This window comes from Leptosomus discolor, chromosome 4, assembly GCF_034619465.1.
Source record: "Leptosomus discolor isolate bLepDis1 chromosome 4, bLepDis1.hap2, whole genome shotgun sequence".
In the NCBI taxonomy this organism is placed as follows: domain Eukaryota; kingdom Metazoa; phylum Chordata; class Aves; order Leptosomiformes; family Leptosomidae; genus Leptosomus; species Leptosomus discolor.
Genome location: NC_141394.1, coordinates 74,512,507 through 74,656,685, shown reverse-complemented (window position 1 = coordinate 74,656,685; position 144,179 = coordinate 74,512,507). Strand labels below are relative to the sequence as shown.

General features: G+C 45.5%; 1 protein-coding gene across 2 annotated transcripts; it reads left to right on the top strand.

Annotated features, from left to right (window-relative positions):
- Nucleotides 1-72,654: 72,654 nt before the first annotated feature.
- On the top strand, nt 72,655-126,592 carry FGFR3 (fibroblast growth factor receptor 3). Of its 2 annotated transcripts, XM_086464250.1 has the most exons (18): nt 72,655-72,829; nt 93,862-94,125; nt 98,482-98,535; nt 104,588-104,757; nt 109,371-109,494; nt 109,922-110,112; nt 113,798-113,948; nt 117,877-118,064; nt 118,642-118,647; nt 118,995-119,140; nt 119,232-119,353; nt 120,573-120,683; nt 120,841-121,031; nt 122,389-122,511; nt 124,110-124,180; nt 125,621-125,758; nt 126,237-126,342; nt 126,428-126,592. In XM_086464250.1, the coding sequence occupies exons 1-18, from the start codon at nt 72,655-72,657 to the stop codon at nt 126,590-126,592; spliced, it is 2,496 nt and encodes an 831-aa protein (XP_086320376.1). The 2 variants fall into 2 exon arrangements, with proteins under 2 accessions (XP_086320376.1, XP_086320375.1); XM_086464249.1 differs by lacking the exons at nt 113,798-113,948; nt 118,642-118,647 and adding an exon at nt 115,051-115,195 and having other exon boundaries at nt 118,992-119,140.
- The last annotated feature ends 17,587 nt before the right edge of the window (nt 126,593-144,179 follow it).

Here is a 144,179-nt window from a genome sequence, read left to right as displayed (position 1 = left end):
TTTGTTTCTGATCAAAAGTCTTGTATTTTACAAACTGCTTTTTTTTTTTTTTTTTCTGATTTCTTCTCAAATTAATTTCAGACCATTTTCAAAAAATGAATGACTCAAATGTCACTTTTCTCTGTGAACTTTCATACATTCCAGCTTCTCTAGAGCAAGCATTCTCCGAAAAGGTCACAAACACAGACATAATAAAATCTCTCGATTATTTCCAACACTTTTGCCTCACTTCAGGCAGACGTGGGGCTCAGTGCTGCACCACTGCTGTTTATTTCACTGCAATATTTAGTTCCTATGCCCTGTCTTTGTTAATTTTCTTGAATGGAGCTAATGATTACTGGATAAGTTCATTATCTCTCAGAACTGAAGAAGAGTGAGTCAAGCCTAAAAATTAATGGGTTAAAAATTATGAGATTCAAAAAAATAGTAATTAGTCTTTGGATTATTTTTTTTCTTTGCTGACAGCTGAGCCCCATAGTCCTCAATTTCAAGATTTCTGCAGTGATGAGAAACTTCTTCTTGTCTAAATGCTAAGTGCCTTCCTGCCTTGCATGGCTTGTGCTGGGAAAGCATCACCATTTGAAAAAGCCCCAGTGCAATGTGGGGATCTGGAGGGCTGCCTTGGCCAAACAAGAAACAAAGCAATACTCAGAGGAGGACCTCAATGCCAAGGAAAGCAGTTGGTTCATGTGATACAAGTCTGTTTGAGAGTATTTTGGGACGAACACCCTTGCGTGGTGCCCCTTGCATGGGTCAAGCCCTATGTACACTACCAACTGAGGATTTAGGGGTTTTGCTTTTGTATTTCTTGCACACCAGCTGTTAGACTGGGTCTTCACACCTCAATCCCTCTCCCACCAGGCTGTGACCATTGAGGAGCCCCAAGGCGAGGGAAAGGAAGCAGTTTTGTGGGAATTTCAAGACCAATGGCAACCCCGTGAGATCTAAGCCTGAGCCCAGGTGGGTAACCTGTAATCTTTAAAAGAACACTTTTACTTGCCCTTTTCTCTGCCACAGCAATGTGAAATAGCATGCTGTACTCCACTTTCAGGACATGCTTCCAAATATGTCTTTTTTCTCTCTTGTCCACACCTATTAAATTACTTCTTTTTCTCTTCTTCATTTCTTTACTCATTCACTATCTCGGCTTGCATGAGAGACTCTACACAAAATCATCTGAGGGTGAACAGGAAGGACGTTTCCACTGAATATGTGGTTAGGACTTAGAGGCAAAAGTATTTTCCAGCGGCACTGAAAGGATTAATTGAAGTGTTGAGCCAGAGCAGTAATTATTTTATCAAACAGTGAAACACTATTCAGCCCTCCCTTCTTACCTGCTACTGATGCAATCAAGGCCAAATGGAGCCAGGATATAAAATTACCGCTGCAGTTCACCAATACTCTGCATTTTAAAAGCAATTAAAAGAGAGACGTGCCCATGATTACTGTGTAAGAAAGAGGGTTTTCATTAAACAAATGGGTGTAATGCTTGCTTTAAAGCCCTACTACTGCTTCCCAGCAAAACAAAACATACAGGACTGGACTGATTTCTGACTTTCCAGAATGAGTCCATTCAGTTGAGCAGAGTTACTCCAGATTTACTCTGTGAGATCAGAATCAGACCTGTGCAATGAAAGATGTTAGAGGTGCTTTTTCTTCACTTTGCTTTTGCATATTTTTATTTCTTCCTATTTATAGTTCAAATACAGGGAAAAGAATAAGAGTCCTAAAGAAGAAACTGGGGTGGAGATCAGGAAGTGAAAATATTCCAGTCTTCATGTTTATTCTTGCCATAGGAGCAAATAGGGCTCGGTTCAATGCACAGCTCTGTCACAGCACGTTGTGTTTGCTTCTCCTTATGCAAGTGAAGCTCCACCAACTGCCATGAAATCACCACTACTATGAGCAAATAGAAACTGGCTGATGTTCAGGGTGGACAGCAGCTATCTCCTTACAGATTTTAGAAAATGAGACTGCTGAATCATCTGCTTTCTCAGACCTGCACAAAGTGTTCATCACCCTTTTGATAACAGTAAAGGGCACTGCACTTTCATCACTATTAATCTGCCTCACCAAATCCACGAGGGCAATGCACATTCCCCCATTCGCATTTGCACATTTTGCTTTACCAACCATCTCCATACATTTTTGTTCTTTAATCCACTTGGAATTTTCAAAAGAATTCATCCACTTTTGATGAAATTTTCCATGTTTCATTTCTTAACAAAGGTGAGTTTGGAGTTTTTAAAAAGCAAGAGGAAATTTCCATTGGCTGCTTGTGAACTGAAATGAAGTGCCAAAATAAAGAAACATTTCCCCCATTTGAGAGGGCTTCTAGCCACATCTCATTAGGGAATGCAGCCATTCAATAGGCAATAAAGAGCTACTCCTGGACTTGCAAAAGTAATGGCAGCTTGGAAACCACATGATGTAGCAGGTCTCTTTGTCTATCCAACCCAAACCCTGTTGAAATTTGCAGGCATCCTTCCATTAATCTAACAACAACTCAATTGGACCTGAACATCTGCAATTACGTGGTAAAATGTAGGGCTGCTGTCTGAGCATTATCAGTTTGTGGCTAGCTGATGCCTACTAGCCCAAAGAGGCTGTGAGCTCCCTGCTTTATAACCATCTTTTTTCCCCAAAGCAAACATGTTTCCTAATAGCCGTACTGGTTCTAGCCTGAATTGCCAAAAATGACCCTCTGCCTCTGGACAAAAGAGAAGGCTGGTAATTTTCTACCTTTCCTGGCCAACACAGAACTAGTTAGTCCCTGGAGTTAGTTATCCTGGGGTAAGAAGGTCTTTATAGAGATTTTCATTGAAGGACGAAGGGCCACTATTCCACTGAAGGAATCTTGAACGTTTGGTCTTTTTTTCCCAATGAATGAAAGTGAAGCTGCAGAGATCTCCTAGATCTAATAATGGAAAGCTCTCCCGAATGCAGCTAACTTCATAACTTTGCTTTGGAAAGTGTGAGGCAGACCAATCTTTCCTGCTATTTCATTTTCATTCTTCTTTCTTCATTCCCTTTTCTCTTTCTTTCTGCCCGTTGCGATCTTATCCCTAAACTTTTTTCAATGCTTCCTCTCTGTACTGGTGCCATAGTGGTGTCTGACTTATTGGATACAGATTAATGTTGTCCAGCCCTCAGAAGGAGCTCTCTGGGGTAGGACTGGAACAAGTTAGGGAAGTTTGTTATGGCCTCTGTCTTGGCTGACACACTGGAATTGAAATAGGTGCCTCCAGAGCTAAAAGCCCAGGTTGTTGCAGGCTGAGGTTCAGAGCCAGGCTGCATAGCTGGGAGCTGTAACAACTCCTATCCTCTGCGGATTAGCACAGAGGGGGACTTGTGAGTGGTCCATGTGATATCTGTTCGGGAGGTAAACAGAGGATTTTAGTCTCCTGGGCTGTCAAACCAACTCCTTTGACAAGCTCTAAATTCACTTAAAGCCATGTAATTTGAACGTGCTGTGGGGTCCAAGCCTACTTCACCCTTGATACTGCGTCAATAGGCCCATTAAGATTTAGCCAAGTTTTGTGTGGTTTGTTCGTAAACAGCCACCTCCACGTCTCCTTCAGAGAGATAAGCACTTTTCTGCCAGAGCACAATAGGAGCTGCTCACATGGTGCGAATCCATGACTTTAAAATCATTGGGGGTGGGGAAAGTGCAAAACCAAATTGTGCCCAAAAGGCGTTATTAAACTTCAACAGCTTCCCCATCTTGTGTATATTTTCGCAGATAGAGACCTCATATGCTGAGCTATGACTTTGTCAGCATTTGAATCATAAACAGTCTTGTAGGGCTTTTATAAATCACACATTAGATTTTACCATAGGATGGAACTTTGCGCACAACTCCTCATCTAGGAGAGAAACACATTCTGCTTTTAAAGGTTAGGAAATTTTAAAATTGTGTACATACCTCTGTGTGCCAGGATGTTGCAGGACAGTTCAGATTTTCTATCTTAATGAATAGAAAATTCCATGCAAAGAAATATCACATTGCACTGACATTTGATTGGAAACTTTCTTTTTTTTTTTTCGCAGTATCAAAGTTCCAGCAGTTCAAAAATGCAGTCTCAGCCCTCGGATCGCTCTTGTAGTTCTTCTCCGAGCTAGCATCAGATTCCACTTTCCAATCATATGAACTAGAGGCAGTCTTCCATAACACACTGAGTATGAGTCTAAAAAACGATGATTTGACAAATATGTTCCAAACTTCAACAAGAAGCACAAGGTGGACATCCTCACCTAGGAATTTCTGCGACAATTCTATCTTTTTTATTTGAACCATACCAGCTGCTTCAAACACAGCATCTATGCTTATCTGAAAGATTGCAGAATCTTTAAGATCATCCTGTGTCATCTCTGGGTAGGAACTGAAATTATTGCCACGTGTAGGAAAATTTAGGTGAGGAGAGAAAACAGTAAGCTAAGTAGTTCACAAATGCTGACTGAAGCCACAGGGGAATGTATGGTTATAAAGAACAGTATTCAGGTGAGTTGTTATTTTCAAATGTCTTAAAAGAGAGCATGGTTAGGAAAAGACTTGCTGAGAAATTGCAGAGATAAGAATTCACTGTTGGTCTTCAACTGGGCAGGGTGAGAGCACTCATGAGAGTACTGAAGGCAGCCAAACCACAGAGCTCCAAGCCTCCAAGGAGGGACATAGACCCATGTCCTCCTGTGCCTACAGATCCTTGGTTAGAACAAAGATCTGGCAGTTTGGGCATGGCTGTCTTAGGGCACAGGCAGCCAAAGCAAAGTTTTCTTGCAGTAGACTGTTCCTTGTCCAAAGGGGGTTGCCCAGATTGTGTTACAGCTATCTGCTATCCTGGTAATATTTGCTTTACCAGTTTTGTGCCTTACGTCATCTGTATGGCATGTAACAAGTTTGCAGAAGTGGATTAACCCTCTCTCTTTTTGCTCATATTATCCTTTGAAGGGCTGTGCTTGCAGTAGGCTGACTACAGAGCTGTTTGGGTATATTGATACTTCCCCACCCTGAAGGCCAAAGAAAGGCTTCCACTGATTGCTGCGGGGACAAATCCCCCACTATTTTTTCAAGAATAAAGCCTATAAAAACAAAAGGGAGGCAGCCCTGAGCCCCCCCTGGTGCTGGCTCCAGTCTTTCTCCTTGAGACCCTCTTCAAGCCAAATCCCACTTTTCTAGTCCACCCTTAACTCCCTGAGCCTTTGCAGTTTTCCAAGTCCCTCATCACTCTGTTCTTCAGGTTTTCTGAGTGCTCCTGCACACAAACCTCCTTAGTCACTCGCCAGTAGCTTAGCAGTGTCCCTTTGCACTGTGAGCCAGATGAGATGAATGCCATCATTACAGCTGGAAAGGAGACAACGTCACCTTGCAAAGCAAGGCGTCATCTCAGCCTCCCAAGTTGCTGGTTGCAAGTCTTAAGGAAAAAGGTGTCGAGGTATGTCTCGGCTCCACTTCAGTGCATTTGCAGGCCTTCCTTAGCCCCTTGGTGCTGCTTTAATGGTTTTTTGTACACCTGATGCTCTGCCCACTGCCTGAGCTTCCTCCTCTTCAATGCAGGGCTCTCAGGTTTTCAGCCTTCCATGTGGAAAGCACTATTCGTCTTACACTGAGTGAGACTTTGGAGAAAGTGAATGAACAGAGGAGAGCACTTAGAGCCCAGACGTTGAAAGGCTCCTTACACAAAACACAAGAGAGCTTTTCTTCTCATCAGAGTTTTCAGGAGACAAAAGAAAACACATTTTCTGAAGTGTTCCTTGGAGATATTTTGTTTTGAAGTGGTTAAAGAATTTCAAATGTGAGATAAGGGAGAGACACTGGCATGGAGAGAGGATAACAGCTTGTTCCTCTGAGGGCTGGGATTAAATTGCAGGGAATGCTGGCACTTAGCCCAAACTCAGCTTCTCTGGCCCCAACACTTGCTTAAAAAGGTAGAACTTGAAACATGTGCTTTACACTCTCTTCTTATCATCTCTCTCCCGGCTTCAACCATTGTTCATGTGCTCTGGCATTCACAAAGCCTGCATCTAGGTTTTGCTCAAGACAGCGTTGATAAGCCAGATGATGAATGTGTAAATCTCCTCCCTGAGAGAGTTTGATTGGGGCTGCGTTTGAAATCACTGGCAAAGGACCCTCCTGTTGTTTTTTGTTCCTCTATGCCCAGCATTGGGGCAGTCCCGTTTTGCAGAAGGCTGCACGATGAGAAGTGGAGATGCTCGGCTTGCAGGTGACTCATTATCAGGTTAACAGTGCTTATTGCTGGATTATCTCTGCTCTTGTTTTGACATGAGACAATTCAAGATCTGTTCCATGTGCAGTTCCCACTCTCCCTACCTGTTGTTGCTTTTTTTTTTTTAGCAGCAAAGACTTGCTTGCAGATGTTTGAAGTTTAACATTATTTGAGCCAGAAACTGTGCAAATCACTCACGATGTCCTCCCCTCTCAGTTTGCAGGCATTGCTGACAGATATGAGATGTTTCACCTGTCTAACCCTCGACACGCATGTTCTCACAGCAGATGGGTAAGTGGGGATTTTCATGTACTCGAAGTCAGAGTGGAGTCACAGCTTAGCCAGGTCTGTGAATCAGAAAATACTGCAAGGCCCTTTGTGTGCACTGACAGAGAGTGTCAGGACCTGTGTTTGCCTACATCCATTTATCATGGATTGGTATGTTCAGAAATGTTGTTGTTCTTCATTAACTCTTTCATCTGTAAAAGGCCAGGATCTTCATGCTGTCTTTGCTGCTGCATTCCTGGGTCTCCCAGGTTAATTGATTAATGAAGTAGAGCTGCTGGTATCTGTGGAAGAGAGGGCATCTTGATTTAATGTAGATATGACAATGATGGTCACCAGAGGCCTGAGGTAAACACAGGGACCTGGCATGCCCTGAAAGTGTTATGCGCTAAACAGCAAGGCAGAGTAGCATTTCACCCTTTTAAAGTACGGGAGGAGGTTGGAGTTGATGGAAATGAGGGCAAGAAATACACAGTGACTTGTCTAAGGTCGTACAAGGCAGTAACGGGACATCTAAGAACCCAGGTCCCAGCCACATGTCTTAGCCACAGAGAAATCAACATGCAGTTTCAGGTGAATAAGTCTTGTTAGGTATTTGAGCTATGTGTAGACAGACAACTTACTCATTCTCTTCTGGTAAGAAATGATGAACAGTCCCATCTCTAATCGGGCAGAACGCAGGGATGCACACTGAGCTGTAAAGCTCCCCGACTGGCTGCTAGACACAGCCGCTGTAAGCAGGTAAACTTTGTGCTGCTCCCTATCTCACTCGCCAAGAGCAGTTTTGGCATGCTCTAGTCTGTCTGCGTTTACAGGTGATTCTACTTTCATAACTCTGCTTTGTCTCATCATAAGGACAGGTCCCAAATCCAGCATATGTAAGCACAAGCAGTATTACTGCACAGGTTAGATTTCCCCTGGGGATAAAAGGGAGTCATAAAGCCCACTTCCCAGTTAGGGTGCCAGAATGTGCTGGGACTGGACTGGGGAAACAGATGCCCCATAAAAACCAAAAGTGTTATTCTGAACCTTGATCTACCTGTGATTTGCAAGGAGGCTGCTGTGTGTTTGGGTTGGGTCCATTTCATTTATTTTAGGATTTTTGGAGACAAAATATGGACTTTAGCCTATGTATCGTAAGAAGTTGTATCATAGAGTTTGGCCTGTGTTGTCTCTGACACATTGTATACATGCAGCTTTATTTAAGTAACAGCTGGGATATAGGCACATATGTCATCTATCAAAGATTGGAGAGGGAAACGCATGAGCTGGTGCATTTTTGTATACTTGCTGTCATCACATTTGTGTAAAAAGAATTAAGGCTCAAAGAAAAAAAACTTGTTGCTCCATCTGACCATGGAAATCTTCTTCCTTTAACCTTATGCCCTGCACGGTTGAGCAACTGTACGGAAAAGTTTAAGTGGATATTACAGAGATCAAAAGAACTCCATCCGTTATAAATTGAGTCTCTTGCACTTCAAAAAAAAAAAGAGTCAGGTTCTGTTTGTGTTCTTGTGGGTTGTTGTTGTTTTAACCTAATAGTATTTGTTTCTTTAACTTCTTATTTTGATGCTGAATGTGCCCCTCATCCAAAGCCTAAGAAAGTCATTAAAACAGGGACTGTAAGCTCTGTGGAGCTAGTACCCTTTGTTTGCCTCTCTTGGAGCAGTGGGTAGCTGCCCCAGAATATAAAGAAAAGTTAATGATTTGGGGCCTTCTCATGGATAGACAAACCTTAAGGGACTAAAGTTCCTAGGGAAAAAGGTGTGTCTCTGTTAGGGCTTTGTAGAAGGTATCAGAATCCCGCTTCCCCAGGTAGTATGGGTGATACCAGCTGTACTACGGGTGACAGGAGGGCTTGGGGAGGTCAGAGCACACCTTTGTGGGATGGATGAAATTCCATTTGAAGCAAGATGGTGTCTGGCTTTGAAATGCATGAGTTTGGTAAAATCACCTTTCAATAGAAGCAAAGATCCAAATACTGTTTACAACTTTCTTTAGCCCCTCTCAGACAACAGAGGCAGCTGGACTTTAAAACTCTGAATCTAGGTTTGGATACCCTTTGTTCTTCATGCTACATTAGAGAAGTCAGTGAGGCATAAGGGAAAGACATGAAAATTATATTTATCTTCTGCATATCTCACCTACAGATCTACAGATTGTCTTCCCCCATCCTCAGAATACAGAAACTGACATTTTAGAAAAGACCCAAAGCCAATCTAATCCAGTATCTTGACTCTGACAGTAGCCAGTGGCAAATACTTGAAATAGCTGCATTAAATCATGACTGCAGGCACATTTGAAATAATCTTCTCTCTCAGAATACCCATCTTGCACTGAAATAGATAAGGAATGACTTCAGTTCTGAATCAGATGGTGTGCTAGCCCTTCAAATGTACATGCTGTTATGATGTGTAATGTACACCTGGATACTTTCATTATTGCTAGGAACGTACTTTTTTGAATATGGCTAAGCAGCTCCCTGCAGCAGTGAGTGCCTCATGCCTTCATGTGTGGTACCAGGAGGTGGTGTTTCCTTTTATACTTATGCCAGTTCCTCTGTGCTTTTCTGTAGTGAGTTTGGAGAAACACCTTAAGATGTCTCCCAGAAACTTATTCCTATCACATTTTCTGGTATTTACCTCCTTTCTCACTTGATACAATGACTGCTTACACAACAGGCCCTCCAGCTTGAGGAGCTTTGCCCTTAGATGAACATTCTTCCCAGAAGCAAAGGCTCATATGCATCTCAGCTAACTTCAAGCATCTCAGCAAACTGACCTATGGAGACACCCACAGAGGCCAACTGAGATGTCACAGTCATGACTGTGGAGGTGCCACACTTTCTCTGTGGCTGGAGGGAAAGTTGAGGTTCCCAGTGTCAAGTGTCTTGAGTTGGGCGGGGGATCAAGGCATGTCCTTCATGAGTTTAGTTACAACCACCCCAACCTGCAGTCCATCTGCGTGTCCTCTTCTGGTCCTTGTCTTGATGTAGTAGAAATGCCATATCTAACCACACTCTGAGAGCAGAGACCTTTCAAAATGTGACAGGACTTACACACATATAGTAAAGCAGTTATAGATTGCATTCAGATTTGCTTTTAAAATGCTAAAAAGCTCAGCAAGTAATACCAGCTGAGTTTTGTGTTCATAACCTTCTCATGTCCTGAAATACAGCAAGTGCCAGATCATGTCTTTCCCTTTCCACGCTGCTGGGTGGAAGGAGAGCTGTCATGCTGTTCCCCATTAACACCACCAGCAGTCTGCTCCTCACACCCAGACTTTCTTACAGAAATCCAATGCCTTGCATGAGCTGTAGGTGGATTTCTAAGACCTACATTTCCCTGGAAGCATTTTCATTACTCATAAACAACATTTTCCACAGGTTTATCTGTAACTCATTCTCTGAAAAGACTTGACATGGGCGCCACGTATCTCCACAGGCTTGCTCCTGTCCCAAGCTTGTTTCCGGCAATCTGCTACAAATAGCATCATTTCACTTGCATGCAAGGCTCTTCAGCCAAAACCTTAATCTGAACTTCGTGCACTGGTTCTGAAGAGCTTCCCTCTCCCTTTTGGCATGTTGATTGTAATCTCCTCTACAGAAAATGCTGTTAAACACATATGGACAGATTTTGCCATCACCAGCACTGTTCCAGCCTTTATCCTACTGTGAAATGCTGCCAGATCAGGAGAGTGGTGTTTTACAGCAAATGGTTCATGTTTAACTTAATCTATGGCTGTCAAAACTACTGGATACTATCAAAAGACAGGAAGAAAAGAAACTAAAATCTTGCTTCCACAGGGCCGTGGTTCACTAAGTGTTGAAGCTGGCACAGCTGAAATGAGAAAGGGTCAGAGTGAGGCAGCATATAAACACGAATTAAGAAAAACAAAGATGAGCTGTGAGGCTAACCCAGGTCTGCTGTGTGTCCCGCAGTCCAAACCTCTGTTTGCAAGGCAAAACTCCTCCCAATGTTAGGAGAGCATCAGGTGAGCCCAGACCTGGGGCTCAGGGCACCAGAGCAGGATGAGCTCTGCTCTGCTTTTCCAATGGAAATGATGCTGCGGACAGGGATATGTTCTGTATTTCTGGCTCTGCCTCTCCTTGTAGCTAATGTGAGACTTATGGTAGACGAATGCATGTTGAAGAAGAACCACTCTAGTTTCTAGCTGAGGTCACTTCTTGGATGCCTTAACTTTGCTGGAGAAAGGTCCGTAGGGTGAAACATTTTGAGACAAGGGCCATATAAAGCCATGTATGTATGGCTATATATCATCTGCTGCACCACACACAGACCTGAGCATGCTGTGAGCAGTCTCATACCTGTACCCACCCTCTGAAAGGTGCTTCCTCATGGATTTTTATGTTTTAACAAAATGCCTGGGCAAATAGTGAGCGATGATTTCCTTCAATTGTTGCCGCCATCCTCCACCACCCTCAAAATTATTCATTCTAAAGGAAATTTAAAAAAGCTTTTGTTTAAGAATTCCCTCCCTCTAATTGAGTGCATTGTATAAAGATCAAAGCACTGTGTTTAGCGGGTCTTGCAAGGCAGGAGTTTTTCTGAACAGACTCCAAGCTTTTAGTGTAGAATGGGTCAAAATGACCTTTGCTTTCCCCCCCTCCCATATTCATACATTAGTGACTGCTAATTCACATTAGCTGGCATGGACTAGTCTTGGTTTCTAGATTAATTATTCTTACAACCTTATAGTTTTCACACAGAGTTGAAGAGTAAACAGTGCTCCTGAACTGCACACATTTGAATCTTAGAGTGTTGCTTTAGGAGGGAGAATATCCCTCTCAAAGGCTTCTTGATGAATACATTTCACCTCTACCAGCTTTCTACTTAAGGGACCAGAGTGGATGGAAGTGGAGGGAAGACTGAACCCACAGCAAGTTGCCATCAGACAGATCCAGATTTCATGGGTGGATGAGTTTCCTGATGCAGTACTCTCATAGGTGGGCAAAGCAAATAATAGCTCTTTTTATACCCCTGAACACAGAACTCAAATGTCAAACTTCAGCAGAAACATTCAGCACAATGTGGAACATGGACTGTTGAAGACCTAAAAAAAATGAAAACCAAGTAAATTTTATACATCACCCCTGGGGAAAACCTCCTCCTACATACGAGTGTCAGATGCTAGTCTTAGCTTGACTGTTGCCTGAAATGCTAAATCACTAAAAAGGGAAAGGAGATGGGCACCTTAGCATGGCTGGTTTCAAAGCTTTGCGTAGCTAATGAGCTTTGGAAGGAGCCATTCGTCACCTGCAGGAAGTCCTGCATTTAGAAGGGCCAGTGGGTTATCAGAGGAAAGCAGCAGTGGGATGGCTCCAGAGAGAAGTACCTAATGGAAAAGGGCAAAAAAGAAGAGAAGAGGAAGATAATGTGAGGATTTACTCATAAACAGACGCATTTCACTGCTGCCAAATCAGCAATCTTACTAATGAGCGTTTAGAGAATCTCTTGCCAAATAACTAATTTTATAGTGTGTGAAAAAGCTCAGGTTTTCTAAACGCGTGCCTCAATCTTCAGCCAAAACCAGCTGAATGCTTCCCCATTTAATACTCAGTAAAATGTTTTATTTAAATGTACCATAATGCATTCAGTGTTTCTATTACGCTGAAATGCAATTTGTATCATTTAAATCCTGAAAATACCTCCACTTTGTAGGTTTGCTCAAGCTACCAGATACATCATATAGCCCACCACTGCTATATTGGGGATTATTTTGAGGAGAGATTGTAGTCCAAAACAGTATTCATGTTACAGTAGTTTCCCAGTCTCAGACAATCTTTTTCCTTAATTTTCGAAGTCTACAACAATCCATCTGGAATTTTACATCCATGATCTGCTGGAAGAACAGGCTTTTCTTTCTGGAAAGTTTTAAGTAAAAATGGACAAAGCGTCTTTGAGACCTGGAGGTTCAACAAATGAGGCGTTTTCATTCTTGGGAAAGTTACCCAGTTTGTGTTTATTTTGGCTCATCTAATCATATATGGCTAGAGCTACGGATAACCGGGGAGGATCAATGTTTTCACCAGCTTTTAGTAAAGTTGTTTAGAGACAAGGACTGAAGGCCTGGCCCAACAGACGTAATTAAAAAAATGGGCCACATGCTTGAGTTTAAAGCTGAAAATCATAACATGGAAGATCACCAAGTCCAAGAAGCAACTAAATTACATTCGCCTAAATGGATGAGGTTCCTCATACGGTACTCTGTGGTGATTTGAAAAGGAGGAGGACTGTCAAACTCAAATTAAATGCAACACAATTTTTCCACTGGTTCACTTAGACTTTACTCCCTTGCAGAGCTCTCTCCTGAGGCTGCAGGAGATGTCCTGCTGGGCTGCAGCTCTTCCATTGGTGCCATTTCCCCTTCCCAGCAGAGTGGTTAGTGTTCTGCCTCTGCTGCATATCCTCAGCTTGGTTTTCCGTGACTTTATACCTATTTTCTTTGCCTCGTGACTCATCAGGGCCAAACCACTTTTGACTTTTTTAGCATTTGGAAGTCCATTTCCCCCCCCGCCCCGACCCCCTCCCCCCCACCCCCCCCATCCATTTGTGTCTATTCTAACATTATGTATTTGCAAAGACGCAACTGGGCTAAGGAATCTTGTTGTACACTTACCCTTTTCTTAGGCTCTTTCTTAGGCATCTGCTTCTGGTCGAGGTTTGGAAACAGGATAGTGGGATACCAGTGTCTTTATATAATCATTGTTATATTCTTGCACTCTTATAACGCATCATTTATGTTATGTTATAATAACCATAAATCTGTGTGAGTGATGAGGCTGTATTATCTTCAGGGAAAAGGATGTTTCTTCTTTTAGGTGGAGCACTGATCCACATGTGTTTATAAGCTATTCTTTCTGTCTTATCTGCAAAGGAAGTTAATTTGGGACTGTCTGCCCAGCAAAACGTGTGACTGCAGTTATGACAGCTCAATCTAGGCAGGCTATGAACAACAACACTGGCAATATGGTGATGCTGGCTTTAGCAAGGGCACTGTGAGTACATAGATGGTCACAGGAGAGTTCATATGTTGTCACCAAAGGTCTTGCTGTGGGGTCTTTGATGCTACTCCAATTTACTCCAAACATACCATATGATTCAATTTTCTGCTGGAAAGCCAAGCCTGGCTGTAAAGAATCCTGCTTTCCCACGTGTGGTATCCACTGTGAGCCTGAACTAAGGGCATACCAATGGCCAAAGCTGTTCTACATTTCGGTTCGCAACTTGGTTTCTGAAGTGTAACCTTAATTCAACCTAGAGACATGGGAGAGATGAAAGCCCTGCTGAAACCACACGGCTTCACTTCCATAGGACTGCAACAGTCAGCCCTCAATTTTGAAAAGCCCTACATCCTTTGCAATGCCAAGAAGATTTGAAGGAGTCATAGGAGGGTGAACCAATGCCTCACCCTTCTTGGTCCTGCTCTGCTGGTAGGGGATTAGACAAAAGTTCGCTGCGTCATATTGCCCAAACTAGTAAAGACTAGCATGAAACGGCACACGGCAAACATCCCTCCAGCCAATAGATTACCAACATGTAATCATGTGAGATTTAATAATAGGAAAATAAAGAAGATATTTTTCTTTTCTAATGAAAAATACACATATGCAGCTACAGCAATAACGTTTGCCTGACCTTGGCCAATCTGCTTCAGTAAATATCATGCAAAGTACCTCCTAGGAAGAGTTCAGGACACTGAAGAGCTTGGAAATTGCCTAGGATAAATCATAAACAAAACAGCCTGCCCTCTAAATTAGAAGCCAATCTGATGGAGGAGTACAGTTCCTGAACGTGACACTCGATGATTGCAAGCTTTCCTGTGTTCGGTTGTACACACAGGAGCGCTGGTGAAATAGCAAACCGTTTACGAGGAGGAAAAAAATCATTTCAGGTCCTGGATGGTGGGGCAGATGGGAGAGGAGCTGCATAGTCAAGGCTTGTGTCACTTGATCTGCAGCCTTCTAGGCAATGTAACTATCTTTTCAATTTACTACATAAGCTGTCTGGATAAGCTGTCTCTCTGCAGCGTGAGGGTACTCTCTGTCTCTGGAAAGTCTCAGTCACTTGGAAACAGAAGTGGCAAATGCTGGCAGTGTTAACATAGTCGTTTTTCCATCACCCATGTTGAAAGTTGTTTTCTGTCTCAAATCACTTTGACATGAATGCTCTGATTTAAAAAAAAAAAAAAAAAAAAACAAAAAAAACCCCCACCAATATTTGTACGGAAAAGAAATTGCTGAATGCAATAGCAAGAAAACACATTTAACGTGCACATCTGGGTGCTGTCATAACCTGGTGTGCTGGATTTGGCTGGGATAGAGTGAATTTTCTCCATAGTAGCTTGTATGGGGCTGGGTTTTGAATTTATGCTGGAAACAGTGATAGTTCAGGGACGGTTTAGTTACTGCTGAGTGGGGCTTGCACAGCATCAAAGGGCTTTTCTGCTCCTCACCCCACACCACCAGTGAGGAGGCTGGGGGTGCACAAGAAGTTGGGAGGGGACACAGCCAGGACAGCTGACACCTGCTGACCAAAGGGATACCCCATACCGTATGACGCCATGCTCAGCACATACAGCTGGGGGAAGAAGAAGGAAGGGGGGACATTGGGAGTGATGGTGTTTGTCTTCCCAAGTCACCGTTACGCGTGATGGCGCCCTGCTGTCCTGGGGATGGCTGCACACCTGCCTGCCGATGGCAAGTGGGGAATGAATTCCTTGGTTTGCTTTGCTTGTGAGCGCGGCTTTTGCTTTACTTGTTAAACCATCTTTATGTCAGCCCACAAGTTTTCTCACTTTTACCCTTCCGATTCTCTCCCCCATCCCACCTGGGTGGAGTGAGTGAGCAGCTCTGTGGGGCTGAGTTGCCAGCTGGGGTTAAACCATGACACCTGGGCATTTTCAGGGTTCACAAGTTGCCCACTCCATAGTTGAAAAATTATAGATAAGGCTTTCCAAAACCCCAATATCATCTTAAAAAATCGTGAGATGGTTGAGAAATTAGCAACAGACTTTTACTAATTTGAATCCTAAAGATTAAAGCATCAGTCTCCACCTCTTCTTTGCAACAGCTGCTTGTATTTTTGTTTTCATTAAAAGGTGATTTCTTGTGTAATTGCCCACAGAAAAACAGTCATAAAAAATTCATAGAGGCTAGTGATTTTGGTTTAGTCAGACACTTACCCAGATACGTGCAGATAAAAATGTCATGGTCTTACTACCACTCCCACAATGTTCTGTGTTTTTGCTAAATGTCCACCAACTAAAACAGAAAGATATGTATGAAAATTCAACTTTCAATTAAAAAAAAATAATAAGGAACTTCTAGGCATTAACATTACAGAGAAATATTCATATGTATGAGCTGAGGCTCAGATGGTGATTCAGATCTTAAAGACATGACTTTTGCAGTGAGATGTCAAATTTCTGAGTGAGTCCCTTGGATCTGAAGGCCTGGCTCAGGAGTTAGACCATGGGGTTGGGATGTTAGTTGTACTCCAAAATGCTCAGCTGATCTGGGGAAAATGGTCCAGAGCTAGGTGCACAGGCAGGACACTGGTTTATACATGTGCCTCTGTTACAGGAGGGAGTATATAAACACAGACCTGCCTATGCACACTAAAAAAAAACAAACAACAAAACTGTGTATTCACAGTACCAAGTTCAGGGAACATTGAGAAGATTGGCTGCAATCAAGAAGTGCACAACCTGGATTCATCTCAAGCAGCGGTGAAGTTTGAATCCTAAACCCCCATGTAAACAGCAGCACATGGAGCGAGTTCCCAGCAGGACTGAGGCTGCAGAAAAGTCTCCTTCCTGCAAAGGGAAGTGTCCCCAAGCCCCAGCAGATGGGATTCAATCCTGAGTAAAGCAGTCTGGATTCAGATTGGTCCTCCCAAATAAAATGTTTGGCTGTTCATTGTGTTCCCCTTGCAGCCATCCTCCTCTTGAAGAAGGATCAATGTCATACACCTTTCAGTCTTCCTGTTTGGAAGGTTACTGTAGGAAAAAGTTCTGGCCCTTTCAGAGCATCAGGAAACACTGAGACAAAATAACCACTCACACACACCCCTCAGCTGAGTCCCGAGCCCAGGTCTTAAAGGAAGCAGTGATCAGACTAGCACAGCATCCTTGCACATGAAAACTGAGATTTTGTGATGTATATAAAACACGCACAATGAATACTTCAAGATCCCTGAAATCTGCTTCCTTTTGCCACTTCTATGAGTCGCTAACCAGGTTTAAACCTGCAGCCTTTCACTTCCTCCACCATAAGTTCCTGTTCCTTGCATTATAGTGCAGGCAGCATCTGTCAGCAGTGTCCGCACCAGCACAGAATGACACAGACATATATGTTTACACACTTGCAGAATGCAGTGTGGTACCAAGAACTGTGGTTCAGGATATGCTTCCCTGTATCAGTGACCAACCTGTGGACAGTCAGAGCGATGCCTTTGCTGGGCACCTCTGTACAGAGAAAACAAGCACCACCTCATCTAGAAACACAAGCTGAAGAGTTAGCTCTTCTGCTGCAATCACAGAGAGAGATTCATCAGCCTGTATGTAGCATGAATATGGGGATGCAGCCCCACACCAAAAGAAAAGTCCAGCACCAGACTCCTGAGGCAGCAAATTCAGCCTGTACTTTCTGAAATCTATGAGACAAAGTATGTGAGTCTGACTATGGAGGGTCAGACCTTTGCTCAGCTCCTACCTCAAGCAAACCTTCTGTTAACTTAGGTGTCAGGTGGGTGAATGATGGGCAGCTCCTCCACAGGGCAGAGGCATGAGGCCATGGCTTTTCATAGGCCTATGAACAGCACATCAATATTCACTCTAGGCTGCAGCAGTGCTGGGACTTGTACTGTCTTTGAGCCGGTACATGAGCACATTCCTACAGGGTGGCTGCAAAGCCTCTTCAAATGCAGGCTGGAGCTTCCCACGTGGCTGCAGGCCTGCCAGCAGCAAGGCCAGATCCTGCTGCTGGAGAAGAATACAGTCAACAGTCCTGGGATGGAGCAGCCTGAATCTATTTTCCCAGATTTTTATTCAGGGGATGTTTTTGTTTATCCAGCTCACCCATTTGTATTTGCTGCTTTGCTATTTCATCTCGTAAGAGCTTGCTAAGCAATTCTTCACGGCTGTGAGCATTGGCAGGGTGCAGCCTTCCACCAGACAGTTACTGGGACTTTTCTCCAGCTCTGCAGAGTGAGTCACTCCAGCACTCTCTCCTCCCTTCTTTTCTTTCTCCCTGTGCAGAGACACATTTGTGAGTCACAAAAGGAAAAAAGTCCTCCTGTGAACTGCCTGGCAAGTGCTGACACTTCTTGCCACGCAACTGATAGGACTGGGTTTATAAATGTAAAACTCTGCAATAAAGAGCTCAGGAGATTGTTAAACTCAAGAAGAGACATTTGCTCAGCTGGGGAAATCTTCTGGAAACCACCCCCCTAAGGGATTTCACCCTGGCTGCCTTCTGTTGAGACAAATCACTTTTATTTTGATCAAAGCATGACTTCCAGAAAGGCGTTCAGTATTGATTTGGAAGTGTCTTGCTTCCCCTCCATAGTTTATGCTAAGGGTTAATCAGCCTTGCTGCCTTAATTGTTTTTTAAATGCTTTATTTCCCCTGTGAATTTAACTGCCCTTAACTTCCAGGCTGAGCTTCTTCTTACTGGTTCTTGTTGTGCTGCTTTCTGTCTGAATCTGAAAAGCCCTTGTAGTGCCTGGTATCCCTGGAATGTATTTGGACACTTCATCAAGTCAACCTCAGTCTTCCTTTTATTCGACTATTTATTTGGGGGACAGGAGGGAAATGGGATATATGGTGATGGCCCCAGGGAAATCACAGGTAGCTGGGTCTGTGTCCAGCTCTGGAGGGATTACCCCAGCAGTCACAAGCGTTTGCTCATGTTTTTTTCTTTGCAAGCCAGGAGATCCTAGGGACTATTCTGGTGAAGGTTTCTTTCTTCGCTGACTCCTTCAGGAAACCGTCCCTGCCCTGGAAAGCATGTAGGTGGTGTTATGGGAAAACAAAGTGACATGGCGGCATAGCCACTCAGTGACAGAAGGAGGACAGTGAGCCTGGCCCAGCAACTAGAGCACTCTACCAGGAACTGGTATTTCTTTTTTTCCATTACCTCATTCCCCTTTACACGGCCAATCACTTCTTTTCCTTTGCGTTGGCACCTTTAGCTTCAAGATCAGTTGTCTTCAGTTTCTTGTCCTTTTTCTCTGATTTATAGACTACAAAATCCTGGGAGAAGGATCACAATCTTACTACGTCTACACAGCACCAGAGGCAATCCCTGTGCAGTGTGGCAAAGTTGTATTCCCAGCATGAGACAGTTTGTGGACATGGGCCTTGAGCCCTTCTCCGATACATAGTTCTACGCTTGAGTCTTCTTCCTGACTTTTCAGTCACTTTTTGTTGAAGTCAGGGTCCATGATTCCAATTCCCCAACTAGTGAGAGCATTTCAGTGAGGTTACCAGTGTTATTCATGGAGACGTACACTCTCCTGATGGGAGTGGGACCAAATGTCTAGTGAAGAGGTTCTCTAAGTGGTGGCGCTCAGTTATGAAATTGCTCTAGTTGCCAGCAATCCCTGTTTTTGATCTCTTGCCCATGAACTAATTGGTTCCTTAGATTTTATAAGAAAAGAAACAGTCCTCACCAGTGGCAAAAAAGGACACTTTTAGCAGCAAATGCAGAAAGCTCCCATTTTGCAGCCTACCAGCAACTGATTTTCACACCCTTTCACTCTGAAACGGACCTAGGGTTTCTTCCCTCAATTTTTCCTGCCTCAAAATCCAGGTTGGTTTGTTGAAATAAGAAGTAAACATAATGACTTTAATGGGATGAGCTTGCGGGGCTGTTGGATGATTGAGGCCACCCAGCTAGAGTTCAGCATGAGACAGTCTGCACCTTATAAGGCCAAGAGATGAAGGCATTTAAAACAAAAAAATAAAGGATCTGAACATGTTATTTAAATCATGGTGCAGGAAAATTTTTTTTAATTCTTTTTTTTCCCCCTTCTGGTTCATGACAAAACCTGAAATATGCAAGTGAATTTAACGTCTAACATTTGTTAAACCCAGACTGAAGGCCAGCCAGATAGCACTGAAAACAAACTGTGAATATTTTAAATGGAGTGAGATATACATGACAGAGTAAATAAAGGGCACATACCACGTAAGAAAAATTGGACAAAGTTCAAATGCTATTCATCTTGGAGAAAGGCTTTTCAGCAGAGCAGTGCAGGGTCCATTATGGTCGGCCAGCTTTTAGGGGCACGGGGTGTCATTTCATTAAAAAGAAAAAGGAAAAAAAAAATGGACATCCCAGGTATTGCATGCTATTATGTAATCATGACTCTGAACAGCTAGGAAAAGAGAATAGAGGTTGTATTAGGAAATAGATGGAAGTGATCCAACATGTCAAGGGTTCAATGCTACTTCTAGGTCTTAAGTGCTAATAAAATAAGCTCCTAAACTGCTGAAGGCACATGTCCAGCCTCAAATGCTTTCCAGTTCCTTAGTAGCTATTATTTTTTCTGTCTGATATAGCATTTTTAACTCTACTTCCCCAAGCCCAGAGGAAGTCCCAAATTTTGCTTTTTTTTGTCTTTATTTGGGTGCTTTTTCAGTTGACACCATTTTGGAAATCAAAACCATTGAACTGAAATTCCTGCTGTGCATAATGCCACTTTTCAAATCTTTAAAAACATATCTCACTCCACTTGTGGATTTGATGGGAATCCCAGCTATGAAAAAAGGCAACATTCACAGCACGTGCAAGGTGGAAAACATAGGATATAATTTTCCATAAACAGGAGTTTGCAGGCCCAACTCTATGACTGGACAGAAGTTGCTCACAAGAAAAAGACGGGATCTGAGAACAAAATTTGTATTTTTTGAAATGTTAGGACTGGGCTTTTGAGCTGTTAAACAGAAGTGGTAGCTCAACACCCCAGCACCAATGATGGAAATTTTGAAGCTCTCAGTAGAGTCAAAACAAGCTGCCCTGGGAAGTTTGCAAGGAAGTTTATTCTTGTGAGAGCTGGAGATATACTTGCAGGTCAGCAGGAGAGCTAACAAAACTCTACCTGTGAACTCCTTCTCCTGAGGCATCCTTGTGGCCCCTTCCCCAAAACCTGATGCATCAGCCTTCTCCTTCAGCCAAAAGCTCGCAGCTCTTGGCAGCCTGGCTCAGCATGGATATTGTTTTTAATCACATTGCTTAATTTCTGTTTTCACTTCATGCTCATGTGTCTGTTGCCCATGAACTCTGCATTTTAACAGCAGCACATCAAAAGAGCTGTTTAGATGCACTTTGGTGTATGAGCAGGGAACGCTCATTTGTCATCTTCCACAATATCGGGCATCTCTGGCCTGTTTGGCTATCTCCACAGGACCTGTTTGCAAGGGTGGAAGGCGACAATATTTTTCCAAAGAGTCTTCTCTCAATCAAATGACAGGGGTCTTTGTGCTACCTCATGGGAGTCCCTCTCACCCCACACTGCCCTTGGAATAAAAAAGCAGAGAAGCACACTGTTTAAATATGCATATAAAGCTCTGCTGCACAATAGATTAACTGCCATCAGCTTTCTATTTAGTGCAAGGAAAAAACAGTAGAGATTTTTAATTGATAATTCAGAAAGACACCCCATTGAATGGTGTTAATAATTACATCTGCCTATTCTGAGCTCTTCATCTACGCAGGGGTAATAGAGCCTTGTCCCTCAGGGACTGAAGCCCAGCTGAGAAGGCGGGACACCAAGCAAAGGAGTTGTAATTTGTATTTTGTCAACAAAAGCTGCTTAATCCTCCAGAAAGGCATCCTTCAGAGAGGCAAGCCTTTGTCCCAGGGTTTTCAGAGTGGAGGGGGAGGATAGGGAGGGAGGAAGAGAGGGAGAAAAGGGAATTACTGGCCACATGTAATTTATGGTTGAAAAGGTTCATTTATAGCTATCCCACTGTTGTATGCTTAGCCTGAGACCCTACTAGCTTCTCATTCTCTCATCAAGTTTGCCTTTTGTGGCTATACGAATGGTAATGATTTGAGGAGAGGTTGGTCATGGTTGTTAAGAGTCATCTAGCGTGTTCAGAACTGAAGTCTCAAATTGATATTCATGTTTAAATACATTTCACCAGCATGAAATTTGGGGTCCCTGCAATAATCATCTAGGAGCAGGCAGTCACAATGCAGTACTGCGCATGTAAGTGTTTATTAGACATGTTTCAGTCTGTTTTCACTAAATTTCAAATGACATAAAGGATCTTTAACATCTGATAGAAATTATTACTTGTATAGGAGGAACGAATAAATAAATAAATAATAAAAAGATCAAAACTGGAGTCTCAGAAATAAGACAGAGCAGTCATATACCTTCATGACAGGTATATCAGCAGGCTGGACATAGGTGAACAACAGAGCTGGATGTAGCCACATCTCTGTTTGATGTGCTTATCCTGAACATTTGCAAGGTGTGATTCCCCATGGGTGGAAGCAGGCTTATGCCCAGACCAGTGCAGTGAGGATCCTCTGACCCAGGAGGCTTGCTCTGAAAGGAAGGAAATAATCCACAAATGATTATCAGGGAGTGATAAAAAAAGCTGGGCTGAAGACAAAGAAAATTCTGTCATTCTTCAAAGCCAAGGTCCCAAGTCCTTTGCTGTAGCACCACTTCAAAAAAGCCGTTTAGATGCACTTTGACGTATGTGCATAACCTTCTACCCACTGATGGGTGCCTAGCCAGGCTGGTATTAGTAACATCATGCCCTTTTTTTGCAGTGGGCTCCTCCTGGCTTCAAGTCAGAGAAATGACTATGGGATAAAGGCTTAAAGAGGAAGATATTCCGTCTTCAGTACAGGGCAAAAAAGATGTTGGTAGAAAGGGAGGTCCATATAGGCACGGGGCAGTAGTAAAAATAGCATACAACAGGATTTGATTGCAAAACACAGCCTGGCCAGCAAAGTGTTTACTCTCCTCCATTCTCAGGAGAAAAGTGACCTGTTCTCCAGGAGCTCAGACCAGGGTGTATATAGACCTGTGGCTTAATCATTGTTCAGGCACCTTGTTATTGGAAATGTGATGCCAAACTGCGCAGCCAAAGACACACAGATCTGAGGACACTTGAAAGCCAAACTTGCAGCTTGATCTTCATTTCGTCACTAGGCTCTGGGTCCATGACCAACCCAAAAACCTCATTTCCATATGTATCAACTTCACATGATGAAAATCAGTTATATAGGCTGGCACATATATCAGCCAGGCTCCAGAACTGGATCTGAACTTGGCATATAAGGATGGGTCAAAAGACCTTTCTTCCTTCTTCCCTTCCATCCTGCCCATGTTCTCTCTATCTTTCTAAATGAAATTGCACACCCTGTCCCTTTTCTAGATAACAGCCTTTTTTTTTTTTATTTCAGAAGATAATTGCCATAGAAAGTCTAAGTAATATGAAGTTACTAGCCAAAGTTCAAGAGTAGTTTGAGGGTTTCCAGTCTCTAGAAGAATTTTGTTTTAAAGATTGAACAAAAGCAGCAAAGGCATTTCGGGGGGGGGCGGGGAAAGGCACTTTGCAAACCAAATCAATAAGTGTTTGTCCAACAGCCTAATCATTAATTGATTCATACGACATTTTCTCAGTGCACCCATTCAACAGGAAACTGACTAATCAGACAGTTATTCTTCTCTGTATAGTATATACCATGGATGATTTTTTTCACTCAAAGGCATTTTTCAGGAGATCAACGGGACTAAGCAACTGTCATGCCGCTTTTATTGCACCACCTTCATCGAACCCCTCACTCTCAAAACCTCAATGAGGTTTTACCTAGTTTGCAGATCTGTAACAGTGCTTCTTTACATCCTGATAGCTACTCAGTCTGTAAGCATGCTACAGTGCTTTTTCATCTCACTTTTTAGCAAATAGAGAGTTTAAGGCCATTATCACATCCATATATTCTGCCCAGCTTTTTCTCAAGTTTCACTGCAGATCTGAGTTTCATAAATGCGAACAGGGACAAATAACAGTATGTGCGTATGGACAGGGGAAAAACAATTTCTGGAGTGAATCCACTGACGGCAAACACTAATGTAAAATCATTACCCAGGTAATGAATTTGACCCTTCTGCATTAACCCTGCCGATATGTGCAGTAAATGTCTCTGAGTAAATGTCTCTTAGCAAATGTCTCTTAGTGATGGGTTGTTGTGCACCTGTAACTGTGTTTAACACAGCAGCTCACTTGCCCAAGCCTTTCTAACCACCTTTGGTCTTGCATTTGAACCATTAGGGCTGGGTTATTACCTGGTTACTAATCTTGGGTGTGAGTAATTTGTCCACAGCACTACCTGAGTTAACAACTGAATCATAGCAGGGGAAAAGAGAGCATGGTGCATCATGTAACCAGGGTGGACGTCTGGGATGCTTTTGGGTGGCTGAAGTACATGTAGTACTGGCTTATAGTGCAGTATTGACTGATATTGACGTACGCTTGCACTGATAAGTTGAGGTCGCGGTACCAGGAGTTACTTGACTATTTAGAGGCGTCACGCTTTGTTTAGTCCCTTTGGTTGTCTGGTAACTATTTGCATTACCTTTCTTTGTCTTTATTATTACTGAAGGGGGACCAGTATGTTCTTAGTTGTAAAAAAAGAGTTGGACAGGTACCTGAGAAACCAGAAAAACGGATAGGAACAACATCTTGAGGGAAACGTACTGCTCTTACAGAGCCACCAATGTCTCAGCAGAGGAGCTGCTGAGAACTGGACCGAGTCCTCCCCCCAGTTATTTCCCTCTGTATGGCCCTGGCTCCATGGAGTATGAGAGGTTTTCCTGATCTGTAAATAAAATCAGAACCAGAGATCTTTTTTTTTTTTCTCTCATCATTCACAAGATGACAACTGAACATCAGATCACTTAAAAAACCATTAACCAAAAGCCTTTTGCTCAGGCGGGAACAGAATAAGCTTGACCAAAACACTCTGCTCTGCGCCTGCGTTTGTGAGAGGATGACTCCAAATAACACTTGGAGTTTACTCACAAAACAAAACCAGTGTGTTTCTGTTGAGCCAAAGCCTGTTCAAGGATTTCATATGCAGCAGACCGGCTTCAGCTGAGAGACTGTGCCAGACTGCTGAATTTGCTTAAACTTTTCAGTTTGTCTAAATCAAAAGGAGAAAAAAAGGCACTTTCAGCAAGGGAATTAAGTAGCTGTGTTAATTTACCCCATGTTCCTTAAGCAGGAAGTCTTAGCCCATGTTTTCAATTTTGGTCATGGGGAAGGTAGGAGGAAGAGAGTGCTAAACTCAGTTTATCCTTTCATAAGCATTACCAAATGCTGTCTCCTCATTGCTGACAGTTGAGGTGATACCCTTCCAGACTTACAGGATCTTGTCCTATACAGCTTTTCCGGGGTTTTGCTACATTTCAGGGAAGAAAACTCATATTGTCATCAAGAAAGAAGGTTTAGGGCCATTTCCAGTTCTGCTATCTGCTTCTTACATTAACCAGAAAAATCATTTCACTGCTACCGCACATTTCATTATCTGTTCTTATCTTGCTGGTCGAAATTTTCTCACTGGTTATTTCTGTTCCCTGAGAAATTATTTTTGCCAGAAGCAGCATTTTCCCAACACGCTGCCAGCTTTGTTACAATTTTCCATCTTTTTTCCTTCCCTCCTCACTCGTTACAAAATATTTGCATCGACAGATGAAGGTGGGACTAGCAGGGATCTCCTGGGGCTCTGAATTCAGTCCCTGGCCCTCAGAAAATGCCATCCCTGTCCAAGCACCGTACGAGCTAAGCCCAGTCCTTGCTCCCTCCGCTGCTGCTGGAAGCCTGTTGCAGAGCTGTGCCACTCAGGTGGCTGGAAAACATCTTCTAATTTCCTGACTATGTTTATTAGTGACCAGTTTATATCCATTTGTTCTTGTGCCAACCTTTCCTTTTGCTTTAATAGCTCTTTTCCCTCTTTCGTATTTACTTCCCTGATGTATTTATAGACAGCAGTCATGTTCCCTTCATTTTGCTGGGCTTAACAAGCCAATCTCTTTTAGTCCTTGCTCATAAAACAGGCTTTCCAGGCCCTGATTATGCTCCATCCTAGTTGCTTTTCTCTGCACCTGTTCCTGCTTGAATTCATCTTTTTTGATAAAGTCAAAATGGTTTAAAATCACTGAAATTTCCCACTGACTGAAGGACTGGGTTTGATTATTTTTCCAGCTGGAAGCATTATAGTAGGTCTTGATATTATTTTATAAGAGCTATGAACAAAGGCTACGTATTTTTTTAGATTCAGGTATAATCTAATTAGTACTTGAAGGGTCATGATACTTAATAAAGCGGCTGTTCTGACTACCCAGGAGACATGTGGCCATGATTGGCATGAAGCAGATGCTTGCTCTGCCTGCAACATCGCTCCATTCCGTGATGGGGGAGAATCTATTTATTTAACTCTACCAGTTAACCTTTATTTTTTAAGGTTTGCCATATCATCCATCAAATTGGGAGGATTGCTTTTCACAGGTGCAAATGAGTCATCACATGTTTGCCAGCTTGGAAAACATTTAGAAAATTAGGGGTTAGAACTTAAATAAAAAGGAGAGAGGGAGGGAAGAAGTTACAGTCAGTCTCATGGCCCTTGCTGGGATGCGTCTGTCCTGCAAGAAGCAGGAGATGGGTTTTCTTCCACCACATGTTTTGTGCGGCTTTCTGAGATCCTTGTCAGCAAACGTCAGCAGCTCTAAAGCTGAGCCCATCCCGTAATGAAACAGTTATCCCAGCCTTAAAGGCAGGATTAGCTACCCGAAGTGGAGCAGAGAGCCCCTCTGCACTTTTTAACACCTCATGAAGAGATCTGGCTGCCAACAAAAGGAAAATCCTAATGTGTAAAAAATGCATAATAATAAGGACTTTGGCTGAGTGGAATTCCATCACGGATCAGATGAAATTGCCTTGTGGAACTTGCTGAGGGCTTCATGCTATGCTAAATGACCTTTGTACCATGTAAAATGGGCACTGCTGCAGGATGTGGGGAGAACCAGGGGCTGGGCTGCTCTTTTCTTTTCCCCCCCTATGGAGTTCAAGCTTGTCAAGAATACAACAAAAACGACAGGGAGAAAGAGGGGGAAGAAATGTCCCATTGAATTTTTCCTGAATTATTTTTGTCAGAGGAGAAGGAACATCTGTGTTTATGAAGAGTCCAGCAAGAGGACACAGCAAAAGCAGGATGTGACCTTCTGGTCCTGGGTACCCAAGGACACATGCAATGCCCCACGCACATGGTAAAATCCAACCTGTGCTGCCATTTTTAAGGCTACAGCTGAAAAGAACCCTGCCTTTGCCCTCTGTATTGCCTGCCTGAGGCTACCTGCTTTGCACTTGTGCAAGGGCAGCGATTCCTGGAGGGTCTGGGCTTGAGGTTTCAGTGGGTGCTGGTGCTCAGCACTCTAAAAATCAAGCCCTTCCTGTCTCAAAATAATGAAAAATGCATGAGTGCCCCATTTGTTGGTGTGTTCAAGAAGTGCTGTTGGGTCACCAGGCAGGGTCATGTCCCTGTCTACATGGGACTGATCATCACCCAAGGCTGTTCATAGGTGCCTGCAGAACCTGGCAGGAGCTTTTCTTTCTCCTTTTTCGCTGGGGTTTCCTCAGCTTCCTCAGAGGCACCTGAGTCTGACAAGATCTGGAAAACAGAGACAGAGAAGGACATAGGGGCTGGTCCTACTGGAGGTATTAAACACTTCCAGGACAACAATTGTCTTGGATCACACACTTGGGGCTACGCTAGGTGCCAGATTTGGGACCAGTAATCTGTCCCCCCTCAAAAAAAAAGGACACCCAAAATTGATGAGAAGAATCCAAGATATCTCAACAGCTATGTTGTACATGTCTACATGGACATCTGTTGTCACACACCCAGTGGCTTTGTATTTGACCTGGCTATGCATCAAGTTTCAAACTTTCCAAGAGCTGACCATTCAAACCATAGTCAGATTTCAAAATAAATGGTTTTCACCAGAGCTCACCAGGTCAGCAACCCCTGAAAGTTTGCTGAGGAGGGTGACAAAGGGCTCTGAAAGAAGCAAGCTGACTGTAGGTACAGAGCACCCGAAAGTCAGCCCTTGAGTTGTTGTCAAGACTTGTATTTCTGATGTTGCCTTCTGCTCCCAAATAATCCCATACTGCCCCACACATACACATCCATGTATCCTGAAGGGTGAACAAGCCTGAACAGGCAGAGATGAATATCTGCTCAATGGCATTAGATACCTAAATTGCTTCAGTCTCTTTATGGCTCTCCATGCTGCTTTGCAGCTCTTTAAATAAAGATGTCCCAAGTAGAGACGCAAAACTCACAGACAACACGATACTCCTGAAGGTCAAATGGCACAAGAAAAACACAGCCAGAGAGAAGATATGGAGCTGGAGTCTTGGGTTCTTTTTCTACCCACTCCAATGCCATTTTGCATGACTGGAAGCTGTTTATTCACTTTACCTCCAAATCTCTTTTCACCTATCTACGGAATTCATACCAACCTGCCAGGAATTTTTCATGAGTTAATTTGGTCTGGGAATGTTGGAAGAGCTGCTACTGAAATGCAAAGGGGATTTTTTAAAATATTATTATTATTTTTATTAAACCTTGTTCCTCCCCCTACCTCTCCCTCCACCCACTGCCCATGGCCAGAAGGTAACTGCGCCTTCTATGTGCATTATAGAGTGTTTCCACAAACCTCCCTTGAACTTTCCTCCTGAAGGGCTGGTATCATACTGTCAGAGACCTGATCCATCTGGAGATAACAGGAGTAATTTATCCTTTGTGGCATCTCATCTTCTTGCCCAGACACCCTCAGTGCTGAAGGGTGGAGCCCCTTGGAGGACAAGCACAAGAAGTTACTCTCGATGCTTCTTTTTCTGGTGGTAGCAGCAACATTTGACTCTGGTGATGTTCGATGCCCCTTCCCTAGCTGAGGTGGCCACTGAACGGACACAGAGAGCACATGAGTTGACCTTGCAGCTCTTCCTCCCATGCTAGCATCCCCTTGGAGGAGTTTCGCTTTTGATGCAAGTTGGATCTCTGGGCAAAGCCTAAGGGGGATAGAGGTGCCCTCTACCCCATCAGCATTGCTCATGGTTGCATACCCATTATACCCAATGTGGTAGCACCAGGGCAGCTAAGCAAGGTCCCTGGTCCTGAACAGCGGGCCTGCCTCTTAGAAGGACCATTCCCCAGGGCCATTACTGGACACGAAGCCCTGTTACGCATTTTTTTGCCAGCATGCTGTGAGCACCGCACCCCATAGTGCAGAGTTAATGGTGCTCTTCCAGACCCCACGACTCCACGGACAAGGCACGTTTACCCGCACACACTGCACAGGGCAATGCTCCACGGCACCTTCCCCCCATACCAACCAGTCCTCACACAGCAACCCCTTTCTTCTTCAGTTCAAAGTGCTCTGGCACTTCATCTGGAAAATCCTTTAAATCTACATTACCTCTGCCTTATTTAATCTTTTCGAGAGCGCTGACATCCAGTGCATGAAAAAGAGATTTTAGGCTGAAAGGAAAGCTGTCCCTGATCACTTCTTGGGGCTAAGTTACAAACTGAATTGGAAACTGGAAGGTGAAAAGAATATGTTACCTTTTAAGTGTCACATTTTCCTCTGCAAAAATGCCTTTTAACTGAGCTGTTGCAGAAGGAGTAGAAATAGAATCAAGCCACAGCCTTAGATTTTGCATTGTGCTTTGAATGCTCCTAAACAGGTGCCTCTGGTGTCTGGCTTTTTTTTTTTTTTTTCAGAAATGGGGGCCACCAGGCACATCCTTGGAATTTGGAAATCCCTCAGACTGAGGAAGGTTTATATCTCTGTGTTGAAGCACTGAACTGCAAGTGTCCATTGCTTACAACACTTCATAGCACAAACCAGATTCATCCTCAGCATCAGCAGCACAGGAACAGCCTGCGGCTCACTGCGAGTGTCAGAAAGAAAAGCAAAGAGGAATTTGTAGGCAGCACCAATGTAGCTGAACATCATAAATCTCTATTTATCATACCTGGAAACTGCAAACCTCAATGCTGCTCGGAGGTTACCTGGATTTAACTTGAAGTGTTGCAGACTTTGTGTATCTGAGTTGAAGGACGTGCAGTCACTTATTGTACAAACATTCCCTCCACGCTGCAGGACCCAGGGCAGACAAAGCACTAATATGATCCTGGCTGGATCCCCATAGGCAGAACTATTTTAGGATACAGTCAATGAGGACATAGCCTAGAGCACACCACTTCTCCAGGAGGCACAGCTGCCTCCAGCTAATTACTCACCAAAACTTATTCGAGGTCACCACACTCCCAAAGTGCCTTCCTGCATCAAAACTTCTATTTACCTACGGTGGAAAAAGCACCAGCTGACCCTTTGCAGATCCCAGCAGGACTGTTCATCCACTTGCCCTGGTGGATGTAGGATTTGAAGGTGCCAGTGACAGAGAGGAGGTGGGCAAAGGTGCTGGGACAGTATGGGGAGATGCCCAGACTCGCTGTGCAGGTCAAAAGCAGAAGGAGGGAGCGGAAAGTCTTGCTGAGAGCAGCTCTTCAGGGCTGTTTCTTTCTTGTGTGTGTGTCTCACAAATACCATCATCTTCAGCCTCTTTGCTGCAGCTGCTCCTCCAGCCTGCACCCAGGTTGCCTGACCGGGCTTACACCCTGGGGGTCACTAGCCCCTGGGGAAGCGACTACATGGTGGCTGTCTCCTGGGCCCCTTACATGGGCCACCCTATCCTCATGTTTCTGAATTTAGCTTCCGATAAACTTCTGTGTTTGCCCCCTTTTCTCTTTTTCCACCAGCACACTCACCTGGGCTGGGTCCCATCAATTTTGACAGAGCTTAACTTTAGTAAGAATTTTGCCCAATTAAGAAGAAAGCCACAGTTTCCCTATAGAAAAGATAATCACTTGTTTGTGAGCAAACAGACTCTAGGACGCTGATAAGAGCAGTGTAACGTAATAAAATACTATTTATATATCAGACAGGCTGACAAATGCTGATTAAAATGTCTCCTTTCACAATCAAATGGCAAATATAAAGACATATTTTCTTATCTGTTAAGGAGCTTTCATAGCAGCCTAGGCCAGAAACCCTTTGATATTGTACAGTATCCAGTAATGTGAGTGCTCTTTACAGAAACAGGCACAACCCTTCTTTGCAGGAGCTCTTGGCTCAGTCTTTTCCTCTGACAGTGACTTAAGAGGTCATACTATGGCTCAATTTAGTTGCTTATGCATGGGCATCTAGTGCCATTGGACACGGCCTTCAGTGTCCTTCCAGCCTCCAGAAGGACACAGATGGCCCAAACCCTTCTGTTTGATGTGTTGGTCCCCTTCAAGTATCTGAGATACTCCCAGTCTTGTCCAGAGGCAACAGATAACCAGACCAAGGTGGTGAGATTGAACTCTTAATCCCCCATGCATTAAGTTGCAGTCTACAAAACTTGAAATAGCTTTTCCTCCTTGTTTTTTAAAACAGCCTGTAGGATCTGGGCATTGGATCTACAGCAGGGCTCCCTCCTAAGCAGTGACCGTTATGTCCCTCTGTAATACACATATCGAAAGCAACTTACAGGACAGCTCTTTCCTGGTGCACTGATTAAAGGTTTATTGGCCTTCCTCGGGAGGCTGGTAAACTCCACACATGTGTGCCTCCTCCGCATGCTGAGCCCATTGAGTATCAAAGCAAAATACAAACAATCAAGAGCAAATTGGTTTTTATTTATGCAACAAAGCTAATAGGAAGCTCCATGAAGATCTCCCCAGGGAGCCTGCCCTGCCTTCAGCTCTGCAGGGCTTCATCCCCACCCAGCAGTCCCAGGTAAAGTGCCGGGGTCTGGTTAGGGGAAGGAAAGAGGGGGAAGCATGGGTTGTGTTTTCACCAGAGTGCTGCAGCTCGCGCCCTGCTAGCTTGTGTGTTACAAGTGGCAGATGTGTGAGCGAAAACTCGAGCAAATACCCCTCCTGAACAGATGCAGACAGCCAGGAGCTGGAAATGTGTGTCTGCTACCAAAGCAGCGGGGCTCGGCTGTAGCTGGAGGCAGGGCCGTAAGGGAGGGCAGCCTGCAAGCAGCTCCATCAGAACAGATGCAGGATAAGCTTTGGTGCAGAGGGCTCTGACACACTGGTCCTCCCAGCTTCATTCAGGAGTGGAGAGCAAGCCCCCACCAGCCCCAAAACAATGGCGTGTGTTCCTCCACAGCAGCTGTGTGGGGATGTGAGCAAGGGGAGCTGGAACTACTACTCACTGCTCGCTGTCCTTTGCGTCCCACCTCTTGTGTAGAGAGGACAAGCACGGGAAGTCGTGCTCACTTCTGGACCTACAGCCCAGGATACTTAATGGGGTACTGAATGGCAGCAGACCAAGACCAAGAGACTGATAGCATAAAAAGATGGAGGCAAAGCGAGGAGCTGAACATAGATTCCTTGGGGCAACTTGCCCCCCTGGCAGGAGATCTTCCCTCACCTCTATAAGGGAAAGCACTCCAGTTGAACACCTATTTTTCCAGTGTTTAGCATGCCTGAGTTCGCCATTGCCTCTCATCACCATCAGTGCCTACCTCTCCCAGGGCACCCCAAATGTGCAATTCATACCTGGAGCTGCCCGAGGGGGGACAGGCTTGGCTCTGACGCCAGGCAGACAGGTGAGCGCTGCTGGTACCGCAGCTCCTCTGGGGGAATGACTACCTGATTTATCTCCAGCCAAATCCTCCCTGATGTAAATTGTAGAAGCTCTCTTGGCAGGGAGCCCCATCCCCTTATGTAAGCTGAAATATTGCCCTTTGAGATTTATCCATTGCTGCCAGACTGCTGAGCCGTCTGTCTTCAGCAAGGGCCCCAGAAGAGGAGAGGACGGTTGTGTTCATACCGTTTTTGTCTGTGCAAGGTAAATATTATTGTGTGTTCTCCCCTGCGGCAGAAAGCCCAGAGCTGCTTGGATAGAGATGCCTCTGCTATGTTGTGCGGAGACACTGGCCCAAATACTAGAAATTTCATTTGACCCTATAAATATCTTTCACAGTTAAATGTTTGATCTTGGGCAGGGGAGAAGGCTCTTTTGGGGGACTGAAATTTATATATACGCACAGAGAAAAAGATTTCTTAAGAAAAAATGAAAGCAGCAAATCACTGTGCACATAGGAAATGGGTTTCCAGTAAACTGTAATCTCCCATTCCCCTTCTGTCCTTCCTCCCCTCCTTCCCACCCACAGAGATACACACAGACACACGCAAACCCCAGCAACTCTGGTCCCCACTGGAGCCGAGCAGATGCCCAGCCTCTGCCCAGCTGCTCTCCCCCACAACCATCATCTCTCCAATCATTTGTGCCCCTGTTTGCCAGAGGGATCTGCTCCCCATCTCCATGTTCCCACAGCAATTAAATTGCGCTGTTGAACCAGTTGTGTTTGGAGAGCTATGTGTTTAAACCTTCGGAAAGATGGTGAGCCCAGAGGAGGAAGGCAGCTATTCCCTCAGCAGAGCTGTGACAAGGCAAAGGGTCTGCTTAATAGACCTGGAGGGGCTGATGAGGTCTGATGGGTTTTGAAGTGCTTGTTACATAGCTGCAGACTTCAGAAGACAGCAAAACTAGTGCCCAAGCAGCATAAATCCAGGGATAGAGACAGGTAGCCTGGAATTACTTGGGCTGAGACATCACTTCCTTCGTCTAATTTCACTTAAGCTGCCACTTGAACTTAAAGCTGTTTCCTTGCCCTGAAGTTTAATAAAGTGCCTTATAGCTGTTATCATTCCTGAATCCACTGTCAGGCACTGGCACAAGGGGAACTTGTGCAGAGAGGCTCTTGGGTGGGATCTTACAGCAGAGCTCAGTCAGGTCTTCCCCACTTGGCAATAATTCACAGCCCAGAGCAGCAGCATCTGCCAAGAACTGTTGTCCTGGAAAGGACACCTCTTCCCTTTCTATCCTTGACCTCCCGATCTCTTTCAGAAAGATCCATTTCAGTTCATCCTGCCCAACCCCATGCTTCGATCTCAGCTTCTCTCTGCAATTCCTGCAGCACCAAGGCAATCCACTGTCTCTCTGAGGGGAAGCCATCTCAGATGCGCTTTTCTCTGTCTGCAAGGCTGTCACGACACAAATCACTCCGCCCCTTCCTGGTGCTTCCTCAGTTTGACACCTCTCGTTTCAAACCCCTTTGCCACCTGGCTGCAGGGAAAAGCCTCACCTGAACATAAAAAAAAAGCAAAACTGGGGTTTGAAGCATGAGATCCTGGATTAGGTAAACCCCAAATTACAGCAAGGCAGCCCCCCATCCCCTCCAGTATACGCTCAAGGGCTGGGGACCATTGTTAGAGAACAATGCAGAATTTTTATAAAAGAGGAGAGCACAGTTAATAAGTTCACTAACTGAGAAAAACACAGCCTTTTAATATCTCTCTTTGTGACTCATAGTGTGAGAGCCAGCTGTTACTACTGGAGTGAAATTCCTTGCTGATTAGTCTTTTAAAGGGCTTCTCAGATAATTAAATAATGATTTCTCTCCCCATTCATTGTAAGTGACAGGAGAGCCTGGCAAACCCACTAAGCATGGAAGGGCAGCATGTTTTCCCAAGCCTTATAGGAGCTTAGCTATTCTGCGGCTAATCCGGTGCTTAAACCCAGCCACAGATCCCTGCACCAAGGGACAGGCTGTCCCACCTTTGTGGTGCTCCAGGGGTGACTTGGGTTTTGCTGCCTGAAACACTGAAACAAGCTTTAGGCCAGGGCTGTGTTTTCAGATATGAAAATATTACAGGAAGATGGCCTCACCTGGGCAGACAAATGACTTTTTTTTTTTTTTTTTTCCTGAGCTTCCAAAGAAACCAAATTTGTTCTGGGGTTTTTCATGAGCTCAGCAATGCTGAAGGTTGATTAATTCCTCTCTGTCCTTCCTGGGCTGTGTTCAGGGCCACAACTAGAAGGAACGAGTGACTGATATGGAGGCCATTTGGGGGTATTTCTGGGATAACCTGGTCTTCAGCACATCTAATGGTTCCACAACATCTCCAAGTCATGGCGTGATTCACAGTGATTTGCTCAGGCAAGCATTTCAACCATATGATCTTGTGGCCTCTCTGGGTACAGCTCTGTTGGTCTGATGGAGTTATTCTGGATCTCCACACCAAAGCATAAAAGCCGAAGCAGAATCCATGTATTCAATGGGTGTAACACCGCAGTACAGCTGATCAACGCAGGATTCAGAAGCAGGGTGCCTACACTTGGGTAACTGCATTCTCCTTAGTTTCACCCGTTTGGCTTTTAGAGAGGCTTCTTATCTTATACCTTACTAAATCAGCAGGAAATTTCAGGACTCTATACCCACTGGAAAAATTATGGTCAGAAATTTGTTATTTTCACCACCAACAGAAAAAAAACCTTAACAAATATTTTATCAAACAACAAGACTGGTTTATGGCTTCAGTTATGCTGAAACATTTTTCCAGTGAGCAGATGCTTTTATTTAATTGAAAACCAATCAGAAATATCATCTGAGACAGAAAAACATTGACCAACCATATAAATATGTGAAAATGAGCTTGCGAGGTTTGCCCATTCCTAATTGAGAATCTGTTCTCATGGTTAATTGAGAATCTGTTTAGGGGCAAGACAGGGGTGGGATAGATAGAAGGGAGAAAATATTTAAGAAGGAAGTGCCCTATCAGCAACATACTGTAATGAGAGTTAAGCAAAAAAAAAGTATGATTTTTATTTTTTTAACTAAGAGCCATCTGGCCATCTTGGCAAGAAGAAAAGATGCACCGTTAGCAAAAGAGTCTTTCTGAAGAAGTTGTTCTAACTGAAGTGCAACCCACAAGGCATGTTCAGGCACTTGGGAAATGTTACAGGTTTGTAACGTCCCCACAGCACCAGCACTGTCATAACCACTGAATTGACAGGTAAACTGAGGTAGAAGGTGGTTAGGTGGCACTACTGTAGGGCAAAGTCAGTCAGTGGCGGATGAAGAAGTGCTGCTTCTCTCTTTGCTCTGACACTGAAGGAAGTATCACCCAACTACAGTGTAACATGGAGACGGACTGAGCTCTCCGATGGCAGGAGATTTCAGCTGAGCTGTCCCCAAAACTGCAGCCATGGAAGCAACGGGCATGGCAAAACTTTCCAAGAAAGCCTGGCTGGGGGAGGATCCTCTTATAGAAAACTTGCATTTAAATAGCATTGAGCACTTAGCCTGACAAAAGGCAGGAAATTCAAAGCAAAGGGTGACACTTTGTTTTTAAGTTACATTTTTATGCCTTTTACTCCTTTCTTCCCCACAGTGCAAATCAAGGACAGAGGGTCAAATTGATCCCTTCAGGAACTCCCTGCATTCAGTGGCGTTCCACCAGAAATCTCTGGTGGCTCAAATCATCACACTAAACTTTCCCTTGGACTAGGCAGCTTAGGCATGGTTTTCTGACTCACAGTGCAAAGACCTCTGTAGCCACCCTTGTCCCCAAGGGACACAGTGCTGCCCAGCAGCGTGGGTGCCAGTCCCTTGCCCCTGGAGAAAAGGTTAGTGAGACAGAGGTGCTAGGAGACAGGAAGAAACGGAGGATGCTTTGTAAACTGATAATGTTGCCTTTCATCTGAGAAGAGTGAAGGAAGGCAGAAACTTTTTCAGATAACCCGTGGAAAGAGAGCAGTCCAGAGCATGAAGGCTGAGCTTCAGCAGAGGCTGGAAGAGAGAGGGACATCTCGCTAAAAGATAAACGTTTCAAAACCCCGAAGCTGAGCTTCCTGGGCAGGAGATATCTTCTCTGCTGTCATCTTTATTTCAACAAGATATGTTTCTTACATCTGTTGAAACCATTTAAAGAAATGCTAAAAACCCCAGCAAAACTAACCTGAATCTAGGGAATTATATAAAGCTCTGCCTGGAGTCCCAAGAATTGGGAAGAAGTTCAAACTTTAGTTCAAAACGCTACCACCCCTAATACTTTTTTATTAGCTGTGTCCTTAGAAAAAAAAATACCTCTAAAGCATCGCTACATCATTTGCCACATGAAAGGTATCTCGTGATCTGTCCATGATGTTTCTAAGTACTCTCAGAGAGGGGGCATGATGGAGGACTGTGCTGCCCATCTCACAGGAGCACTTTAGGATGCTTGTGCCCCCAGCTCCCTGTCCCTGCAGCACAGCCCTGATTCCCGTGAGCTGAAGGGAGGGGACAGGGTGTGCATTCATTAGTCTGCTCCTGTGTAAAGGCAGCCACAGACCACCTTCCCTGATGGGTCAGAAGGAAACTGCACCTTGCTGGCAGGTTTGTTGGGTGGCAGAACCCACAGTGGATGCAGTAACCAACATCTGGGAATTAAGGTTGGCTTTCAAGCTCTCTGCAGTTCGCAGACATTCCCATGCCCTCAGACTTCTCAGTAGGCAGATTTAAAAACCAGGTTGAGATGAGCCATTGCTTTACTCACATATGGCTGAAATGGGACAACTAGTTTGCCCTCATGGCCTTAAACATATGCAAAGCCTCCTTCTTCAAGGAGCTGTGCCAGGAATCACAGGGCAGGTGTTGTGGTGTGGAAGTGGGGCAAAAGCAGGGGTCATAAGGGTAAATATCTCCAGGACATTAGGGGAGAATTTAGGGACTTGGAGAGAGAGGCTGGGATTGCAATGTCTTTTTGTTCCCCCTGCTCATGAGGAAAAACTAAACTGCAGACTGTCCCAGCCTGTGATCAGCCAGCACCCTGGATAACACATCGGAAAATCCCCCCTAGGCTGTGAGATGTGCACTGTGATGAAGTCCGTCCAGTCTCAGCGACTGTACCAAATTCTTGTGGCAGGTACACCCGGGACCACCTCATTGCTCTGAGCACACAGTGCCCTTGGGCAATGCTGCAAGGTCTCCCTGTTGCTCTCTTCTTGTGCACTGAAAAGTGGATTTTACTGGCAGAAATCCAGTCACTGGAGAACGATGGATTTAGCAGTGGCAGTTTTGCTGCCATAAGTGCAATGCACACCGACGGTGTAGCACAGCCCTCCCAGCACAGGCTTGGCTCCTGCACTGAAAGAACAACCATCAGTTAACCGAAAGGGGCTTTCATGCCAGCAGGAGAAACCCTTGAAAGGAATTGCTTTGCTGTTTTGAAGAGAGCCTCTGGGTGAATAACTATCCTAGGCTGAATCTTGGCCCTCCCAATCTTGATGGTACCTTTTTAACCACACCAGGAAAGGAGCAGCAGTGCCACAATGAAGCTGTTCATGTTTTCAGGGGGAGCTGCACGTCCAGATAACTCTCATTCTGTTCACCCACCAAGCACAGACCTGGCATTGTGGCTGACACTTAAAGACTGATTTTTGGTGCCTTTGACTGCTCGTAGCAAGTCCCCAGCAGTCTTGAAGATGCAAAGTATCTTCTTCAGCCTGGGAATCTGGGGTGGGCTGGGGTTTCGTTTTGTCTTTTTTTAAGTACTAGGGAAAAAAAATTATAATCAAATCTCTCTGACACTTTTAATTAGCAAAGGGGAAAAGCAGTGCAAGAAATAATTAGCAGAGGCAACTTTCTTTTAATATGAGACTGCAGTCAGCCTCCCCAGGCGATCCAAACACATCTGATCGTGCAGGGGCATTCAAAGTCAGCTACAAAAGCAAAGGACCTCCGCCACATCCAAATGTTCCTTATATTGCACTATAGAACTAGGGTGTCAAAAAGGCTAGAGATTTTACACTTAGTGTCAGTGTTTTATAGTCATTAGACTAATTATGTTGGTGTTTTTACCACCTTTATTCTACTAATTGGCCTAAAAGCCAAACAGGGACATCATTACTTTACACAAACAAGCAATTATTGGGCTATAAACACACCCTGGTTTGTGTTCCCTGGGTGAGGAGGGAGCTCCTAATGCTCTCTCTGTGGTGTCTGCCACAATAACAGGCATTACAGATGCACTTGACTTTAGCTCTGCTTACAAAAGGCCTCAAAGATGCTGATACACAAGAGAAACTGGATATTTGTTACCTCCCTACAAACAGATTAAGGAAAATGGCATAACTCCAGGTTCAGCCCATGCATCGCCCTTTCAGTGCCAGGGCAGCTTGGCTTCATTTTTGGTTGGGATTTGTTGTGTATTTGCTTTCCTAGAAAGGGATGGCTCAGTGAATGTGGACAGAATAATTTGTTTATGAGACACCCATGAGAAATGTTTTATTTCCAAGAAATTGGGTCTCCTTGCAGGCTACTGGGTGAAACATTAGCTATGACTTTCCAAGACTTGTCATTGCCTAGAGCCCTGCAAAATACATCTGCTTTGTCCGAAAGGGCAGTGTCTTCCCAGGTTACACTCCCTGGCAGCTACTCACCAGCTATTACTCTCTCAGCTGGGCTGTTTCAGCAAATGCTTCCAAAAAACAGCGACTGCACTTCATTCCTCCTTGCATTCCTGGGAAGGCCGTATCTGCTGGCTACAGTATTTTACTCTAAGGCTTGATGCACTTCATGCATGTAAGCACTGCCTCTGTTTGAAATTAAACTTACTGGAGAGCAGAGATTTGCACAGGATTAGAAGAGCTGGGATATGTGTCACCTGGCAGCAGGACTGCTAGGGCTCAGAGACCTGGGCTTTTGTCACCCACAGCAAAGCTTTTTGATACCTCTTCAAAACCCTATCACACCTAATTTCAGTGACCATGTATGCAAGGGGTGTTTCGGAGAGGAATGAAAGAAGACAAACCTGCTGTAGGTGAACCTGCTTTAGCAGGGGGGATGTAGTAGATGATCTCCAGAGGTCCCTTCCAACACCTACCATTCTGTGATTCTGTGAATCATCTGTGATTCTGTGAAATGTGAAATCCACCCCAATATTACCACACTGTCAATATCAGTAGTATCATGGTCTAATACTTTATTTTATTTTACCACCCTGGAGATAGCTTCTTTTTAGATGAGGTTGTAAATTTGAATTTATGTTTGAGTAGACCAAGTGTTGACCATTCATTGTCTTAGAGAGGCCATAATGATTCTTTGTAATCACGGGGACATCAGGGAAAGCTTAGGGCAGTTTGGAAGGGGAAGGTTTATCTCAGGTAAAGCAGGTAATGACCTTGCACCTCCCAAAATTCCCTTCCCGGTTTCCCTCATTTCCCAATTCTGATATTAAATTGAAATGCAGCATTGTTATGAAGCATTAAATAACAGATGTGCTTGCTACAAGGGAGATCTGCTTTTTAATGCCAGTTGAAACAATCTGTGTGATTAGTCTGAGTTCTGATGTTAAAAATGTCCGCATTTTGTCTAAATGCAGTACCCAGGACTGAGGCATTTTTAGGTTGCCAAAGGGCTCTGAAATCCTTGTGCCCTTACTGTGTCACTGGTTTTTTAAGCCCTTTCCCTGAAGACTTCATCAAGGACTCTCACTTCAAAACTGATGACACAATATGGTCCATTAGATTTAAATTACATGTGAAGTAAAAATCAAATGTTCAATGTTTCACAAATGTTTTCTGCAGCATGACTCTGGCTGCTGTATTTACTGAACACATCAGATCTTTGACTCTACAGTTTCTTAAACAAGCCAAGTTTTTGTTTTGTTTCGTTTAAGTTCCATAAATCCATTTAAACTGAGCTATAATGGTTATTTTTAAGCAATCTCTCAAATGTTTCTAAGTGACTTCTGTAATATCCAACAGAGCTGGCTTCTCTCCTCTGGAAAAAAGAAACTGGAGCTTCAGTGAGAAACACTATCTGAACAATGTCTTCTTTAAACAGCCCCCAGAAGCACTGCATTTCCAACTCTAAAGGGAATTTGCATGTGTTTCAGCATCAAAGGTTGATACGACCCTATCACCTAGGGACTGTCATGTTATCTAAGTGCCTGCATATCAGGAGCACGATAACATTGTGTGGTTCACAGCTGCTGCAGAAACGACATATTTTCTGAATTAACCTAGGCTCGGATTTATATAAACTATCCCTGATAGCATTGCCCAGGACCCTCCTTTGAAAATGTGCAGAGATCCTACCCAGGCGGGCTCGCTTCTGCAGCTGGGAGCAAAATAAAAACCAAATCAAAATACCTCTCACCCTGGAAAAGCCACTCTTGGTTTCGTGATGTGTGTATGTCCCCCACAAGAAACGGTGCAAAAAATGTTTAGCGGTGAAGGTAGAACAATGAAGATGTCAAGCAGCTTCTTGGGAGCGAGCCGCTGTGTCTTGTCATGCTTGGACATGAACGGAGAAAAAAATGTCTTTATTACCCAGAATGGTAACCTTGAAGTGCACTGGCTGCTTGATCCTATAACTTTCCCATTAGGAGAGGGCGCCCGCAATCCTAATGAGGCACAATAAGTAGATTATGAGACTCCTTTTGTTTTGCTAAACAGCAGCTTTTTCTGCAGGGAGTATCACAAAGGTGTGCGGGGCCCTGGTGCGTGGGGCCGCTGTGACTGATACGCCGATTTGTTCAGTAAGGCCGGGGAGAAGAATTGAAGAAGACAGCACCAATGTGGAGCAGAGCCATGGGGGGCGGGTGCCAGAGCTGCCTAAATTAGACTCATCAGTATAGAGGCTCTGCCCATTGTATCTGGGCTATAAAGCTGTCAGAGAGGAGCCCAATTGAATGTTCCCTCATTCCTACACTGGCGCTTCCTCCGCTCTCAGCAGAGAGCTAAGCCCCGGGATCTTTTGTTTGCATGAGAAACCACTGGCATCTTACATTTACAAGGACTTTTAAGGCTCTGCTATGAAAAATAACTTTGTCTCGAAAATACAGGGGATCTTGTTGTTGTTGTTCAGTTTCTTCTAATTGTATGCAAACCGGCTAGCGAATTTGTGTGCTCCTCTGAGAAGTTGTTTTTTACAGAGAGATCAGTGGTCATTTAAGATGCAAAGGAGAGCACAGCTTTTTACCAGGCTGCAATCTTTCCACCTTGCATATTCATTTTGATGCCTAGAGGAGGAGACTGCTTCGGGGGAAAAAAGCAGGGAGGGATTCCTGCCTCTGTGAAGGGGCTGGATCTGGTGGAAAGATAAGAAGGAATAGCCAGTGGGCCCACCACACCTGAAACGGGCTTCTTGGCAATGTTCCTGTAACCATTCCTGTGCTGGATGGATGTGGAGAAGGTATTAGGAGCGGTCAAACCAACTTGCAGGCTGAGATGCAGCATGCGAAGTTGCATTCTTGTTTTCTGTTGGTTTTAATTAGGCTGCCCAACCTTTGAGGATTGAGGTTCTGGAGCTGCAGGTCAAATGAGGACCCTGTAGCGTGGCTGTTGATGTGAAACAAGAAAGACTGCACAGCCAAGCAGGAAGTTTCATCACAGCCCGCTCAGATGTTAGTTAGCTGCTTGTCATCACTCTGGTTGAACTGGAGATATATGGAGAAGAGACTCTCCTATTCCACTTTGGCCTCTCCGTCTGAATACAGCAACAGACAGAGAGAAAATAAAAATCTTGGGAAAACAAGTAAAAGTAGCTGGGGTTTTGGATCTCTGGGAAGCTCTGCTTTGTGTTACAAAGGTACTCCTGGTGCACCTTCAAGGGGGCAAGGTTGCCCTGGTCTCTGGAGTTACCTGCCCACAAGGACAGGCTGCGTACATCTGTGCAAATCCTCATTTCACCAGCAAAGTACTTGAGTGTCTGGACAGAAGGCATATGCAAGGATTTTCTCAAACTAGAAGGAAACTTTCATGCATTCAACTTCTTTGTTGAATCTGAAATTATATTCTGGGGAGTTTCCCTGCCAGTTCTTCAGCTGCAATTGCATCTGAAATGTTATTTTCCAGTGGATTTAGTAGGTTCAGAGTTCTGTAATCCCTCAGAACCAGTGCAAGTGTTTTTACTGAACTGGGGCAGCAAGAGGGAGAGGAGGCTATTAATTTGGTCACTGCATGCTCCTTCTTGAGTGTGATTACTACTTAATATTTTACTGTTGGTATTAACCCACTATGGATTGAGATCCCACTATGTGAACCACTGTACCAGGGCAGATGGATGTTGGAAAGCTAGCTCTTTTCCCAGAAAGGCTGACCCAAGGCACCAATGGCCAAACATGAAGCCACATAATCAACAGTGCCAGGCCCCAAGAGCAGAAGTTCTCCTATCACCATTTCACTCAATCCAGGAAAGAAGGCCCAGTTACACGGCCACATCAGTCAACACTTGAATCAATGGCTGGGATCATCTCAGTAAGATGAAATAAAGCAGCATAAATGTGATGGATCTGATTAAAGTTATACCAAAAATGATGCACACAGAAGGATTTTAGATGTAAGATATTTTGCATCATCTCTGTATTTGTAAAAAAAACCAAAGCAATGCTTTCATACCTGTTCCAAGAAGCTGGTAATGTTTTTTACCAACATTAAGACATGTTACAGGTGTGCTGTTGGAACCTACCAGTCCTATATGCATTTGCTGCAGTCTTGGATTGGACCCAAGCTGTAACAATTGACTGAAAAACCCCTTCTGGATGCATCTTTACCTTAAGAATGTATCAATGAATTTTGGAGGATTTTTTCAAAAGATTTTCTCTTTGATCTCCCAAACCCCCAGTTGGTTCTACTTTTTTCCTCCCCATTGCTGCCCCCACCTTGCTCCACACTGCCAAAGGGCTCTGGAAGCTGCCTCCTTCCAGTGCTTGGATGAGGATTCTGCTCGCAGTCATGGCAAAGCTCCTGCATCTTGGCAAACACACTGCAGAGCATCACAGGACACACGACAGTATTATTGAAACCTCTTTTTCCATAGGATTCAAAAAAAAAGCCATTGCCACCTGATTTCAGAGAAACCAGGGAAGGCCTCTGCAACGCTAGGCTGCAGGATGGATCGGAGTGGGGTGCTCAAAACCATCAGCATGAGTGAAGGCACCTCCGCTATCCCATTCTCAGGCCTATACATCCTTTGCAAACCACTCCTGAGAGCCCACCCTAGTAGACCCTCTGGGGACAGCAACAGTTGTTGGGAAGCAGCTGGGGATGTTGCAGCACCAGTACCTTCCAATATACAAAATGCAGCCTCAGGCTGCCCGGTCGCATCCTGGATTTCTCCATGGAACATCTAGGGCTGTGTTTAGATAAAAGATGTTGGAAATAAATCTTGCTTTGCAACCATTTTTATTCTTGGCAATGGGTGGGCCTTTGGAAAAGGGAATGTTAGAAAACAAATCTGATTCTGTATTGTTGGCCAAGACATAAAACGGTTGTCCAAAATAAAGCATAAAACATGTTAACAAGCAAAGCATACTATCAGATTCAAAGGCAACAGGAGCAAGCAAAAAAAAATATGAAAATCTGCTCCAGGCACTCTGAATGCAGCCCTTATGGACTAGACCCTTTTCAGAGATGTTGTTTTATTTCTTTCTTTCTTTTCTTTTTTTTTTTTTAAGAGCTTTGTTTTATTTTTAGCAGTGATCCTGTTTTTTCCTTTTCTGATATTTTTCTGTAAATAATAATTGGTTCCTTTGTGGCAGCATTTCCACACTGGCAGTGGCATGCAGTGCTTTCTTGGAGGTGGCAAGAAAAAAGGGAGTGATTCGTTTCAATGGGGTATTGTTGAGTGAATGCAAATATCTGCAGCCACTGGAGCAAATAGGAGCAGGGGATTAGGCGCAGGAAGCTGGCTGAGTGGCATAGGCCATCTGTCCCGGTCCTGAGAAAAGAGGAATCTCGTTTGCAGTGTATGTTAATTAGTTAGTTGATTGGCTCAGCTGTCACCTTTGCAGAGTGAAAGCACACGGGCACAATTAATTTCATGTCCATGTATGTTTATCAAAGCACATGTTTTTAGATGGCCTTGGTTTTTAGGTGTAATTTTGTCTTCTCGGCGACCAAGAGGATTCTTTGCTATTGTGCCTACAAATGAAGGGGAGGAAAAAAGGAAGAAAGAAAAAAGAAAGGAGAAGAAAGAAAATACCTTAATTAAAACATGATCTGGATTGTTTGCTGAAGCTCTCTGGCTGCATTCTTTAATGCACTTGAAATTACCCATTTGCATCAATAGGCGTTAGCTGAATTTATTTCCATTCAAATGTATTCCCTTGATGTTTCTACAGAAGGTGGTAGGTTTGGAAATACATGTATGGCAAGTTTGGGCTCCTATGGTGCCCCCATTCAAACACAATGTCAATATCCTACACTTAAAAGGGACCCGTTAGTTAAAGTAAAACACTCTCTGGTTTGGAGTGAGTTTTGGTTTTGTTTTCATTACATTGACATCTCCAAGGCAGCATCCCCAGTAACTTTCCTTGGGAAGAAGTTGTCTGCTTGCAGACTCCAGAGAGTTATTTCCCATGGTGTCATTTCAATTATTTTTGATTTATTTGTTTACTGTCTTCCAGTCCTTGTCAATGCACAATGGGCCACGTCTCCCCCTCCATGGGCACACAGGGCCCTGCCTGCGGGGTTTTGGGATGCTGCAGAGCACCATAGGAGCCACGAACATCTGCCTGGCCACTCGTGCACTTTAGGGGCCTACACAGAGAGGGCAGGCGAGGGGAGAGGGCAGGTCGGGGGGAGGGATCCTCCCCAGTCGGGGACACCGGTGTTGACCTTCACACAGAGGCATGAAAGGGCTGCAAAGGCTCCTGGTCCCGGGCTGGAGGAGTAGCCGGGGAGCTGCTCTCCTGAGGCTGCTTTGCAGCAATGGAAGGTTTTTTTCCTGCTGGCCTCAGAGAAGAAACCTGTCACTCAGCCCACTTGGCTCAGGCAAATCCTGTGGAGAGGAGCTGCCTTGAAATGCTCCAGCCCAGTGCCATCAGGCTGTATTCATAGCCCCAGCTACCCAGAGCAAAACCCATCCTGTTCATCCCACCCTCTGGCAGGGTCTGGCCATGGCTCCTTGGGCTACAAAACCAGACAACGGCCATATCTTCATGCCCTGGGGAGATGCAGTGCCCCTCACCATCCTCTGCCTGCCTGGAGACTCCCCAGAAGGCAAGAAGTTGATCACAAGGCAGGGAGGGAAAATAAAATATCAGGAACTTCCTTTATTGCAAAAAACCCAACACTAAATATATTCAAAGCTCCAACGGCCAGAAGCAGAGGAGGAGAAGTTTATATCCCCAAATTGCAGCTCCTACTTGGGAGCCATGTAAAAGGAATACACAGGTTTAGGCTAGATACTAGGAAAAATTTTTTCACTGAAAGTGTTGCCAGACATTGGAATAGGCTGCCCAGGGAGGAGGTCAAGTCACCATCCCTTAATGTGTTTAAACATTGTTAGATGTGGTGCTTGGAGATATGGTTTAGTGGTGTACTTGGTAGAGTAGGGTTGATGGTTGGACTTGATGATCTCAAAGGCCTTTTCCAATCTGAAGGAGTCTATGGTTTTATGATTCTATGAGCTCTATGCTAAGGGCTCGAAACCTGCCTAGAGGTAATGCACTCTGTGTGCAGCCTGAGATGAGGAGGAGCAGGTATCTGCATAGTGATAGGGCTCCTTCCAGCTGATGGGACATTTTAAAACCCAGCATGTTTGAATGCTTGCCTCCCGTGTGCACACGAATTGATAAAACATGTAGCAACCTCCAGGAAAACATATGTAATACCTTCTTGCCCTGTTTCATATGGCTCACACGCTTTAACTGCTGATGGTTTCCTTCCTTCCTTCCTTCCTCCCTTTTCCTCCTTTATCCTCTTTTTCGACCTTGGGTGCAGACCTCCAGCCATACGGCACCTCTCTGTCCCACTGGAAAGGTGAAATCTGGGTTGGGGGAAACCACTCCCAGAGATGCTGAATGCCACCAGGAGACACCTAAGCGATGTCACCAGTATGGCCTTTGACAGGTGACATGGGCTGTCTTGGAAGTATGTTCAGCCCCTGGCAGAGTAAATTAAAAACACACACCTAACCATATTATTCTTCTATGTGATTCATGGGTCCTGGCCAGTTATGATATTTCCCAATACCTTTCATTGGTATCACACTTGTACGGATTGCGTGTGTAAATGTGTCTTCTTCCTTTTCAAGACAAAGCACTAAATCAGCTATATTTATAGAGGATCAGCAGATGGCTAGCAAGCTGTGAAAAAAAAATTATATTTGTCAGGCTTATAAATCTGAAAGGGGAGTTTAAGCAAAACTCCACAGCACTTGATGCAATTGATTTTTGGAACGGTATTTTGTCTGCAAATATATCCCAGGCCTTCAGTGAACAGAGGGTGCAAGGAGCTACACGGGTGCCATAATGGCAGCATCTAAGGGCTCCTGGGATGTCCTCGCAGCCCCCAAGGGAGGCACAGTGCTGCTGTCCTCACAAAACAGAGGGAGAACTAGGCTGGCCAAGCCTGTGCTGAGGATCCCACAGCAAAGAAGGGAACGGAACATGGGCCAGAATTTCGGTTCAGTGTGAGATGGAAGACGTGCGATGAGGACAGACACTTCCACACACCCTACACCAGGTGCTAATGGCTGGAGCACTGCAACCATGCTGACTCTATGGTATTTCACTCACTGGCTCTTCTGGATGTTAGTGAACACCCTATGCCTTTGCAGGGGCTTCTGGGAAGCCTGGGAGAAGCCCCTGTGTGAGAATAAAAAGAGAAGCTGGTGAGGCTCAGGAGGGCAGAGACAATCTGTGAATGTGGTCTATTAGCGAGGGAAAGGTGGGAGTCCCATGGGAGTGAGCAGAAGTGCTTCCAGCGTGGTCCCAGAAATGGCGCAACTAATGCAAGACCAGAGTTACGCATTTTCTTTAACCACTTTGCAAAATATATTCAGAGATTCATGTCACAGCACTGCAGCGTTTTCTCTCATGTCCTAGCTAACTTATAACCAGACCCTATGTCTGAGTCTGCCTAAATAGGGCTTAAAAATGCATATAATGTATTATCAAAGATTGCCAAAAGTCCTAATTAAGACAGGTAAAAGCTGTGCATTAACATCAGCCGATCAGAGCAACCCCTGGGAGTTTCCCCTCAGTAACACAGCAGGTGCGAAAATATAACTTGTCCCCTCTATGGGAGGCTTGAGGATGCATTAGCTGAAATGTTTTTAAAATACACTTTTCCTTCTAATTTAAACCATCTTGCTGCATCAAGTTGCTTTGGAGTCACAGTTTTTACAGGCAGAGGGTCCAAGATGCTGTTTTACAAAAGGGATTTAATTCACAGCAGAGCATCGGATGACAAATCTGTTTGGCTGCCGGAGGTGGGAGAGCACCGCTGTGCCGGGGAGATGTGCTGTGCCAGGGAGATGAGCTGTGCTGGCAAGTGCTGCGCACTCACTAGTACTTCCTTGCAGTAACTCCCTTTCCACTGAGGAGGAAGAGTAAGTGCACCTAAAAAAAAAAACAAACCAGTCCTCCATGGTCATTACTCTTAATTACACTATTACTTGACTCAGGACTCCCACAAAATTATCCTAATTTGCCACTGCCTTACATAGACATTTATACCAGCACAAATTGAGTGCTAAGTGGGTGTAAATCAATACCAACCCCTGAGCAGAGATTTCTGGTGTGGCAGTGTTTTACATTGAACTGCTGTAGCAGTAAAGGATACCATATACAACAGTGGAAAATCAGCTCCTCCCTCCCTAATTTTACCTGCGAGACCGCTAAGACAGGGAGCAGCCCCCACTTACCAGACCATTCCCAGCAGTGAACCTTTTATACCCACACATGATTTTCCTCACAAATCCTTGCTATTTCACTTTTTTAATCCTCAGCCCTCACATTTCCAACAGTAAGTGATAGCTCTGCATCTCCCAGGTCGTTTGTCTCCTCCAGGGATTGGCAATGCTCCGTGTTTCATTTAAGTGCTGTCTCGCAACAGCCAGAGTTTTCCTCTGAAAAAATAAATAAAGTTCCTCTCTGAAAAAATAAATAAAGTTCCGCTTCCCACCCCTTGGAGAAAAACCCTCCCCAAAATCCAGCAAGAATCAAAGCTGAACTATCCAGGAAAGTCTATTCCTTTAAAAGGACCAGCAAAGTTATTTTGGAAGGTACTGCGAGAACATTGATATCCAAAGCTGTCATAATATTTGACCCTCAGAAAATAGGAATGTCCATCCCTTGGGTAAACTGGGATAATATTAAATGGGGAGAGGGAACGAAAACACTTGTCTTTCGGAAGAGGAACTGCAGCAGCGCTCCTCGGCCAAGCGTGCAGGCAACGCAGAGATCAAAAGCTGAGCTTCAAGTGCTTCCAGTCAGGAGCCTTTCATCTGCAGCTCTGCAACCGTTTAGAGATGAAAGTCCTAGAGTTTCACTGGGAGTGACGAAAAACATTCCTTAGGACCTTGCTTGAAAGCCTGACTGTCTGCAGAATGGATTTATATTTGGATTTTTCCCCCCCTATCCCTAGGACTTAAATTATACAGACTGGGCCAAACGCACAGGTAAACCAGCTGCAGGCAAAGGAGATGGTGGTGGGATGCAGGGTCTGCTCCACCAGCCACGAGTTGCAAGCCAACTCCCTTCAACCAGATGTGTGCAGGTAGGATGGTCTTATTTCCCCCAAGAAGAGGGTTTTGGATTTAATCTTCTCCCTCCATTGCAGGTCTACAGAGACGTGTGGCTATCTCCAGGAAAGCAGCCGGGGAAGGAAGCAACCAGACTGGCTGCCGCTGAAGGCATTGGGTATGCAACTATTCAGCGAATTCTCGCAAATGACGGTTCTGTTCTCAGAAATCAGGATCACTCAGGATACGCTTCACAAACAGGGGAAAAAAAACAGGCGAGGGAGGATAAATTCATGGGATAATTTATTCACGATGAATAATTCAACCAGCAGAAGTGACTACTCCAAAGATCGGGTCAAAAGTTGAGTACTTGAATAAATGAATTGCCCTTTCACAAATATAAAAAGCAGAAATCTCAATATTTATCATTTGCAGATACACAAATATTCCAGAACAACATTTTCTAATGAACTGGGGAGGGGTGTTAATAATAAATTCTATTGATAACGGGAGTTAGAAAAGCAAATAATAACTGACTGGAACATGTTTATATATGAAAAGTGACTTTTCAAACAAACTGTCAACAGTGGGCTGCATTATAAGACTATTAGGAAATAGGAACTCTGTAAATAACTTGCCTACCCCGGCAACTACTGAACCTACTGCCAGTAAATAAGCATTACCTTGGAGCACGAACCAAGCTGTCGCAAGCTCAGAGACATATGGTGAAAGCGCAAGCAGAGAGGCTCGAGATCCACAGCTGAGACCAGATGCGCAGCCAACCAAGGCGAAAAATGGGAATCATCAGAGACCTTTCCTGGTGTCACACCCCTAAAGGAGTTGCATCCCTTCCCTGGCTGGGTGCGAGATGGGTTTTGCAGCCACTGCTACCCAAGGACTCTAATGTGCAGCCCGGGCAGTGTCCCTGCACAGCCATGCTGGTCCCCATTGCAAGGTAGAGACACCTACCTCCAACCCAACCAGCGTGGGCACCACTTTCTTTTCACCAGGACCAGCCACTTCTAGCCTGCTTCTGCTTGGGGCAAATGTGTGTGAAGCATTCAGCTGTAACGTGCCTGCCTCATCTGCTACCTCTCCACAGTAAGAGAGAGGCCAGTGGAGGGCTATGAAGACGATTAGGGGACTGGAGCATCTCTCTTATGAGGGAAGAATGAGAGACCTGCATCTGTTTAGCCCAGAGAAGAGAAGACTGAGAAGGGACCTTATCAATGCTTATAAATACCTAAAGGGTGGGTGTCAAGAGGATGGAGCCAGATTCTTTTCGGTGATATCCAGCAACAGGACAAGAGGCAACAGGCACAAACTGGAGCACAGGAAGTTCCACCTGAACATGAGGAAAAACTTCTTTACTCTGAGGGTGACAGAGCATTGGAACAGGCTGCCCAGGGAGGTTGTGGAGTCTCTTTCCCTGGAGATATTCAAAACCCGCCTGGATGCAATCCTGTGTAACCTGATGTAGGTGAACCTGCTCTAGCAGGGGGGTTGGACTAGATGATCTCCAGAGGTCCCTTCCTACCCCTAATGTTCTGTGATTCTGTGATTCTGTAAGATGCCCATGAAGGCTCACTGTGCTTTCTTGGAAAGATGTTGTCCACAGTTCCTCCAGGATTTAATCCCACAGGGACTTCAGACTGGCTTTGCTAGCAGATGCTGAGGTCCCCTTACATGCTTTGAGAGAGTCTGTCCTCATGGCATTTCATTATCGGCCCACCTCCTATGCCATTGTGGCAAACCTGCTCTTTTCCAGTAATTATAGGGGCAGATCAATATAGAGGCAGGACCTGATCTGGGCTCATCAACTCATTTCACCCAAGTTACTGCTAATCTAAGCCATGGCAGGAATTCATCAATGCTGGGGAGTCCTCTGACACCTTGCTGGCAGCAGTAACCGAACTTCAGCCAAACCAAGGGGAATTTGATTCAGTGTAGTTTGGACTGATCAAAATTAGGGTGCAGGTCCTGTGGGTTGGCTTAATCCAATCTTGAAGTCATGCCTTGAGATTACATTTGGAAACACGAAGGCACTTGGTGGAGAGTGAAATTAAATTTTTCCTTAAACTGTGGGTAGCTGTAGTGAGCAGAGCTCTCAGCAGAGATTGGTCTCTGGCACATGGGGCACAGGGAAAATGACTTGAGGCAGCAACAGCCCAAAAAAGGGGGAAGGAGGCTGATGAGGGACAGAGGCATGGCTAGCTGGGGTTGGAGCTGAGGTGCTGCCTTCCTTTTGCAATGGGGGTGCAGACTAAAAACGTCCCAATTACTGCCTTGCTATGATATTCTTTGTCTGCCCCAAAAGAGCAGACATCTCCTCCAATTACCCCTGAAAACCATCTTGGTGTTACTGAACTACAAAGAACTGTGAAACACTGCCCAGATGGTTTCACAATGCATCCAGGGCTTATGGCCTGGAGCAGGACAGAGAAGCAGCTCTGCTGGGACGAGGAGAAGGCTGGTGTGCCGAGCATCACTTCACTCTGCCGTGAAGCTCTGTCTGCTGTGACGAGCTCTGGGCCACACAGCAACTTGGTGGCCAAGATAGGACTGTGACCCTGCTGCTTCAGAGTCCCCAACCTCTTGCTGCAACTGGAGCTCAGCTTCTCCATCCAATCACAGACCCAGATTGCAAGAAAGTTGTCTTGATTGGATTTCTTTAATTTTTATTTTATTTATGGAGAAAAAAAGAAAAGGCATTTTCAACTCAGCAGCAGGAATAATAAACACATGAGTATGAAAGCTGACATCCTTAATTTGTGGTTACATTTCTACAGACTCATCTCAACAAGGATTCTGGATGCAGGGGAGGCAAATAGTGCTCCTACCCTATAAAAGAGAGGGGAAGGATATGGTCCAGTAATTATAGAAATGGTCTGGAGTCAGAAGGACTCCACTACAACCAATTAAAAGAAAAATTAACCATAAGAAAAGTTTTCTTTCAGTTTTATAGCAAAACCCACAAATAGAAGAAATACCGTACAGTTGAACTCCAACAAACAAGCATGCCTGATTTTAATGAGCAAAATGAAGGCCTTGTTTTATGGGATATGTAATATAATAGTCCCATGGTAAGGGAGCTTATTTCTCCACTGCCCTGCACTGCATGCAGTTATTCCAAGTGGTGCGAAGTGGGTGTAAAATGCTACCAAAACAGAATTTCTTCCTTGTATCCTCCTTCAGTCATATCCTACACCCCCTGAATGCACGAGTGCACAACTGTGCCATGTGCGAATCAGCAGATTACAGACAAAGGACTAGTACTGTGGTTAGGAAAGGAAGGGAAGGAAGGAGGTTCTGGGCTCACCCCTTTGCCACAAACTTCCTGCATGATCCTGGTTGAGTCACTTAATTTTGGCAGAAGGTGGGATGGTAGGGCTCTGGCAGAGCTCCAGAGGTCCAAATCGCCAGTGAAGGTGGGATGCATGGGGCCGGCAGAGAGTGAAGCACCCGTGACGTGACTAAGCCTTTCATCTTCCCACTTGCTGCCCCTTAAATGCCTCTGCGGAGCTGTAACTCTGCTCTCAGGGACGAAATACCATTCCCTGTCCTCACAGTAATGTTGTGTGCCTACAGCCATCACGGCACTCAAACACCACTACCATAGGCGTGCACCAGAGTTTGTAGCCGAACTTCGCTGTTATTGTGGGAAAAGATACTGTTGTCTATGAATATAGAGATGAAAAGTAAAAATCTGGCAGCAACAAGGACACAGCCCCAAAATTTCCACGGGGGAGCTGCAGATGGTTGGGGTGTCCCTGCACACCAGCGAGGACCACAGATGTCTCATTTTTCCATACGTGTGAGGGGCAGGCAGTGCCATCACACACAACACAACCTCATCCCTCCCCATCACACACACCCCTGTGTTCACTGAGCTCTCTCTCACACCAGAGTAAAAAAACCCTTAATAAGCTCACATCCCCCACCACTGCCACCACTATTGGCTCCACAGACTAATCTGTTCTTAATTGCCCAAACTTACTGAAATACAAAGGCAACTTGGTGTATATAAATGCAAAAGAATATATACTACTTGTTTGCTTGCAGGTCTTAAGGCTATATAGCAAAAATTATTTCCAGTTGACTCCTTCCACTCCATCAGTTTCAAAGAACCAACTTGTGGGCTACTTTGTTGCTTTATTCAAAGAAAAAAAAAATCTTATTTTTTTACTATTCTTGCTCTCATATTTCATGTCATTCTTCTTGTGGGCAAGAACAGAACAGTGGCAATACCAGCACAGAGGAGAAGGGAGAAAGGTCTGACCAACAGCTGGGTATGAGTGAAAGCAGTAATCTTCAAAGCTGGCTTTCGTCTCTCATAGACCGTATGATACAAGACAGTGATCTCACCAAAGGTCATGCTCCTTCTCCTCCTCCTTCTTCTTTTCTCTACATTTTGGGTGTTGTCAGGAAAAGCTGACCTATTAAGAGACATATAACCCAGGGCTGCACCCCTCAGGGCATAAGACATGGTGAAACTTTCTGTGATGCTCATAAGCATCCTGGACTGCACTTTCTAAGGTGGTGACATCCCAGGGCCTTTTACCCGAAAGATGCATTAGGCCACGCAGCGAGGCCAAATGGACAGGATCAGCTCCAAGCAGATGGCACCACAGGGTCTGAGGGCCACAAGCCTTGTGGAAATCGGTTAAACACAATTATTACAACCTCACTTGTCCTACATCCGCCACCAGCAGCATGCTTCTTGCAATTTATATTGAACCACAGATTCCGCCCACCTGTGTCTGGGGCCATGGCGGGTGTTGACGAAGCGCATGTTGTGCTGAGTTGCAAACCACGTGGCACCTTCTGCCAAACAGCAGCTGGCTCTGCTGGAATGACCCCATCTTCTGCAGGCCGTCAACAAAACCCAACATGTAAATGCATCGCGCCAACAAACCATCTGGAGTTGCTACTCCTCAAGAATTCCTTGGTGATGCCAAGCAAAGATCTCACCAGCTGTGTCACCCTTCCTACATCCCTGAGGAGCTGCTCACTTTGAGCTAGCAAAGAAGTCACCTTCCCCACCAGGTTTGCTTGAGTTTTGGACTGCTGAAGAGGAGGACAGGAAGGCAATACCAATTTGGCACTCACCTCCCAGAGCGGTGGAAAAACTATCTTGATGTAATGCTTGCAACAGAGTTTTTAAAGGAAGAGCTGTCTGTTGCCCATGCCCTGGGCTGACAGAAAGTCCATCTCAGAGGTACACATCTGCTCTTCCCTCCCTCATCCATATCACTGCAGCATCCAGAACTGGTTCCCACAGGTATCACAGGGCATTTTTCATTTTTTTTAATTTGGGTTTTTTGACTAACAGCAAGTTCACCAGAAATCAAAGGTTTTGGAAGATGAAATTCCTTGCAAATTCAGGGTGATCTGAGCTAATAGTTTCAACAGCGGGAGGTGGGGGGGTGGGGGGGGTGGGGGGCGGGGAAGGAAAGAAAAAGAATGGGAGGGGAATTCTGAAAAAATTTCAAAACACATTGTTTCAACATCTTCTAAACAAAATGGGTTGGGTTTTTCTGAAATACCAAAATGTTTCATTTCAACAGTTTCACATTCATGTCTCAAAACAACCTTTTTGTTTTACAAATGAATATAAATTAAAAGTTAAATGAAAAGGTTAATAAATGCAATAAAACATTTTGTGTTTGGACTGAAAAAACTGTTTGGGGTTGACCTTACAGGAATCTTTTCTTTATTTTTCCCCCCAGTTTGCCAAGAAAATGCAAATAATTTGTTTTGGTTTGACCTGAAGCAATTTATTTATCATTCTTGGAACCTGAATTGCCATTGTTTACCTAGATCAACTCATCAACTCCCTGGCACCCTTTTCTTGGGGGAATTAGGAAGATCAAGGGGATTAAGAGAGACCACATTGAGTTGGCTGCAAGGAGGGTTTCTGTGGGGTCTGTGCTTTTTGATTCCAGTCAGGGTGGTTAGGTGCTGTGGTACCCACAGCACCCTCAGGACACAAATCAGATGTGGGGAGAGGTGAGATCTTTTATTAGACCAAAAATGAAAGATCTAATTAAAGATATTATCTGCACCCACCAGACTTACCTTGCCTGGGGGATGAGGCACGGGCACTGCTAAAGCACAGCTCTGTCCCAAAGGACACCGCAGCATCCCAACCAACAGCTTTCATGGGTTTTGGAAAGAAAATGGGGAGGGCCAGGTTTCATGGCTTGCCCTCTCTTTGGAAGAAAAGACAGCAAAAACCATCCCTGTTTATACATGAGAGACATCAGACAGGCACAGGGATGATGTGGAGGCCCCAGAAATGGGACTGGCCTGAGGTTGTACTCCTCGCTGTGCCATGCCAGGGGCTCCTGCATACATGCTATTGATTTTGGTTGTGTAATGCTGAGCTTTAAGACCTCATCAGCTGCTACTCATTACACAGGCACAGCCCTTCTTGAATAGAAACCATGGCAGAAAATAGATCTCGGGATGTAAAACCTGACATCTTGAATTCATAAACCGAGCGACAGCATTCTTGTTTAGAGTCTGAGGGTGGCCTGTTCTGAACTCGCCTTTTTTTATACCAGATGAGCCTAACCTCAGAGCCAGGATGACTCCAGTGTGTATCATTACCCTAAAGCAAAGAAAAGAACATGACTCAAGTCTAACAGTGCTAGAGTCGCTACAAGGCACTCAAGCAGGGGACACTGAGTCTAATCCTGCTATCTGTCCAGACCCATCTACTCTCTGATGATCTCCTCAGCCCCAACAACAGCAATGACAAAGGGTGCAATTCTGGGCTGTAGTCATACTGTTTTCTCACACATGATCTCTGAATTGGGGAAGCGCTTCAGAAAAACCCAGCCACTAGAAAGAGAGAGAAAATAGACCAAGTAACCACCCTCCTCCACCTACCTCACTACCAAACCAGCTACACTTTTGAAAGCAGGAATGACTCGTCCAATGGCATGCTCCCTTCTGTGTTAACACCAGGCTAAAGGAAGGCATGGTCTGAAGTGGTTTTCATCCAAAGAGCAGGCCTAAAAACACAAGACCTTTTAAAGCACCAGCATCTCTCAGTGAGGTTGTGACAAAACCGAAGTTCCACTGCAGAAGTTGCACCTTCTTTGCTGCTCTGCTTTAACTCAGCTAAAGGAGAGAAATAATTTGTCCACACATAGGTAGATGTAGATGCCCAGCCACAGCTTTCAGAGCATACTTCACATGCAGAAAGGCTGCAGGAATCAATTCCCATTGCCTCCCTGACCCAGAGCCATAAAAAGGAGAGAAGCAAGATCGACTATTTTCAGTCAGCAATGGAGGGGCTGGGGGAAGGACTCATTGATTTCTCAAGGTCTTTTACAAGCCAATATTTTTACAGTTTCATATGCCTGTTTCATTAAGACCTGGGTTTGGGGAGGTTGGGATTTTATGCCAGATCTCCTGTATGAGTCCAGGCAGGACAAGTAAGCTCTCCCAGCCTTTCCAAAACCATGATAATGCATATTGACAGACCCATTCATGTTAGGGAGATACTGGAGACACCGAAGCATCTGGCTGGCCAGCAGGCACGGACAATTTGCAGGCAAAACCTGAGAAGGCATTGCTGTGTCTCAAATACACCTCATCACTGTCCCTAACCTGCCCATATCCAATCTTCATCACTGCATCCAACGACAACAGCAAGGTCTTCTCCTGTAACTCCTTTCGCAGCTCCTTACGCTCCCTCCACACCATGCCAGCATCACACTTTCACAGACTGCTTCCGAGGCGGTTGGCAGTGCAAGTCCCTTTCTCACCTACTCGGTGGGAGGGAAGAAATCAAATATATGAGATAAAAACACACCCTATGCAGCAGACTGGTTTAAGCATGCCATCACCAGGTTCTTTCTATTTACTCTTTGTCGACTCTTTCTACTTGCTCCATATTTCCTCACATATTTCAAATCTGCATCTAATTCAAGTATTACATCTATTTATTTTCTTAATACTTTTATTCCCCTGAACCGTGTTTTTATGGTGGGTAGCCATCATTGCAAGCACAGTGCTGAAATAAGGCACTTATTGGCTGCAGCTCCAGGGATTTTAACCGGATATCTGCCTTTGTTTAAATTAAGTAAATCAGGATGTTTCCTAAACACCATAAGGACAGAAGTTTAGACTTCTACTGAATCAACTTTTTGACCTGAAGCCAGCAATGTTTCAGTCAAGGACATTGCCTGGATGTATCCAAGGAGTCTGAAAATCTCCTTCACCAGGTCCCAGGAGCTCTGCGACTCACCCTGTCAGAGACATCAGTCCTGCTCTCTTTGGAGGGGATGTCTACCCCTATAAAGTGACTAAGACAAACTTGTAGTCACTCAAAATTGAGTGAGATACGTCCCACTCTTCAAACGCATTTTTTGATTCAAGACTGCAGTTTGTATACTTAGAGACATACTCATCCTTACTCCCTGATGAAAACAAACCTGCAGCCGTGATGGGGTACAGCTTCAGACACTGCGATAGATCTCTGATAGGGCACTTGGCAGAGACATGGGCTGATGGATATTGTGTTCCGGAGAACCTTTTCCTACATAAATGTTTTACCTTCAGTATTTATTAGGTCAGGAGTTCCCAAAGTGCTCAAAGTTGGACATGGTAGTGAACTCAAAGTAAAACAGAGATTTCAGGATCTTTCTTTACACTGATATCTTTCTAGAAGCCCAGAAATTAAGCACGTTACTTCCATAAGCAAGAACGAATGGCAGACGGACAAATCTTCTGAGCACATCCATGGCCTCTGAAGACTGTAGAGTCCCAAAAGCCTCTAAAGCATCTGTGCATCCTGGGACTTGCGTTTTCATTTTCTTCTGAAAAAGCAAACCACGGTGGCCCATGGGCACCCAAATGGACTGGAAAGTACCAGTGTACCCAAAGGAAACAGACTGCTGCAAATATCGATTGCTGGAGGAAGAGGGAGGGTGAGTGATTCCTATCAGAAATTGATCCAATTATTGGAAATGCTGACAAAAGCTAAAAGCACAATAAACTACAGTGGTTCCCAGCACTGAGGTACTTTGAGCCAGCAGGAGCTTTGTTGTCCTTCAGCCACAGACCACTGACAAAGAAAATAGAAACTGCTGATGAAATTAATCATTAATTGTCTTAATTAAACAACTGAGAAAAAGCTTTGTCATCAAATATCCACCTTCCTTTTGTGAAGAAAAGCTAACACATTTGCAACACAGGGTTTGGAGAAGAACAATCTCCCAAGGTCAGATTTAGATTGCTTGAATTGATTCCTATTTGAGGCTTTGAGGTGCTTAACTCAGTTGTTTCCAGGGGAGAGAGATTCACCTTCAACCCGTTACCTGGGCTTTACTCTTACAGCTTCTTTCCCTGAAGTCATCTGGTCTATTTAAGGAAAGAGATACTTCTTTGTATGAACAGTCTTAGTAAAATATGACCAGCAGTACTGACTGTGGCATATTTACAGAGGTCACTGGCTTTGTAGGCCTTGTTAAATACTTTTTATTTGTCTCAGCTAATGCCATTGTGGTGATTCACCTTGTTTCTCCATGCCAGCAAAATGAATGAGCACCATTAATGTTTTTCATCAAGGTGCAGAATGCGTAGTTAAATGTCTTCACACAGGCACTGACGTCACACAAGGATGTTTTCCATCACCTCTCTTCCTTGGCATTGCCCAGGATTTCAGCAGGAGAAAAAGCACACACAGATGCAACACAGGCTTTATGTGGTTCAGCAGCAGTACCCTACATCACTTAGATTTTACTAGCAGTGTAGGTTTTTAGATGAAAGCTGTACTGACATATAAGCAGAGCTCGAAATGTTGTCCAGATCAGCAAAACGGAGGTTAAATAATTAGCTATAAAAAAAAGCAAACTTAACAAGAAGCCAGGTAATGCCTAACTCGGTGTGATATTAGAAAGCAAAGGAATCTAAGTGAGGTAATTTACATATCTTGGCAGCAATGTGCATCTCAGTAGGAATGTCTGGAAGGAAATCACATCTGCAGTCAGCACAGCAGTGTTAACCAAGACTTGAGCCTCAGAAATCTACAGCTTAAAGTCACATCGCTCAGGCTCCAGTTCATATGTTATTCCCATGTTAACAAATGGGTAGAAAAGCAGAAAAACCCTCTGAAGGTCCAGAGAGCCAGCCAAATGACTTTGGATGCAAACCCCTTGGGAAGAATGATGTATCTGTTTAAATAAATGTATTCCAGACAGTGCAGAACTTGATCAAAGTCTTCTCTGTAGCGGAGATAATCTATAGACATACCTTGAATCAGCTTTAAACATTGCATCAACAGCAGTCTAACCCAGCAGCACAGTGGAGTAACTACCCACATACTTACCCTGTTCTTTGGGTGGGTTTTGCCACTATTTTGAACCTGTACCTGCTGCTGAATGTATATGGTTCAGCTCAATCTACTCTGCATTAGGGCCACACAGTGACAGCAGAGTGGACTGTAAGAGTTCACCAGATCTGAGTCTCCAGCATCACCCAGTAAGGGAGAGGCACACAGCAGATTGTGCTACAAATGAAAGCAGAGCATCTGCAGAGGCTGTCCTACCACCAGACGACTGGAAGAAAACACAGATGGGGATGGCTGCAAGCCACTCATCAAAGAAAGTTGGGAGGGAACATTTATGGGGTTTAAGCAACTCCAAGGACATGCAAAGAGCAGCTCAAGCTAGACAGGGATGACCAAGAAGTTGCCTTAAGTGCCTGATGGTGAGGGAAGCATCCAAATTCAGATTCTTCAAAGTCTTGTAAGTGGGTAAGCAGAAGTGCTGAAGACAAAAAGGAAATAATTCATTTTCCAGCTTGTTTCCACTACTGTCCTTCAGTGCCTTCAGAACTAAAACTAAGTGACTTAAGCTCAGCAGGGTAAACACAAACCAAACCGAAAACTAGTCTGCTTTTTGAAAATATCACCACTAGCTGCTCATTTGCAACTAGTTTGATGCCTGAGCCGATGCTATGAGAGTTTAAAACCTGCTGGACCCCCAAGGACATGTCTGCATGAATGCAGCCATGCTAGCAGATGCTTAAGTAACCTGCCTGGTCCTGCTCACCTCGAGGTAGACAACAGTCAGAGCTGGGAGCAAATGCTTCCCTAGCACTGCTCTCTGTGTGATGGCCCTTGAGCAAACATGCTTTCAAGGGCAAATGCCATATCTTTTCTTTCACCTCTTTAGTCTTATCAGTGCTGCCTAAACCTGGTCTAACAGGCCATCCAAGGGACAGCGATTGCCTCAGGGGTGGACACGCAACTGGAGAGAGACTGCCAAGTATGCAGATGGTTGTTATCTGCAACAGCATTGCTGTGCAACAGGCTGAGCAGGGACTCTCCGGCCATCTCCTAAGGAAGAGCAGAGCATGCCCCAAGAGTGTGGTGCTCCCAACCTTCAGCCTTTTGAATTTGGCCTCTGCAGAGGCTGCCTTTGATCAGAGCATCACCAAAACCTCTGCAGATTAAATTCCATCAAGTGGATCCTCAGCTGTGGTAAATCAGCGTGGCTCCACCGGGGTGGACAGAGTTATGGCGTAACTCCCCTGCAGAGGATCCAGCCCTGTCTTTCATCCAGCTCGAGCATTAGTGATAAATGCAGCTAGTTTCGAATGCCTTTGTCCCTCTCGCTGGAAGAATGCTGATTGTGAAACGGGAATTTGCAATGCTAACAAAATGCTGAGGAATGGCTGCAGAGAAAAATAACTGCAAACAAACAAGACCAAACCTTCTCCTCACTTACAGGATTCACAGCACCCCAATAATGTCATAGCAGGAAGTCAGAGACAGACAGTGTTTGAACCCTCCTTTCCACTTCATGAGGGAGTTCTGTGGGCAAAGGGCACCTGATACTGCAGAGGCAATTCCTGGCTGCTTTGCAAGACCCCAAAGCATCAAACACCCGTGCTGGCTCCAGCTCAGGATGGAGTTGTTGCACTGTAGCCATTTGATGCCTCCACTGTTTTCTCCTCACATTTGCACTGACTCTGGGCACAATCCTTGCCTTTCTCCTAAGTTCTGGTACTCCCTTGGCACGTTGCACCGCTGAGGTATAGCGTTGCATTGCTGGATGGAAATGATTCCGTGTAAGGAATATGTAAGCAGAGACCCTCACTCCATCTGCCCACTCAGTTTCTCCCTGTTTTCTTGCGCCTTCTCTCATTTCTGAGAAACTCACCCTGGGCTCAGTTCCTCCGCCTGCAACATCTTTCATCTGGAATTAAAAACAGAGTTGGTGCAGGCAATTTCTAAACTCATTGTGAAAATGAAGAGGTGAGAAGTGAAAACTAACTTTCCACCAGTTCTGGCCCAAATTGCCTGGAGCCCACTTCTTGTACTTTCTGCCCAAGTGAAAAGGCCTTACACACAGCTTCGGAGAAGAGAAGGGTTAGCTTTCATCACTTTTTCACAGAGCTGCAGTCCTTGGGCTTTCCCTTTAAGGTTTTAGCATCCTTGGGAAGTAAAAATTGTAATACAGACCAAGGTGGGAAACACAGAAAACAGCAAGTACCAAAGCAAACACCCCAAAAGTAACACCAGGTGATTTTGGCAAGGCAAGACCTCTCCTTTGTAGAGGCCACCTGTTTCTTCTGGAGACCTCAGCATGGATCTCCCACACCTCTTACCCCAGATCCCCTCTCATAACAGTCCTCAAGATGCCCTGGTGCTCCCTGCTGCCATGGGGCAGGTAATGTCTGCCAGCATTTTTTTTTCCCCAGACAAAATCTTGTCTTCTAACTTGGGTTTCCCAGTAGTGACCTGTGGTGTCAGCTTCCAAAATACAGAGGCTTTATATAAATGAAGATAAATCTGCAGGCATTACAATGGCACAACCTTTTCACTCCTTTTCATGTGGGTCATTACAGACACCGGGTGAATTTGAGGCCTTTCAAATACAGGCTGGGAAAAAGATTGAGTGCAACAGAATAAAGGGTGCCAGAATAAGGACAAGTGGTTATTGTGCACAATAACCAAAGGAAAAATAACATTTTTCAGTCGTCCTCCATCAAGTACCTTTGATAGAGAAACAGTTAAAGTCCAATCCTTTCTCTTTTTTTCACCTAGTAAGTGTCACAGTCTCTTGGTAGAATGAATTTCACCCTAAAAATTTCACTAAACCCATTCAGTTATATTCACAGATCTTTTAAAGTTTTCCAACATCATCAAGCAAAAAAATAAACACTTACAATGTTAAAAGTGCTGCAACAGACTGTTTGATTTGGGGAACTTTCCTTATTCACTCTCAGGCTGGAGCATATGGTTAGCATTTCAGTGTCCACTGGCAGCCAGGGACCGGCTGGAAGTGGGATTGCCCCAGCTCCGCTCAATGGGCACTGGCAATCGCCGAGGCTCCCCAGATGCAAACAACAAGGCAGCCATTTCTCAAAGAGCATGAAAACCCTTCAACCACCTGCAAAACACACAGCGGGACACCAGCACAAGATCGCTAAAGGAAACAGCCTCCTCAATTCAACCTTGATCAGAAAGGGAAGCTAGAGAAATGGAAGCAAAGAAAGGGGAAGAGCAAGGAATCCAGATGGCAAATTATTAATTGTTGCCTTTTAGACCAATGTTGGACTGAAATCATCGCCCTAAGCTGCCGTTTCCAACTAGATGAGCTATTGATGAAGTGGCTGAGCTGTTTGCTTAGTGTAATTCATGTATTTACAGCAGTTGCTCATACAGAGCCAGGTGGGCTCAGGGCAGCATCCGGGCAGCTCTCCTCCCAGACACGGCAGAGCCGGTACAGCCAGCTGCAGGGACAACCCTCCATGGGTGGAAATGATGCTCCAGAGTTAAGCATCTCTGGGTAAAAGACCATTTCCTTTAGGTATATCCTGTATTTTCACTTGCAAGTAGGCTTTTCTTTTGCTTGCAGCTGGGCAGTTCATTATGATAAGCCTCAACACCTTAATTTAAATTGTGTTTATTGTCAGTTACACTAATATTTATTTTTCAAATCATTCCATGAAATGCTTTACTGATACCATTGAAATGGATATTAACTTAATATTTGGCCTTATCAGGAACAATATTCACCAGGTTTCTTAAATCTATCCAAGCCTGCTTACAAAAGGAATATTTTTCAAAGCTGCAGTGAGGTAGAAGTAAATATAATATATTTCACACATTGTAAGAGACCAAGAGGACTCTTTTGAATTTGAAGTTAGCACATGAGCCCGTTTCCTAACACCAAACTCACAAACGCTCTTCTCATTTCTCTGAACACAATATTCCTCCTGCAAAATGATCCATAACCAGCCATTTGTCAGACTTCAGACCTTCCAGTAATGCTTACAATTTCCTGAAAAGTCAACATTTATTTTCAAGTGGCTGAGTCAGGCTACAGGTAATTTATTGGCTGAAATCAAGATATGAAGTGAGACGTTTTGAAAGCTAATGTATAACTCTGGATGAAATCCATAGTGCCACGATGTGTTTCAGATAGAAGTAATATTTATGACCAACGATTGTCATCGTTTGTTGTGTTTAGTCCTCAATTACCGTGTTATGTCATACTGTGTTATGTCATACACTCCTGCATAGTCAAAATAAGTGTTTTAATTTTAGAATCATCTCACAGCATACCACAAAAAAATGTATGAAATATAAGTAGCATACCTTAGTCATCTAGCATGTCTCTCCATCAAGCTTATCTTTCTTATCTTTAAAGAAAACTATAATTGGATAATCTTTACTTAATGTAAACTTCTAAAAGCTGGAAGCCATTTCAAGATTACACAGATTAACTGTGCTACCTGTGAGAACACGCTTCAACATTTCTATGAATTCAGGGTGGATGAAATCAAGTGTCTCCAGTATTTATGAAACTATTTTGGCAAAGAGGGGACTGGAAATTTGTCACCCAGCCTTCAAGAAAAAATGACAACTTTTCTGTAGTGTCCTTGTCTTTCCTATTACCCTATGAGCCAGTCAGTTGGCTGGAAGCAAACACTGACTTTAATTTTCTGTTGGTTTGCAGACAGAGTGCTGTCTGGCTCCCAGGCTAACTTTAGCACTGTCAGCTGCAGAAAGGAATATATTTCCAAAGTTCAGGTCATTTGATTTTGGTATACTTTTTACACGCACAGATATTCCTTGCTGCCTAGTTGCACAGCTGCCTGCAGAGAAATCAGCCTGACAGTGGATTACCCGCCTTCCACTGTGTAGTAAGATACAAACTATTACAAATATTTTCATATTTCTATGGTTTGAGGCATCAACAGCCACAGAGAAAATATGCCCTTTTCAACCAAGTTCCTACTTGTGTTCTCAATTGAAAGAGGAGCTAATATATTCCTGGCAGTACGCAACCCTTTTGTCTTACCATGGCGTATGATTAACACTATGCCTGAATTTTTGAGGAGGACACAAATTTACTGTCACAATCAAGTGACTTATATGAACCAGAGTGGATACTGCAGCTGCCTGCTAGTTGTTGTTTCTAAAGTGCCTAGCTTTGCACAGTTTTCCTCCCCAAAAAAGAGGTTTGTGCTCCAGTGCTAGGCTAGAGAGATTTCTAAGACCTGCGCTGTTTGCACGTTGTGTCCCATGAACACACCATGAGAATTAAAAAGCAATTAAGAAGCGGTTTCTGGGTAAACTACATTAAGCCTTTTGGCAATGATTGCTATTTTCCTGGTTCATTTAAACTCTTTTCTTCCCTTGTTGCATCAAGTTCGGAAACTAATGATTAAGAGGAGTAACTTGATTTTGTCCATTATTGTTAGTTCCCAGTTACTCTCATAGTTATACTCCACATAGGGATATCACTAAATAATTTAAAATACCTAAATAATACTTAGATTCAACCTTGGAGCAAATCTCTGTCCCCCCTAACTAGCAGGTCCACAGATTTCAGACAGTATAGAGACTGAAGTAGACAGTCTGTATAAATATATGGCCAAAAAACCCCCTCATATTTAGTTACAGAAGAATAAGTATATAGTAGTTTTCAATCGGTTTCACTGTAGTCTGTGGGTCTCCAGGGTGCACCAACTTCTTCTGAATGGTCTACAAAACTTAACAAGAAAAATAAGCCTATTGTCGGTAGGCTTCAATTTAACTATACAGGGGCTCTGCTGGAAAAAAATGTCGATGTCTGCAAATGAAGAAGATTGAAAACCACTGACTGAAAACCACTGGCTCTTCTGGCTGCATTTTTTTAAGGAAGACTGGAGTTATGCTGTAAAAAATGCCTTCAGAAGTATCTATTTACCTTTCACTAGTACTGAAGATATATTTGTGATTTGCAAAGAAATTGCTATCTTGGGAGTTGGACTCAACGATCTCTTCCAACTTGAGATATTCTATGATTCTGTGATCTTTCAGATTTAAAGGCAATGCACAAATGCAAAATAGCACTGTGTGTGAAACCGAGGGCGCAGACCCTGACCTCAGGCAAGGTGGTGGTTTGGAGGAACAAAGCCTTCAGCCACCAGGGATCTCCTGCCTCGGACCACCTCTGTCACTTCCAGCCAGTGCTCGTGGGCCAAGGGGGATCCTGTTTCTATTTACAGCCCCACAGCGAAGCCCTGAAGCCCTGCTCCACCCACAGAAATCAACACCATAGGCTGCTAAAATGGGGTGAAAACTCGCCCTCCTTCAGCAGCTGAGCATCCAGGATCCCTCCACTATCAGCGTAGAAAGACAGGCACCATCAGAAGCAATTTAAGCTCAAAAAGACATATTTTTGAGGCATCTAGCTCTCTCCATTGACCATAAGGACATCAGGTTCCTAACTCAGGTGTTTTGCTGATTTCACTTATAGTTATGTAGGTTTTTCAACCTAAGCAGACATGGGCGACAAAGTGTTGCAGGGGCAGGAGATGCTCGAAGAGGGTGGGGAGTTTCTAGAGTCACGCAGTTAATGGCAAATCTGGGGCTAAACCTTGGGTCTTCTCCATAAATAAAAACCTTTGACCAGTCGGTGAATCTTTTACAAGGTGCTCAAGACCAGCCGTACCTGGCATCCAGCATTTCCAAAAGCTTATTAATGATTCATCTGATCTATTGACCTAAAGCAAAATTAGCTGTGAAAAGCATGGCAAAGCCATGCAGGCCTTGCAGGGCTGATTCTCAACAATACATCTGTCCCCCAGCACTTTTCTGGTCACGTTTTAAATGACTCAGGGTTTCCTTTCAAAACAGAGCTGACCTCTGTTAAAAGTATATGTGAAAAAACAGGGGCAAATTCAACAGGGGAAGGGGCTGTCACCAAGTTCTGGAACAATGCATTGTGAGCAATTTCTTCACGTAAAAGGGTAATAAAGAAGATAACTTCTATCCCAAGAAGAGCTCCCAGCATTGAGTTCACTTCTCTTCTAAGAAGCCTGCAGGTTTGTCCGGTTTAGGAAGAAAGCGCTCTCATTTATTCAAAATATTAATATGCCCACGTCCCCCGATGCTACCAGAACCCTCGTCCGTCCCTGCCCACCACAGCATCCCAGCTCGGCAGGTGCTGGCAAGGCTGTGTGCGCATTGCAAACTGCACTATAAGTTGAGCAATCAATTCCCTCCCTAGGAAAGAGGCTGCTAGAGCACCGCAGTGTTCCTGGAATGTTTGGAAATACTTGTGAAAACACGACTCTGGTTTCATTGTTAGTTCTATTAACATTCAAACATTTCCCTTGTTGATTAAAGGCATTGGCTCCATGCAACGTCTTAAAGTCAATACTACCTGCCTCCTATCCAATTTCTTATGTAACTGCTGCTTTCCACACCACAAATGTTTTTCACTTAATGATAAATGAAATGATTTATGCCACAATTACTACGCAGAGGCCTTTCAGGGCCGACAGAGGCCAAACCTCTCTGACCACAGGTTGCATTCTTCATGATGTTTGATCTGGACATCCAGCACGCTGCATGAGAGGAATCACATTTCTGCAAAAGCACTAGATCCCCAAGGTAGTTATCACTTTATTATGAGAGGGCTGGATGTGGTCCCACAAGCCAAGCTGCAGACCAGGAGCTGGTATTTAGGAAGGCAGTTCACCTTCCTGGGCTTCGGAGTGACCAATTGTACCATGGAGATAATAACACTTAACTATCTCCAGTAGAGTTATCTCTGTTTATAAAGTATCCTGAGACCCTCAATTGCTTTTCCACAGCAAAGCTGCGGGAAGAGCACAAAGGAGCTGGAATACATATGTATGTTGTTATTTCAAAGGCCAGTAAAAGCTACAGAGCCACACAATTCTGTAACACGTTCTGTACGTTCAATACCCCGATACGTGTCCGATCCACCCACTCCGTCTCTGCAACACAATATACCCAGAGCGGTGCTTGCGATGTGCTCTTTGGAAAAACGACACTACAACAGGAATTGCGAGGAGATAGCCATACAAATCAGGATCTAGATGTGGTTGGGCTGGTGTTGGGCACAGCACTGTGTCAGCACTGGCTTGCAGGAGCACACAGGCTGTATAAAAGCAGAATTAAGAATGGATGATTTGTCCCCATATTTGAGCCTTCCCCTGAAGCACAAAAACGTGCCACTGAGAAAAAGCTTGTCTAAAAGTCGAAGTAATAATGCCCTAACACTGACTAAAATTCTGCTGTCCCTAATAGACAAAAGCTCTCAGCTGGCATTTATTTTAGGATGCAGCTGTTTATTCTGAAAGCTCCCATGCTGCTCACTACGCATCCCTTTCCTTGCCTTGGAGTGGGGCAGAGCAGGGGAAAAGCCCCTGGAGAAAGGAGGTTAGAGATGTGGCCACCAGGCCACAGAGCAGGGCCAGGATTTGGGGAAGAGCCCAACGTGTGACATCTCTGAACGGCTGAAGACGAGGGGTGATTCTGTAGCCCCCTGCTGCAGGTGGGCAGCCGGGGTGGACGGACAGCAGCAGGCAGCCAGTGCCCTTTGGTGGTCTGTGGTTACATTGAGGAGAGAAGACTTTACGTACAGTCATTTGGCTCCCAGAAACTCAGCAGCAGCACGTGGTTTCATCCCCACAGGTCTCAGTCTGCACAGGCTGCTGGGGGATTAAACGGCTTGCGGCTTTGTTTCAAAGGCCCCCCAAAATAAGGTGTCCTGCTACACCCACGAGTGCAAGCTCCAGCCAATGTTTGCTGGAAATGTCCTATGTGGTGACAGCACGCATGGGTCTGGAAGGCAGAAGTGATCACTCTCTTCTCCTCTCCAGGCTCCAGAGCACTGTCTTAGTTTACTCCAGGGATGGAGAACACCCAGCCTGCACCGGCGGTCAATGGCACCTCCGAGAGCCACTTGTGACCCCGGTGCAGTCCCCTGGCTGCGCACGCAGATGCTGTGCTGAGTCAGCACTATTTCAAGGTCTGATTTTAAATCTTTGCTTCTCACACCCTCCACAGGCTCTCTCCAGGTTTTTTTTTTCTCTCTGCTTTCTCCAACCGCCTGCTTCGCTCTTCAGGCTGCCAAATTATTTTACCTCTGCCAGCACCTCCCTGTACGCAGCTCTCGCAGAAGAGACTCGCTGTGTCTCTCCAGCTCACTCATTCCTTCTTATTTCACTTCAAATCAAACAACTTGCCCCTTACAGATCCCTCCATTCCTCGTCTGTCCATGCTGTTCGGTGGGAAACAAATCCCAAGGACGAGGTTGTGCTGCAACCAGTTCACAGAGGGTGCAGGCACAGAGAGAGCCTTCACGGGGTGGCTTAACCTCTTGCAGTGTTTACCCTGACAATCATTTGGATCCTTAATCTTAGCAACAATGACTTTTGGCTTGAAATTCAATAAACCTGCCTGGAATCGCAGTCCTTTGGGCTGGCTAGCTAATAAAAAACGGTTTAACCATTCCAATGCACCTTATTGATATAAATGGGTAGTGACATGAGCTCTGGAAAATGTACCGCAGCGTCTGCATCCGCTGATGCTATTTAACCCTTGGATGCTAAGGGTGGTCAGCCTGGGCTTCTGCTGACGCACACTGACACTGATCTCTGAGCCAATATTTCAATTCAGTCTCATGTGAGCTCGTAATGGTCCGTTGGGTTGAAGGAACAGCTCGTTACAGCACTGCGGGGCTGCAACACTCAGCCTGGCTCACACGTCAGCCAACAAGCCCCAGTTTTGATAAGAAATATTTGTCAGTATTTATTGAATGTACCTAACCTGATGCGATTCAGAGACTTATGTGACCACGTCTCTGATCAAACTTGCCCAGTGTATTAAAACTTGCACTGAAGTTTCTCCTACCTCATTGCTTTGCTCCAACTCAGTATTGATTCAGGAATTGCTTTCTGCCCACTAAGGAAGCAAGTTCTGCAAAGATGGGGATGTGTGGGGTTACCAGTCCCCAGTATCATGTTTGTAAGATACTTACTGAGCCCAGCGCTACGTCAGCTCAGGGCAGTCTCTGTGCTCCACTGAAGGCTCAGATACGCAGGCAAGTGGCTTGCAACAGCGCACCAGAGAGATGGCAGGGGGAAGGGAAGAGGCTCCCGCCACCGCACACACGGTCTCATCCCACGCTCTCCTCCAGCAATGTCACCAAAGGTGACTCACTCAGCCCCAAGGGCTTTCGGGCAGGCATCTCACAGCCTGTGCTGTCCCCACCTTCTGGACAGAGAGGCAGAAGGGACTGCTCAAAGCATTCACTCCTCGAGCTGATTTTGCTGACAGCAGCATGCGTTTAACTTATTAACTATCAACAGGTTGCACTTTCAGGGAGAGATCAGCAGCCTCCCTCCCAGGCAGGGCTTTTGGAGAGGCATGAAGGGAGAAAGGGGTTTTAGCCATGCCAAGCCCCCAGGGCCTGCAAGGCCCCCCAAATCTCTTCCCAGGACAGCTGCTTTTGGTGGTCGAGCCACCTCCTGGCAGTCAGAGGTGCTGTGGGAGCACGACGGTGACAGGCTTAGACACTGAAAGCACCACTGACCATGTTGTATTTCAGCCGCTGCTCACCATCCCTGAGCTGCCGAAAGGGGTTTGATTTTCATCACTGACAGCTCTGGATATTAAGGGGATAAACAAATAGAAAGTTCTGGGAAGGGAATGTTTATAAAGGGTAAAATGAGAACAAACACATTGGCAGCGAGAGTATCCCTGCACGAAGGGGAGTGCACGCTCCTAGCTTGAGGGGGAAGGAAAACTTTGCGGCTAATACACGGCTTACGCCATAGTCGTCCTAAAATAAATGCAATTGTGTTGTGCAGGGTTTACTAGTCTACGTACATGGATTTTTTTATAGTAAGAAAGTGGCTGAGACACAGTCCAGAGCTGTAGCTTTTGCTGCACAGCACAACATCCTGGGCTCTGTTACAGTGGCCACCGCAGTGACGAAGCAGCATCAGAAAATCTGCGCTTAATTGGGTCTGTGCTCCCCAGCCCCATGTGAGTGTGCTGCACCAGAGGTTAATAAACGGGAAGCCTAAAAATATCCCACTCCAGGGAAAACTGCGAACCTTGAAGTCCTTCATACAGGACTATCTCAATACCCCTTTGATTTCCTGTTGTAAAGGGCTTCCAAATGTTATAAGCTTTTAGTTTCCCTCCAAATGAAAACCAGTTCAAAACCATTAAAGGGCTGAGCTGACTTGATCCAAGACGCAGACCTTTACATCTCCCAGCAACCTCAAAACTCCACAGGTTCAGATGGATCATTTCTGTCTTCTTACCCCATCCAGTAACTTCACAAAAGCATTTGCCTTCACCTGACTTGTAGGAACAATCACTGCGGTGCTTCTGAAACGCAGTGTGAGGAACCACCCTGAATTCTCACGTTTCTATTTTAGCTGTGGGCTTAGGAAAGCTCCTGATCCTCCTTTGCTGCTCTCCTTTTGGAAAATGGAGATCGCAATAGTAACAATAACGGGTGTTGCTCTTACCCTGCTGACTTTACACGAGATCAGAATTTGGCCCTACTTTTGCAAAATGTCGCCTTCAAAATAATGACGGCAACAACTTCTCATGCAGCTTTATAATTATGCTGCTGCTGTTGTTTTTATTTTTATCGATTTTCTGGCACCTCCGGCACAGCAGTTGTGAGAGCAAACATCGTGCAGTTTGACACGCTGCCAAGCCATCTCTGTGAAATAACGCTGCGAAATAATGACGATGAAATAACCACATTTTATTTACATGTCTGCTTTTCCCCCCATTGTTTTCATTTAAACTGATGGTGTCACTGGCGAGGGTCTCCACTGACATGTAGGATTTCCTCACTGCAGCCCCGGCTCAATGCTTCCCCACACAATGCAACAGTATTGAGATGTCAGAGTCTCTGTGCCTGATAAAGGTGTCAAGACAGATCTGGTCGCAGCAACAACTCCGAGCCCTCCACGGCGGCCGCGAGCGATCCCCACTATGTGCCCTTGCTGAAAGCCAAACCCCCACGCTGCCCTGGCTTTTTCTCTGACCCCAACAACCCCAGCTTGACTGTTCCACAGGTTGGGTTTTTTGGACACACTATGCAGAGCGTTTTCAGCTCTGATAATATTTGCATCTGTTTTCAGTGAATGAGCTGCTACGTCAAGAGGGATTAACGCAGAACTGTGACTTCTCAGTATGAAGCAGCTTGGATCGCTTGGCAGCAGTAACTGGTGCAAGTCACTTTGGCCATGTCAGGGGTCTCTGAGATGACCACAATATCCCAAACCATAACTATGATGGTGACTAGGTCATCATAGCCGTAACTAGATACAAGCAACATTTAATCAGGTTTTACAGAAGTAGCTAGTCCAGTTGGCAGCAGCAAACCTGCAGGGTCCGTGGAGGCTGTGATTACTCCCATCAATAAAACACAGCGACTCTGGGTGTTTGCTGGGTGAAGTCAGGGTGCCAGAAGCACGCTGGTGGCTTCGCTTCGGGGTACAGCATAGCACCCCTGCCAGGACAGCGGGTGCGTTGCCCATTTGCTGTGCGAGGCTGAGCCAAAGCCCTGCACGCAGCTTCTGTGCTGCCCCCGACCCACGCAGCCCCCTTCGGCCCCGTCCCACCGCCCCTTTTCAGCAAATGCCCTGTTCTAGGGACAGAAAAGGGAAAACAGGCGGGTGCGTTTCGCGGCACACGGTGCCACTCCGGGAGCGCTGCCGCGGGGTTCTGAGCCAACTTCATCTCACGGATACGGGAAAAGGGTGCCTGCTGCACCCCCGGGGACTGGGCGGGAGGGCGCACCGCCAGAGCCGCCGCCTGCCCCCAGCGGCACCGGGCCGCCCGCTTCCCCCCCTCGGCGGAGACACCTCCCCTGCCCCCTCCCGCGCAGCCCCGGGGGCCGGGCGCGGAGCGGAGCGGGGCGGCGGGCGCGGCCCCCCGCGGCGGCGGCGGCGGCGGCGGCGGCGGGGCGGGGCGGGGCGGCGGGGCGGGCGGCCCGGCCCGGCGGGCGGGGACATCGCGGCCGCCCGGCTCCGCGCCCGCGCCGCGCCGAGCAGACGCAGGAGCGCCGCGGCGGCGGGCGGGCGGGCGGCGGCGGCTGCAGCAGCAGCAGCAGCAGCAGCAGCGGCGGCGGGCGCGCTCGCTCCCTCCCTCCCTCCCTCCATGCGCGGTGCGCGGCCAGCCGCGGGGCTTGCGCAGGTAGGCGCCCGGGCTTCGCGCGTCCGCTTGCGCTTTTTTACACGCCGCACCACTTTCCCCCCCCCCCCCTTTTTATTACGCTTTTTCCTTTTTCTTATTTCCCCCCCCACTTTTTCTCCTCCGTGCGGCGCCAGGGGCGGGGGGGTTCCTCCTCCCCCTGAGCGCCTCTCTCCCTCTCCCGGCAGCGCGGCGGCGGAGCGGAGCGGTGAGCGGCGGCAGCATGCGGCCGGGGGATGTCTGAGGCGGGCGGTGCGGCGGCGGCCGCGCTGCCCCGGCGCCGCGCCGGAGGCATGCGGGCGGCCTGGGGCTCCGTCTGGTGCCTGTGCCTGGCGGCGGCCGTCGGCGGGATGCCGGCGGGGCGGCGGCGCGGCGGCGCGGCGGCGGAGAGGAGCGGCGGGCAGCCGGCAGGTAAGGCTGCGCGGCCGCGCACACGTGCTCCGCGCTGGGGCTCGGGCTGGGGGGGGGGGGCCGGGGGGGTGGTGTTGGCGCTGCGAGCCCCCTCCTCTCTCGGAGAGGGGAAGGGGGACGGATGGAGACGGCCGGAGCCGGTTTGGAGCGGGAGTGAGAACCGCGGCACCGCGCGGGGCCGCGGGGAGGCGGCGGCCGGGCAAGGGTGATGCTGCGCTCGCCGCGGGTCGGGCAAGCCGCTGAGGCGCCCAGGAGGGAAGAAACTGCTTTTAAGACCGTTCCCGTCTCTCGGGAGTCCTCTTTTGGACAAACCTTCTGGTTTGACCCGTAGCTGCGTTTGTAACTGCGGTCGGGGAAGGAAAGATGCCTCCGTACGTGTGTAGCGGGCATCTTCAGCGCACCGCTGAAGTGCTCTGGCTGCGTGTGTTCGTGTGGGAAGAGTAAGGCAGGGTCATTTATACCCACATCTGGGGAGCAAAACGGGAGTTGCGACAGCTCCGGGTGGGCACACGCTGGATCGCGGCTTAATAACAGCGGCTGTGCTGGGAAGGGAACGGCGTTTCGGGGAAGCCTGTAAAGATGTCCCCTCGAGTGGCAGCGCTGGAGTTGCAAGTGAAAAAAAGTTAACACGTCGGACAAAAGCTAGTTTGGGGTTTTTTTGGGGGGGGTTGTTGGGGTTTTTTTGTTTTGTTTTTTTTTGTTTTGTTTTTTTAAATAGTATACGACGGGTTTGAAACGTCGTGTCTCTCTGATCCGCCTCAGCTGCTACCTGAGTCCCTGTTTATTTTTCAAAGCTCTTTAATGGAAGGGAGCCCCCTCGCAGCCCCCCGTCTTCGGGATTGCATGTACCCGGCAGAAAGTTTCCATTGTTCAGGAAAGAGTTTGAAGCCTGTTTGCCAAAAAAGTGACAGGGGAATAAATGGGCTTCGTGGAGGCTGGGGGGTGGGGGCATTACTTTCATACCCCTTTTGGTTAAAGCTATAAATCACACCGGGGGTTGGTTTTGTTTTCAAGAAAGTCCTAATAAAACACCAGATTCTTAGTGTAACTCGTTTGGCTCATTTTTCACAGCCAAAAGAATTGATTTATAGGGCAACATCTCAGCGACTTGGTCAGAGCAGATGAGGTCGGTGTGCGGGAGGAAGCGAGCAGCCCGTGCTGATCGCAGGGGGGGGAAGCGGTCAGAAACAGAGTGCCACCAGTTCTCCCTATTTTAGGCTGAAATACGTATTGACGTTGTCATGTCAGGCACAGTTGAAGCCACGGGGGGTGGGGAACAACCTTGCTGGCCGCCTCGACGGTCCCTTGGATTTCCACCCACACCTTCAGCCCGTAGCTTGGGGTTGATGATGTGTTCAAGTGGTGCCAAACCTTTCCCGTGCTCTAAAGACACCTTTGCACGTTAAGGCTTTAGGATGCTGTTTGCGTTGTAACAAGTGGCGTACTTGGAGGTCACACTGGGGGAAACATCCCTCCAGCGATGTCTGAGCTGAGCGAGGGGCTGGGATTTCCAGGGGCTCCGGTGGAAACCCTTGGGACAGGCTCTCATACTGCTCTGTCAGCTTGCTCCAAAGGAAGGATGTCGCTGTCAAACCCCCCCTGCGCTCCCTGGGAGCAGAATTCGGCCCTGGGCGGAGGGCTCACCTTAACCCCAGCACCCTGCAATGTCCATGGGTTGCCCCGTCACCATGAGCTGCTGGAGGCTCCCTTGGGGGGGGGGGGGACACGACTTTGCGATGCCGGTGGTGGCTGTCCCACCACCGACCACGTGCGCGGGAAAGCGTGAAGCCGGTGCCACTCGCCCGGCTCTGCGCCGAAGCCGGCATCCCCGCCAGCGCGGGGGCACCCGCTGCCCGTCCAACCTGGGGTGGGAAAGGTTGTGCAAAAGAAACTGTAAAGAACATAAACCTTCAGAGCCAAGTAAAAACAACATTTTACTTTTTCAGTCTTTTTGAATTGAATGGTAAAAAGCAAATTCTTTCTCCTAGTCAAATGGGCCATGGGGTATTGGCTCATTACTGAGGGTTGTTGTTCGCCGGGCTTTGCATTTACAGTCTAAGGCCTTATTTTCCATAAAGGGGCTTGGAAGGATTTTTCCCCAGTGATCTAATTCTCCACACGGGGCTGTGAAGGCTATAACAGCTACTGCTTTGTGCCTATACTCAGCTACATAAAACACACATTGAAGAGAGGCATTCTCGAGGTATGTGTATGTTTGCTAATATGAATACTCGCTATTAGCGGAGGTGGAGGGGGTGCAGGTTTTAACATCTCCGCAGGGAGGTGTTCGGCTGTTGGCAGGAAGGAGGCAGATGGCGGGGCTGTTGCTGAATAGAAGCTAAACTAAAAACACCAGGGGCCTCATCTGGGCTGAGTTTCTCTTCTCTCCCTTTCTCGGGGCTGCTGCAGGAAGAACAATGTCAAATTTCCCCCCCTCCCCTTTTTTTTTTTTTTTTTTATGAATGAAAGTAGAGAGGCGAGGCAGGATTGAATGTGTATGTCATTCAGGGGCTATGACAGAGATGATTAGGGAGGTCAGTGAACTCCTTTGCAGCCTTGAGCATGCGGTCACTCTATTCAGCAGCCGCAGAATAGACATCAATATAAAAAAGCCCGTCCAATTTGCATTAGTATTCAGATAAAGATATTACTTCGTACGAATTGTGAATGTCAAGTAACGCTGGCTGTTTTCTTAGAGAGCAGACCAACTGAAACGGCAGTGTTTCGCTTTTAAAAACTTCTGATAACCGGCCTGTCTCCTGTAGCTGGTGTGTATGTGTCTTGTCTGCATACAGTACATGTGGGCTTCTTAGGATTTGTATTGCACTAGTTAGCTGCTAAAGCTGTCTGTGTGCATTGAAAGAGTTGTATAGAGAGCTGCTAACATTTGAGCAGGTTTGTGTGGGAAGGGAAGAGCTCTCCCAGTCTGTCAGGAGCAAGAACCGAAGTTTCCTTGTGCAGCACTGGAGACAAATTGTCACCCAGAGTTACTGCACAGGCAGTTTACAAGCCAAAAGAATGGAAAAGGGGCTGTTTCAGGATTTTGCTTAAGTTGAATGGGAGGGCATGTACCAATTCCTGTGACTTTTCTGCTTGGAAAGAACTGTTGATGCGCTGGTTGAGATGTTTTTCTTCATGCAGCTGATGGCAACCGGGCTCTTGTAGCCTTTCAGCACACGTCCAGTGAGGAGTCCAGGGTGTAGGGTGCAGCCATGCGCGTCGCCTCGCTTTGTGTATCTGAGCATTTCAGAGTTCACCCTGAAATTATAAGGGTATCGAAGTGAGTGCCAAATGGCACCGACCCATTCCTGGAGCTGGCCCCAGGGTCTATGCATTAAAACACTCTAAAACCAGTCTCTTTTATGATGGTGCTTCCTGCTTTGTACCTGAAACCAGAAACATTTAGATTCAGTGGGCAGCTATGAACGATACAGTTTTGAGATTAGAAGTTGATCTGTTTGTTCTCGTTAACAGCAGCAGCTCAAAAAGCTAGTTTAGTCTTTAATGTTGAGACTAGCATATTTTACCGAGCAATAAAGTAAGAGGACACGAGTAAAGGATGATGAAATATGGCTTCTTTTTAAAAAAAAATCTATTTCTTACCTAGCAAATAGCAAACTAGAAAGTCTGTTCAAGTGCAGACAGACTCATTAATGTATTTGATACTAGCTGTATAACATCATGTCTTCTACGTGTATTGACAAGGGTCACTCCAATTAAATCTGAGGGGTTTTTCCTTTAATTAAGACTTTATTAACAACCACTGAGTAGGAAACGTGATGAAAGTAAATCTGAAAATTGTGTAGCGAAGTGTTGATCTGCTAATTAAATCATGCAATTAAAGTAAGCCACTCTGACCAGCATGTTAACTTTTACGACTCCCTCCAACAAATCTTCGGTGCTATTCAGGAAAGCATACCTGTCCTGAAGCCTGCCTGAGCGTGGTTTTTTAAGTAAGTTAGGCGAACACTTAAAGCAGTCTTGATTGCTGCATCCCCACTGAATCTGGACCATTTCCATCCAGTGGGACCCAAGTCTGCTGCCTGGACAAAGCTGAAATTTTGTGTAAAGCTGGAGGAAGATATTTTCCGCCTCTATAAGGCTGGGAAACAACCTTTTTCCACTTAAAATATGATCAATAAAAGTGAACTTTGATATTTAGCTATATGTTTAGAAAGCTGACCTCCCTGAGAACTTACTGTGCACATCTGCTGTTTCACTTGGAGACCCTAAAAGATAGGGAATCACCCCAGTCTGACCAGTAAGTAAAATTTCCAGTTCACAAAAGTGTTTGAACAAGGTGTTTCTGACAGTGATCTGCCAGCTGGCACACAGAGCTGCTGAAGGCTTTAGCTGCACTTTAATTTCAGCTGAGGTTTGGGCATGGCCTGCTGCTAGGTTTATCTGGCTGGTCATTGAAGAGTGTGGGATCCAGTGCAGGAGCCTGGGCACGAGCCCTCAGGCTTCAGAGTAGGTGGGGAAGGTAGGGCTGTGTTCTCCTCACAGTTTAGCTTTTTGCAATTTTTAGTAGTTGTGGAGTAGAACTAACAGGAATGTTACAAATTCAGATACTGCTGCTAAAAATACAGGTGAAAATCCCTCCCCAGTTTGGTGACTTTTTCCCAGCTAGCCTGAACCTGATACACAGATGATCAATTAAACCAATGTTATTTTTCATTCTGTTTCCCCTTTTGAATAGACTTTTCTCTTTTTCCTAGTGTGCTACATGCTTGTAACTTCCTGCGTCCTGCGAGTTTGTCTGGCTCTGCATACCTGTTTCTTCTTTTTTTCTGACCTTTCAAAAAAAAAAAAAAAAAAAGAAACAGCCGCCTTGAAATTGCCTGCTGACTCAGCACCCTCCAAGCTATTCAATAGCATGGTTTGGTGTAGCTGTTTCAGTGTTTGCCATTTCATCTTTTTTAATACTGGCTATTTAATAAACTTTATTCTCCTCCATGTACCAGGCTGGATGCCAGAGAGAATAGTGGCTTGGTAAAAATTTGCCATACATCCTTTTTTTTGGCAGCAAACGGGACTGCACTTCAGCAAAGCCGTTGATGGTATGTGAAAGCGGGCGGTCTGTGCTGTTAGGAGGAGGAAATCCGATAGCACCCTCTATGCAAACGCTGGGCTAAAACTATGTCTGTGTGATGCCAAAAGCACCTTAAAATGCCTTGTTACATCCTAACTTTTTTTCCTTGGCCTCCTACATAGCTTATCAGTTACTGTTTGCCTCTCTTTTGGCTGTTTATCTGGTGATCTTGTAAAAAAAATAATACTTTTTCCTGGAAGTAGAGCTGACTGTCCCGATGCCCCCTTACCGATATGCTCACAGCTCAGGTTGCCATGCAGATAGGATTTAAAGCCCTGGATGTGTGAAGAAGGGCTTTTATTCCTGCGGTGGGTGCGATATCCTTGGTGTGCTTACCCCAAAAAGTATCTACTTCTTGGCTTGAATGACCAGGAAGTTTCTGTAACATCAAAAGCAAACAAGAACTGCTAGATACGAGCTGAGTAAAACCTTTGGTAAACTTAGTAGTTAAAATGTGAAAGGTAATCGGACGTCAGCCTGCCCTATTATTCTGATAGGCTATCTGGGGGGTTGTCACGTTCAGGTGGATAGGGACTAGCCACGTAGTTAATTCGGTTATGGTTTTTTGCTGCGACACTCAGGTTACACAAGTTAGCAAAGCTTTATTTTGAAGAGAGGCAGCAAAATCAAGTAAGAAAACATTTCTTCTGTAACTGCTTCAGTTTCAGATGCATTCATCTAAAAAAGGTGTGGTATTTATTGCAGAGCGGGTCTTGTGCGCTTCTCAAATCCAGAAAGCAGGGGAAGATAAAGAATTGGTTAAATAAAAAGGTTATATTAAAACTTGGAAGGAGATTTCTTTATCACGCAGAACTGTATGCAAAACAATTACCATGTGCTTACACGTTTAGCATCTGTGAGATTTTGGGGCTCTGCCATTTCTGCAGGTTGCGAGGGGTTAAAAGTATTAATGACTCAGAAGTGAGAAGGGTTCCAAGTTTTCGGGTGAGGAAAGGACGCAGTCTAGGATTGCTCTCTGCAAGCAAGTGAAGCTCTGCAGGCTGCGGTGCGTGCTGAAGGCACTCTTCCACGGGAATGCTGCGGCACAAGGACGCCAGCATCGGCTTTTGCACCCAGGGGTTGTGCTGGGAGCTGCTGAACTACCTGCAAATGTCAAGTTGACACATGGCAGCCTGTTGGTTTGGGGCTTTTTTCCCTCTTTTTCTTTTCACTTGAGCCAAGCCTTCGCTACCTCCCTTAGTTTAAGGTTTTTAGGGAAAGGTAGTAGTAGACGATCGTAGTGCACCATGACATGCCAGAGACCCACAAGCGTGGCTTCCCAACTCTTGCTGTTTGATAACTCGTGAAGATGTTTGTCAGCTTATCTTCATTTAATGCTTTTGAGCTGGAAAGTGGTGTGTTTTGTAGTTGTGCCTTTATTGCACCAAACTACCTTGTGCTGTTCACAAGGAATCTTACCAAAGTACTTCAGCTGATGTAGTTAAACTAGTAAAGCTTTGGAGACCAGATCACTGCTGGGTTAATAAGGATTAGGCTAGTACCCAGAAGTAATGGAGTTAAAAGCGTTTTGGTGTTGACCTGGGGCGAGTTGGGTGTAGAGGAGTCAGCAAAATAGCTGGGTATTGCTTAGGGGCCAAACCTTGTGGTGGTTATGCGGTGCGTAGGTGAGTTCTCACTGATGCCAAGAGAGAGGAGCAAGGCAAAGTAACAGGCAAGAAGAACTTGACTGTCGTAGAGCTCTGAGGAGGGCGCTAAGGATGAGAGCGTCTCTGAGGCTCCTCTCACAAAATGCAGGCAGCACCTGGCCTCGGCAGAGATGGGGAGCAGATGTGGTCCGTGTAGCAGGACCTACGTCCCAAGAGCTGTCTGGTCCCCTGCGTTGCTGGTACTGGCTCTGCAGAGGGATTTACTGGGGGTTTCATCATGGTGTGGGGCAGAGGAGGTCATGTGAAGCCCTGAAGGTGTTTCTGCTCTGGCTCCATGGAGTACCACAGGGTAACGTGCATCACCCTGGACTGACAATTAGTCCCCTCTTACTCCCCCCTAGGGAAGGCAAAGTATGTGTTTATGAAGGCTTCTCTTTTGAGAAAAAGGGAGCTACGGGAGATGTTCCTGATTCCAAATGATGAGACCAGCCTTTACCAACCTTACACTTTCCCTGTCAAAGAACTGAAAAGCTCCCAAGAATAGGATTTTTAATTTTACTTTGATGCTTGGCAGAGCTTGTAAAGATCCTTCATGGGAAGTTTGGCTCCCGGTTCGGAGGGTTGTTACTTTGTTTGGGGGTTTCACCATTCTCTGCTGCTTGTAGTTCTGTAAAAATAATAATGAGGTCCTGATCTTGCGCCTATTGAATCCTAAGCAAAAAAGCCCTCATTGATTTCCAAGGGAGCAGGCTGAAGCCCTTCACAGATCGTGGTGGGAGCAGCTATTTAGCATAAGCGGGGATTGTTTGGAAAGTTTTCTAATGACCCAAACATTTTAACAAGCGGAGGAAACTCGGACAAGTAAAAGGACTCCTGGGTTCGGGGGTGGGGAAATGCCTGGTGCTGATTCATGGGGGATCCCCAGAGCCGGCAATCCATGACCTCCCATCGCTCTCAACCTGCTATTAACGCAGACCTTTGCTTCCCATCTTGGTTTTTATAACTCCAGCTTTGATGCTAGCCGGCGGCAGCGTTGCAGCCCAAACACGAGTGCCGGAGGTGATGGTGACGGCCACCGCCCGGGCCCCCTGTGACTGGCGCGAGTCCTGCGTGGAGCCGAGCCGCAGCGCCGGCTGCCATCCTCTCATGCCCCATCCTTGTTGCCATCGTATCAGTGTCGGCCGGCATTAGCCCCCAGCGCCATGATCTGCGAGCCGCACAATGTGCCGGGGAAAGTGTTAATAATCCCCCGCGGGGGTCCGCAGGCGAGCTGGGGCCGAGCTCTTGGCCAGGCTGGGGCCACCGAGCTCCGGGGCCGCTTGCACGGGACCAGGAGCCGGCAGAGGAGCTTTCCCAGCACTGCACGGGCAGGCAGAGCAGGGGAAAAAGAGTTTTCTCAGAGGGTTTGGGGTTGGTTTTTTTTTTCATATTCCCGCTTCCATGTGCAAGACTCAAGCACAAGAAATTCTCTCCCAGAAAAATATTTCAGCAGCTTCTTTGGAGACTGTAGGTCTTGAACTAACTGGTGATTTGATTTTTGTTTAAAATTTTTTAACTTCTCTATATAGATTCCCTCAGGCAAGCATTATGTTTCTAGCCGGTAGCAGGGTCTGTGCAAGATGAGCATGCTGATCCTCCAAGGTGTGCTTTGGGAGATGGGGGTATCGGAGCTGAAAGTGAAGAGGAAAAACCAGTTGCAATGGAAAGATTAGGGAGTTAAGAGTGTGCCCTGACAACTAGCATGTGCAACTGAAGATAAATCCTCCATGAGCCTGTCTTTAATTAAAAGAATGATTGGAATTAGGCATAGTACAGTCTCTCCTGATCTGTATCATGTGTATCTGTACGAATAAAGCATTTTTGGGGAGGGAGAAGAGAAAAACACCAGATTTTAATCTTCCTTTGGTAGCCGATATGTCTGCCTTTTGAAAGGGCATATTTCCCCCTGTCTTAGAGTACCCAGGCTTGTTGACAGTAAACAACTGTCACTTGGCAGTTTATGAAAGAAGAAGAATGTTTGAGAAAACATGTCCAGTTTAAATAGTTATGTTAATAGGCTGGGGATTCATGCAGAAGTGGAGGGGCTGGTAAATGGAGGTGCATAAATTAGCTGGTATTTACTGCGTAAGAGATGAACTGCGAGTGAATGCAGTTGGAAAAAAATAAAGTAAAAAATATGTCCGTTTTTACAGCCGGTATGTTATGCATGATTTCGCAGCTTTCCATGAAAGCATTATGGGTTTTTTTTTTCCAGGGAAACCTCAGAAAGCCTGGTTCTTGCAGCATGCGGTGGGTTGGGCCCCGTGAGGCCCCTGGGTGGGCCGACCCGCAGGGCTGGGAGCCCAGCACTCCCACCGACCGGCCCTAATGCTGCTTCACGCTCCACAGGCAGCGCTTAGACCTCGCAACCGCCCTGACGTGTCCTTAGCCTTTGCTTCGCAAGGGTGATCGGAAGAGGAGGCTGCAAGGAAACTGACTCCCAATTTGCGGATTGATTAATTACAGAAAAGAAGGGGGAGAAAAAAAAAAAAGTAAGAAACAGCAGATGGTGTCCTCTGCGCATCCCTGCCCAAAGTTGCTACAAATCCATCACCCACCTTCTGAGTTAAACGCTCGTGAACGTAGTGAGTGATGAGCAAGTGTAAAGCATTTGTTCCAGCTCGGCCCAAAGGCATCAGTGTCAAAAGCGTAATGAGTGAGAGCTTGGTGTCAGGCACTTCAAATCTGTAATTAAGCATAAAAATAAGTTTCAGGCTTTCCAGGCTCCTGTTTTCCTGGCTTAGGAACAAGAGTCTAAGCCACTGCTGGGGGGTGCTGATGCTAGCCTTGAAGATACTCGGTAAAGCCACCCTTGTGCACCCCCAGCTCCCATCCTAGCTGGGACACAATATAAATACAGTAGATACTCTGGAGACTAAATAAATAAATATGTTACAGTTATTCACCCTTTCTTTGAGCCTGGGGTATCAGAGGGGGGGACCTTGAGAACAGCGCCTTCTCTTGCCCTCGTTTCAGGTGAAGCATAGATAGCTGCAGGAGCAAAGGGGAGCCTCCAGAGTATGGACAAAAGGGTCACATTTAATTTTATTTTGGCCCGTTTCAATCAGTATTGCCATTATTTGGACAAGAAGGCGAAAGAAACCCAAACCTGAAGCCTCCTGCCACAGAAATGCTTTCAGATCTGCTCAGAGAAAAAGGAAAATCACTCCTAGAAAGTGTTTATCAAGTCATACTGGGACTTCAACCTGTGCATTATTTAGTGAAGGAATGAGATGTCTACCTTGTTTTCATGTGCAGGCATTTGGGGATTTGAGAAAACAGTGGGCTTGGGGGAATAGCAGGGGTTCTCCTTTGCCATGTCTCCCTCAGTGCAGGGGCAAAAAGGGGCAGGTTTGTACCCACTGCTCCCGTTTTGGCTGTAGGTCGCTGCCTGAGAAATTGGATTGCCCAGCTGGTCCTGGATCTGGTGACCCCACGCCATGTAAATCCTTCCTGCAAGGAGTTCTCTGCACATCGGAACAAGGGTATCTTGTGGATGGAATGTGTTAGTCCTGGCAAAAAGGGCCTGAAACCTCATCAGATGCTTTCAAAATACCTGTAAATGTTTGAAGGGGAGATTTTCTCCCCCTCTGCCCTCCTCCTCTCAATGCATAGCAAATGAGGAGTGGAGAAGTGGTGCAGGCATTGCAGGAATAACTTCACCGTTGTAGGAATAACTTCACTGAGTGCTTGAGCCTGGCTGTTTTGGGGATGAGAAGGAGCAGTTGGAGGAGCAACATGTAGTGTCTTGGGGCAGGGAAGAAGAGGAGATGACCCTGAATCAGCCACCTGCCCTCGGAGAGGGAGTGGGGGGGCCAGAATGCCGTGGGCGGCTCTTGCTCCATTTATGGGTGTATACATCAACATGGTTAAATAGGTATAAATATGTGGGGAGGTTGTCCAGCTTCATGGTTCATCCACCCAAGGGACTGTGGCAAGAGCTTAGCTTCAGTGCCTGACTATCGCACAAATCCAGTCCTTGGGTGGCTGCTGGGCTCAGTTTTTATCATCCAAATTTTCCATCTGCCCGAGAGAAGTGGCTGTTTTCTTTCTCCCTTGGCTTGCCTTTTGCAATGACCATCCCTGCTGTCGCAACAGTGCCCATCTCACTCAGTGCTTGTTCGTGGAGAGAAGGAGGTTTTAGAAGTGTTTCTGGGGGGGGAAGAAAGTGAAAAGCTGGGAAAATCAGCCTGTGGAGGATGGGGCAGGTGTCCAGCAGTGCCTGAGGAAGGTCTTTGGCTCGTGCAGGCAGGACCAGCCATGTCCTGCTGCAGGACTCTGGAAATAGCTGTCTGCAGAGGATCTGCATTTCCTTATGGCATCATTAAGTTTGCTGTGTATAGAGGTATCTGACCTGCTTCTGGCACTACTGCAGCCTAACATAGTAGTTTGTAGAAGATGATTATTCGAGGGCACTAAAACTGCTTGAAGGGAGCGGGAACCGAGACACGCATGACTTCCTTGAACTCTCTCTTAATTTATTATGTGCAGTCCAAAACCCGCCGTAATAGATACGGTTGTGGGAGACCATTAAAAGGTCCGTTCTGGTGAACCTGATGCCCTGCTGTTGCTGCTGGAAATGATAAACCGCTGCGTTTGGGTCGGATGGTATGTGATGCCCTGTGTGTGTGCGCGTATGCATGGAAGCTGGTAAGTCCTGCTAATTTAGGGATTGTTTTCCAAGTCTGTTTTCTATAACTCCGTAGACTTAATACAAATAAAGAACTGACTAAGTTTCCTGTGAGAAGCGCAGAACAAAAGCTAAGTGTGGGATTTGAATGCAGAAAGGTGAAAACACAAATGTATACAGAAACAGCGAGTCAAACAAGCTGAAAAAATATTGTAAGGTTGATTTAACAGAGCAGTGAACTCAAAGCTGTCTAATCCCTTTAGCAGCCTTCTTTAAAGAGGAGAAATAAAAGAATTTTTGACGTCTACTTTTCTTCTGCCATCTCTCCCAACTCTTTCTAATAATGCTGAAGGGTAAGACTTAAGTTTAGCACAAGGGCAAAGTGTTGCAGCTTTAGTTAGATGTGCTTTCTAAATAACAAAATCTTCGTTTGTCATTTGTGACTTTAGATTAAAGTGGATCAGACTTCCTGAAAGGAGATTACTGTTAAACTTCTCCAACTTGGGTACCTGGCACCTAAATCTCGCTTGAGGCACTGAAATAACAGGCTTGGTTTTTAAAGATGCTGAGCCAGGTCAGGCTCTGCATTTAAATCGCTTAAGCACTCTCAAAATCTGGCTGTTCATTTTGATGCCTAGATATGGATTTCTGGGCTTAATCACCGACCTTTGCATTTCAAATGTTTGACCTTTGTTTTCTTTACTAAGTATGCAGACAGAGCGGCCCCCAAATTATTTTTTTTCCTTTTACACAGCTGAAAACTCCTAGCAGAGAATACTTGAAGTTCTGCGTCTTATTAGTGAGAAATAGGGTTCTTTGAAAAATGCCATTTCATGAAACTCAAGGGAAACTTGCAAAAAGGGGAATATTTACTTATTTTCATTCACATGAACATGATCCTTCATATATCTAAAACCCACAATCAGTTGGAAAAAACCCACCTAAACTGCCCTAAACCTTTGCCCTCTCTTAATCTGTGTACAAGACCATTTTTTTTTAAGATGTACTCCCGCCCCCCAAAATAGAGGCAATTGATAGGCTCATAAACAAATACCAAACATTAAGTCCTAATCTCCATATAGAGGAGCCTGACCCTTTTTATGGAGAGAGAGGGTAGAGGGAGGAAACGGGGCCAGGAGTTTGAGGTTTAATGCTTATTAAAGTTTTAGTGGGTGGGAAAATGCAATCAATAAATTTTGTTTAATGCCTCGAAACTGGTGTTAGTTTTCACTAGCTACACTGGAGAGTAGTTTTCATTTTGAAACTAGGACACTCGTAGTTGGAATGACAATTAATGTGGAGTGAATATGGTCCCAGTTGGAAGCCGATTTTTTGAATAGCATGAAAACTCCCCCCACCTCCCCGCCTTGGCTCCGGAGTGGGGTAGCTTCCGTTTTTAATTAGCGAACCAGGCAAAATTTAGCTCATTGTGTCTTTCTGCTCCTTTGGCCCAGTGGGTAGCTTGGATTTCTCCATCTTGCTGTCATAAGGCTGTTCTTTTTATTTTTTTCCTTCAGTTTTGGTGCAGGGAGGAAGGGGGGGGGCTTCAGGATACTTAGGATTAAAGTCATTGTTCAGGGGTATTTGCAGCCAGCTGCCTGCATTAAATGAAGATTAGAGGAGCGCACATTAAAAGTGCAAGGGAAATGCAGAGGAGCTGGGATTTGGGAGCTGCATAGCTGTGAACCGAAGGGGAAAGGTTGCGGCTTTATGGCAAATTTTTTCTGATGCCATGTGATCTCAAAGCCCACTTCAGAAAAGTATCACAAGTACCAGAAAAGCATCACAAGTGACTGCCAGGGCCAGACTTCCCTGGGAATTGTAAAGGGACCGCAAGTCTTTGCATCCTCTAAGAAGTTCCTCGAAGTAAACTTAAACTTCTGGGCCCGGTGAACTTAGGTATTGCTTAAAAATTCATCTGCAAGAGCGCTTAAGAGGTGGTGAACATTTTGCTAGAATTAATTACATAGCTAAAAGCCCGCCTGGAGGTCAAAACTCCAAAAGTAATGAATTTTTGAAGGGTTTTAGGAAGGACATGAGGGTGTAGAGGAGGAGCCCAGAAAAAATATCTCAAAAAGAATTATTCAGCAATGTGTGCTTATTCTTTTAAGGATTTATAAGACAGTTTAAAAATAGATTCAGTTTCTCTCTCTTCTTTATGCTTTGTGGAGCAGTTATTTGTGTAATCTGTTGTTCTTGTTGCAAACTTTGCTAATTGCTTGGTGGTGTCACCAACAAAACCCTGCTGGGTAACCTGGTCCAGAGAAGCAGGAGGGATGGCATGATGCACTGGTGCTGAAGAACATAGGTTTGCTCAGGGCCTCCACAGTTTAGCAGGACCCAGTCCTGCTCCAGTGGAGGCTGGGAATAAGCTTTGCCCAGTCCTTTGGGATGCTGGGAAGCCTCAGTCTGTGCCTCAGTTTCCGTAGCTGTCTCCACTGGCTTTGGAAAGGTGTTGTGGTGGATTCTTGCTCGCTGCAACGGTGAGGTTTTACTGGACTTCCTCGGGCATGAGGAGCAGGAATATAAAACATCGACTGTTTTGCGGTGGGATCTGTCTGTCGAGATGAAGCCACGATGCCCTGGCTGTGCTGTGCAAAAGCTGGGGCCAAGTTGGCCACCGTTCTTCAGAGGCAACAAGAGGCAGACACCAAAAGGACGATGACCTATTGGCACAATCTCCTGTGCTCCACCTAGTACAAGCCCAATGGGTGTCCCATCACCCTCCCTTGAGTAGGGAGCGGTCTGGGTTAACCAGGTTTGGCCACCCTGGTTAGGTGAGGTGGCCTGTGTGATGTGGGCAAACCAGCTACAAGGATGCACTCACCCATGTGCCAGGCTGGGACTGGTGTCATCCCTGCCACGAGCATGGCCTGCTGAGATCTGACACAGCTCATTGCTGCCCTCCTCTTGAGTAACGCACAAAGGCGTTGGCGCCTGGGAGAACACGAACCATCCTTGAGGTGCTTCAGCACGAGCCAGGAGCTCCCACAGGGACACATGGAACAGCACAGCCTGGGGACTCAGCACCCCCACACTGCCAGGCCTCCGCTCTGCTGCTCCCTGTCTTTAGGGCCCATTGATGAAGCAGAGGACATTTCATATCAGTTCTTTTATTTCTGTTAAAAAAACATGAAGGAGTGCAGAAGTGTGAGATAGATAGATATGCATGGTGGTTGCTTCCCTCTTTTGGGTTTTGAGTGGGGAACCAAGGAAAGGGTTTGATTGCACAGTCTGGCCAGATTTCAAGGAAAACTCCCCACTGCCGCCTGTTTCTTTAAGCCAGCAAAGCCTCAGCTGAAGGCTGTCCTTGGGACAGGCTCTGGGCTCTCAGCAGCAACCAAAGCTTTGTGCCTCTTGGGGTTTACATTCCCATTTTTGTTAGGTGTAGCCAGGAGACCCCTTTGATTTGTTCTCTGTTTTTTGGGTTTTTTTTTTCCTCCTCAGGGCTTTCCAAGTGCCACAGGGAAATCCTCTTGGCCAAAGTGTTTTTGTAACTATTTTAGCTTTGTGACGATTTATTCTTCTTCTAACTCTCAGCATCTGAATTGGGTGATCTGAGAAAACAGTCCATTAAAAGGAGGATACTGTAGAATCCTGATGAATCCTGTTTTCTACTTGGCCGGTGGAACAGAAAGCTAATTGCCAGTAGTAAATCCATTCAAAGGAGGGCTGGAGGGAGGGAGAAAAGCTAATATTCCTCCTTGAATGCCATTTAATCTCTGAAACCTTTCATGCAGATGTAAATTAGGATTTGCACAACAGAGTCAACAGTTGCTTGGTAGATAAGGCAGATTTGCAACATCTGCTTTTCCATTCTAGAAGCTCTTCCGAAGTCACTGTTGGGGATAGCCAAGCTAAACACTAGAGATTTTTTTTTTTCTTTCCATAATGTCTTGTTTATGAAGAAAGCTGCATATGACAGGACTAAACCTGGTTATTGTTCAGCTAATTCTCTAGGAAATAAGTTTGCTTTGCTCCTAGCACAGCTCTAAAAATACCCCGCTGTGTGGTAATACAGTGCAGCACACTTGTTAAGATCTTTGGAAGAAATGTTGTCTGGGAACAACTGCATAGGCCAGTGCAGTGGTAATACAGTATAAACAGTTTACCTTGCCTTATTATTAGGGAAGCTATTTTAAGCTTTTCCTGGAGAACTACACCACACCCCCACCCCACAAGCAAACACGCGCAATAGGTGAAAGGCAAAGTGACACCTTCAAATGATGGAGGCAAACCATTTTCAGACGTGGTTTCCTGAAAGCACATTTCTCGGTCACAGATTAGGCTTTTACAGAAGCAAACAGATTTTTTTTTATTTTTGCTGATGTGTGAGCCCCATTGAGCAGGGAAGGTAAGCCAGCTGAACACCACTTTGGGAAATGATGTTGCTTCGGCAAAGCATCTCGTGCTGCTGCGATTGCCAGAGTGAGCCCCTTCTTCGCAGGATGGCGGCAGCCTGGCACTGAGAAATGTGCTCTGAGAGGTCTTGACCTTGGAGGGGGGAGAAACGGGGGAGAAGAGAGAAGACAGGATATATATTTTATATAATACTTTTTATTTTATATAGATAATACACATAAAATACTACATATAATACTACATATGTGTTTTATATATTATATTTTGCTGTGCCAGGCTGGTGATGTGCCCATTGGGGTGGCAGGGCCATAGCCAGGCAGGGATGCTCTGCCACTGGCACTGTCATGGCAGCTGCAGAAAGGAGAGGCTTGCATAGGACACCACCAAAAATACATATATAAAAAATACCCGTCAGCTCCCTGCCGTGCAGCGAGGGTATGCGGTGACTTTAGGTGAGCTCGCTTTGCTGTGGGGGTAAACAGGCGATCCCACAATCTTACCATGCCTGCTTCTTAGGGGCGCTGCTGCTCGGTGAAGGGTCTGGGGCTGGTTTGGTGGTTTTCAATATTCCCCCGGGCCTGTCTGCCTCTCTGGGGAGGTGGAGGGTACAGAGACATGGCAGGGTGCTCGCAGGGAGGTGGCGCTGGGGCCACTTGTCATCCCTCTTGGCTGCTTTTTAAATTAAGGCAGGTCCCAAATGAACAGCATTCGGCCAGAAAAGTGTTTCTTTCGCTTCTGAGTGATGGGGTTTGCTCTTCCCAGTGCAGAATTCCCGAGGTGAGATGGGGAAGGGGCGCCCCATCCCATGAGCAGCCACGCAGGTATTGGGGAAAACACTGTTGTGGGGAGTGAATAGTACTATGGGCTCCTATTAACATAGGTGGGACTTCAGAGTAAGCCAGGGTGCACAGAGGACACAGCACTGGTGTGAACCTGGAGACAGTCCATGTGCTCTTTGCCGTCATGACCTTGTTCATCCCGCCAGTGCTGGAGATTTCTGTATCCCTCCAGCAGTTAGCCACCAACTTGGTGGCTGTGACCATGATCCCCCTGGGAACGGGATACCAAACTCACAGGAGAAAGCTCTGGCTTTGGTTGTTGCTCTGTGATCCTATAATATATCCTGTCACGGTGGATTTGGTGCAATAAAATACATAGAACAGGGAATGTTTTCGAATGAACCTGACGAGAGAAATGCATGGAGTGCTGCTATCTTTCTACTTGTTAACATGCCAAATACAGCTTGAAAAGGGGAAAATATGATCCACGTAGAAGTGAGCCTCTTAGTCCATTTCACCACCAGGCTCTGAAGCAATCCCAAAAAGCCTTTCCAAGATTGCTAGGGTTCAAGGTGGGGTGAAAAATACCTTGCTGGTGGTACTGAAGGTCGTGTGCCTCGAGCCCTCTGTGGTAGGAGTCCTGGAGGGGTTTTGGTTGCTTGGTGGATGTTCCCCAGCTGCCTGATGCTCACTGAAGGAGGAGGATGATGATGGGGGAGGCGCGCACCCCACCTGAGCAGTCCCTCGGGAGGCTTGCAAACACTTTGATGTTTGGAAAAGCAAAATTGTGTGAAGGTGTTCCAGGAGGAAAAACACAGGTAAAGAGAAATAACCAGATGGAGTGTCCTGGAGCCAGGACCCACCCCACTGGGTCTCCTGCGGACACCGTGGTCCTTTGCCGCCTGGGAGCAGACCCCATGCTTTCTGCCACCGCACTTGGAGATAGTCCCTGGAGAGGGCACCAGCCAGGCTCTAGGTTGGCTTGAAGTTTTTGCGGGGCCATGAGCAGCCCAGGAATACCCCGCCACTTTCCACCTCCTCATCCTTTCGTGCCTGAAAAATAAATAACTGCATATCCTCCTGCAGTTCTTGAGAGCTGTCTGCGTTAAAACCAAAATAAAACATTTCCAGGCTCAGCCAGAAACAAGTATTGATGTCTGAGAGGAGCAGACATCTGATGGAAATACTGACACAGTTAAGAACTTGGAGCTGTGAACCACACAGAAAGTGAAATTATCACTGGGATGAGCCAAGCAGCTACGGAGATGAAGTATCTTATCCTTATAAGTGAATATATACAAAGCATTTTAGCATTGCTGGGCCAGCTGCTCCTCGGTTGTGGAAGGTGCTTCCCAGCTAGTTGCTGCCTTTTTGCTCCTCTGAACAGCTTAAAAATTGCCTCTTTCTCTGTAGCATGTTTGCTACGAGCAGCAGTGATGATGTTACAAGTGCTGATCTCCATCAAAGCATCTCTTGGTGATTCTCGACTTATTACTGATTTGGCTAAACTTAATAAATAGTTGAATTTTAGTCATATCTTGGGAGCCCACAACTTAGATTTCCTCCTCCTCTCTAAGAAGCCGTTAAAGCTGCAACTGCATTAATACCTGCTCTGCTGACAAGTAATGGAGTGGGTTTCTATAACCTTACACGAGTTAACTCCCCAGTAATTTATACCTGTGTCTACTGTGGATTTTGAAAAGTCGCTGTTAATGTTGGTTAGATCCCAAATGGGAGTTTCTTTTGGGAGCAAGTGGCACCTTTGCAACCTGGCTTTCCATAGAAACACTTTAGGGAAGTTTTAAAGGATGCGTGGGGATAGCTGTTAGCCAGCAGTAAGGATGATTTTCTTGGGGCCCAGGGCTGAGATTCAGGAGATGTCTGTTCAGCCCCAGTAAGTCCGAAAACCTGCCTCCCCACAATGCTGCTTTGCAGTGGGAGGTTTTCTGACTGCCTCAATCAAAGGTTTGTGACCAGATGGAAGAAGCAACTGTGTCAGGAGTTGCTCAAAAGGCTCGGCGCCTTCTTCCCTGTACTGATTACCTTATGATTTAGCAATGAGAGATGCAGGATGAAGAAGGTGGCTGAACCCCCACCCAGGTCCCCGGGGGGGCTCAGCCCGTCTGTTAAACCCCTCCCAAGCACAAGCTGCACACACAGCTCCTGCCGCTTTGTTCATGCCACGTGGTTGGAGATGTAGACTTCTGCAAGTCAGTCTGATGGCTGGATGCTTGGCTTCAGAGGAGGCAACTTCATGTCTCCTTCGTGTCTTGGTGTCTCTTGTCGAGGTATTGGAAACACCAGGCACTTGCAGCTAGAAGGCAGGAAGGGGTTGGTGGGCCCTGAGCATCCAGTGGGAGATGTGAGCTCTAGTTCCCTGCTTTAAACTCCAGCTGTTCTCAGCATGGAAATGAGACTGTCTCTGCTTTTGGATTTATCATCATATTTGGAAGCTATATGAGGAATAATAAGAGTAAAATTTCGTTCTCCAAGGTCACAGTTGGGCAAAGTGCTTAACCACTTAAGTGCATGTTTAAGTACTTTGTGGAGGTCTTCAGCTTGAGTCCTGTTTATTTTTTAAGTCGTAAGCATATAAACTAAAATTTGAAAAACTGTTTAAATAAGTGAGATTAAAACCATTAGTAACATTCTCCTTTTAATTCACCACTCCATCTTTCCACACTCCCAGTCAGTAGGAATAAAGTCACTAGGACTGAATTTTGCATTTAACAGGCATCACAATACCAGCTGGAGGCTGGCTGGGGAGATTGAGGGCAGAGATGCCAAAATAAAGTTGTCAGAAACAATAGATGATCTTCTTTGCACAGAAGAGGCTTCAGACCCCAACCATTCTTCTCTGAGGCTAAAGTGACTTTCCTCTTCATTTCAGCATTTCCTAATTAGGTTTTATAAAAATAGTTTGTCGCTTTGACGTTAACCCAGGTTCATTATGGCTTTCAAAAAAGAGTGTTTGCCTTCTAAATGGCTAAACAGTTCACTTTGGCTTCTGCTTAGTCTAGGCTCGTTCCTGTTTGGTAGGTTTATGATACAAAAGCCAAAATATACAAGTTGTGATCATTTGGCAAACAGCTTGGGTAAAACTGTCTATTTTGTATGGGGGGATCGTGCAGCTGCATGGGGTTTGTTTTCCAGTAGATTAAATTAGCAAGAGCTTCCATCAGAGTCAACAAACAGAGATCAGTACCCCATCCCGGAAGTGTGAAGCTGTATACAGAGCTTTTTAATTGGAAGCCAAAGTTGGTAGCAATGAAAAAGTCCTTATAGTCTAGAAGAAGGAAGAAAAAAACCTGAAAGGAACAGTTAAACCAGAGTATTTCTCAACCTTATTTTCCCCAGTTGTCCTAGTGGGGAAGAGGCCATGGGTGAACCCCTGGTGTTGCAACAGGTGCTGGCCTTATAGGAAGGAGATGCTGGAGCTCTGTCTTTTTAGTAAAAGTATATGCTTTCAGCGAAAAGCTTTTCATTAAAAGAAAAAATACCAAACACACTAAACCTTTGACTGTATGAATACCACAAAATTCTGGCCCAAACCTAAAATATTTGAGTTGGAATTGCTGCCAGGTTATCAGAGGAAAGGTTCTTCATAACCCCAGTGAGTGTGGGCTTTGCCTCCTGCAAGATGATACCACCTATGAAATACTACATGTTCAGGCCCCCAGGATTCTTTATCAGACCCAAGAACCACACTTTCAATATGCCCCACGTAACTCCATGGGGAGACTTCTGAGCTTGATCCTTTCCTTGTGTCATTATCCTATCTGAAAACAAAATTCTCCAGCCTGTGGCAGGGTTCACTGTCATCACTCATGGAACAAACTGGTGCAGCTGGTAGATAGACTGAAGACATAGGGATTTCAGTTTTCGTGCTCAGTCTTTGGTTCTGCGCTTCATTGCACAGAGAACAGCTCCAGCAGGAAGCTAGTGGCGGGTTCATTTATTTTAGCTATTCCGTCCAGACTTCCCCCTTTTTTCCTTCAGTCCACAGAGGTTGCCTTTGGATCACCCAAAGTCACTTTAGAAATTTGGTTTATCACCATTTCTGCTCCTTGTATCCCCTCCGTACTGGGTCTCGCAGGGGTTGTGGTTCCTGTGTATTCTTCACAGGAATAAAGAAATCGAGATCCAGAGGCTGAATTGTGAACGTTTCAGCACACACTTCTGCCAGACCACCCTCCCCTCCCCCAACACTGGATGTTGCGGTGACCCTACACGAGTTGTGTGCTGTTTGTTGTGATGTACCTGGTGGGGTGGCTGTGTTTTGGTCGCTACAGGGTTGAAGCCATCCTTGTAGATCAACCAGAGACCTGACTGTAGTGTGCACAGCTGTCTTTCTGCGTTACCACCTGCCTGGGGCAGGCAAGGCTTACGTCTGGCAAGGAGGAGCTCTGGGTACATGGAAGCATCAGTAGGGCAAATATAAGATACGTTTCTTTTTTAAATGTGCTTTCGTTCTCTGACACCTACTCTTATTTACTGCTGTCCATTTCTTTCTCCCTTTGCAGAATACTTGAGGAGCGAGACCGCCTTTCTGGAAGAGTTGGTGTTTGGAAGTGGAGATACCATTGAACTTTCCTGTAACACCCAAGGCTCTTCTGTGTCTGTTTTCTGGTTTAAAGATGGTATCGGGATTGCACCTACCAACAGAACTCATATTGGACAAAAACTGTTGAAGATAATCAATGTGTCATATGATGACTCGGGGCTGTACAGTTGCAAGCCAAGGCATTCCAATGAGGTCCTGGGAAACTTTACAGTCAGAGTTACAGGTATGTATAGAAGTACAGCCATCTCAGTGGTTTTTTAATTTTTTTTTTTTTTTTTTTATTTCTGCCCCTTCACATGTTCAGCACAGCTGGTACTTTGCAGTGTTTGTCTGTACTTGGTAGGTCTCTACCTCCCTGGTAACTCCTGGCAGTGATTAGACTGACAAAACAAACCAATCAAAGAATGCTTGTGTGTCCGTACCAAATGTTAAAGCTTGATGTTAATACTGAGAGAGACTTAGAAACGGTGCTAGTCAGATTAAACCTCAAATCCCCCTTAACACTCAAATAGATGCAATGCTACATGTGCCTTTGAAGTCTTTTGTGAGTGAGTGAACTGTGGCTCAGGGAGGTTAAGTGACTTTTTCCACTTTATGTGACAAATCAGTGGCAAAATTGCATGTAAAAGCTGGAGGTTCCTGAAAACTGTTTCCCTATTGTACCTGATAGATCTCTTCCCTCTATTCCAGTTATTACAGATTACTAGTTTGTTTCGGAAGTATCTTGTCTGTAAACTGTATATCTCAAATATGTGCTTCATCAACAGTACTTGTTTGGATTCATGTATTGCAAACAAGCACTGTGTTAGCAAAGCATATGCTGTCATTTGCTTGGCCATATTTTCTGTGATTAGGACAGTAGGACAGAACAGCTACAAGCTGTCCAAGCCTGGATCACCAAAGAGAGTGCCAGAAAAATCTGTTCTTCCCGGATAGCTAACCACTAACGCTAAGATCATCTCTGTGATTTCAGGCTGCTGCGTTGGTAGATGGATACTCATCGATGTGAGCAGTCTATCTGATCACACAGAGTAAAAGCCTCAGTTTTCAGAAGAATTAACCCCTTGTGAATCTAAGGTTTTGTAAACTTTGCCCTTGTGCTGCTGGAACTTTTTCAAGCATCCCCAAACAGTAGGTCCTTGCCTCCAAAAGTTGAATTCCCTCAAAAAGTAAAGGGCTCTGTCTGAAAACCAAACACAGAGATGTTTGTGATTGTAAATCACATCCACTCCATAAAGGGCTTTCTCGTGCCAGAAATAGGATTTTGTATAAGTAAGAGAATCAAACCATCATGAGAATAAAAGCTCGTTTCAGCAAGCCTTCACCAACATCTGCTTTTCATTGAACGTTACTGGAGATTGCTGTGAATGCTTCAAGGTCATATCAATTAAATGGTTAAAGAAGTATTTGGCCCTTGAAAGGCTTTCTTTAACTAGGTATGATTACTGGAACTATCCGAGAACTGCAGGTTGTTAGAAACATTATTCTGTCTTTTTTTTTTAAGTGACATTAAAATGCTTTTGAGTTCAAGGGGCAGCAGGGAGGCAGAAGAGGGCAGCTGGTTACACGCTCAAATGAAACAGCTGCCAGCCCCAAAAGTTCGTAAAGTGAGAAATTGTTTTTAATAGTGGAAGGGCTGATAATCCTCTGCTTTTAAAAAGTTTAAGCCCCTGTGTTTTTCCTCTTTGCTAATAATAGCTAATAACAGCTTAAGAACAAGCAAGTAACCTGAACCTGCTTTCTGACAGCATTATGAGTCTTTGATTCTATTAGCCCACTGTCATTACCACCAAAGTGCTGGTAATGTGGGAGACTCCGTTTTAGCTGTCAGCAGCACTTGTTTTAAACTTTGAAGCCCTGCTTTATGTGGCAATAGTGGCGCCTCTCATATGCCCAGATATTTCTTCGTAATTAGTATTGATCACTCAGCGTGGCACTGCAGAGATCTGTGGTTTGTGTTCCCGCTTCTTAAACGTAACTCTGGCCATTAACTCGGGTATCTGGCCGGGTGGTTATGTGGATATCTAATGTTTGGCGCTGGAGTTGTTCTCTGCATTAGATTGGTTTCAATCTGTACTAACAAAATGGAGTTGCTCTGATCTGTGTTCTGAAGTGAGCAAAAGTAGGCTAGGTGTGTTCAGAATAGCTGGTATACTTTAAGTCCCATTGTGAGAGATGCTTCCAGGTTCTAGGAGCATATCAGGATTTTCCTACGCGGGGCTGTGAGTTTTGAGTCTGCAACGAATTGACTCTACTGCAGCGACTCTCGGGGTGCACAATCAGATGCTGAATGCCGAAGGCAGAGCGAGTGGATGCTGGAGCTGGCGTTTCAGGGTTGAAAACCAGGTTGATTAATAGCAGGGTTTGATCTCTTTAAAATGCCTCCCTTGACAGACGTGGGCTTGAGTGTTTTGCTAGTTTACAAAAAGAAACCTACTGTCCTTTTAAAACCTGAGCTCTTGAAGAGGATCACAAACAGAGGCTGCATGCCCAAACTGATCTTCAGCCTTGTTGGCATAAGCTGCATTTCTGCAACCATTTGACGCACAGAGCAGCCTTTGGATTTAGTGGCCAAGCAGCACCCCTATGATGAGTATGGACTGTGGGCTGTTACCAGTGAAAAGTGCTTTCAAAATACCCAAGACTAAGCTCTTCAAAACAGGTGACTAAAAAAATTAAGCCCCTTTCCATTCATAATTAAAGCCCTTTTGAGAATGGCATCTAGCAGTTCTTGCTGATGCCAATACTCATCAACTTCTGAAAAGGATGACTATTTTAGTAAGTTACTAACAAATAGCTTACACATTTTTAGTCACCTTTTGAAATAGGTGATGTTTTAGTAACCGGAATAGGAAACTAGCTCTGAACATGGGATATTTGGTCTTAAAACCTAAGCTGTGTCTCTCATCTGAAACACAAGCAAGGTCAAAAACTCTTCCCTCAATCTTGAGGAAATGTTTTTGAATTGGTTTAAAAATTGATTCTGCTCCTCTGGTCACGATTGGTTAATTCGAAACCAGAAGTAAACTATAATCACATGTTAATATATGGGTAACCAAATCTGAGAGTGCAGGGGTGAGAATGTGCTGGTTTCTCTGACGATGCTGGTGGGGATTTGGCTTCATTTCTGCCTTCGCCAGGGCTTGAGTAAACCTGCTGGTTCCGCCAAAACCTAAAACATCCACTTCACTTTCAGCAAGCCCTGTGGCATTTCCCTAGTTCTGCTGCCAGCAGGACCTCAACTGTGGATTTGCCATTAGATACGTGCTCAAAGTCTTCCTTGAGACTTTGCCAAAGCGAGGGTGCAAAGCACGATGCGCCACTGCAGTCTGAAGCAGGGTGATGACTCTTGTGTTACTTGCTCCTGTAGATAGTGAATATATCTGGAAAGTTCTTCCAGATTCTGCAGGGAAGTAGTATTTCTTGTTACCGTTCCCCTACTCCCCCGCTCTTTTTTTTTCTCCATTTTTACTTCCACTGAGCTGGTCAGGGAATGGCAGAAAACTTGAGTGCATCTTGAAATGAAAGAGGTTCTGCCTGGCTTGTTCTAAGGTAGTGCTTTACACTTCTGGCCACACATTGAACACTCATAAAGTTACCTATTTTCTGGTGTTTAAGACCAAGTTCTTTTACCACTGTCTCAGAATATAAAGGCTGCTGGGGGTTTTATCATTTTGCCTTTATTTAAAAATAAATTCCTGGAGATTATATGAAGTCAGTGATGCTAAATCTTCCAGGCACTGAATTGTACTAAATCGTGTAAACTAAATGAAACACTAAGCTGCTATTTTTATAATGAGATTTACATTTACAGTAGTCTATTTGGTGGGGGAAAGAGGGACTGAGACTTCGTTGAAGATACCTTGGAGAAGGTGAGATATTAGACCATATTAAGAGAAACGATTCAGGATGTTTTGGAGAGATAAAGGTGGAAAATTCCCACCTGTTAACCTGTATTCAGTTGCAGCCTCAAGATGCCTCTGTAGGAGGATTATAACCAAAGGGGACTGGTTCACAGAGTAGCCATCAAAATGGCAATCAAAAGAGGGGTGTTTGATTGCAAGGGGAAGTTTTAAAAGCTTTGGTCTGAGTGGTTGAGCAAGGAGTTAACGAGGGAGATGTGGCAGGGGTGTATTGAGTTAAAAGGAAAATGCAGGGAAAGTGAATTAGAAATGCTGACCTCTCATTTTGAGACTTGGTGAAGTAAAAAGCCTTCAGAATGAATGCTAGAGGGAAAAAAAAAGCAGGGGAGAGCTTGTTCTGCAAAAAGAAACTTCCCCTTTTGGAATTACTTTTGTATGTATGAGGAGAAGAGCACTTCACACAGGGAGAATTATTTGGCCTTGGACCCTGGTGGCAGAGCACTGGCAACTCATGATACCTCTCCCAGTCAAAAAGCTCCTGGCCGGTTGTCCCTGGCCCAGCAGCGTGGGGGGGTTGGGCTGGTGGAGCTGCAGGGAAGGGTGACCCATCATTTGAATGCCCTCCCTCGCTGGAGCCCACCATGGCTGACGTGGTGTTCCCCCCCTGCCATGTGCCGTCCTCTTTCTGCTTCACTTCTTTCTCCTTCTTCCCCTAGATTCCCCTTCATCAGGTGATGATGAAGATGACGATGATGAGTCGGAAGATACAGGTAATTTGTTTTTCTGGGATACAGAGGCCTTTTCTTTCAAAGAGATGTGGTTTCCAAGCAGAGCAGCTCATCTGGATGTTCGCCTGGTCAGACAGAAGCTCTTTTTCCATGGTGAAAGCGACGACCTTAGGATGGGAACATGATGACGTTTGTCTAAAAATTTAGAAGTAGCTGCCAGAGTGGTATTGCTGCTCTAATATGCTACAGCAGCAGTAGTGTAATTTTCTTTTGGAGGCTTAATTCTGCAAATCTGACTGGATGAACTAGAGTTATAAATTCCTCTTGCATGTAAATCCAGACAAACCCACTTATTTTCATTTTTGTTACTACACTTGACGTTACACCAGTTTTACACTGTTGCAAACCTTGGCCTGCTTTATTTTTAGCTATTTTGATTCTAGTCCTTACCAGCATCTTGGCTGGAGTCAGAGCATAAAATTTACGCTAGCCAAGGGCCAAATTTACTGATACCGTAAGCAGGAGCAACCCCTTTGGCTTTACTGGCTTTTTCTTTCGTTCACGTGGGGAAGGGAGCCCCAGGACAGAGCCTCTCGGTGCTTTTACTCTTAATGTCTTTCAATCCCAGTGCTTGTTTCTTTAAGTGCAATAGCATTAATCAGGATTATTACGTGCTTCAGAGGCGTTAGTGTTGTGTTTTATTATGCTCTTTATATTTCTACAAAGTGAGCTACCTCTGTGTATGTGCTTTTAATAAATAAATGTCTTGCATTTGAGCTCCCAATCAGCTATGTACATTGGCAGAAGTTCAACATGACTGGAAAATTTCTCCTGCCTGTACCGTTGAACATGTAGGACTCTTTAAAACAGGTCTCCCACTGTAATAAATTCGTACCGCGGTGTCGTGCAGTATGTGGACAGTAATGGTGAGTTACGGTGCCAGGCGACCCGTCAGCAGCAGTTAGTGGTTTTCTGATAGCTTCTAATTAAGGGCTGGATTCTGCGAGGTGACAAGCAGCTTTGCAGAGGTGCTCAGGCCTCCTGATGCCTGCTGAAGCCTGGTAGAGGCATAGGGAGGGTCAGGTTTGCTCAGGATTTGTTCCTGCTGCAGAGCAACTTCTGATGAGCACAATCGATCGTTCTGTACTTTTTTTTATGTGGTTTGTAGTAAGCTCCATCTCTTAGCAACAGGTATCACAAAACATCAGCTGGTTTATGGTACAGAAAGACACTTTTCACTGAAAAGGGAAACACACGTTTCACCGCATGTATTTATAGCCCGTGTTCTGGGTCTTCTTGACTTCAAGGCTGTCTCTTTTTTTAGACCTGAAGGCAATGACTGGCTTTGCTTAAAGGTCTGGTTATAAAAAGTTCGGTTCTCTTCTGCTTTAAAAACGGCTGATTAGCTTAACGTGCCAGTGCAGTGAAACCTCATGGCGTGTCATGACGTAGATGTGCTTTATGTTGCTTTGTTTGATGTCAGACACTCTGCATAACCTTCGCAGATCTTCTCTTGAGTCCGGGGATCTGTGTTGTTAACCCTGGCACCACCACCACTGGGATATCCCACTGGGGATAGGGGCTGCAGGTCCATCCCGGGCAGGCGGACACGTGGGTGCCATGTCCTATGGACAGCCCAAAGACCTGTGTCCTCTGTCTCTTGTAGCAAAAAGATACCCTAGTAATGAGGTGTATGAGCCCCTGCTTGACCATCAGATGTAGTCATGGTCCATAATTAGAGGAGTAAAGGCAATAAACATGCTTTCATACCAAAGGAAAATATAACCAATAGTTATTCATATTTAGGGGGAGGTATTCCATCCAGGACTGGCTCATTGCATGTTGCCATATTGCGCATCACTGAATAAAATCCTTGTCTCCTGGCCCCTTGCAATGATAAGTTAATTTTCTGGCTTAATTGTGTTCGAGAGTTTCTTATCTTCGTATTTAGAGAGAAAAGCTTGGAGAGCTGATGCCAATAGCGTTATGAGTTTGAAACCAATCTTGTTAATTTTGGGGGTTTGACCGACAATTGTTGAATGATGGGTGCTGGAAGTACCAAAGCAAGAGAACAAGAGGAAATCTGTCCAAAAATAAATTAATATTTGGTGCAGAAACTCTTGGAGGGCACAGAGACAGGCCCTTCATGTGGAGTTGCTCTACTCTTCTCAGTCTCCTTTAAGCATCATCTCCAAAGGGCAGTGCAGAAATAGCGCATCCCTTAGGGATGGGCAGCAGAAAAGAAAGAGGAACTTCAGCAGCTTCAGATCATTGGCCCATTTGTTGCACCCTTGTCACAAACTATGATGCTCCTTTGCAAAAAGAGGCTTTCCAATACCTCTGTTCTCTACAGCTGTTTTTCCTGGCCCTGAAACAAAAACAAAACTCCCTTTTCACACACTGCTCTTCTGCCCCAGTGCTCCCTACCCCTCTGTATCTGTTTGTTTGGAGCCCCCGCTGCGTAGCCCCAGCACCTTCAAAGAGCCCCTATAATCTCCAATTAAATCTGGCTGTGTACTCGGAGGCGTCAGCTGGGGAAATTACACAATTAGGGTTGATTCTGTCTGCCACAGAATTTTGTGGCAGCTCCTAATTGCTAAATGAGCTCTTGGCTGTATTAATTATTCCAAGTATCGCTCTCGTTTTTTTTTAATTGGTCATTCCAGTCGGATGGGTGGCCGGTGTCTGACGAACAAAACGGACCATCGGGCTTAGTGTTTGATGATGGGAAAGGGCCAGTGATGATGTTTGCAGATTGCTTTTTTTTTTTTCACACCTGCACATGCAAAATCATTGCTCATAATTAATTTAGAGAGAGCGGGACTAGAAATTTTTCCTGTCTTTCTTCCTTCCTCCTTTCTCACTCTCTGGAGCTTTGCTTGAAAAGAAGAGTTAGCAACATTTTCACCCCCTTAAAAAGCGGTAATGAAAGGACTCTGGGGGCACAGCAAACCAAAAGAAGTGATGTTTTGTTCGCTGCTCCTGCGAGTGAGAACAAAGGCACCGTTTTCAATGTGGAGACACTTTTTTTCCAGTTCCAGTGTGACTTGAGAGCGATGCCCTGGTTGTTTGAATCTTGGCACATTAATGCAGGGATGCCCAGCCCTGGCGAGCCCCAAACTGCATGGAAGAGCACTGAAACGGAGGAAGGGCACTCAGGGAAGAAGCTGTGTCTAATTGCAGGAGGGAGGAGTGGATCCTGCCTTTGCTCCATATGGAGAATATCCCCAGCTGGAAACTTTCCTGGGCCCCATCTTGCTCCTCTCTGATGTCTGATGGCAAAATCCCCCTTGGCTTCAGTGGCAAAATTTTCAGCCAGTGTGTTGATGGGTCTCCTGTGAGAGTCAAACTCCTTTTTTGAGTGAGAAAATGTGGTGAAACGTCACCCTGCAGCACACGCAGCTGGTGTGGAAAGGGGAAACCCCCCCAAAAGTACAGCGCAAGGAGGAGCCCGGTCCTGGTGGGGCGGCCGTGTGATCTAGTTACACCTTTGTGCCCAGGTGAGTGTCATCGACACCATAAAATGGGATTTATTGTAGGCAGATAGGTTAATCAAACAGCAGACAGGAGGTTATTCAGCTGCCTTTCTTAGTGGCGACAAAGGGGGACTTTTCCATCCATGCCTGGCTTTTCTCTGAACTCTCCCCTATAGCCCCATTAACCTTCTGTAAAGTCCCCCGGAAATCAGGGTGCATTGCCAAAAGGAAGTGTTTGGCCAGAAAATAGCCCATGCTTTGGAAACCAAGGACTAGATGTCTCCCAACATGGTTTCTGCAGCTCCCTCCTCTTCAGCCTTCCCAACACTACCCCAGCTGCCCTCCTCCAGATTCACCACACTGGTGCTACTTGCCTTTGCTTGGTTTCTGCCCTTCCTAATACGTGCGATAGCAGCATCTTCCTTTACCATCAAGACATGCTCTTCCATTAGGGGGTTGCACCCACTCTTCTAACATTTTTTGAATATTCCCCTTTTTGTGCAGCTCAATTGTTTTTCTGATCTCGAATGCTGGAAGGTAGATGACTACATGATGTCATGCTTTAGCCCACATTGTCATGTAGCATTTGAGGCCTCTCCTGGCTGTGCCATGTGTTTACAGCAAAGTTTGTAGCCAGGAGTTTGCAGGAGCACAGAAGTTAGAGGATTCCTTCTTCTGCTTTTGTTTGTACCAGCCGAACTCCTGCTCCCGTGCCATCCTGGCAAGAAAAGGGCCTTAAGCAGTTTTGTTGTTTAAAAAATGAGGTGTGTGCGGCATGGGCGAGCACCAGATCCCTCTGATACATGGAGCTGACTCTGATAGGCATCATGGCACGTTGTGCAAGGCAGTCTCGGGACACATGCAAGCCCTCAGTACTGGATTTTCCTCCCTGTGACTGCGTTACTGAGGCACCTACATCCAGCCGTCCAGCTGCAGAGGTGTGTAAGCAGACGAGACATGAGAGCGATGCACCCAGCAGGGCCGTCTCCAGCAAATGGAGAGCCTCCTGGATGTGGCTCCTGACACCTGGTTCCTCATGGCCGGGTGGGCTTTGCAAGGAGCAGTGGGGACAGGGGACCGACCATGCGGAGTGTTAGCAGGTGCTGAAAACCGGCGGTGCATGGATTGCCTTGGCTGAGCTAGGTGGCCTTGCCTGCAAAATCCTTGGAGTGGAAATGAAGTGGGGAGCCTGCATGGGGGACACTGGGGACTTAGACCAAGGTGGGGTCATCACTGACTTACCTGGAACTGCAATGGGATGGGTCTTGTGGAGCCAAACACGTCAGTTATAAGTACTTGGGGGAGCACTAGCAGCTCAGGTGCGTCTTAGAGGGATGCAACAAGAGGGACAACTTTGTACGCCATTGCCATTAAGGGAGAGGGGATTGCAGAGGCTTCGGAGTAGCACTGAGGTGGGACTATGACGCTGGGTGGTATTTCTGAGCATTTTCACCACTGCAGGAGAGGCCAGCAGCAATGCTTTCCCAACAGCTTTGGCGGCCGTCATGTTCGCCAAGGCAGTTCTTGAAGGACCAGCACCTCAGTTTGTCTTGGCCAGATGCAGACAGGTCTCTGCAACCAGTGGGTTTAGGTTTTCTGTGTCTCTGGGTGCTTCCTTCCCATCTGGAGGAGATGACAGTTATACTCCTTGTCCCTCTCTTGGCTATTTTGCAGCCCAAACACAGGCTGCCCCCATCTCCCTTTGGCCTTGGTATGGAGCATGGAGCTGGGGGGTGGACGTAGCCCCTGGCACAGCAGGGGAAACACCCCACATGCAGCTCTGCAGTGTTTCCTTAACAGCTCTGCAGTGTTTCAGAAATGAAAGCTTGGGAGGCTTTTTTAAAAAACTTTCTCTTTCTTTCTTCCCAGTATAATGAGTTTGCTGCTGCTGCTGCCTTAATTTGGAGTTAATATGTAATGTTTGTAACACAGCCAAGAAACATTGCTGTACTTGAGGCAAATTATAAAAAATATCTCATGCTAACACTGGTGTTTTAAAACTTATCCCTGTTCAAAGGTAACATGAATCTTTAAAACTAAAATCACTTGTACTTAAAGAACATAAACATGATAAACCAGTTTGGCACTGGCTTTTTTTTTTTTCCCCTTTCCTTCCCTTAAGGAGGCTACACTACATTTGTGCTTACTGAGAAGCAAAATTTTCCAAGGCACTCGGCTAACCCTTTTTCTCTGTTCCCTTGCTGGCCCATTGACATTTTTTTACAGTTCCAACATCTTTCTGCTGTTCATGCTTCTGGGCTACTATTGTCCCAAAGGTACACCTGTATCTTCTTACACAGATGAGGCCAGATTCTCATCCTGATCTGGGATAACTCTCCCTTGATTTAAAAACAGCTACTCTAGATTTATACTGGCATTACCTAGACAAGAACCTGGTCGTGAACCTTTCATCATAAACCTAAAATGCAAACACACTGTCTACATCTATGAAAGTCATTTAGCTGGAAAGCATTTCTGTGTCATTTATCTTAACTGCAGCAGGTAGCAATTTAACTGTCACTCCGCACATGCCAAAGCCTCCTCAAATGCATCTGCTCACCAGCTGATATCCTCCATGGCAGAAATGGGACTGTTCAACTTGGTCTTTCCATTCTCAGGTGTCCCCTTCTGGACTCGGCCAGATAAGATGGAGAAGAAGCTGCTGGCAGTTCCCGCCGCCAACACCGTTCGCTTCCGATGTCCGGCGGGTGGAAACCCAACTCCTTCCATCTACTGGCTGAAAAACGGCAAGGAGTTCAAGGGAGAGCATAGGATTGGGGGCATCAAGGTAAGGCCTCGGTTTGGAGCTCTTTTTTTATCAGTTTTCAGCTGACCATAGAAAATTGTATTTCACAGTGATTACCGTTGGTACATGTCAGAGCATGGTCCTGGCTGCATGGGAATGAGGGTGTTTCTTGCAGCCTTAGCAATTGCTTGACACCGAAATGTTAAAAAGAGCTGCTGTCCCTTGGGATTGAAAGGTAATTCCCGCTGGGTTTGTCTACAGTGGTCTTTCAGGGAGTAGGTAAAAATGAGGCTGGGTTTATGGGTTGCATTGTGGACAGTGATGAGAGAGCAGGAACAGAAACTTCTGTCCTAATTTCTGTAGATCAGCCCAGTGTGTTGAGACGTGTTAGACCGAGACATAGCTACTCCCAGCTTTCAACGAAAACCGGCTCGGCGTCCTTTGAAGGTGTAGGAAGGACCTCACCAAAGAGCTGGACCGACGTGCTGGTGGTCATTAACATTCTTGTGGTACAAATCACTGACCCTTGGTCAAGTGTTGGATTCCCTTGTAGCCAGAGTAATAGCATCTGCTCCTTGGCTGCTTTCTTCTTCCTTTCTACCATGAGATGTTCTGGAAAATGCTCTGGCTCGTGTTTATAGAGCTAAGGGACAGAAAAACCCACTGCACTCAAATGATAGCACAGAAGTTTCTGTGCTATTCTATATGATGAATTTTGGCAGGATTTTAACAGGCAAATCAGCTCCTCTCTGATTCTGTTGGTTTTGTTACTACTTTGTCCTCTTGAGGTCACAGTCAGACTCTTTTCTGGTTTTATTTGAGGAGAATAAAACTGGCAGCTGCTGATTATACTAAAGTCAACGTAGCAGGAGAGACTCCTGAGCAGCGATTTTTGCCTGCACTCTGCCAGTCCTAGCGTATCCCTGGGCTGCTGCTAAGGAGAGAAGGTGATTTTTAGGAAGGCACTTTCACCAGTACTCTGAATAGCTGTGTGCTGATGCCTACCACATCTGTAGCATTTTGAAAGGGGGATAGGCATGCAAAGCGTGTCGGGCTCCAGAAACCAGAAGAGCATTCAAAAAAGTCTTCCCTCGCCCCAGTTTTGGGCTGTTTCTTTCCTGTTAGCTCAGACCCGTTCCTGAAAGAGCCTTTTGTGATTGCTTCAGTGAAGCCTTTGAAGCTGCCTCCTCAAGTCCTGTCCCTGCTCCAGCCTGGATGAGGCTGAGAACACACACAGGTCTGGATCTTCTGAAAAGTTAACGAGGGAAAAGGAGAGGGGAAGCAACTCCTGTGGGTAAACAGCCTTTCAGCAGATAACATTCACAAAGCGCAAGCATCTTTTGCTAATTGCAGGCTGTAAGGATCATCATGAAGTGTTTTCAGGCTTGCGTGCGTCGTTCGGATGGCTTTTTACAAAATTATGTGACATCAGCTGCACTAAATTATGCTTGCAGAATAAAATCTAAAGCTGAAAGCAATTCCCCTACGCGCTTCCCGGTGGTTTTAATCTATCCTTGAGTTTAAATTGACACATTTCATCCTCTGCAACACGGTAGTGCGTCTTTGGCATCGCTGTGCTTTGTTTCTCTAGGGGCACCTTCCAGCAACAAGCCGATGCTTAAAAGAGCTATTGAAGGCAATGTCAGGCCAATTACAACAAGATTGGTTTAAGCTCTCTATCTGTCTAGGTGTAGTTCTTTGTCCCTTTCTTGATATAAAGACATCTTTCTTTCTCTGTAATTTTCCTTCCCTTATTTGCTTGCTTTTGCTGTTGAGCCATGGTTAGATGTAAGTAGCCTAGTGTAAATCTCGTCCAGTATAAATATACTGATAGATATTAGCTGAGATTTGAACCAGAAAAAGAGATTGAAAACCTGCTCAGTATCTCATGTATTAAAGATTTAAATTCCCTGTTACAACTTAACTTCATAACAGGATTAGGCAGCTTGAAAAGAATGGGCAAGATCCAGATCTGGCAGAGTTTGGTTGGTTTACTTTGTCTCAAGATCTGGTTTTAACCCAGGAATCCTTGGGCTGGGAATGTTCTCATTTGCTTTCAGTCTGTGGAAGAGTTTAGATGTTGATTGTGAAAGGTCTGTGGTCAGCAGATGAAAGCTGACCACCCTTCTACTTCTGCCTCTTGCAAATGGCATTTAGATCCCATGTGATTGCCCAGTGTAAAGCCTGCAAGAGAGAAGGGTGAGTGTTGAAAACATGAAGTGCAGGCTAACCTAGTTTTGTTAAAGTTCATCCTTAACTGGTAAAGAAAAGAAATTCATATGACTTATCTTATAAATTTCCCAAAGAGCATTAATGGTTAAATCCTTGTTGGAATCTCTAATATCGTAAGCCTGTGTGTGTTAAATGACCCTAGAAGGCAAGATTGAGGGGGAGGGGAGATAGAGGATTATCCCTTCCCCAGACCATTGCACTGACTTGCATACCAGTCTGGCAAACAAGGACTGAGGTTCCAAGTGTGTCTGCAAATGTTTGTTTCACAAGGAGCCAAGAATGACAACACCAAATAAACCAGAGGGATTTCCAGTATCTCACCCACTTGATTAATGCCTGCACTAAGTTACTTCATGTTTCTAGTGTTTTATCGATTGTGGTGACTATCCTAACTTGGGAGCATCCCTTTTCGTTGTCCTTTAAATCTAGATGCCAGTCTCCACCTAAAAAAAAATTGTCTTACTGCTTCTAGAAGTGTTTCCAAACAAGTTCTGCCCATGAGTCTGTGCCCCCTGGGTTCTCCACTCTGTTCAGAGTCCAAAGTCTCCATCATAAAGCTGACGAAGAGAAGTTCTTTGAAAGTGCATCCTAAGTAAAACACCTAATTTGGACCTCATTTTATAATACAGGTCAGACTAGGGAGTCGTCCATGTGTCTGGAGCCCCTTCCTTGGAGTAGCTCCTTCCTAGGGGTTCCAGACACAAATGCTGAAAAATGAATTAAAAGAAGTCTTTAGACACAACTGTGAGACAAGCCAGTATGGAAATGAGCCACTGAGCAGCCACAAATTTGCATTGAAACTTCCTTGACAGTCTGGTATATTCAGCTGTGAACTCAGGGTCCAGGCTCTCTGTTCTCAGACCTCCTCTTACCTTCTGATTGTCATGCTGCTACAGAGATGCACCAAGTGGGATGTTGCCTTACAAAAGGTGTAATGTTGGTTCTGCATTGGGCTCAGTCCATGCTGTCCTGGGTGGGCATAAGGTGCAGTCAGACCTGACCAGACATCTGCAACAACCAAGATTTCTGTACATACTGTTTAGCCACAGCCTCCTATTGCCGGTAACCTGAAATGAAAGGACATGCGATATCCATCGGTCTCTGAAAAGTGGGGTGCTCAGCAGTGCTGTTCTCATGGATGCAGAGATCTATGAAGCTTTGTTAAAATGGCTTTTCCTTGTTTATCTTGCAACTGAGCTATCTAGTCCTATGACATTAAACTTTGTCTTTGCAAAATTCTGACTTCAGTTGTGACTTGTCCCTTTAAAGGAAAGCATGTGGATGCAATTTATGTGTAGCAAAAGAGGTTAAATGACTTCATATTTGAGTTCACCTGCTGCAGCAAGAAACCTCCAGGAGCAATTATACCCTTGTTTTTTCCATCAGCCCTTGATACTCTGTAGCACAGCTTTACTGTAATCTGCTTCTGTGTCCTTGGAGTCACCTTCAAAATGTTTAGTAAAATTAAGTGTTCTGCTCTGGGCAGTAGGAGGCATCAAATTAGTATCCAGAGATTTGGAGAGCATTCATACACTATGCATCCTGAAGTCATGTTTGGTCGCTTTCTGTATTAATTCAAGATTTGCTTTCTGTATCCATTATTTCCTTTATACTCCTCAGAAACAAACGTTCTAGCTGAGATCACAGGGCAGCAGGTCAGGGTGGAGACATGGGTTGTGCTTTCCCTTCTGCCACTGAACAAACAGCAAGTCTGGACATGAGCCACATCTAGAAGACCAACTAGTATAAAACTTGGTGCCAAAAGAGAAGGGCTGACCGAGCATCTTACGGACCAGACTTGAGGCTGGGCATTTTTTGTCCTGTTTTTCTTAACAGGGAATTTAGGGGGACTAACTTAGTTGTAGACACCTCTTTCTGTTCAGACAGATGCCATTAACTGTTGCCTCCATAGCACACATCTTTAAAATATGCTACAGGTGGGCCAAGAAATATGATTTTTATAGTTTATAGTCATCTTATGGGTTGTATGTGGAAGTTGGTAAAGATCTGCAGGTGAGAGTACAGTATTTTGAGCTGACAGAGTCTCTGGACCAGAGTGGTCTGGTAGAGGGGACCAGCAGATTGATGTTATCTTAGCTGATGCCTTCTGAAGTCGTTATTCTAATGAGAGGTGCCACATTCAGCTGGTTTCATTATTGTTGTTATTGTGAAATCACCTACAAGTCCCTGTTGCAATCTCAGCGTGTTACATTGTGTTGCACTGTTCCTGCAGTGGTCTTAATTCCTTTTCACATTAAGCCTTTAATGACCCTTGAAATGGGTCCTTGTGATGTTCAAGCCTATTCTGGAGTCCATTCATGTTGGCCAAGTGTGTAAAAGCTCACTAATTGTTCACTGATTTGAATGGTCTGGTGATGATGGTACTTGACCACAAGCTTTGATGGTTTTATTTCTTCTTCTAGTTGCGACACCAGCAGTGGAGCTTGGTGATGGAGAGTGTTGTGCCATCAGATCGAGGAAATTACACCTGTGTTGTGGAGAACAAATACGGCAACATAAGGCACACATACCAGCTTGATGTATTGGGTGAGATTTCACTGTTTTCCCTCAACAGCTGATCTATGGTGATGTTGAACAGACATGTGATGGATACAGGAAACAGGAGCTTAGTTTCTTTCCCAAAGTATTGGATCATCTGTCTTCTAAAACCAACAACAAGCTTCCTTTTGGCCAACAATTCAGCTTCAGATCTGCGATCAATACATTACTTAGCTGGTCTACAGAGGGGCCAGAGAAGGAATAGCAAAGCTGAGGTGCCTCCACTGTTCCCAGGTGGTTCTTCCCTGTTTGGCTTGAGAAGCTCTGGGTAGAGCAGTGGCCAGGACACTTGGGGCACAGTCCCAGTCTGCACCCCTTCTGCTGAAAAGCCAGGAGATATGAAGGGTTCAGAGGAGAATCTTTGCTGGAAAAAGAACAAGTAAATTAGGATTTCCCTCTCTCCTCTGTTTTTCAGAAAGGTCGCCCCACCGACCAATCCTGCAAGCCGGGCTCCCTGCCAACCAGACTGTGGTGGTAGGGAGCAATGTGGAGTTTCACTGCAAGGTCTACAGCGATGCCCAGCCTCACATCCAGTGGCTGAAACACGTGGAAGTCAACGGCAGCAAATATGGACCCGATGGGACACCCTATGTCACGGTGCTGAAGGTTGGTACACGCTCTTTCTTCTCGCCCTCAGGGCAGTCCTTCCTCCGCCTTGATCTCGGTGTTACAGAGACGGCAGCTGTATTGTGGGGATGCTCCACAAAAAAACCCAGTGCCATACTCGTGGCAAGAGAGATCAGCACTGAGTAAAGATGCTCGCCGTCGATGGAAGCCGTGAACTCTATTTATAAGTTTATAGATAAGCCCTAGACTAGCAGTGCAATGCAAACCAGAAAGTCCCCACAGAATGCGTTCAATGCCACAGTTCCTGGAAGGGTAATCATTATTTAAATCAGATTTTGGGGAGCTCAAGGTCTCATTTTCTGTAATTGTTTTGTGTCTATAAGAAAAAAGTCGTAAGAATAAGCCAAGGACAGCTGTTGGGGTTGTTCTTTCCTTTAAGCCTGTGCAGTGGAATACACTGCTTTTTGGAGGGGGTACAGCAAAAATGGCCTGAAGTCGATGTTCCAGACTCTTCTGTTTGCCAGAGATAACATAACTACTGTAGTGGCACAGATAAGCAAAGTAGTTGTAAAAGCTGAGGCAACTGTGAGAAATGCAGCGTAATAAAAAAGAAGCTGTCACATTGCGTTTGACTTAAAATTGTAAAAATAACCTTTTTTTACAGCTTCAGTAGAGGTATTTTTAGGGCTTATTAAAATAAAAGGCACCCAACTAAAACATATTCTTTCCTTTTCCAAGTGAACACACTGCAGCATGCACACACTAAATGATGCTGGACTACCAGCACCTGAGAGCCAAGATAGTCTTGTTCTAGCCAATAACATTTGTGAACATTGCTATTATCCATGCTCGGGAAAGCCTTTTTTTTTTTTTTTATTGAGTAAAAATGCACTTAGTAAGACTTGACTTTGCTAAAATGCTTTCTTGAAAGGGAACTTCCAGATTACAGCCAGAACAATGCCAGTGGGTCTGGTTTCCCCTCAACCTATGTAAATATACAAAGTAGAGCATAGAGAGTGAAAAGCACATTGGGCTTTTAAAATACCCCCCCTGTTTTTTTTTTCTTTTAATAATTAAAGGCATCCGGTGTTGGTGTTTATTAAAATATATAGGGCCAAATGGAGTTTTTCTGGCTCTGCAGTTATAGCTGAAAGCAGATTTTGTCCCTGCAATTTCAAGCTGAGGTTGTCCCTGGCATGGACATTCCCCGTGCACGGACATTCCCTGTGCACATCCTGCTGCACACACCCTTCTTCTCTTTGTATGAAGTTTTAAAAAAAAACCCAACTTACCAGACAGCATCTACAAAACTGTAACTCAGCCAGATACATGATAATAAAAGCCAGAGACCCTGGAAATAATTACACAGATTGAAATAACAGATTGGTTGGAAGAAATGGTTGGAGACAGTTCTTCAGGATTGGCAACAAGCACTTCTCGCGAGTTGATAAAACTTTATTTTCTTGCTGTCTCTCCAAATGTGTTTGAATTATGCATATTTGAATTTCCCCCTGGTTTCACAGCCCAGTACCAAGCTCTGAATAGCTGGCTGTGTCACATACCATCTAGTATAGTCTCTGAGCTCCGTGTGTGGTCCCCGTGGGATAAAGTGCTACCTTTTGGAAGTTTGCAGAGCCGCTGCGAACAGTGCCTTGTGTCACAAGCACAAGCTCCCATTTTGCTGTGGCAAAGAACATATAAATAGTCCGTATAAATAGTGTTTTAAAATTAAGTTGGAGCGGCACCGGGGTGGCTAGGTAATTAGAATTGCCAAATACCTTCTCTTCTGTGGACGGCAAAGGCTCCGCATTCCTCGAAGGGGAGCACAGGCAGGCGTTTGAAAGCGCAAGTTTTGTTTGGTTTTATTTTTTTGCTGAATAGGACCAGCACACGTCTATTTACTACTTCTGGTTAATCAGGAATGCTTTGAATTGTATTAATGCCGGCATCAGCGCTGGGGCATGGAGCATTTCCATTTTGGGATGCATCTTTTGTGCGCCAGTACTGGGCCTCCGTGGAGCTGTGTCAGGCCCAGCTTTGCAGGGTTTTTTATTTTTTTTTAATGCGTGGTGTGCTTGTTTTTTAAAAGTGAAGATCTGATAAAAAGATCTCACCGTCATCTTGGGGCCAGTCCATTGGCTTTATGGGCTCATTCCGCTTGTGCCACGCTGTTGCTCTGACCGAGCATCCTGGCTGTGCTGCTGGAGCAGGGTGCTGGTATCTACCCTTCCCTGCCCACAGCCACTTTAGAAAAGGCTCTCTCCTGCCCAGTGCTGTGGTGCCTGCAGGGAGATAAGGCTTTTTTATCAGCCTGCCCTTCCCTCCTGCTTTCAGGAGATTTTGTGGAGCTGCTATGGGGCAGTTTATATATGGGGAGTATCCTAGTCTCCATCGGAGCGAGGGGGACAGAGGGGTGCCCAGCACATGAAATTCCCACCTCACATTTAAATGCGGAGGGCAAAACCCACCCCAGTCCAGATGGATAAATTGAATGCTGTACTTTCAACCCATTTTTTAAACAGCCTGACAAAACCAAGCCATCACCTGCATCAGTTCCTGAAAGCCTGGGCTAATTTGTGATCAAAGGAAACCCCTTTCTCTTTGCAGAAGAGCACTAAATGCATTCCAGTTACAGAGGGGGGGCTGGCAACACTGTGCCTAAGCTTTGTGAAAAGCTAAATTGTATGTTCTGCGTTGAAACGTGCCTGGTTTAATTATAAACAAGGGAGCAACAGCAGGCAGGCATGTTTCCCTACTAGTCAGGACAGACAAACTTGCCAGCACATAAGCCTTAGAGATGAGATCAGGTCAGAACCAGTGGTGGTTGTCATCAGGCATGGACATTGGGGCTCTGCTCTGATGCCACCTCTGGGTTCAGTTCCTAATCACCTATCAGATCTGGCAGCCCTGTTGATTTTAATGGGCTGCAAGTCATATTGGCAGGGTCAGGCCTTGAAATCGAAGACTGGGCTGGAGAGCGTAAGACCAAAATGAGATGAGCAATTTTATTTTCATTTCCAGAACTGAAGCTGATATTTTTTTCTTGAGTTTGCCTAGGCTACTTCTGAGGCTGCCCAAAACAGTTGTGCATTTTCAACCAAAATAAAAACAACTGTTTAGGCAAGTTGCTGTTGTGGCAGTGTGGGAGAAGAGAAATAAAACCCTTGCTTAGGAGTCCAAAGTTTGTTTGATTTATATGCACCACTTTATTTAGTAAAGAAGAAGCTCCTATAAGCAGTGGAAAAAATTACAGCTAATTTCTGAAAGGCAAAGTCAGCAGCGAGTTTCAGACCGCTGCTGCTTATATTTTGTTTCCAAATTCTATTTTGGAATCTGATAATTGAAACAGTATTTGCTGAGCCGGGTTGCAAACACAAATCTCTGCTTAAGCCCTTTCTCTGGTGCTCCTGTCTGCAGAGTTACTAAGAAACTGTAGGGCCTTTGACTGCTGTCAGATGGAGAAGTGGGAAATTGGTCTGTTTTAAAAAAGAAATTACGTGTGTGCCACTAGTGAAGGGAAGGGAGTTCACTTGCACGTGGTTTGGGGGCCAAATGCACCTTCCTTTCACCCAGGTCCCGGGTTAGGCCTGTCACCACAGGGTGAGCCGGGGATATTGCCACAGCTGAAAAGAAAATATCCGCGAACAGTCAACCCTAGCTAATATAGGTGCGATGGAGGTATTGTTTGGTTTACTGAAGTTCAGGTTTCTGTCTATTCCTGCAGTCTTGGATCAGTAAAAACGCTGAAGCCGATGCTAACCTAAATCTGTTCAATGTGACAGAACAAGATGAAGGAGAATATCTGTGTAGAGCCAACAATTTCGTAGGCATAGCCGAAAAACCATTTTGGCTCCACATTCGCAAACCAAAACCAGGTAAACCACAGACTCTGTCCCAAGGCCCTGGCAACTGCAAGAATGAGCTATAACATTTTTAAGAAGCTAGTGATTAAAATTACTATTCATTTTGTATTATACCCTGTCAACTGACGCTGAATGGCTTTATCTTATTTTCTTGCTAATTTTTTTTTTTTTACAAGAATGTAACGCCTATACAGCAATTGCCATGGAAAAATTCCCACAATAAAATGACTGTCAAATTTTGCTATAAACTCTTCACGCTTTTATTCCTTTCCCTCCCTTACAATTGAGTGCTGATAACAGAATTGCATGTTAATGACCTATGACGTTCAAAGCTCTGGAAAACGAAGCTGTTTCAAGATTTTCACCCGTAAAACTGATACAATCGGTATACAGATTTCTGTCACTTGGAGAAGCAATGAAGAAATAAATATCAACATTGGCTCATGCAAGCAAACATGTTAAGTAGAGAGCAGCAGCAATCTCGTGGGCTCTGGCGTTTGACTCCAGCCTGGAGGGTTTGGCTGCTGTGTTGCTCAGTGCCACTGCAGGAATGTTCCTTACAGGTACCTTCTTGTAATCGACTGGAGTGATATTACAGCATCGAGGGCTGTGTAATGAATATATGGCTTTGAGATGCCCACTCTGAAAAAATGCTAAAAAATTCTGAAATTCTGTATTTTTCCATGAACTAGTGAATCAAAATATTTGTATGTTCCTCTGATCAGCACTCGAGTCTTTCCCCACTACATCTCCCCTCCTTTCTACTTTCTTTCTGTCTTTCCTCTCTTTTACCATCTTTCTTTCCCCCCCCTGTACTCACCCTGCTAACCCATAGTCAGTCATATTGTGGGGGCAATTTTTCGTTTGGATGCTTTTGCTTGCATGCTTCTTTAGTGGGACAGAGTAAGAACCTGGTGAAGGGAACTTTTTTTTGCTTTTGACTACAGGTTGCAGAGGGCAATGAATAAATAAATGTGAAAGATGGGCCATTGGAAAAAAAAACCTACCTTAATCTGCTTTTGAAATTTGCCTGTGGTGTCCTCACACTTGCTGGGAATGTGGCTTATTCTCTGTTTTCCCTCTTTCTATATGTGTGTGTTTTTTTTCCCCATAGACGGCAGGTGTTAACACAACGGATAAGGAGCTAGAGATTCTGTACTTGCGAAATGTTACTTTTGAGGATGCTGGGGAATATACTTGTCTCGCAGGGAATTCTATTGGGTTCTCACATCACTCTGCTTGGCTGACGGTGCTACCAGGTATTTCCTTCTGTGCTGGCCTCTCTTTCCCACTCTCCAGGGTGCCTTGACGTTTTGCTTTAGAAATGCCAAGTTCCTGCAGACAGCCCCTTGCTTGGAAGAGGAGGTGTTATCCAGGGAGGGCTTTCCTCTGGGACTTGCTGTGCCAGTGATAAATCCGCACAGCAGAAGACCTCTGTTGCATATTCACAGCTGACACTTTTTGTATTGCATCTCAAGATTTAATTTATTTCTGCAGTAATGATACAAAATGCCAAGTATCTTTTTCTGATCTAGATAACAAGGAGGTATTCACAGCCTCTTTGTTAGGAGACCGTTAAGTGCCAAAATTAGGGGCTTTGTCTTCTCACGCTGCCAGTGCGAGAAGGAAACCTCCCCATCAGATGATCCAGAGCATCTAAATTGGACATGAACTGTGGGTCATCTTATGGAGGAACCTTTCTGTTTAACCTCATATCTTAAGCTAAAATTAGATGCATAAGTGGTTGGTGTGAGTACACCCTTCCCTGCCTGTAGCATTATTTCCACTTCACGGATGAACAAGCCAAGATAGCAATCTCAAACAGAAGGTCGAGGAGAGTCATCTGTAGAGAGAGACCAGGAGTCCTGGCTCCCAGGGGCATTGCATGCTGCCTGCTCCAGCTGGGATCGATGAAAGCTGCAGTGGGCTTGAAACCCGAGGCCAGAGTGACCTCAATTTTGTGGTCCTTTCATGTGCAAAGATCTTATTGACAATGAAGCCAGCACAGAATATGCAACAGAGGAGTTAGCTCTCCAAAAGAGGGGAATGAGGTCCCTTCACCTGCACAATCTGCCTCCGACTATGCAGCAGGTGTGAGCACGGTCCAGGAAAGCACCAGCAATACTGATTGAATCTCAGGGGTTCTGTGCCTTGCAGAGTGAAGGAACAGACCTGGAGTATGTTCAGTAGACCCTTACTGAAAGGGCATCCAAAATCCTGTACACCCCACTTTGGCTCACCCAGTCATAGACCGCATTTGGGTCCATCTCATAATGCATCCATCTAGGGATGTGTTTAGGAACTGGAAACTTTGGCATTTCTAATCTTGACTTTATCTGTGCGGGTGATTTGGGTGTAATTGCTTTTACTGGGGCTCAGGAAGGTCTCTTCTATGCCCGACCCTGCTGCCGGTGGGATCTGCTGGTCTTTCCTCTGTTAATTTGCCAGCTCTGTAATAGCTGATCTGATCCTGTTTCTGCTTCTGCCATCCACTGGATGAGAAATCATTTCCTTTGGTTAGAAAACTAATGTCTCTGTTATTTTGATAATCTCCTGATACCGTCTCATCCGACTGCTAAGCTGTTTTTACAGTGTATGAATGCACACCTCTTATTTAAGCAAAGAACAAGCAGGAGAAAACCCACCAAAAAACCTGAAGTGGAACTTTATATTGAAGTCAGATGCAGTGAAGGACAGCCATCTGTGCAGCAGCAGGTGCCGAAGTGTTACCCACAGAGAGGGTGCAGGATACAGCCTGTCTGGGGAACCTCTGCTTGTAAATCCCTGTCCACGCTATGGGAGGAGAGACATGGAGCAGAGGACGAGACCATGTGAGCCAAGGAAGCAGAACTGAGGCACCGACCATAGGGCATGATCCCTCCTCCTTCCTCGCAGGAGGAGATGGCTGTTTGGCAGGATGAGGCTCTGCACAGCTGGCACCCAGGCTGGTGCAGCCCCCAGGGTCACCAACAGCCCTTTCCCCGTGTCCCCATGGACACAGCCACTGGAGACCTGACACGGAGCCTGCTGCTGCCACAGGGGGAGGCTCCCACTGCTTGCCGAAGATGCTGCTTTGGAGCAGCAGTGATGTACACGAGCCATTAGCGAACTGAGCATGCCGGCATGACTTCATTATAAAGTTTCCCAGTGCTGACTGTTCCTCTGATGCCAGCATGCCTTTGGGGGACAGAAAACCAGTCCCACCATGGCTCCTTCCTCTGGTCTATGTGCCTGTCCTGAAAGGAACAAGGGGAGAAACACAGCTGAGCTTCACTGGTCCCAAAAAAGTCTTCTTAGCAAGTAGCCACTGCTGATGGGCTCAAGCCATCACCCTCTCAGATCAGCCACCTCTCTGGGCCAGACCTTCCAGCCTCTTCCCAGCAGAACTAATTTTTCACAAAATAATTATGCAGACTGCTCTCGTGAGGCTTTTTCCCCGTGTGATGCCTTACCCCTGGGTGCTCTTAAAGCCCCTTGGTCCCTCAGGGCAGGCACTGGTCTGGTGGAAATCTGCTGGAGAAGCCGAATCGGCAAAGTGCAGCAAACCCCAGTCATGCAGCCTTTGCACGTCCAAGGCATCCAGCTGCGTGGTGTGGATGTGTGGGGAAGGTAAGATCTGGGTCAGAGGGACAGCACAGACACATGAAAATGCCTTCAGCCTAGAGCAGTGGTTTTCAGCCTGTGGCCTGCAGGCTCTTAGAAACCCCAGGGTGGCATCAAAGGGCAGTAAAATTACCCCCAAAAAGGCAAACAAAACTGATGTTCTCGCTGTAGCCACAGGTGGAAAACCACTGGCCTAGGAGAGTCCCCCTCACTGAATACACTTGGCAAATTGGCGTAGATGAGCAAGTCCTCCCCAAATTCCTTGTGCTGCATGTGTGTAGTTGTGTGCGGGCAGGTGCCTGCCCCGTCCTGACTGCCATCTCTTGTCACCCTGCAGCAGAGGAGGTCATGGAAATGGATGATTCGGGCTCAGTGTACGCTGGTATTCTCAGTTATGGCACAGGCTTTGTTCTCTTCATCCTGGTGCTGGCCATTGTGATTATCTGCAGGATGAAAATGCCAAACAAAAAAGCCATGAACACCCCCACTGTACAGAAAGTCTCCAAATTTCCACTCAAGAGACAGGTAACAGAAAGTAGATACAAGATTCCTATTCCCCCCTATGGTCCTTCCTCCTGTGCCCCCCCCCCTCTTTTTTTTTTTTGCCTCATTGAAATTTTCTCTCTAGGTGAAAAGCTCTATCAGAAAAACATTGCCCAAGAGCGACATAAGTTGGCTGCAGTATAGGAGTTTAACCCCTTTTATTCATTTGTTTCTGTTCCAGTGGAGCAGTAGCTGGTGGCAGCTGACTCTGGTTCATGAGCAGCTCCCAAGCAGCCACAATTCTGTCACCCCTGACAAGAGGGGCTGGCGGTGCAGCTGTGGATGCCACAGAAAGCGCATCTTGCAGGAGAGCAGTGTAGTCCGGGCTCCCTGGTGGAGCCGGGATTTGGGGAGCAAGAGCACATTTAGTTGTGCTTGTTCCTGCTTCTGCCGAGGTCACTGGTGAACCTGAACCAGTTCTCGTGGAGGTGGGAGAGGGTCCTCTTTCTCCATGCAGTTAGAGATGCTCTGTTGCGTGTAATTGCAGAGGGGCAGGAGTAAAAGGGACCATGTAAAACCACATAGTGATGGATATAGATTTCATGGCTTTGGCTGCAAGCTCACAGTGGGCATTTACAGTACCAGACAGGAGAAGTCACTCCATAGCCTGTACGTGCTATGGAGATGCGCACAGAGCAAATGAATGGATTATACCTCCTGCCTGCTGGAGGGCACTTGGCTGACCTGTCCCCCTTGTCCACCAGCTAAAAACCTAACCACAAGTGCTTAGATCAGTGCATTTCTACAAGGATGGGGAGAGAGGTAGAGGACAGCGGCGGGGTGGGGGGGATTTCCCATTTAGAAATTACCAGAAAGGTGTCAGTGGGCAAACCCCATCAGTGATCCATCTCAGGTACTGCCTTCCGTAGGAATACAGTTGGCAATAACACTTCATTTGCTCTACCCAAGCAGGTGTCGTTGGAGTCCAACTCTTCCATGAATTCCAACACGCCCCTGGTCCGGATCACGCGTCTGTCGTCCAGCGACGGGCCAATGCTGGCCAATGTCTCTGAGCTGGAACTGCCTCCAGATCCCAAGTGGGAATTGGCACGCTCTCGGTCAGTCAACCCCCGGGTCAGGGTCACCTTCCTTCCCCAGAGTGTCACCACCCTGGTACTCACTAACACACCTGCTTGTTCCTCCCTCCAGCCTGACCTTGGGCAAGCCACTTGGTGAGGGGTGTTTTGGCCAAGTGGTGATGGCAGAAGCGATTGGGATTGATAAGGACAAGCCAAACAAGGCCATCACAGTTGCTGTCAAGATGTTAAAAGGTATGGGGAGTCCATGGAGGACAGAACAGCATATTGTGCTGGGGTTTCTGCTGGGATTTCCTTTTGTTCCCTCTCTTTTATACAAACGTACAGTAGAAGAAAGCAAGAACAGCCTTTCTTCCCCACGTAGCCTGGGGGTGAGGGCTGTCTCCTTGGAGAGCACATAAAAGTAAAAATCCCATCAGGAAGAGGGACTGGGAGTTAACCCGGTTCTCTGCCAAGGAATAATAGTATCCCTGAGAAGAAGGGGAACCCCCTTCACTTCTAGCCACCTCTGTGAATCAGCCCACTCCTTACTCCTGTAACCAGTGCTGCCTGTTATAGCAAAAGCTTATACAACAAGCTCAGGTGTAGTTTGCAGAAATTCAGTTGACAAACTCCTTCTTGAGGAATTTCTTCATTGAAGAAACTTCATCCCAAACTCCGAGACGTTAAAGGGAGGCCAAAAGTGGAGGAGTCACTGGGCATCTCCACATGAGTCTCTGTTTCCCATCCTTCCCACACACACACAGTAAGCACAGACAACACAGACAAAGTCACCCTGAGGAGTTCAGCTGGAGCAAGCAGGGCAGATGCTCCAGCAGTGAGCAGCCCTGGGGTTGAGGTTACATGGGGTGACAGCCTTAAAAAAAAATAAGACTTATTGTCAGAAAAGGATTTGTTAATTTACATTTCCTTCAGTCAGTTCTGCAGTTGTTTTCGGAAGCAGGAACTTTTCCATCTTTCGAAACCAAAGCATTCATTTGGGGAGGTTATCCCCCATTTTTCTACTTTGTAGAAAAATCGCAGCTTTCCATGCAAAAAATACGTTCCTTCCTGTAGCCCATCTCCCAGCTCTGACCTTCCACCATCCTTACCTCTTTGCCCCTGGAGACAAGAGAGGGAAACAATCAGAAAAGCAAAATGATCCCAGGTACCAAAACTGACTTTTTTTTTTTCTCTAATACTTACCAGGATGAAACAGAAATGAAAGGCTTTATTGATGTCCATATAAACATTTATCTCCATTTATCTGGTTTTTAATTTTTTTTTGTGGTAGTAGGTTTTGGTTTTATTTTTATTCTTCTTCCTAAAGTAGAATAAAAACAAATACTGCCATATTTTGAGTGCTGTTTCCACATCAAAGCCCTGCATGACTGTGCAGCAGTTGTATTAACTACTTCCCTAAACACTTATTTCTTCCTGACATTTTTTTGCTTTCCTTTCTTGCTTTCTCCAGATGATGCCACAGACAAGGACCTTTCCGACCTGGTCTCTGAGATGGAAATGATGAAAATGATTGGGAAGCATAAAAACATCATTAACCTCCTCGGTGCCTGCACACAGGATGGTATGTAGCAAAGCAGCCCGGTGCTCACAGGGCCGTGGGAGGCTCAGGCTTGGCTGTCCTTTCTGTGTAATTACTCACTGCCTGCCCAAAATGTCCCAGATGAGATTTTGGTGGTCAGCTGTTCCTCCGCTGGATGCTGATCTGCTCTTGCTTGCAGGACCGCTCTACGTGTTGGTGGAATATGCGTCAAAGGGGAACTTGCGGGAATACCTCAGGGCACGTCGCCCACCTGGCATGGACTATTCTTTCGACACCTGCAAGCTGCCCGAGGAGCAGTTGACGTTTAAAGACCTGGTTTCCTGTGCCTACCAGGTGGCCCGGGGCATGGAGTACTTGGCGTCTCAGAAAGTGAGTTGAGAAACCTCATTTGGTAAAGTGTCAGTCAGACCTGTGTGTTCAAAGGCACGCAATGCTGTGTGTCTGTGTGTGTAGGACGACCTCAGCAAAGCATTGCAGGCTTCTCCCTTTAGAGACCAGATTTTTCCATATGAAGTATCTTGGGTTTTTTGCTGGAGGCTTCGTCTGTACGGAGAAGTTCTCATGTGCTGGCTGCATCCATGGACCGTGCAGCCATGCAGCCCTCGCTGTCACCTGTAGGCCCGTTAGCATCCCAAAGATGCATATATAAGCACAAGCAACCAAGACCTTGGTGCTTGTCCTCACCAATTCAACCTCTACCACTCGTAGAGGAAACTTTCAGATGTGGAATCCTGAGGCTTGGGCAGCAGTGGTTGTGGTGAGCGTCATATGTCAAGTTGTAACCTTCCACTGTGGGAGACGTTCCCTTAGACAACAGTCAGGAGATGTGGGCACCCCTGTCCACCCCATGTCCTCTGTGAGATCAGTAAAGATGGAGAGCGCCCACAAGGGAGCTGAGATCCTGGGTGTAGCGCACGTGTCTGTGACCGTCACCAGCACGTGTAGGCTCGGGGGGGGGGGGCAGCGGAGCTGGCGGTGGATTTGGCTCAGTGCATGGCCATGCCCAGGATGCTCTCCAGGGAGCACTTTGCTGGCGCTGAGCCGGCTGCTGCTGCGTTTGCTTACATCATACCCTGGGATTAATGCTGATTTACCCTGACATCAGCAAGTGGGGAATCAGGCTTTGGGTTCATGAAGCTGTGCACCAGCCAGTATGACCTCTTTTTGCAGGCAGGGAGCACTATGGCAAGAGCAGGTTCAGCTTCAGATGTCAGATGTGTTTGTTCTGTGACTGCAGTTCAGGATGGGTAGTTCATGGTGGCTTTAAATGCCCTTTTTGCACAGTGCAGGCTCATTTAGCTTTTTTTTTCAGCTAGTAACTAGGATGTATTTTGGATGTATTAGGGATGTCTTAATCAGAGGATTTTTTTCGTTCAGACATCAGCATGCACGCCTCTTCCTGGAGGAAGCAGGGCAGAAAGCTTCACGTCCCAGTAGGCCCCCACAGAGAAGGAGGGTTGGCTTTCTCATCTGTGCATCCCTTTTGGAGTGAAAAGACGCGTGGCTGCGTCAGCGCTGAGGCTGACGATTAGGTGTTGCTAAGAGGTGGCTCCCACCGAGCATGCATGATGGGGCAGTGACACAGAAAGCGAGGAGTTAAGCCATGCCCACAGCTTTATGAGCTTGGGAGTCAATGAAACAGCAGCTCATAAACCACACGGTGCTGTTGGTTCCAGGCACGAGCAGCTAACAAGCCCTTATTTATTGACTTGCTCACCTTTCACAGTGCATTCATCGTGACTTGGCAGCCAGGAACGTGTTAGTCACTGAAGACAATGTGATGAAAATAGCTGATTTTGGCCTCGCTAGAGATGTTCACAACATCGACTATTACAAGAAAACCACCAATGTAAGTACGGAGCTGCCAAGCACATGCAGTTCTCCTTCTGGCAGGGAACTCTGTCATCTCTGCAGCAAGTGGCCTGTGTCCCACATCTCCCTTTCTAGAGGGGCTTAGGAGGAAGAAATCTGCTGGTGGCCTCACCTAGTGAGGGACTGTAGGTGGGCTGGTCCCAGGAGTCCACCCACCGTCCATTTTCTTCCTGACAGATACCACTGCTCTTAGTAGTTGGTTGTGAGGTCTCAGCTCTGGCCAGGAGGCTTTAGACTAAGAGAAACTGAGTTTTTTACCAGAGCGGAATGGAACCCTTTCCAGTCTTCTCCACTGCTGTTCATAAAGGTCCCGAGGATCCAACTTCTGTCCCACCAGAGCCCTTGAGAGAGGAATGTCACTTTTCATATACCTGTAGCTAGCTGGCTTTCATGCATTTCTCTTTTACAACTGAGCTCCTTTACTCCACTGCCAAGGGTGAGAAGATGGTCCCAGACAAGGGCTGAGTCCCAAAGTTGTTTATATTTTCTGTAGAGATGAGTTTACGAATGAAAGGCTGGAGAGAAGACCTGTGTCTTGGTTCGGAGCCCTGCAGCAGATTTGAGCTCTGAGCAAAAGCCACAACTAAAGCTGAGTGCGGAGATGGCGGTGGAAGAGGTTGAGGGCGTTGCAGAACCTGAGGGCCTTGCGACTGCAAGGGATCTAAATGTCCAGGCAGTACTATGAAGTCCGCCATGCCTCTACTGATCCTTTCCAATATCATACCAGAAATCTTTCTTAATTGCTGGGATTTCTTAATCATAAATTAATAAAAATTCTTGGGAATTTTAATCTTAGATCAGATGGATTTTCCCTGTTGGAGCTGTGTTGGAGAGCTGAGAGCATAATCCCATTTGTGCGCCCTGCCTGTGTCCTGTCTCTAGTTTTCTCCTCCAGTGAGACAGTGGGTCAGAAGAGGACAAAGTCCACCCATAGCCAGATTATGCCTCAAACATGAAACAGTCCTTTCTGACTCCCTCCAGGGGCCAAGCAAAGCCCCAAAGAATTATGATTAATCTAGTCTTTCTCATCTCATTTTTCTCACATGTTATGACCCTGATGTAGGATGTTCCCCTGGAAACTTGGGATCAGGCCTCCTCCTGTAGCCTCCAGCAGGATCAGGATTTGTTTCTTAGAGGATCTGGCCCTTGCCCTCACTCTGGGAAGTTTCGTTTCAAGTTCAGCCTTAGCCAGGTTTGGACTTGGAGTCAGCTGCTTCTTCCAGCCAAAGACCCATAAAGTGTCCCATGTTCTGCTGCAGAGGTTGTTGCATGTGTGAGCAGTGGATGCTGTCCCTATGCAAAGATTTAGATGCTCTGATATGTTAAACCTGCCTTGGCAGTGGAATACAGTGCTCTACAGAGAGCATTTACTGCAAAGATTATCAGTGAAGATCTAGGGATCAAATGCTCTAATCTGTTTATATGTGGCCACTACTGCTTTGCCCAGTGACCGGGAAGGCAGATGTGTTGTTAATGAAAATGTTTCAAACTGGATTAGAAAAGAAGATTCAGATGGTGCCGTTGTGGCTGGGGGAATATGCTGATGGGATGTTCCCATTGTCTTCCTAATTACAGGGTCGGCTGCCTGTGAAATGGATGGCTCCAGAAGCCTTGTTTGACCGGGTCTATACTCACCAGAGCGATGTGTAAGCATACCCTCACTTTTTAAAAAAATAAAATGACAGGGAAATCAATGCCTGTAGTATCTTAAAGACAAACGTACTGCTAAGCATGAGCAGGGCTGGGACTGGGGCGCCTGTGGATGTCAAAGCATAGGAATCGATTCCAAGCTGCAGCTTTGCACACGTGGTTTTATTTTACCGTTATCTAGTTGCTTTCATCCGAGGATCACTAGTGAGCTGCTGAAGAATTATTGGAAGGCAGGCAGGTATTTGTTGTCTGGTTTATAGATAAGGTGATTCATCCTGCAGTCAAAAGAATTTGTGCAAAACTCCATGCAAAAAAAATTACCCTCCGCTTCCTCCACACTTTGCCCCAGACACTTATGCTTCAGCTGAGTACATGGGATAAGCTTGAAATATTCTGTCTGCCGTTAGTAGAGCTGACCAGAGAATATTCAACAAATACGTTCTCAGATTAATTTTGCCACTTCATTTATTTGCCTTTTTTTTTTTTTTCTTAATCCTGTCTTGTTCGTTTCGGTGCCTCTGCACGGTAAGCAAACAGCAGAGCCTGCGTTACACGTCAATCTGTATCCCATCTCAACTTTGCAAGGGCTGAAGTAGCTCAGCATGCACAGCGGCTTTTTTATTTCAATATTTGGTTGATAATGGCATTTTTACAGTAATTCAGCAGCCAGCCTGCCTGCTGCCCAAGGCTCGCTGCTTGCAGTTGGACAAATGCATCTTTTCTATTTCTGTATTTTTCACATTCTTGGCTTTTATTGATCTTAAATCATAGTTTCCATGCTTAGGTAATGCTGCAGCAGGCATGACAGATAAATCAAAGCTAGAGGACGGGATAGCAAGCATGCATGAAAGCGAACAGAGACGGATAATCCCTGTTTTTAAAAAGAAAACAAAGAAGGCAAAGGATATTTTTGAAAAAGAGGACTTTTAACCAGAGCACAGCTGTGGGGCTGGAGTGTGTAACATTAGTGCTTTGCTGATTTTTGTTGGGGTATTTTTCTCCCAGCTTGGCCAGTGAAATGAGTGTTGTAACAAGCAAGTTTTGGTATCAGCTTGCACAATTAGTGGCCTGTGGTTCCAAGCCTGCAATTCAGTGAAGCTGTGCATGAATAATTTGATTTGTTCCATTCAGTGGAGCTGGTGGAAGACCTAACAAAGAGCTGGGGGTGATAGATGGGCTGTCACCTATCTGATTAAATGCTCATTTCAATTTCAGACTTGGTGCCTGGGATTTCTTTGCTATTGAGTTGGATCAGCAGAGATCTCCAAGTAACTAGTAAAAATGGCCTAGGCAATTAGTCATGCTATTGATGACTTTGTTAGCTATGCATGGCTGCACAGAAATAAAGCCAAACGGGGGAGGGGAGGGGATATGGAGGGGGAGGAGGCTTGGAAAAAAACCTCATTGAATTTTAAAGATCTTTCTTTGGTTTCCAGCTGGTCTTTTGGAGTGCTACTATGGGAGATCTTCACTTTGGGAGGGTCTCCATACCCAGGAATTCCCGTTGAGGAGCTCTTCAAACTCTTGAAGGAAGGCCATCGGATGGACAAACCCGCAAACTGCACCCATGATTTGTGAGTGTGTGGTGGAGGGTGATCTCCTCACCTTGCTCCCCCTTCCCTCTGCAGCCGAATACCACCCCAGACTGTGGTTTGGGCTGTAGGGGCATCCCCACTGTGAAGTTGTGCAGCCACCAGCTACCCAGCTCAACTCATTTTGGCTCAGCCCATGACTGCCGAGCAATATAACGCGCCTGCCCTGATTTGGTGGGTGGTGGTTGGGGGTGTAGCTGTTGTGTGTCATCTTTAGGTCAGGTCCTTCTCCTGCTCTGAGAGCAGAAACACACACGAGATGATCAGTAACGAGGAGCGTGGCTCCGCAGAACTCTCCCACAAAACCCCCCTCCTCTTCCCCCCCCCCCAGCTGGCCATGGACCACGGCCACCATGGATAAAGTTGTGTTGGTCATAGCTGTTCTCTCAGGCAATTTGGGGGTGGGTGGGCACTGCTTGGCCCCACCATGGGTGACGGTCCCCTCTTCCCTCTCCTGCAGGTACATGATCATGCGGGAGTGCTGGCACGCTGTCCCCTCGCAGCGGCCCACCTTCAAGCAGCTGGTGGAAGACCTGGACAGGGTCCTCACCGTGACATCCACCGACGTGAGTGTGGTGGGCTGGGCGCGGGGAGGGGTCCCTCAATCCCTGTTGGGGACACCCAGTGTTGATGGGTCTGTCTCCCTGGCAGGAGTACCTGGACCTCTCGGTGCCCTTCGAGCAGTACTCGCCGGCCGGCCAGGACACCCACAGCACCTGCTCCTCGGGGGATGACTCGGTCTTTGCACATGACCTGCTGCCCGATGAGCCCTGCCTGCCCAAGCACCCCCCCTGCAACGGTGTCATCCGGACGTGAGGAACCCCCGGGCGGACAGATGGACAGATGGATGGATGGATGGGCGGGAAGCATGCCCATGGAGACGCGAATGTGGGGCGCTGAGGATAAAACCATAGTGAAGGATCTTCCAGTGGAACTGTGTGGTGGTGCTGAGAGATTTGTGTTGTCGTCGAGCTGTTCAGGGTTAAAAAAAAAAAAAATTAACTTTTTGGGTTTTTGTTTTTTTTTCCCGTTTGCTGTATAAAAAGTCAAGAAGCACTGTTTGGCCTGAAGGAACTAATCTCTTGCCAAGATGATCTATCATATATGATTTTTTTTGGTTTATTTTTCATTTTTTGTGGGGTTTTTGTTTTGTTTTTTTTTACTAAGCAGAATGTTGAACCTGGGGGGCACTGACCTCCCCGCCTCCGCGCTTGCGTTTTGAGTGCCAGAGTAGCCGTTCTGTGCCTGCAATACGAAGAAGAGAAAAAAATCTTCCTTTTTTTTAAAGAAAAAAACACAAACAAAAAAAAGTGTAAAGAATGTAGAAATTCTTTGCTTATGCAATCTGTACATGAACCTTTTTGGTGGAGCTGAAAAGCCACGTTGCCTGCAGGGATTCATATATTTATAAAAATATCTATATTTTTGTTGTCGTCGTTTTTATAGCTTCATGATCGTACTACCCAGCTACGTAGAAGGAATCCTTTTTGGAAGAAGAAAAAAAAATTAAGTAAAATGCAAATCATCACGGAGAAAGGAAAAAAAAAAATACATAAAAAGAGACGGTCAAGTCATCTGAAATGGCGGCGCTTTGGCCGGGCTCGGCAGCCGCTGGGCCCTTGCACTGGGCTGGGAGCGATGGGCCCAGGCCGAGGCAGGAGCAGACCCCGGGGACGGGCAGAGACCCAGCAGCCGTGGGGGTCCCCGGGGAGGAGAGCGTCACCCATCCAAGAGCAGCAGGGAACCTGGCTCCTGGGTGCCCACTCGGCGTCTCAAGCCACATCCCGACCTTTGGGAACAGCCATTTTGGGGAAGAAAATCTCGCTTTTGGGGGTTTGCGTATTTTTGCTTGCCAAGGGTGAGTGGGAGGGGAGCAGCTCCTCCATCCACCCCTCGACGCCAGCGGTTTGGCTCCATCTACGTGCAGTGACTCGGAGAAAGAAGTTACGGGTACCTGTAGGCAAGAGCCTTTAACTTATATCAAAAAGGTTTATTCCAGAGAATCTGTGTATATATCTATAAATATATCCTGTATATATATAAATAAATATTTTTTAAAAAAAGAATGTATAATACTAATGCAACATAAAGCAGTACTGAGAGAGAGTCTCAAAACATGAGCATTGCAATCTAGGATATACTGATTGGGGCAAAAGAAAAGATTGTTTGTTTGTTTTATATCTTCACAGTTTTGTTTTAAAAATTGTACCTTAACATGTATATTTGTAAAGTTATTTATAGACATTAACATATCTGTTCATCGGTTTAAATAGCGTAGAGTTACTGTAAACTTTAAATTTCACCAAGCTTAAGAGTGTTTTTTTTTAACTTATTAAAAATGGAGAAAAATATATTAATCAAGTTTTTCTTTTGTGTTAATGGGAAATATTGAAAGAATGTATAGATGTACAGTCCTTTAACAAATTACATTTAATGTTATAAATATATATATATATGTATTCATTAAAAAAAATACTAGTTTATCCTGGATTGCAGTGAGCAAAGGTAAGTTTATTTTTTAATACATCACCAGTGGTTAATCCAAACAAATAGCAGCAGAGAGATGACTTTCACGTATTTTAGAAAAACAGGGCCAAGAATTCTTCCATCAGTTTAACCACTGTGCGTTAAGGGGGCGTGGGTGTTTATTTTTCTATTTTCAAATGAAGGTATTCTTTGTGGTCAATTTAATAACAAGTATGCAGCAAAGCAAAATGTTGACTTTGGATGATGCGGGGTAATTTTTTTTTTCCCCCCTTTGCCAGTACCGTTGTATTTTGGGCTTCAGAAATGCCATGTGAGCAAAACAGCAAGAAGAGTGACACTGTTTGCAGCAGAGGTGCAACAACTGCGTATTTCTTTTGCAACTGACACATTGGAAAATGCCAGTGATGCCTCATTTTCTGTTTAAAATGCTGTGCTGTTTTGTTCCTCAGTGTCAGATAGGTGTTTAAAAGCACAGGAGTGAACTAGGGAATTTTAGTGTGGATCAAACTGACAAGGGGGAAGATTTGGGCTGGGAGGGTTTTGTGGGTGGGTTGTTTGGTTTTTTTTTTTGTCCAGAATTTACCTGCTACCACGAAGAGGAATGGCAAATTGCATCCTGAATTCTTTCTTTCCATTTTTCTCTGGTGCATATTACATACAATGTTTCAGAATAACAGGATGACAGCATCTCATTGTAAGATTTTTTTTTTTTTCTTCTTAGAGCCACAAAATCCTTATCCTAAAATAAATAATTTATAGTTTGAGGTTACTTCAATGGAAGTTTGAGAAGGTAGATTTCTATAGATTTTTGTTTCATTTTGTTGGGATAAAAAAGAATTTTTTGGTATTTTCTTACAAATGTCTGCTAATTGTGTACATTCCAAGTACTCGAAGCATTGAGTTTTCCTGTACTGAAAAAAGAAAATGTACAAAACTGTGCATGGTTTCAAATGTTACTAGATATTATAAATATATATATAATTTATTGAGTTTTTACAAGATGTATCTGTTGTAGACTTGTTGACTTTAACATTTCTTATTCAATGCTTATATAGTTTTATAGCCTGGACTATTATCTTTAAAAGCTTAAAAAAATTAAAAACTCCAATTTTGTTACATTTTATACTGTTGATGTTACAATCCACAGGTTTGCATAGCGTGATTTTTTCAATGAGCAACTCTGTTCAGTTTATTTTAATACTGTATTTCTGTGCCTGACAGCTGCAGCTGTCGAAGGTGTGAGATGAACACTAAATAAAACTATTCTGCTTTTGTTAACATGGCAAACTTACTTTTACAACAACAAAAAAAAATAAACAAGTTGTTAAATTTTGGGGTTTATTCCCAGTTGTGAGGGTCCTTTGCAAAACCAAGTCTTCTAGGCTCTGGGATTTGTAGTGCCAGGAGAGTTTATTTTTTACAGTGCTGCTTTGTGAGTCCTGGCCAGCACAGGTTTTATATGCATAATAAATTCATGGCGATTTTGGTTTAAGGGCAGTATTATTTCTTGGTTAGTGGGTATATTTATATCCACCCAAGCCATTGTGTGCGTGCAGGTATAGAGGTATTTAGCCCCTGCTGTCATACAGGATTAGGCACATAGCAGTAGCACAGGGGCAGGAATTGCCTGTTAAACCTCTTGTTAGGATTTCAGCCAGACCAGTGTCTCTCCCAGCATGATGATGGTCATGCTCAGGGCGTTGCATTCAGCCCTGCAGGTGCTGGTGGAGGTGCAAAGCCCACAAGAGGAGCCCACCACTAGGGAAGGTGGAAGGTGGGTGCATCTGGTGAGATGGGCTGAGGGATCTCCTCCTGCCTGGCTCCCATGGAGCAAGGGGAGCCCAAGTTTGGCTTTTGCTTTGCGGGGGTTGAGGAAGGGAGCTCAGTAAATCCTTGCTTTGCTGGTAGCAGATGGTGCAGGGGGATGTTGTACCTTGCAAAACGTTGGGCCAATCCTACCAGCCCTTCTGTATAATATTAATGGATTTGTACAAGGGATCCTGTTGAACTGCATGCCAGACATTGTGATTTTTGTATGCAAGTTTATCTATCTATGTATAGCCTGCCTACAGTAGCAGGCATTTGTAGTTTTAAGTAGCTGGGCATGGGAGTGCATGCATCTGAGCAGGTTATGTCTGTGGCACTGGGACTGGCACCACCACTGTTATAACCTGGTAGAATTTAAAACCAAATAAAATTACATGGGGTTTTGCCATTGTAAGAAAAAACCCTTTCTTTTAGCACTAATAAGATGCACTGAATTGTGGGAAGAGAAGTCTACCTGGAATGGGTTGTTCCCATGCTTTTAAGGAGATGCTTTGATGGCCAGCCCCAAGTCCTGCCGCAGCAGGAACGGCATGGGCCAGAGGACAATCCCTAGCCATCCAGGGCTGCAGATGGAGTGCAGCTAAATAGGCTTTTGCTGGCTTATGTTGAAATGGCTTCACCATGGCAGGCTGGTGAGGATGTTGTGCACTATTTGCCACCAGGACTTGAAAAGCAGGAGAGGGATGGGTCATTCTGTAGTTAGCTGCAGTGTGTAGCATACCCATACTTTATAGCTGCCCAAAAAAACGTCCTCCAAGCACATAGAACAGAAGTCAAAGTCTCAAAAGAGGCAAGTCTCTGTCCCAGCGCAGTAGCTGACCGACGCATGGAGCTGGTGTGGTGTTTTGCTTTCCTTCTTGGGTTTCATGATGTCATTCTTCCTCTGCTGACCTTCACCCACAGCAGTGTTTGCTTGTGGATTAGGGAGGAGGGGGTAATATTTTACTTTAATTGCCCTACAATGCAACCACTTCTTAGCCAAGGATGAATATTTGGCTGCAGCGTTTGATGTGCATTGAGCAATGTGCAAAACAATCTCAAGGAACATTTGTGAAGCTGCTCAGTTGGTCTGCGTCACTGAGTGAATGTCCCACCGCAGCTCATCTTCCCCTGTGGTGGCCATAGCCTTCCACCCAAACCATATGCCCTTTCCACATGAAAGAGGTATTTTTCAAAGCAGAACAAATGTCATTTTTCCTCTGCGGGTGACTACATAAAACAGGGCCTTGCACTGGCCCCCGTGACCTGTTTCATAGCAACATTTGAACAAATTACTAAAATCGTGATTTATTTTTTTTCATGTGTTCCCACTGGCCATGGCTCCATGGTGAGACAAGTAGGATTTGGCAAAAGGAACAGAAGTCTGAAGCCCTGCAGGTGTCAGTAAGAGATGGCAACTAGAACTAAAGTTTCCTGGTGGCTGGTGCCATTTAAAACTCTTGAAGGAGGTGTCTCGTGCTGGTGGATGACTCCGAGCCAGTTCATCCCTCCCAGAGGCTACATAACCTGCAGAAAGGGAATATGGAGACATGGGTTGTGTTGACATGAAAAAGGAATACAGAAGGTAAATGATGGATCTGCTCAACACTGCAGAGCTACTAGCAATGGGAGGACACGAGGGAATGGCCAGAGGAGATGCCAGGACATGAACCACCTTCTATGGCTTCATGGCCCAGGACCGTGGGCTCACTAAGAGACAGGGAGGGGATTTGTCACTCTTGCCTATACCCTCTTCTTCCTCCACCTTCTCAGCCACATGAGCTCTAAGCATAGTTTCACTTTCTCATGCATCTGATTTAGTTTCTCTGTTTTCATCACCACCATGTTGCTTTTCACAAGCAGCATTTCAGGTGTAGGCAACATGTCAAGCAGAAGGAGCATCGTGCCCTGCCCCAACAAGACTATTACCTAAAACCAGGAAAGAAATCAGTGTCCTAGAACATGGCGATACAATCAGCTGAGCCCTGTGGGGATATTTGTGCCCCCACGCACCACTATGAGATCAGGTCTCCTGGCTAGTGCCCACCAAAGACCAGACCTCAACCATTGCACCTGTCCCGGGCCCTTTTTTTTTTTTTTGGAGGGGGGGCCCTCTGGCAGCACACAGAAGCAGGGGAGGGGAAAGGAAAGCATGCAAGCAGAAGAAAAATATCTTACCAAATGCGCAAGTGGGATTGGCGCAGGAGTGATTTTGCTAAAGGCCAAAGTCTGCATTCATCACCCACCACCCATGGCTTGCTCCAGGTTCCTCACCAGTGCAGACAAAAGTGGCTTTGCCATCAAGGAGGAAGGACGCCAGGTGGGAAGGGAGAGCAGGGAGAAGGGGCAGAGTTGGGTGTATCTTCCAACCAAGGGCTATGTTCAGAAAAGCAATGGGTACCAAACTTGAGCAGTGAAAGCAAGGGGAAGTTAGGTACCAGCAGAATTACTTTCACACCTCCATGGCACTGGGGTGCACTCCCTACGCATTCAGCCAGAAAATCAGGCAGCACAAACTAAAACCAACACTAGGCAGAACAAGATTATGCCATGGATAATCAACACACTGCCTCTCCGTTGATAACACACCCTGGCTAGCTGTTACTACTGGCATTTAGCTAAACGCCACACGCACTCACCTCTGGTGCTGTCTCACCACCCTCTGCATGCTCTTGGGGCATGCTAGACTGGGATGGGTGGAAGGTGGCACCACTACTTTACATCAAAGGTAGGCACTGTGTTTGGGTTCAGTCCACCCTGAGCCAAAGTCAACGTGGGTGTTAGGGTAATCAGAGTATTGGTGGCAGAAAATCAAGGCTGAGAAAGGCAACGTAAAGCATAGCACATCCCCTGAAGACTATGCTAGACTGGTAGAACTGGGCAAAAGACCCAAACAAATTCCTACAAGCCCTCACTGAAGCTGCCTCAAGGAACTGCCTGCTTTGGAGAGTAGCTGCAAACTGCTCACGGCCTGCACAGACATAGGACAAAGCTCTGTGGAGAAGTGCTGTTGTGCACTCCTGTCATGCACACCCGAAATGGCTGCCTGGACAACCAGGACTCGGCCAGCAGCTTGCCACTTTCCCGGGAGCCATCATGTTTACTCTATGAGATAGCTCTGGTCCTACCAATAAAAGCCTGAACCAAATCCAAGAGAAATAATTTCCTGTCTTTCCTGAGTAGCACCACAGGTATCTCTTTTTCCCAATATAGCAAGTAACTTGTTCAGGAAATGTTTCTTTGTGCTGACCTTCCATCAGACACTTATCTAGTCTGCTCAGCAAGGCAGAAAACTCGTTTATTGATTCTAGCCAGTCCATGTCAATTTTTCCACTTCCGCACCAGTAATATGGAGGGGGCAGACAAATACCATTTTCTCCTGAAGTAAAAATTAGCTAGACTTTGCAGAAGCTGTTTTCAACTGGATTTGAACCTGTTTTAGTAGTACTGACAGGTAATCTCTTGTTATTGCATGAGCGAGAGATCTGTTTACATCCTCTTGTGTCTTCCTGCAGCGTTTAGTTCTCTCAGTCATTTCTGTCCTGCAGAAGATGGCAGACTCACAGGTGCTTGAAGCCATTCTGGAGGAACAAACTCAATGAGCACTGGTAGGGGCTCATCGCACACCTCCATTACAGGGTCCCAAAACAATCATCTTTCTGTCCTGGAGTGACACATGCACATCTTCCACATGTGAGGAGCATGCCCACCACACCTTCACTGTGCACCACCGTGAGGGCTTAGCAGCTGGACAGGATCAGCTTTTGAATGTGTCTGATTCGGTTTGACCAGTGGCTTCAGAGGACTCCTAGTTCTCTGCCAGTCTTAAGTTTTTGCCTAAGACAGTCTCCTAGGGATGTCTTCTCTCATTTGATGTCAGTGAGGAGTTTGTCTTGTCTTAGCAGACGGTAGTCTAGCCTCCACTGCACACCACCTGGTCCAGCCAAGGGAACCACAGCAGAACATTGACTACGTGACCATAGACCCTGAGCCCTTAAGAAGCCACTGAATAGGCACTGCTGAACACGTCAGGAGAAAGGCACTGAGATGTTTGGATGGTGAGGGCAGTATGGAAACCGAAGGAGAAGAGCAGAGACATGGATAGTGAAAGCTGAGTCATCTTCGTAAAAGGAAGGAAAGGACCAAGCTGCCAGATGGTTTCCTAAGAAAGATGCAATATCTTTCCAGGTACTCCTGAGTTCACACGCTGGGAATGTGCTGCTGTCAGAAAGGGACACTCATTTACAGCCTGCACGTGAGAATTTCAAAGTCATGGCAGTCTGAATGTCATCTTAGAGCTCGTTATACAAGTAATTCGAATTTCTGGTGATTATTCTTCCTTGGACAGAAACCAAGCAGCCAACTCTAACCTGTGCAAGAGATGGAGAAGGTAAATTTTAGGACTGGTTGATCTAGGCATTGTAAAGTGCATTTGTGGAAACACCCTCATCAGTATATACATTCCTACCTAATGCTTCTGTTGGAGGTTTATGGCTTGCACATGAAAAACTGAAAACACCTTCCAAAGGTATTTATGGTCAAACTCTCGGAGAACACCAAGATAATCCAGAATGGGACCGTCTTAATGAGACCCTGCATAGTCTTCCTCTTCAAAAAAGCCATTCCACTCAGAATAACCCTCATTGCCTCAGCCTGGGGTGTATAAACACCCACCTAATAAAAATCATCTGCCAAGCAGCCCTTCACAAACCACCCAAGGAAATATTCATACCCCAACAGGAGAAATTACTGAAATGCCTGAAAATTAGGTAATGCTTTTGCAAGTATTATCACCTTCCAAATAGCCTGGGAGAGAGAAGCAGAGGCTGTACAATATACCCCTAATGACCAGGGACTTTCATCTGGCAAGGCAACCACCAAAGTCTGGAGCCATCATACTTAGCTCCTGAGAAGCTCATTGACTAGCAGACAAAAAAATGCAGATAAACGCAACACACGTTGTGAGGCTGATGCTAAACAAACAGCAAGATCCAAATGGGGGTGTGGGTCCCAGGCTGCAAGAAAGGCAAAGGATCTTCCAGCTCTCCCTGTACAGGCTGAGCAAAGACATTTATGGTGGGTGAGTGGAGCTGACCAAGCTCTGGACCTTCTCCAGACCAATAATAGCAAAAAATTGGTGCTTCTGCTAAGATCAATGCCTGTGGAGCGAGCAGGCTGGTGTACCTGAAGCTGTGCCAAGTGGGCATCACTCCCCTTTTCTCTGCAACAGTGGGTTTTTTTCTGCTAGTTAACAAATATGTAGTTATTAATATATAGTTATATCTCTATACTTGCTGGTTACAATTTCAGCATATAAAGAGTTCTGCTGTTAGGTAAATATTCTGGGAAAATAGATACTTTTAATATTACTTACCAGTTTTCCTGGCATTTTACTACTAAGATCATAATTCTGCCTTAGACTGGAGGAAGTCTCAGACAGGCTGAAACATTTTGGATATACCTCTTCCACCTCCACCTATGCCCCCTCTACTTAGCTAGTGCTGAGATTTTTTCATTGAAAGGGCTTCAGGGCATAGGAGGTATGTGCATACTCGCACACATTTTGGTTCTATTCCGAATTATTTTTTATTTGTGAGGATCACATAATTTTCTCTTTTAAAAAAAATAAACAGTGTTTAAGAAATCTGAGCCAGTGGGATCCTTTGGATACCAAGTCCATTTTCACGCAAAGCCCCACTATCAGCTTTCGCTCTTTGAGAGTGATTTTAATTACATTTTCAGGAATTAGGTTTGCAAAAGCAAGAGTGTTATTGGATATTCAGAAAACAGAAAGGTAAGTGCTGTGTTCATTACAACATAACAACGCTATGCTGGCACAGAAATAGTCATGACTTTTCCATCAGCCTTGTGCTTAAATATAGAATCTAAGAAATTTTTACAAGTTAGAGAAAGAGCAAGAAATTATTGGCAAAAGGGGTGGTTCTGAGGTTACAGAATCCAAAATAATTTTGGTTGGCTAACCAAAAGCTAGTTAATTTTTCTGAATGCATCACAACCCTCGTGTAGCTGTTACTAACTCAAACCTGCCTTGCCCAGATCAGTGTATGACATACATATTTCACGAACAGGGAAGAACGTAAGAGCAGTACGAGCCCAAGGAGAGTGGGCAGCTCTCCAAAAGGGAGAAAATCATCCTCATCATTAAAGTCAATCTTAAGAAACCATGTAAAAGGCCATCATTTTAATTGTTAGGTAAAATCTCCAGCAAAGCCAAGGGAGGTTTGCATGTGTGGGAGGGACTGGAGAAGTAAGGCCTCCGTGCATGTGTGAGCGTGTACAACAGGGCAGAAAAACAGTTGTTTATGCAACATTAAAGTTGAGAAATGAAGCAGTCAAGCAATGCAGCGTCAGGGTTGAATGCTCGGCTGTAATGTTGCCTCCCAGTATTTAAGTGTCAGCAATGGTGGTTTTGCACATCACTGTGACTCCGTGCAACAGGCAAGATCCGTGAAACACGCCATAGCTGGGGTTGCTCAGTGACAAGTCAACCTGTGATTATCCTGCAAGGGGGGGAGAAAAAAAAAAAAAAGGCAAAAAAAAGCAGCCCTTAAATTTGAAATCTCAGTATCCTTATGGCCCCACGCTTTGTCCTGGATCTCCAGGTCTGCATGAGCTGTGCCTTGGGGCAGGAGTCACTTCACACTCTCAGCAGCAGAGAATTATGCCTAAAACAAGACTGTCACTGCTGACCGCAACGTGTTTCAGTCTGGATGCCGGCATCCACATCAGAGTCTAAAACTGTTGCTGCTGAATTTAGCTCCTGCTGGCTCTGCAGATGGGCACTGGGGAGCTGAGTGTCCCTCACTGCCTGTGCAGCCCCGCACACAGCACGCCGCAGGACCAGCCTTTCCTATTCAGCATCTCCTAGGGAAGCTGTGACTGCGCTACACTACCTGGTTTTTTTCGTTATTCACTCAGTAATTAGCTGCTTTGTGGCTCTTGATCTAGGATGCTCCTCATAGCTGACAGATATCAAGCCAACTGCCCCTTCCTGCAAGCACAAGAGCACCTGAAAACGGTGCTGCAGATACTCCCTTACAAAGTCAACATCATCTCTCAGGATTCAGCTGTGCAAGACAGCCAGGGCAAGCACAGCCCCATGGCTTGTGATGAGAGATTTTTTCTCCCTTTGAGAAATGAGAATCCGTGGCTACAAAGGTACAGATCTTCCAAGTCCCTGTTACTTTCAAACTTTGCAGCTTATTTTGCATATAATTCCAAATTATCAAATCTAATGCAGATCTGACCTTTGTTTATTTTTTTTTCCTCAGTGTCTGAGTGATTCATTTGGCTCAGAAAATGGATTTAACTATCATTTCAAACAACCGCTAATTACAGTGACTGAAACCTAATACTTAATTCCAGCCTCAAAGGAGCCAATGGTTCGCGTTAAATATCAGATGAGGCGAAACATCTTAATTTAGTCTGGCTATACATTTGTCAGATTTCTGTGCAGAATGCACGCATGAGCAAGATACAACCAAGGCAGAGGAAATCAGATATCACCAAGCTCTCAGGAACACTCAAGGAGTGTAACCCATGCCATTTGTCTTAGGTACCTTGAAGTTCAGGCACTGATGAAGCACGTTTTGACATCTAATGTGCAGAGAGTGGGAATTTCAGCAGCAAAATAAATTATTAATCATCAATATCTCTCTTTTCAAATCTTAAAGGTGCTGAAGCAAGAAAGGCTTTTGCAAATTTAGTAGAGCCAGAGCAATGCAAGCTCAAGGAATGGTGTGAGTTGGCAGAATGTCTCCCAGGTACACAAGGTCCAGTGTCAAGTGGGGGCAGAGGAGGGACTTTTCAGATCTCTATGTCATCTTTTAGGATGGTGCAAAAGCTGCCAAAGTTGAGAGATGAGTTTCTACAGCTAATTACCACAGTTTACAGACACTGAAACTAAGGTGCATATTTTCAGAAGGGCTGAGAGCAGAGGCTCGCAATATGGTGCAAATTAAAGCAATGGATTCATTAACTACCTGATCGTACATGCAACACATTGTAGCTTTAGCTCTAGGACACAGGGCATGGGGACCACACTGGCATGCAGTGGAAGATTAGTTTCTGGGTTCTTCAACCTTTCCTGTGTGAGATTGCAGAGGTATTTCGTATTTTTTGACCACTCACTTAAAAATATAAGAATTACAAGCCAAAAAAATGGCATTTTATTATTGCCAACTAACGTGGATTTGGCTGGTGCATCTTCAAATGCTCAGATTTGAAACTTCTCATTTTTTTCTTTTTACAGGCATTTTTTGCCCAACATTAAACCTCACATTACTCAGTGTTTGCTTCAGAAAGCCAAACACTGTCGTTTGGGTGGGACTACAAACTGGACACAAGTTGTCCCAGTAATCCCACGTACAGTTATCCCACTCGGCTCCCTTGGCAGGAACCCCCCATACACAGTGTTTCAAGGGTTCAGGCACATCCCAGCAGTTATTTTTCCTGCAGTCCTGCCGCATCTGTGACTCTTACACTGAGTACACCTAACGCATCCAGCTGCCCTGGAGCCAGGGCTTTACCTCTGCTCATTCACCATAAACCCCTGTTGTTCTGTGGGAACATCTGCTCGTTTGTGCTCCACCCAAACACCCCACACATTCTTCAGAAATTTCTCTTTCTACAGGTCTGGTTGCTTTTTGCCAGCAGCAATGTACAGGCTTGACATGCTAAGAAAAATTATTCAACAGGAGGGAAAGTGTGTTCCTCATAAATTATTCTCACTGCAGGATGAAGAGGAGCAAACTAACACTCCTGTACTTTAGGAAACCCATTTGCAAAAGCAAAGAAGCTTAACTGAGTCAGTTAAGGTGAAATACCTGCCATTCCCTCTCTGTCATATGCTTCAAAAAGCATTTATGGTAATTTACCCAGGTCACTACTGGACTAAGTGACTAGGTGGCTGTACAGCAACCCTGGGAACCGCACTCCCTCCATGTGAACCCATGCTCAGTGAGAGACCAGGGAAAGGATTTCTACCTGTGCTTCTACCATGGCTTCTGTGATATGGGCTGCGAATTTGAGGTTTCTGGCCAACTAGGGCAACTCTCTTTCCTTAGCTCCCTGGTGGTAATCCTGACACCAAAGACTGAATTTGCATGGAAGAGCAAGAGTCCTGCCCTGGTCGACATGGAAGAAGGCACTGTGCTGTGCTGGACAAGTGCAGGATATGGGGTTTATAGCAGTTTTCTGTACTAATAGACCCCACAATCCTAGCCCAAAGAAGCAGGACTTTTAATTCTTATTACTTTTCAGTCTAAGTAGCCAGTTGGAGCGCCTTTTCATCAGTGACCTGGATGAAGGAATAGAGTGCACTGTCAGCAAGTTTGCTGGTGACACAAAACTGGGAGGAGTGGCTGACACACCAGAAGGCTGTGCTGCCATTCAGAGAGACCTGGACAGGCTGGAGAGCTGGGCAGGGAGAAATTTAATGAAATACAACAAGGGCAAGTGAGGAGTCTTGCATCTGGGAAAGAACAGCCCCATGGACCAGTATAGGCTGGGGACTGAGCTGTTAGAGAGTAGCGTAGTGGAAAGGGACCTGGGGGTCCTGGTGGGCAGTAGGATGACCATGAGCCACCAATGTGCTCTCGTGGCCAAGAAGGCCAAGGGCATCCTGGGGTGTATTAGAAGGGGTGTGGTCAGTAGGTCGAGAGAGGTTCTCCTCCCCCTCTCCTCTGCCCTGGTGAGACCACATCTGGAATAGTGTGTCCAGTTCTGGGCCCCTCAGTTCAAGAAGGACAGGGAACTGCTTGAAAGAGTCCAGCACAGAGCCACAAAGGTGATGAAGGGGGTGGAACATCCCCCTTCTGATGAAAGGCTGAGGGAGCTGGGTCTCTTTAGCTTGGAGAAGAGGAGACTGAGGGGTGACCTCATCAATGTTTATAAATACAGAAAGGGCAAGTGTCAGAAGGATGGAGCCGGGCTCTTCTCGGTGATGGCCAATGACAGGACAAGGGGCAACGGGTGCAAGCTGGAGCACAGGAGGTTCCACATTATCGTAAGGAAAAACTTTTTCACTTTGAGGGTGACAGAGCACTGGAACAGGCTGCCCAGAGAGGCTGTGGAGTCTCCTTCTCTGCAAATATTCACAACCCACCTGGACGTGTTCCTGTGTGACCTGCTCTAGGTGGTCCTGCTCTGGCAGGGGGGTTGGACTAGATGATCTTTCGAGGTCCCTTCCAACCCCTGACATTCTGTGATTCTGTGACTTTTTGTTGTTGAATTTGGAGGGTACTTTCCAAGGACCATTTACAGCTTTTCTTCGCAACTATACAATTTAAATGTTTTTTAATATCACAACTGCAGCATCTGAGGTTTCAAGGAAAGGAAGCAAACTCTGCTTTTCACTCACATTTAAGATAATGTAAAATTTATATTTTTTTTAAAAAAGGCAATTTTCAGACATGAAAATATCTGTAAGTTTTGAAAAACTAGCTAATGGTTCAGCTTCTACTGCACTTGCCCTACTTTCCTTCACTCTGATGCTCGCATTGCTTGGAGTAGAACAGCCTTTTACACGTGTGGTGGTGACTGGCCACTAAAAACCTCTGTCAGAGCTGGTATTTCAGTCGTGCAGGTGTTTCACACCTGATCTTCAGCCATATGAAAATAAGTGAGTAATATTTTTATATTTTATGGCTAGTTGTGCTGGATTTGTCACTCAGATGACACAGCACTCTTTTTTGGAGCTTCATTTTGAGTTTGCAGTTTCTGTGTGTTTTTCTCATGGGGTTGCAAAGAACAGTCTCTCTGAGAAGATATGGGCAGAAAGCCTTTCCTGGGCTTCTTGGGTTAGGTCTCACTATTGTATTTCAGTATCACAAGACTGAGATCCCATGGGACTGGGCAATGCACAAATGCATGACCCAACCCCTGTCCTCCAAACGGCTGCTCTGGCAGGGGCTGAGATGGAAAACCAAGATGTAGACAGCACCAAAGAAAGTCAGGCAAAGAGCATAGATCCTCCAGCACCCAAAAAGCCCATCTCTGAACTCCAAGCCCCTCTCTGCAAACCCTTTTACTTAGTCCTTTGCAGAGCTACCCAACTGGTCCAAGTGTTAAACCAAAGGGGTCATTTGTAGGAGCTGCCTTCAAGCCAACTGGTTACTCAAGATTTGCCTCTGGTTGGATGCTCAGTGGGCAGGTAGGTTTGGTGGACAAAGTTTCTGTAAAACCTGTTCAAACTGCAGCAGCATGCTTCTTCCCTTCGCTCCTGCAGTTTCAATTAATCTGGCTTGATTTAATCTCTCATAATTGTGCAGTGCATTTTTATTTAAATTTGCCTCTAGTCCCCTACCAATTAGTACATTCATGCATAAGTGAAGTCGGTACCTCAGATCTCACTGGACTGTCTCACTCACTGTTTCATCATCTTCAGCTCCTAAAATGCTCCGGGTGGCTGCCAGAAGCTGAGCAAGGGCATTTCTCCCTTGAATTCCAGACCGTCTTGTGAAAAGCCTTTTGCAATCATGGGGACTGCCCTGAAACAGCTCCAGATGCAGGGAAGCCCTGTTAAATCACCCTCAGAGCCATGCAGCTCATAGGCCATGCATCTTATGAGCCATGCTTTTCCCCTGTGACTCTCAGAAGTGGTTCCCATAGGAAGTGATGTGCTGATTTTGGCTTGCAGGAGAAAGTTAAGACTGAACAATTGTTACTGAGTTGTTTGAACCCAGCTCCAGCTCCAGCTCAAGCTCTGCAACATTTAATAACCTCCATAAATTGCTTAATTCCTCTGTAAGATTAAATGGCTGCTTATACATGGCTCTCCTTGGCTTCCCGGTTACCAGAATGGTAATGCTGGAATTTCAGCTGGGAACTGGGATAAGCAGCTCATAACTGCCACCCAGGTACAGGCTGCAGTTGAATGTAGGGGCCATTGTGCCCCTGTTGGCCTTGGTTAATGAAAGAGTTTGGAAAAACAATCTTCAAAACCCACTTTCCTGAGTCAAGTTAGAAGATTTACCAAGTCTCTTAGAAATGTATGCATTGCACAAGGTTAGGCCAGCAAAAGCAGGGAATGAGACACCAAGCAAACACTTCTCAGCTCCTCACTTTATGTCCACAACAGCCTTCACCACCTTCTTAATGCCTGCATCCCACCTGCCCTGATATTGAAAGAGAAATTGAGGGAGCAGCTAGCTTTTCTCTAAATTCTACTGTTACCCCTAAAAATGCTGTTGAAATAAATAGATGAATGCTCTCCTCTCTAACAAAATTCTCTGTAAAAGTGGCTGGTAATTACGACTATAATGAGCACAGACACCAACTAAGATGAATCAGTTATGTACTTTTTACTTGTCTGGAACTAGAGACTGTGTCTACAGTGGAAAAGTTCATCTTAGAAAATATATTCGTTAGCATGATTAGATCAACACCACCACAATATTCAATATTACTTTGCCTTTGGCAACAGCAAGGACAGCTGGGCAAAGCAGCGTTTAACATGATGCTAGTTAAGGCATGTCAGATAATATACTTTCCAACACGAGGCAGTCTCCCACAACAGACAAGCCATAGCAAAGGAACCAGTTTCTGTGGTCACTGAATAAATGAAAGTCTTTCTGAGGCTGTATATATGGGATAGGTCAACACCCACCCCGGTAGGAACCTCTCATAGCACGGGCAGTCCTTTGCAATGGCAGCTTACACGATCAAGCCGTAGAGCATCATGCCACTGGCATCAACAGGAGCTCTGCACGCTCCCAGCAAAGTTTGAAATATGGAATTGGGCATTGCTGGAAGCTCTAGCCTGTCGGGAGAGCTCTTGGTTTCCAGCTAAGTAGCAAGGCATACCTGCTACAAAAGTCTTCCTGATCGCCACCTCAGTCTGTGCCCATGCACTTGCCACAGCCGTGCTCACAATCACGACCCTCCTTTCTGTGTGCTTCCCCAGACCTGGAGGCATCGCAGTTTCTACAAAACTCTGTTCCTTCCACTCTGGTCATGTTTTCTCAAAGCTGATGTTGTGAAGGTTTCAGTTGCGAATGCTGTCTCACATTATTAACTTAAAAAGCATTCTTGCTTTCAAACACTCCCTCTCCAGTAGTTATAGGCACTCTATCTGTGCAAGAAGGTAGTTGATGAGGTGCAAATGCTCTAGTTGAATATCCAACATACTCAGAAACACTTTCTTGGTCTGAAGGAGCTAACAAACCTTGCTATCTCTGTAAGATTTTTCCTCAAGTTGCTCCTTATGCCTTACACACACAGGGAGAAGGGAAAAGAGTCTGTTAGGTCAAAAATACACCCACTCACCCTGTAACCCAAACAGAACACGTAGAGAGACATAAAGCCTCACAACAGTGCATTACTGCAGCAAAGAAACCATTCTTCAGGCATGGCAGAGATCAGCACAGGTCAGTCAACACAGCAGCATTAGAATAGCACTGGGGACCCAACCAGTGAGCATCACAACCATTTGGGCTTCACTCAGTGAGCTACAGACTAAGCCAACTCTGTCAATGCATAGGCCAGTATCAGAGGTCTCTGAAGGCTGCTATCATCACCTGAACTACATTTACATAAGCTCACATCATGCATCAGGGTACAGGCACCAATGGCACTTTCACCAGCTGTAATCCAGTCCAGGTGCTGGCAGTGGGAATTGTCCTGCACTGACTGTGCCCCACCAGAGGATTCCCCAGTCCATGGGAACTCTTTCCTTTAGCAGCTTAGCCAGTTTTTCTGGTTTGCTTTGCATTGCCATAGTGGAACAAAGCAGCTGGTGTGGCTACTCTAGCTGACTGACTCCTACCCAGATGCCTAGGAAAACTCCACCAGCAGACATGAAAGTCAATGTTTCAAAAAGATGTGCCCTGTCTTGAGAAAAGCCAGAGAGCTGGTGTTGCAAAGAGCCTGGGCCAATAGCCTGAAAAGTCCATGCAGCAGAAGTTACCTTTCCCTCGCAGTCAGGTGAGATTTCTGACCAGCATTTCAACCTTTGCCTTACCTGCCAGCCTATGTGCTTTTATGGAACCCCTCAGCAGAAGATCTGCACACTGCATAGATAGTTAGTACTTTCTCTTGCCTTTGTTTTAAAGATGGCTGATTGAAACAAAGACAAGACTAGATAAAGGAC

Coding starts and splice junctions, on each gene's coding strand:
- FGFR3 (XM_086464250.1), top strand. CDS start 72,655: ATGTCTGAGGCGGGCGGTGCGGCGGCGGCCGCGCTGCCCCGGCGCCGC. Junction 110,113..113,797: donor CCTATGTCACGGTGCTGAAG/GTTGGTACACGC, acceptor CTATTCCTGCAG/TCTTGGATCAGTAAAAACGC. Junction 124,181..125,620: donor TATACTCACCAGAGCGATGT/GTAAGCATACCC, acceptor TTTGGTTTCCAG/CTGGTCTTTTGGAGTGCTAC.